General features: G+C 42.4%; 1 protein-coding gene across 1 annotated transcript; it reads right to left on the bottom strand.

The window, feature by feature from the left end:
• Positions 1 to 16,510: 16,510 nt before the first annotated feature.
• On the bottom strand, positions 16,511 to 75,968 carry LOC126419390 (cytochrome P450 6j1-like). The gene is made up of 4 exons (XM_050086578.1): positions 75,721 to 75,968; positions 68,963 to 69,087; positions 32,436 to 32,695; positions 16,511 to 16,519 (listed from the first exon to the last, which is right to left on the bottom strand). Exons 1-4 carry the CDS (start codon positions 75,966 to 75,968, stop codon positions 16,511 to 16,513), a joined length of 642 nt encoding a protein of 213 aa, XP_049942535.1.
• Between the last annotated feature and the right edge of the window lie 68,211 nt (positions 75,969 to 144,179).

Genomic DNA, 144,179 nt, shown 5'->3' on the forward strand with positions numbered 1-144,179 from the left:
ACGCCGGATGATACGCCAGTATGGCGATGACGAATACACGCTTCCAATGTGCGTTCACCGCGATGACGCTAAACACGGATGCGACCATCATGATGCTGGAAACCGAACCTGGATTCATCCGAAAAAATGTCGTTTTGCCATTCGTGCACCCAGGTTCGATGTTGAGTACACCATCACAGGCGCTCCTGTCTGTGATTCAGCGTCAAGGGTAACCGCAGCCATGGTCTCCGAGCTGATAGTCTATGCTGCTGCAAACGTCGTCGAACTGTTCGTACAGATGGTTGTTGTCTTGCAAACGTTGTAACCTCCCCACAAAAACCTTATATGACAATATTTAATAGAAAAGGAGCCAAGCGGCAATATCGTCCCCTCAGAAATATTTAAATAAAAAATTATAATAATAAACGGGACCCAAGAATAACTTCCGTGGCAATTAAATTTAATGACAATAAAAGTTAGAATCGCGATCTGACTCAAATATAAGTTCTTCATAAAAATTAAAGTCCATTCAGTGATAATGATAATTCAATTAAACCGAAATATCGGTCTTTGACCCTGTGCAAAAATCAAAATTAAATTCTTACCTCATTGCAACACCTAGTCAAATTTCTGCTCTTGTTGTTGCGCACCGCTTGGAGGAACTGCATTGCAAATAATAATATTCCCTTTTTTTTTTATAATCTAATTGAAAACTGAAACTTTTGTTTAGGGGAAGTGGAACGAAATAGCTACTTCAATTAAATGAAAATTTTATGTAAAATTGCTTTTGAAATCAAGTTATTATTGGGGGCACTTGTTGAAAATTAGTTACAATAATTAAACTTTACATTATCCGTTGATTATCTTAATTAACAGTACACCTCATTCAGCATCTTGACCAGTGTTGTCGCCAGACCACATCACGCAACCCAACTGGGCTGCTACCACTGACCGACTGCTCTGCATGACGACTACTAGCGTACTGCACGCCACTGAACAGAGCTACTGCTCGCGACGACTACTGACAGAGTACTGCCCTCAACTAGACAGAGCTACAGACTCGCAACGACTGACTGAGAGACTCGCAACGACTGACTGACAGACTGAGAACCGCTCGCAACACTCGCGCGGTCAAGCGCATACTCTCTGGTCACAGATGCTACAATGCCTCGCCATCGCTGCTATGTCACATACGTATTTCATAACCCTCCACTGGGGGGGGGGGGCAAAAATTTGGCAGCGATGGTGAGTCATTTGGACTTGCCAAGCGTGGCAAAATTTTTCTTTAATTAACAAAATTCTACAACTTACAGAATATTTAAATGTTGTGCACACGCACTAAGTACAAAATATATCAGACAAAGACAAAATGTGAGTACAAAACATAGTAGCAAATCAGAAAAATGTATATACAAATTATTTGACAGATAACAAAGTGCACAGGCACTGAAAAAAATTCTTTAGCATATTCAGGACAAATAAACAGACTGGCAAAATATTATGTTGACAAGTGACATGAGTGCACATGCACTGCAGTTGAGAACATATCAGTAATTGATGAAATGTATGTACAATTAGTAACAAATGACATAAGTGCATTCGCATTAAAGTATTGACTATACAGAATAGTAGAAATCATATTGAAAAATGAGAAAAGTGTACAGGGACTGAAGTTCAGTAGAAAACATATTAACACCTAACAGAAGTGCACATGCACTGTAGTTCAGAAAATAAAAAATGTATATACAATATAAAAGACAAAAGTGCACATATACTGTACTTCAGAACAAATAAAAAAAATGTCTTTAGCATTTTGGCAATAAATAAACATAATAGCAAAAAAAAATCATGTCGACCAGTGACATAAGTGTACTCGCACTGGAGTTTAGCGAATTGAAAAAATGTATAGCCATGAACATAAATAATGTTAGCAAAAATGATTTTCACTATGTGACAAGAATTAGGATAGGAAAGGGAAGGATTGCATCATGGTTGTAGCACTTTAGATTGCACACAGCTGTTTTGAAAGTCCATATCTTTCCACAGAAGTACAACACCAAGTGACACAACTTGAAGTTCTTTTCCCCTCAGAATTTATCAGCATAACCAAGACACTGAACTGTCGTAGTAATATTCAATTTTTTTTTTTATTTTGGCAGTATATTAGGTACACCAAACAGTGGGACCATAATAACGTCTTCATCGCTCACGGTGGTGGACAGCATGTCGTGTCAACACCACGCTCTTACATGGCACATCAACGTAGAATTAGTGCAAAACCAAATAGTGCTCCATGATCACTAGGATAAACAGGACAAATGGACATCGCAGTAATTCAGGGTAGTTAGCTCATGGGGTGAAGGACATTAAGTCACGTAATATTGTCAATTACAGTAGTAGTTTGCGGCATTCATAGCCCAGTTATTGAACATTTCTGTACCATATATGTAGTATTACAGAAAAATGTTCATTAATTGTTTTACATAGAATCAGTAATCTTCTTTTCCTAGTTACAAAGCATTATTAAATAATTGCATTCTTTTCCAGTTACAAAGTATAGCATAGTTAATTAATCATTTGTCATTTCAATATAGTATTAATCATTAACCTTCTCCTAATTACAAAGCATCATGAAACAATCGCATTCTTTTCCAGTTACAAAGTATGGCATAGTTAATTAATCATTTGTCATTTCAATAGTAATAATCATTAGCTTTTTCCTAATTACAAAGCATTATTAAACAGTCACATTCATTTCCAATTATAAAGCATAGTTAATTAATCATTTGTCATTTCAATACAGTAAGAATCATTAGCCTTCTAATTACAAAGCATTATTAAACAGTCACATTCATTTCCAATTATAAAGTATAGCACAATTAATTAATCATTTGTCTTCCAATATTAATAATCATTAGCTTTTTCCTAATCACAAAGCATTATGAAACCAGAGCATAGTTAATTAATTATGTGTCATTCCAATCTAGTAAGAATCATTAGCCTTTTTCTAATTACAAAGCATTATTAAACAGTCATATTCATTTCCAATTACAAAGTATGAACATTGAAAACAAGAGCTAACTAATGGCATAATTAATAACAATTCATTAAGTGACACTAATTATTGGCACTCAGTGGCCATCATGTATCGAATAGTATAAAGCATTGTTCCTCATTCATTATTATTCAGATCATTACGAAGTCATTATTAAAAATCAGTTAATTATAGTCATAGCATTAATAATCATGGGGATTATAAGTAGTCTCATTACAATAACAGTGGCAATTACTAGCCAGTTACTAAGCATTATTTTATATATATGTGTATTTTTGTTGTCTCATTAAGAAGTCATTACTCAAGTGACATACTATTCAGAGCTAATCAGTATTATTCAGAATTTTCTCAAACTGGCATCACTATTTGGGACTGTTAATACATTTTTTTGTTAGCAATGCATTGCGTTGGGATCGATAATTAATTGCTGAGGCATAACACTTTTTGGTTTTGACCTATTGCTGCAAATGAGGATAGGTAACGTCATTCGTCATGAGTCAGCTGTAGCAAGGTTATGTAACAAGGCAGTATATGTGATTACATTTATAAATGGTAAACACAAATGGGTAAAAAAAAATAAAAATGCAAGTACTAGAACAGGTATAATAAGTAACAGTTTTAGTAAGTATCATGACAAGCATCTCCTGGAAAAAATACAAAATGGATTATTGACCTGAAAGAAGAAACGCACACTATGCTGAAAAGTAGTGAACTTCGAATTAACAAGTAGTGAAATGTGTATAAAATGTGTTCCATAGCTGTCCTTTCCAAAACTTTCTGTCATCCTACTATGCAATATAACACCTGCAGTCAAAACAAACTGCAACAAATACTTAAATAACTACATAGCATAAATATAAAACTCCAACATTATCCTCATCTGTAAAGAAAAAACTTCATTATCAATCACTTCATTATCCATATTATCATAACTTCATTATTATCATCACCTGTAAATAAAAACTTCATTATTCATAATACCATATCCTTCATCATTATTCATCAGTATTCATTATCATCTGCAAAAAATCACTTCATTACTCATTATACAACTATTCCTTATCTCTAGCATATTTCATCACTAAAACTAAGATGTGTAGTTCAGTCTGACAGCCTGCATCAATCACCTTGTATTCTGAAAGAAAAAATTAGTGAAGACTGCTATTCTACGATGAGTATAATATATTCTTGTTAATGCTTGTTAATCCTGATCCATTTACTCTTCCTCATAAAGTTATTGCATCTTCTTTCGTTTATTCCGTAGGTGAAATTCCCATTTCTGTTGAATTTATTTCTTACACGCACCATTTCTTACTGAAATTGATGAACAAAGATTAATGTCCTGCATTTAAATCATATACCCACTAGATAATGACTGGTTTATGGTGACACAATTAAGCATACAGCATAACATGACAGAAAACGTAATATGTCAAAGACATTGACAGTGTTCAGATGCAAAATGTACAGATAATATCACAATGCAGCAGCAAAAATGTAAAACAGTCACGATGTTGAGATGTCATAAGGCAAAAAAAAAAAATGTCAAAGTCAACTGGTGTGTGTTATATCTTAACTATTTCACAGTGCATATAAACAAAACTGGAATACAATCATATACACAAAAAAGTGGAAAATGTGCACGGTCTGATGTGTAACGACAAGAAAAGCGACCAGCTAACCTTACCTTGCCGGGCACTTGCCAAGAAAAAATGCGATAATCATCAGTAATTAGTCAAGTGAAATAATTGCATTAATAAATGACATCATAGTGTGTTGAATCATAAAGTGTCTTCATTCAATAAACGGTTTAATGTTTGAGATATGGTGGTTGCCTTTCGACTTTCTAGTTCTCAAAGTTTCGACGTATACAACATTGGGGTGAGGGATGCTGCGAATCCGATATGGACCTGCGTATAGAAGTTCAAATTTACTGCACTTACCTTTTAATTTACTGGATAAATAATGTGTACGTACTAATATCTTCTGTCCAACGTGAAAGTCGCGGCGTGTACAAACCTGTTTTTGCTGTCTTCTCCGGCGCTCTGCGGCACGTTTGATGTTGTTCAGCGCAATGTCAATTATTTCGTGGTGTCTTAGTCGACGACATTTAGGGAAGTTTACTAATTCTTTAATTTTGTTTGGTGGTTCAACGTTTTTCAGTATAATAGACGGAGATAGCATAGTGGATTCATTTGGAACGGAATTAATTACGTCTTGGAATGAGAGTATGTGTGTATCCCAATCAATATGTCTTTTGTGGCAGTATACTCTACACAGTTTACCAATTTCTTTCATTAATCGTTCACAGGGGTTCGAAGAAGCGTGGTACTTGGATATATAGATCGGAGAAATGTTTCTGGCTCGTAACATGCGTGTCCATACACTACTACGAAATTGAGATCCATTGTCAGAAATTACTTTCATCACATGCCCTACATGAAATAGAAAATGTTTTACAAATGCTTTCGAAACAGTTTTAGCAGTAGCTTTGCGTAATGGAGTGAAAGTAACAAATTTTGAAGTGAGCTCAACAGCGACAAAGATGTAGCAAAAACCTCTGTTAGTTCTCGGAATCGGACCAAAAATATCTACTGCGGCCATGTGTCTTAATTTTACAGGAATAATGGGATATAATGGAGGAATATGTGAAGTGGTGTCTGATTTATCTTTCTGGCAAATTTTACAAGACGCTAAAACTCGTCGTATACGTTTCTCCATGTTAGTAAAATAAGAGTTCTGTCTCAGTATAAGAAAACATTTTCGTGCTCCGTAATGTGCGTAACTTAAATGAGTGTACCAAATTAATTTGTTAACCAGTTCGTCAGGAATGCATAATAACCAATTGTTGCTGTCAGGATGAGAGCGGCGAAACAGAATGTCATTGCGTACAGTGTAGTGGTTCCTAATCGTAACATTTTTCCTATCTTGCCAAAGGTGTTTAATTTCTTTCCATACGTTGTCTTTGTTTTGCTCCTTTGCTATGTCCTGTAATGACGATGAAATAAAATTTTCAAATGCAACTTGCTGAATGTACATGACACTGAAATTTGTTTTGCAGAAGTTGGTTGCTACGTCTTGCTGATTGTTGCCGAGAGAACGCGATAGTGCGTCTGCTATAACATTTTGTGTGCCGGGAATGTGAACAATCGTAAAATTAAATTCTTGCAAATAAAGTTTCCATCTGCTTAATCTGTCGTGAGTAAATTTAGCTGAAAGCAAAAATTGTATCGCTCTGTGGTCTGTGTAGACGGTGGTATGTCTGCCATAAAGAAAGTGCCTAAATCTCGTAAAAGCCCATACAACACATAATGTTTCCGGTTCTGTAACGGAATAATTTCGTTCAGCGGGTGACAAAAATGCGACTTGCAAACGCGATGTTTTTAATTACTGTAGAACCATCTTCTTCAATTTCCTGGAAAATATGTACGCCTAAAGCGGTGTTAGAACTGTCGGTGGCAATGGAAAAATTTCTAGTAAGATCGGGGTGCGATAAAAGTGGAGCATTCAACAAAGCATGCTTCAGGTTCACAAATTCAGAATGTGCTTGCTTATCCCAAGACCAAATAGTGTTTTTACCTGTTAATTGACATAGTCTAGGCGTGTCTAAAGCGGAATAATGAATGAATTTACGAAAAAAGTTAATTAAGCCCAAAAAACTGCGTAGTTGTTTCTTTGTCGTAGGAACAGTAATGTCACGTAGAGCCTGAAGTTTTTCCGGATCAGGTGCAATGCCTTCTGCTGAAATCACGTGTCCAAGAAATTTTATAGAAGTTTCACCAAAGTGCGATTTACTGAGGTTAACTGTAAGTCCTCGTGCATGGAAAGTTAGTAACAGTTGTTCAAGAATCAGATTGTGTTCAGACCAGTTAGTTTTTGCAATAAGAATGTCGTCTACGTACGTCGTGATTCTGTCTTTAATGCAAACGTGTGTGGGATGGCGTCAAAATTAATAACATTTTCGTGAACAAGATTCTGCGTGCCTAAACTATTGCTTACGTTATTGGAATATGCAATCTGTACTGTGTCTGGTCAAATTCTATCGTACGTGCTGTTATTTACGGGAGAATATTGTGGCATATCCACTATATGAACTGCTTTGTTATTTCTTACTGACGTGTTACGCTATGGATGACACCTATTGTCTGTTTCATTCATGATTATTTGTTGTTGCTGATGTTGTTGCTGCTCATAAGATCGACTGTTATTAAATGTACGCTGAAAATTGTGCTCATCATTTTTTTTACGTCTGTCATGATAGTAATTTCTATACGGCGCATTGTGATACGAGTTGAAATAGTGTGTTGTCTGTACGTAGTTATTTCTTTGCTGCCATGCGTTACCATTTGTTGGAGCTGGGACTATACGTGCACGCGGCGAAACATTAAAGTTTGGTTGACCTTGTAGACTGCATTGTTGGTTACGTATGCTAAGCGGCTGACTTTCATGCTGTTGTGGTGAAAAGGTCTATTGTTAACAAAAAATGCGTTTGCTGTTAATTTTACACATACTGATGATTACGATTTTATCTGTTATTAAAATTACGGCGGTAGTTGTCATTACGGGAGTGCCTACTGAAAATTGTCACATTCGGTAAAAGATTTGTCATATCGGGTTTTCAGTACAATATTTCTTAATTCTAGATAGAGCAATAGTTAAAGAGCAGTTTTGATAGATATAAAGGATAGTAGAAGAAAAGGCAGCAGTGCAGAAAACTAAAGATGAAACAGCACTACTACAGCTCGGGGCCCTATGCTCGCTACGGCACATATTCATTAAAGCGTAATGAATCCCCTGAGGTCATTTACACACTGCAAATAAATTATAACTTTTGCGTTGCAGGCAATGGCGGTAAAATTCCAAAGGCAAATTGTTGTATCCGTGCTAATTCAAATTTCTGCATTATAGGCAATGCTGTTGTAAATACAAAAATAAATTGTCGCATCTGGTTCAAAGCTAGTTTCTGCATTACAGATAATAACGGTGAAAGCACAAAAATAAATTGTCGTATACAGCTCAAAGCGTGTACCTGTGTTCTGTCATTATTAAATTCTTTACATTTCCTTACAAATGCAAACTGCTTATTATCAACGTTCTCGTCACAGAATTTGAGAACACGTTCGTGTTTGTGTGAGAATTTGTTTGTCTGTGTCATTTCGTACTTCAAGTTACGTAGCTTTTCAGATTTTAAGTCGCGTGTCTTTTCGGATTTTAATTCGCGTTTTTCTGTAAGTTGTTCACATTATACACGCTGCGTGACTCTGACAAATGTTCATAAAGTGGCGTCTGTTGTGGTATGTTATTAACTGAAATGTTTTTCATCTCTGTTACTTCTTGTTGTAAATTTGACAACTTCCTACGTAACATGTTATTAGACGAATCGATCTCATTATTTGTCTGCTGTAAATTTTGAAATTCAGGTGTTTGGATAAATGAAACCGGTGCAGCATCGTCTGATTTATTGTCGTTAGTGATTGTCTACAGTGATTATGCTAAAGAACTTGCCCCCTTTCTATCAGCAATTTATCGTAGATCGCTGGAAGAACGTAAAGTACCTAGCGACTGGAAGAAAGCGCAGGTCGTTCCCATTTTCAAGAAGGGTCATAAATCAGATGCGAATAATTATAGGCCTATTTCGCTTACGTCAATCTGTTGTAGAATAATGGAACATGTTTTGTGTTCTCGTATTATGACGTTCTTAGATAATACAAATCTCCTTCATCATAACCAACATGGATTCCGCAAACAGAGATCATGTGAAACTCAGCTCGCCCTATTTGCCCAAGAAATTCACAGTGCCGTAGACACTGGCGAGCAGATTGATGCCGTATTCCTCGACTTCAGGAAGGCATTTGATACGGTTCCGCACTTACGTTTAGTGAAAAAAATACGAGCTTACGGAATATCGGACCAGGTTTGTGATTGGATTCAGGATTTCCTAGAAGAAAGAACACAACATGTCATTCTTAACGGTTCAAAATCTGCAGATGTAGAGGTAATTTCGGGAGTACCGCAGGGAAGCGTGATAGGACCTTTATTGTTTACAATATACATAAATGACTTAGTTGACAACATCGGTAGCTCCGTGAGGCTATTTGCAGATGACACGGTTGTCTACAAGAAAGTAGCAACATCAGAAGACTCGTACGTACTCCAGGAGGACCTGCAGAGGATTAATGCATGGTGCGACAGCTGGCAGCTTTCCCTAAACGTAGATAAATGTAAAAATGTAAAAATAATGCGCATACATAGGGGCAGAAATCCATTCCAGTACGATTATGCCATAGGTGGTAAATCATTGGAAGCGGTAACGACCGTAAAATACTTAGGAGTTACTATCCGGAGCGATCTGAAGTGGAATGATCACATAAAACAAATAGTGGGAAAAGCAGGCGCCAGGTTGAGATTCATAGGAAGAATTCTAAGAAAATGTGACTCATCGACGAAAGAAGTAGCTTACAAAACGCTTGTTCGTCCGATTCTTGAGTATTGCTCATCAGTATGGGACCCTTACCAGGTTGGATTAATAGAAGAGATAGACATGATCCAGCGAAAAGCAGCGCGATTCGTCATGGGGACATTTAGTCAGCGCGAGAGCGTTACGGAGATGCTGAACAAGCTCCAGTGGCGGACACTTCAAGAAAGGCGTTACGCAATACGGAGAGGTTTATTATCGAAATTACGAGAGAGCACATTCCGGGAAGAGATGGGCAACATATTACTACCGCCCACATATATCTCGCGTAATGATCACAACGAAAAGATCCGAGAAATTAGAGCAAATACGGAGACTTACAAGCAGTCGTTCTTCCCACGCATAATTCGTGAATGGAACAGGGAAGGGGGGATCAGATAGTGGTACAATAAGTACCCTCCGCCACACACCGTAAGGTGGCTCGCGGAGTATAGATGTAGATGTAGATGTAGTATTTTCGATAACCTCAATACGACTGGCCAATTCATCACATTTTTCAGTCAGTATTTTAACCTGATCATCGGTTTTAGAATCAGACGCATTAATCTGTTTTTGCAACTTACGCGTAGTTTCGCTCAGTTTTTTAACATCAGCTTTGATGACATCGCAATCCTGTGTTAGATCTAATTGTTCGAATCTGTCTGTCACTGTTTGAATATTTACTGTGTGTGTATCTGTTTTTAATTTAAGATCAGAAATTTCATCCCTTAATTCCGCGTTCAATTGTTCTATGGTATTAATTTTGTCGGACACTGTAGTAATATTATTGTCTACATACGTTTTTGCTTTCGCGAACATTTTACGTTTGTCCTCTTGTCTTTGTGCAGTGATTGTTTCCATGACTTGTCGTTTTACTTTGTTCTGATCTTGAATAAATCTGCGGAAACGCGTATCACTGTTTTGTATGTGCTGATTAAAGCGCTCGTTCATCTGAGTGTTCTGCTGTTCGAATTTCGCGTCTATCCTTGCGTCCACTGTGCGCGAAAGTTCTACCGTCATTGCTTTAAACTCTTCCCGTAATTGTGTAGCTTTTTCAGAGCATTGTTTAGCGACTCCGCTAATTTCGTCTCTGAGTGTTTCTGTTGCGGCTGTTTGCATTTCCCTTAATTCTTGCGCAACAGACTTAATTTCTTCGCTATTTTTTTGTGAAGAAGCCTCAATTTCCACGCGCAACTGTTCCTTAGTGTCATGACACTGCGCGGCAACGGCTCTAATTTGTTCACTAAGCTGTCTGGAATTGTCGTCTAATTTTTCAGTCTGTTGTCTGACCTGTTCACTAAGTTGTTTGAGATTTTCGTCATTATTGTCAAGTCTCTCATTAATTTTATTAAATTTTTTATCCTGTTCACTAAATTGTTGTTTGATATCTTCACTCTGTTGTTGTAGCAATCTTACCATGATTTGTTCAAAGCCAAAGTTAGCGTTTATACTCTCTGTGCTGTTTAGTGGTGGATCTGAAACTTTCACGCTTACTGTAACCATTTGGTTATTCTGAGCAGTCGGATGTACACTGTCAGACATTATTTCGGAATTAAATAAATCCGTCGTACTTTCAGTATCCTGTTCATTTTCATTAGACAAATTTGTCTGTACATTACTTGGATTTTCTAAATCGGGTGTGTTAAGCTCGGCAGCGCTCATTACTATAGACCGCTCCGCGTCATCAATTGTCGTCAAGTTAACAGACGAGACAATTGAGTTCGTTTGTTCATCATTAAGGTGAAAGTCATCATTAGTGGTTGGAATGCACTGATTGTTAGTGAACGCAGGATTGTCATCATTACACTGAGTGTCACATGTCCTATCGGCAAAGTTGTTTGGGTCGGTAATTTCATTCATAATACCTCGCGATACACTATTCACAGCCTTTCGCGGCATTTTAACAATAGTCAAAATTATTCACAAAATAAATAAGCACAATGCAAAAGCAACACACAGATACAACAAAGCAACAAATTGCCGTTGACCTGTAGAAAGAACGTCACAATATTATTAAAAGCGTTGCGCTAAATCCTAATTATATCTAAGCAAATAAGAGCAGATATCTGACTGTTGTTCAAAAGACTCTCAACGAAATACGATCCTGAACTGGGTGTCGCCAAGTGTAACCTCCCCACAAAAATTTTACAAGACAGTAATGACAATACTTAATAGAAATGGGAGCCAAACGTAACCTCCCTGCAATTAAATTTAATGACAATAATAATTAGAATCGCGATCTGACTCAAATATAAGTTCTTCATAAAAATTAAAGTCCATTCAGTGATAATGATAATTCAATTAAACCGAAATATCGGTCTTTGACCCTGTGCAAAAATCAAAATTAAATTCTTACCTCATTGCAACACCTAGTCAAATTTCTGCTCTTGTTGTTGCGAACTGCTTGGAGGAACTGCATTGCAAATAATAATATTCCCTTTTTTTTTTATAATCTAATTGAAAACTGAAACTTTTGTTTAGGGGAAGTGGAACGAAATAGCTACTTCAATTAAATGAAAATTTTATGTAAAATTGCTTTTGAAATCAAGTTATTATTGGGGGCACTTGTTGAAAATTAGTTACAATAATTAAACTTTACATTATCCGTTGATTATCTTAATTAACAGTATACCTCATTCAGCATCTTGACCAGTGTTGTCGCCAGACCACATCACGCAACCCAACTGGGCTGCTACCACTGACCGACTGCTCTGCATGACGACTACTAGCGTACTGCACGCCATTGAACAGAGCTACTGCTCGCGACGACTACTGACAGAGTACTGCCCTCAACTAGACAGAGCTACAGACTCGCAACGACTGACTGACAGACTGAGAACCGCTCGCAACACTCGCGCGGTCAAGCGCATACTCTCTGGTCACAGATGCTACAATGCCTCGCCATCGCTGCTATGTCACATACGTGTTTCAACGTCTCCATCTGTTGACTCAGATATCGAGACGTGGTTGCACGATCCGTTACAGCCATGCGGATAAGATGCCTGTCATCTCGGCAGCTAGTGATTCGAGGCCGTTGGGGTCCAGCACGGCGTTCCGTATTACCCTCCTGAACCCACCGATTCCATATTCTGCTAACAGTCATTGGATCTCGACCAACGCGAACAGCAATGTCGCGATACGATAAACCGCAATCTCGATAGGCTACAATCCGACCTTTATGAAAGTCGGAAACGTGATGGTGCGCATTTCTCCTCCTTACACGAGGCATCGCAACAACGTTTCACCAGGCAACGCCGGTCAAGTGCTGTTTGTGTATGAGAAATCGGTTAGAAACTTTCCTCATGTCAGCACGTTGTAGGTGTTGTTACTGGCGCCAACCTTGTGTGAAAGCTCTGAAAAGCTAATAATTTGCATATGACAGCATCTTCTTCCTGTCGGTTAAATATCGCGTCTGTAGCACGTCATCTTCGTGGTGTAGCAATTTTAATGGCCAGTAGTGTATTGTTCGTAAACAGCTTTCCTCTAGCTAAAATTGTTATTTGCAGCGTATGCTGTGATCGACACACGCAGCGCCGTACTGGAGGGCACCTGGCGATATGTCCGATGCGACATATTCTGCACAAGATCAAGGAAAACTATATGGTACCGATCTACGTCCGTGTTGTAACAATCTCTGCAGTTAAATCGTCCGGTTTTGTAGCGGGTCATGTTACTTCTACAGTCAGAGTAGCCCTCTTATAGCGAACCCTGCAAATATAGTGAGCATGATTGTTCGCCATTGTAAACAGCAAAAACATGCACAGGCGATACAGTAAAGGGAATAAATACAGCTGCATTCATAATCAATGCAACTGATGGAGCGTTGGCAACCAATGGTAACATCATACATCACTAAAATAAAATAGAATGAAGAATGAAGTACTGAAGAAGGAGGGGGAAGAGAGGAAAAAAGCGAATGCGTGCTGCGCTTAAATGGTACTGCAGTCGCACTACATACGACTTAGTTTTATGCCTCACATTTCGCAGTAGCGCACATCCCAGACAAAACAAGTTATCAGCTGTAATTATTTTTTGCACGCTGAAGAGATAAAGTAATTTTTATCTGATACAAACTGCCGCCCTATTGAAGGACGCAGACATTTCCACAGTTTAACACTCAGCTTATTTAGTTTCATAACCGTAAAACGTTTTTCACACAAAAATTTCGATCGAACTTTTGTAGCACTTGCCATCTCATTATGGAGTCTTGGAAAATCTACCTGATTAAAGTAATGTAGACGTCCTGTACAGTTTTAATGCAAGTTGTTTTACCACAAAAACTGGAACTGCCTTGCAGGTCAATGAGTTACAGCTGCACATGCGTAGGGGCACTTTGAACTGAAACGGCAAATGGTCTCGAAAACAGCTCGAAAATGGATGTAAGATTGACAGTGCCCTCAAAACTTTTATGAACAATTTCTTGTAATTCCTGCAAGGTCACACTGAATTATTCCAACCTCACGTTTTCTTTATTGTCAGTGAGCTTTGGGAACTGGACTGTTTTAATCAGAATGTGTCTCTCCTACAACGCGATTTTCGTTCTAAATGCATTCTCATCAACTCAAAAAGAAGTTATATTACAATGGGCAGCGTACAATCAAGCCCACTTAAAATGCAAAGTTTGGAGTCTATTCCGGAAGTTTAACTATTCGTTCCTGCATCCCTTTTTACTTCATAACTTCAGCAACAGCAAGTTTCAAATCGAAAAATCGTACCAGGCTTGCCCCTTGACTTAACCAACGTACTTTGTATTAATGTATGAAGTCTCACTACTCTTCTTTCACTTCCATTGAAAACTAGAATAATGGGTGCGACCTCAAAAATGTCACTGTTTGTACAATCAATTTCTTCAAGTGCTCCCTGCCTGCGAATTTAGCACAAAGTGCTTCTTGATGTGCAAAACAACGAATTCCCTCAGTTGATTGATGTAATTTTTTGCTCTTTCATTGTCACATAAATGTTTAATTTCTTCCTACATGTCACTGTAATGTCATTTCTTAGTAAATAGGCAGTGTCTGTTGCTTATGTGAAATGAGAATTTTCATCACTTTCTTCTGTCAATCCCATTCATTTTAAAGGATTGTGACGGTGGATCGCTTGACTGCCAATTTTTGTGCAAACAGCCACCGGATCTGTGAAGGTCCGTCATACGAAGAGCAAAAAGCGAAGGGTAACAGCGCTGACGCCACGATTCTGCCGACCGAAAAATTCCTCACCGCAACGCCAAATAAGATGTCGCGTTGTTGCAGGTACTTCCGAGGAAAACCGAGCAAAGCCGAATGGGAGATCGGGTCTTAGGCTGCCCGCACACGCTGCACTCGTGAAATTTGGCACGCTTTGGCGGCTCTGGAGTATTCCAGTCAAAACCATCCTTCCTGAGTGTACACCTGACGTTCAGCCACTTGATATTCTGTTATTCCTACAGTTCAAGGCGATGCTGCAGTATCCATAACAACTATCAGTTCTCGCCATCGTCGCAGGAAACAGTTTCGTTCCTGATGTTGTATTCTCCAGTCTTCAAAGACTTTCTTCAGCGCTTCTGGACTTTACCTGGATATGATGACTTCAGACAAGTGAAGTTTCAAATAGCGCCTGCAGTGTTCAAATGCAGTGTGAGACGGAAGACTACTTCACGCAGGAGTTCATGAAGTGCTCCTACAGTGATAAGCAACTCTGTTTTCGGCACTTTATACTCTATGTTCATTTGCATCCTCCTACTCTTTTGAGAAGAGTTACCAACGACGCATTTCTTGAGCTCGGTTACTGAACATAGCCGGCCACGGTGGTCTAGCGGTTCTAGGCGGGCAGTCCGTAACCGCGCGACTGCTACGGTCGCAGGTTCGAATCCTGCATCGGGCATGGATGTGTGTGATGTCCTTAGGTTGGTTAGGTTTAAGTAGTTCTAAGTTCTAGGGGACTGATGACCACAGAGGTTAAGTCCCATAGTGCTCAGAGCCATTTACTGAACATATGCATGACCGTCAAGCGCAGTGTAATTATCTATGGCAAACGTTGTTCACATATTTGTAAAGTACATGTAAATCTCTTCTATGCAAACCATAACTTTGCAACTGCGATCGCAACTTGCGCTAAATCCCTTGTAAGTTATTATCAGCACTTTGCATGACACTGAACAAGATAAAGGTAGCCTCCTGCTGAGTTTCGGTAGCGTTCTCGCTTCCCAAGCCCGGGTTCCCGGGTTCGATTCCCGGCGGGATCAGGGATTTTCTCTGCCTCGTGATGGCTGGGTGTTGTGTGCTGTCCTTAGGTTAGTTAGTTTTAACTAGTTCTAAGTTCTAGGGGACTGATGACCATAGATGTTAAGTCCCATAGTGCTCAGAGCCATTTGAACCATTTGCTGAGTTTCTCGACTGCTCACAAACATTCAGAAACCCCGCAGAGTCGAGACGGTGGCGGAAATGTTGCAGATGGGTCACTCCTGTCGATATGAGTTACTTAACCGCCTATTCGCCATGGACGATTGGTAAGTGTATTATTACGCCCCTGACACAAACGAGCAACGGAAGCCGTGGATAAGTGCGGACGCAACACCGACGAAAACGTTCGAAGACACAACCGTCATCAGACAAGGTAATCGTGGGGATATTTTGAGACTGTGAGAGGTGAAAATGATGACACCTGAGGTTTAGCAGGGAAGGTTCATCGGAAGAACTTCACGATCAGCCGACATTCTTTCAAAGGGACTGCGCGCAGCGTGGAAGCAGAAACAAGGGATTAGCAAACGTTCAGGTTTTCCGTTTATGGTAATTATCTGGTGTGCTTGACTGTTTCCCTAGTTATAAGCATCTATATCTAAAGCTAACTTTACAGTACATTTATAGTCTAAAAACTAATATGTAACGTTAGCAGAGAATAAGAAATGGTCTTGAGGGAAGTCATTGTCCTGCGCTGGCTGTATTTATTTTTGAAATAAACTCTTTCTTCCTTGCTTTTTCGATGTTAGTTAATTTCACCCCCTCAGGCATTTTCAAGCTACCTGGTAGCGAAAGAAATGATAAAAGTCACAGCAGCTACAAGAACAGAAAAGCAAGTCAGAAATATACATGAAAGCTCTTTAAACACCTACGTTACAGTGAAACACTGTAACCATACATTTTATCTTCCATACGTTACAGTGGAGGAAGCACCGTCTAATGGTACCTCTAAAAAGGATTTCTTGTGAACGTAGTGGTAACGGGCAGAAATTACACATAGGATGTCCTAAATAACACCGACAAAGTCTAGGGGCAGGTGCCTTGTACAGAAATTAGTAAAAAAGTTTCATGTCTATATGCTCGTCGTCAAATATGTGGAGTCTAGGAATCCTACGTACTCGGTTCGCTTGACATACGATTGGAACAAATCGTATTAATGAGTTTTACTACGAAAAAGTAAATTAAAGTTACACAGAAGTGTCACAAGCAAAGGGCGACATACAAAATAAGATTCTATCCAAGGCGCTAGTCTTGAAGCGGCTATTCAAGGGGGGCGTCGCCAGTCGATCGCGGCGCTTACATCCTTTTCACATAGGGGCCGCTGCTGTCGCGTTGTCATGCTGTAGAGCGGCCGGTCAGCGAGCGACTGGCTGAGGTCTTCTCACAGCCATCTCTTCTCTATCGTTCCCGACTGGCGTGCCACGCGTTTAACTTCACACAGTAACAAGAAGTCTGGTGAACGTGGGCTATGAAATCCATACCTTGAGAGGTATTAGCACTTGTACTCCTTCGATACTATAAAACCGATCTCTTCTACTGCAATGCCATTCCTTTCCATATTTTGCGAGATAGAATGTGACCAAAACAGGAAAAAAACTGTCTAGCAAATATGTGATCTAAAATGCATTCCTTAAGAGCTGTGAGCTCTTGTTCAGTAGAAGTGACGTGTTTCACACTACCGAAGATGAACACACGCTCATAGTTCTTCAGATAAGCATTTTAGAGGCCATGTTTAACAGATGTTTTTCCTGTTTTGGTGTAAGGAACCTGTTCCTCAACCTTGTCGTTCTTTCTTTTTTTTTGGGGGGGGGGGGGGAGGGGGGACACGCTGTTACGCTACAACGTCGATTTCATTGTCTCGACTACTACTAGCTTGAATACTATCCACAGCATGAGAGGTATTTTACGCCACCCACAGTTCTCCCAACACGTGAAGATGCCCAAAGGCATAAACTGGCACGTGAAGATGCCCAAAGGCATAAACTGTCTCTCTCTGCAGCAGAAGTAGGTCACCTAAGAGTCATGATAAGTCAAGCAGTGCACTAGAGCAGGTTACTACTCTAGGCTTGATCATTCACACACATGTGTGGCAAGAGGCTCCACTGACGTAAAATCAAACGGCACGAATTACTGGGATGCCCCGAAGGACGGGTTCCACCGCCTAATTCGAAAGGCTAGCCCTGTCTTCTGCATCAGTAGGCTCCTATTCTTCACGAAGTGTGAGAGATGAGTGTGTCAGTGCATATGATAAGTGTAGGTGTGTATGTGTGTCTGTGTGCGTGTAAGTGTGTGTGTGTATGTGTATGTGTGTGTGTGTGTGTGTGTGTGTAGTGTAGTGTAGTGTAGTGTCGTGTTCTGGTTGGAGATGAAGAGAGAAGGGTGGGGGCGACACCCGAAGCCAGCACACTGCCTATCTTCTCGAAGAGCTCCAGCGGGCCCGCTGTGCTCCACGCCCCCATTTGACAGGCGGATCACTATCAAAAATGGTTCAAATGGCTCTGAGCACTATGGGACTGAACTTCTGAGGTCATCAGTCCCCTAGAACTTAGAACTACTTGAACCTAAATAATCTAAGGACATCACACACACCAATGCCCGAGGCAGGATTCGAACCTGCGACCGTAGCGGTCGCGCAGTTCCAGACTGTAGCGCCTAGAACCACTCGGCCACCACGGCCGGCGGATTACCACAACAGCGTCAATCGCCCTCGCTTCACGAAACAGTACAGAGAGATTTGGAATCGAATCCACACTGGGGCTCAGACACTTCACGCCACCAATCCTCCTGTCCCTTCTGTCGCAAAGGCAAAGGGAAAATTGTTAATATAACGTTATTACGCTACTATTCAACAAGTCATCTACTTCTTTTGCGTATGAAATTTGTTTTAATATAATTGTGACACGCAAAGTGTATTTGGAAAGTGTGAGATACGCGATGTTAGACTGCTTTGCTAACATATATTTGTAACCCATGGAAAGGAATATGTGAAATGTATAATGTCCTAAATAATATTTTGTCATGGATTAATAACATGAAACTATTCGTGTATGTAATTTTATATATTTAAACAAGTTGCCATTTGTATAAAATGGTACACACTTAGGGACAAAGTGTAGGATACGTGTTTCTGTAAAAGATAGAGTGGTTTTGTACTGCACGGAAGTTATTGTGGTTATTGGGTTGCGGAGCGCTACCTGTAGAGCAAGTGGGAAGGAGAAGACGCAGCCCCTAGGCAGCAGTGGAAGACGCAACAATAGGACAGATCAGGTGATGCCTTGCCCAGAAATTGTTGCACAGAAGCCTAGGATGACGACTGCTGAATTAGCATGTCTGTGGTACAAGAGTGGTTTTGTACTGCATGGAAGTTATTGTGGTTATTGGGTTGCGGAGCGCTACCTGTAGAGCGAGCGGGAACGAGAAGACGCAGCCACTAGGCAGCAGTGGAAGACGCAACAATCGGACAGGTCAGGTGATGCCTTGCCCGGAAATTGTTGCACAGAAGCCTAGGATGACGACTGCTGAATTAGCATGTCTTTGGTACAAGAGTGGTTTTGTACTGTACGGAAGTTATTGTGGTTATTGGGTTGCGGAGCGCTACCTGTAGAGCGAGCGGGAACGAGAAGATGCAGCCCCTAGGCAGCAGTGGAAGACGCAACAATAGGACAGATCAGGTGATGCCTTGCCCGGAAATTGTTGCACAGAAGGCTAGGATGACGACAGCTGAATTAGCATGTCTTTGGTACAAGAGTGGTTTTGTACTGCACGGATGTTATTGTGGTTATTGGGTTGCGGAGCGCTACCTGTAGAGCGAGCGGGAACGAGAAGACGCAGCCCCTAGGCAGCAGTGGAAGACGCAACAATCGGACGGATGAGGTGATGCCTTGCCCGGAAATTATTGCACAGAAGCCTAGGATGACGACTGCTGAATTATCATGTCTTTGGTACAAGAGTGGTTTTCTACTGCACAGAAGTTATTGTGGTTATTGGGTTGCGGAGCGCTACCTGTAGAGCGAGCGGGATCGAGAAGACGCAGCCCCTAGGCAGCAGTGGAAGACGTAACAATAGGACAGATCAGGTGATGCCTTGCCCGGAAATTGTTGCACAGAAGCCTAGGATGATGACTGCTGAATTAGCATGTCTTTGGTACAAGAGTGGTTTTGTACTGCACGGAAGTTATTGTGGTTATTGGGTTGCGGAGCGCTACCTGTAGAGCGAGCGGGAGCGAGAAGACGCAGCTCCTAGGCAGCAGTGGAAGACGCAACAATCGGACAGATCAGGTGATGCCTTGCCCGGAAATTGTTGCACAGAAGCCTAGGATGACGACTGCTGAATTAACATGTCTTTGGTACAAGAGTGGTTTTGTACTGCACGGAAGTTATTGTGGTTATCGGGTTGCGGAGCGCTACCTGTAGAGCGAGCGGGAACGAGAAGACGCAGCCCCTAGGCAGCAGTGGAAGACGCAACAATCGGACAGATCAGGTGATGCCTTGCCCGGAAATTGTTGCACAGAAGCCTAGGATGACGACTGCTGAATTAGCATGTCTTTGGTACAAGTTGTTAGGTTAGGTTATGGACGTTAAAATAACGCCAAGAAGAACTGATTAGCCTGCACTTCAGGAAACTTGTACGCTGTACTATGGGTAGTGTAGCCGGCATGACTATCCGCTACACCCAAGGCCTACAGACAACAGGTTACTAAATGTATAATTCGAATGGTAGAAGCGTGAATCATTAACTCAAAATTAACTTTTTTTAATAATTAGTGTGTGAAACATAAAATTTGGATCACCCTGTTTTGTTTTTTTTATTTATTCCTAATCATTCACCTCTATAGTGTCCTTTCCTGGTGTCTGATTATTCTGAGTAAACGAAAAAACACTTGAAGTGCTTTATTCAGCATCTGCAAGCACTTATTTTGACCTTTGATTAAATATTTGAAAATAACTGCTGTGAAGCAACTTTTGAAGTGGAGGTAAAAAGAATTGTATTTACGTAGTGTAAGTGCTGAAGTGAAATTATGCTTAAGTACTGAAGTAGATACACTCCTGGAAATTGAAATAAGAACACCATGAATTCATTGTCCCAGGAAGGGGAAACTTTATTGACACATTCCTGGGGTCAGATACATCACATGATCACACTGACAGAACCACAGGCACATAGACACAGGCAACAGAGCATGCACAATGTCGCCACTAGTACAGTGTATATCCACCTTTCGCAGCAATGCAGGCTGCTATTCTCCCATGGAGACGATCGTAGAGATGCTGGATGTAGTCCGATGGAACGGCTTGCCATGCCATTTCCACCTGGCGCCTCAGTTGGACCAGCGTTCGTGCTGGACGTGCAGACCGCGTGAGACGACGCTTCATCCAGTCCCAAACATGCTCAATCGGGGACAGATCCGGAGATCTTGCTGGCCAGGGTAGTTGACTTACACCTTCTAGAGGACGTTGGGTGGCACGGGATACATGCGGACGTGCATTGTCCTGTTGGAACAACAGGTTCCCTTGCCGGTCTAGGAATTTTAGAACGATGGGTTCGATGACGGTTTGGATGTACCGTGCACTATTCAGTGTCCCCTCGACGATCACCAGTGGTGTACGGCCAGTGTAGGAGATCGCTCCCCACACCATGATGCCGGGTGTTGGCCCTGTGTGCCTCGGTCGTATGCAGTCCTGATTGTGGCGCTCAGCTGCACGGCGCCAAATACGAATACGACCATCATTGGCACCAAGGCAGAAGCTACTCTCATCGCTGAAGACGACACGTCTCCATTCGTCCCTCCATTCACGCCTGTCGCGACACCACTGGAGGCGGGCTGCACGATGTTGGGGCGTGAGCGGAAGACGGCCTAACGGTGTGCGGGACCGTAGCCCAGCTTCATGGAGACGGTTGCGAATGGTCCTCGCCGATACCCCAGGAGCAACAGTGTCCCTAATTTGCTGGGAAGTGGCGGTGCGGTCCCCTACGGCACTGCGTAGGATCCTACGGTCTTGGCGTGCATCCGTGCGTCGCTGCGGTCCGGTCCCAGGTCGACGGGCACGTGCACCTTCCGCCGACCACTGGCGACAACATCGATGTACTGTGGAGACCTCACGCCCCACGTGTTGAGCTATTCGGCGGTACGTCCACCCGGCCTCCCGCATGCCCACTATACGCCCTCGCTCAAAGCCCGTCAACTGCGCATACGGTTAACGTCCACGCTGTCGCGGCATGCTACCAGTGTTAAAGACTGCGATGGAGCTCCGTATGCCACGGCAAACTGGCTGACACTGACGGCAGCGGTGCACAAATGCTGCGCAGCTAGCGCCATTCGACGGCCAATACCGCGGTTCCTGGTGTGTCCGCTGTGCCGTGCGTGTGATCATTGCTTGTACAGCCCTCTCGCAGTGTCCGGAACAAGTATGGTGGGTCTGACACACCGGTGTCAATGTGTTCTTTTTTCCATTTCTAGGAGTGTAGAATGAGATTTTTCACTCTACAGTGGAGTGTGTGCTGATACGAAACTTACTGATAGATTAAAATTGTCTGCCTGACCGAGACTCAAAATCGGGACCATTGCCATTCGCGGGTAAGTGCTCTACCGACTGAGCTACCCAAGCACGACTCACGCCCCGTCCTCAGAGCTTCAATTCTGGCAGAACCTCGTCTCCTACCTTCCAAATTTCACAGAAGCTCTTCTGCGAATCTGGCAGAACTAGCACTCCTGGAAGAAAGGATATTGCGGAAACATGGCTTAGCCACAGCCTCGGGGATGTTTCCAGAAAGAGAGTTTCACTCGAGTTTCAGTCACGCTAGTTCGAGTCTCGGTTCGGCATACAGTTTTAATTTGTCAGGAAATTTCATATCAGCGCACACTCCGCTGTAGTGGGTGGAAACATCCCCTAGACTGTGGCTAAGACATGTCTCCGCAATATCCTTTCTTGCATGAGTGCTAGTTCTGCAAGGGTCGCAGAACAGCTTTTGTGAAGGTTGGAAGGTAGGAGACGAGGTACTGGCAGAACTGAAGCTGTGAGGAGGGGTCATGAGTCGTGCTTGAGTATCTCAGAGGGTAGAGCACTTGCCAGCAAAAAGCGGAGGTCCCGAGTTCGAGTCTCGGTTCGGCAAACAGTTTTAATCTGCCAGCAAATTACTGAAGTACATGTTTTCAGAAAAATTTAACGAATTTATTATCCTTACTCTCTTTGTGGGGCCGGCCGTTGAACGAGCGGTTCTAGGCGCTTCAGTCCAGAACCGCGCTGCTGCTACGGTCGCAGGTTCGAATCCTGCCTCGGGTATGGAGGCGTGTGGTGTCCTTAGATTAGTTAGGTTTATGCAGTTCTAAGGCTAGGGGACTGATGACCTCAGATGTTAAGCCCCTTAATGCTTAGAGCCATTTGAACCATCTCTCTGTGGCAATAAGTAATTTCAGTAAATAACTCTTGAATAAAGTGAAGACAAAACTGTTTCAGTTATAAATGAAATTCAGTAAATTACGAAGGGCTAAAAAAGAATCCTGCCTATGTTGCTCAGTAACACTAAAGTAGTTTTACATAGAAGTCCAGAACGACAATATAAAATGACCACATCCTACCTTTGGATTTTGACAGATCATTTGTTAAGAGAAAGGTACAAAGAAATTTAAATGCGGTTAATACGCTATTAAAATGTTTAGAGATTTACTTTGATAGTTATGCAAAATCGAGACGTAGAAATCTCCACTGGCCAAGTTTTTTTGAGCACTTAGTGATGATTAAAGGTTCGTGGCCTTTCTAGATCAGTGATATAAGTATGTTGATGTAGCAGAAAAAGATTTCTGTGTCTTTCTCTCAAAACCATGTCATGACAAGTTACATTTATTTGTGTAGCTATGTTAGGGAACAATAGCAAAGTTGGCCAAATTTTCTTCTTCTGCTTTTCTGAAACTTAACCATTTCTTTGTCTAGTTAGGCTGGCCACCGTAAACCCGTTACACAAACCATTTAAAGAGCTTGATGCAGAAAGATCCTTGATTCAATATTATTCCATTTTTAGTACGTTCCTTTCTAGTACCTAGAAAATTCGTAGGAAAAGAACTAATAGTCTGATTTCCACATCCATTAGTCACACATCGTGGTTAAATTCTGTAAAGGGGGTAACATTATACGACATGTGTATAATATAAATGTATGCGCAGTTCCCCGTATAATAGTGTTATATGTGGCTTTTCCCGTAACAAGACACGTTGTTCTGTTGGCGCGTAGTGTTATAACGTGACGTATCGGAGCAGTCGCCAATCCAAGTACTGGCCACGTCAATCGAAGTACTGGCCATGGCCGACAGTACTTTACTTCAGTGATTTAATGTGAACTGGTGCATCCACCTTGACAGTTGCTACATTCAGTGCAGCCAACTCTAAAAATCAGAGCAACTCCTGAATGGAAGAGGTTTGTACAATCTACCAGTAACAAATTAATGGTGAGAGAAGTGCATTAACTTTTTGGTTATTCTTTAATTCACCAGCAAGTGACTGCAACACATTTACAAGTCTTTACAACATGCTGTCAACGACAGACAGCAGCTAGGTTCTCCATTTATCAGTCCAATTCCTTTCCCACCATCATAACAGAGGTCACGGATAGCATCACAATATATTATACACATCTCAGCCTTTGTTTACAGGAATGGATTTTACATAAAAGCTCATTTAGCAACTGCAAATAAGTACTCATTTAATAAACTGAAAAGTACTCCACTGTATGAAAATGAACTCAGTTAATTTATTTTGTCTGCTTAGATAAGGAAACTGGACATGAATGCTAGGGACGTATTGTCAGTCTGCAAAATAAAAAGCGTCCAGTGCTCTTAGTGGGGGAACTTGCTTCAACCAGAAGAACGCTACAGCTATCGTATGGGATGACAAGATTCAGTTTACCTTCTAGCAGTGTAGAACAGTAGGCAGAGATTTACGTATAATCTGTCCATATGCGTTTCTCGCGTTAGTATTATAAGTAACTCATATTTGTATTCTATGTAGTGTTGGTATGCTTTGTGCAAAGTAAACACGCCCTGGGGATGTCTGCGCACTGTCACCAGTGATTCATAAGGCATGGTGTGGAGGGTCAGTGTAACTTTATGAAACATTCAGTAGTTGCTTTTGGTGACGTAGTGGGTTAGATGGAGTGAGGAATCACCTTTAGTTTGCAGACCGATGATGCAGGGAACTACAATAACCACATTCCGACGACCCAACTTATCTCGCGCTTCTACACTCCACCCCTCTCCCTCCAGTCAGTCACATCCCGAGAACTCAGTTCATCTACTAATATGCCTCTGCTGCATTTTAACGTGGTACACAAATTTTATATCTGGTCTTAACTGACTCCATTCAGCAGGAGACGTTAACTGTACAACACAAAAATGCAATTTTTAATACTATTCAATATTTCCGTTACCTGCAACGCGGAAAATACTAGTCCTATTGAAATAAATATATAGGACTCCCTTCATAGCATATTTAACGTAGTTACGCTGTGCACTGGGAAAATTTGTCTCTAGAAGCGGCGTTATTGAAGGAAATCGTAAAATAATGACCTCTGAAGGCCTCTGCTCCCGTAAGCCCACAACCAAAAGGTGGGAATCTTTAGTATGCTGTTCGCGACATATCACCTGCCACGGCACAAAACGTTAGCAACTAAACGTAATTTTTCCCCTATTCACTCTTTTTCGATCTTCGTTGATTTGGCTTATGATAGAGGTAAAAATACAAATCGCATTTGGTATTATCGCCAAATGACGTTATAGCTGACACAGATGTTAATTCCGTATGTAAATTGATATGATGGAAGACTGATCTTTTAAATTTCAGATGTGAAGCTGAGTTATAGACTCAGTAAAATTTATGTTGTACCTAGGTGTTATGAAGCAGCTTAGCTATGAACTTTAATTACGAATCGTATTCGGACAGTATCTGAGACTTCGCTTACTGGTCACTTCCAACCAAGTATGAGTTTTATTAATTAAGATTTTCAGTTCAAACTGTTTCACGTAATACAGTTCTGGTAAAATTCCATAGTCATGGCAATAGTTATTAACTACTTAGCAACAGATCACTTGAGAACATGCTGTTCGACATAGAACTTCCGACCTACATACGGAACGTAATAACAGTGGATGACGCTAATCATCAAAATACACTCCTGGAAATTGAAATAAGAACACCGTGAATTCATTGTCCCAGGAAGGGGAAACTTTATTGACACATTCCTGGGGTCAGATACATCACATGATCACACTGACAGAACCACAGGCACATAGACACAGGCAACAGAGCATGCACAATGTCGGCACTAGTACAGTGTATATCCACCTTTCGCAGCAATGCAGGCTGCTATTCTCCCATGGAGACGATCGTAGAGATGCTGGATGTAGTCCTGTGGAACGGCTTGCCATGCCATTTCCACCTGGCGCCTCAGTTGGACCAGCGTTCGTCCTGGACGTGCAGACCGCGTGAGACGACGCTTCATCCAGTCCCAAACATGCTCATGGGGGACAGATCCGGAGATCTTGGTGGCCAGGGTAGTTGACTTACACCTTCTAGAGCACGTTGGGTGGCACGGCATACATGCGGACGTGCATTGTCCTGTTGGAACAGAAAGTTCCCTTGCCGGTCTAGGAATGGTAGAACGATGGGTTCGATGACGGTTTGGATGTACCGTGCACTATTCAGTGTCCCCTCGACGATCACCAGTGGTGTACGGCCAGTGTAGGAGATCGCTCCCCACACCATGATGCCGGGTGTTGGCCCTGTGTGCCTCGGTCGTATGCAGTCCTGATTGTGGCGCTCACCTGCACGGCGTCAAACACGCATACGACCGTCATTGGCACCAAGGCAGAAGCGACTCTCATCGCTGAAGACGACACGTCTCCATTCGTCCCTCCATTCACGCCTGTCGCGACACCACTGGAGGCTGGCTGCACGATGTTGGGGCGTGAGCGGAAGACGGCCTAACGGTGTGCGGGACCGTAGCCCAGCTTCATGGAGACGGTTGCGAATGGTCCTCGCCGATACCCCAGGAGCAACAGTGTCCCTAATTTGCTGGGAAATGGCGGTGCGGTCCCCTACGGCACTGCGTAGGATCCTACGGTCTTGGCGTGCATCCGCGCGTCGCTGCGGTCCGGTCCCAGGTCGACGGGCACGTGCACCTTCCGCCGACGACTGGCGACAACATCGATGTACTGTGGAGACCTCACGCCCCACGTGTTGAGCAATTCGGCGGTACGTCCACCCGCCCTCCCGCATGCCCACTATACGCCCTCGCTCAAAGTCCGTCAACTGCACATACGGTTCACGTCCACGCTGTCGCGGCATGCTACCAGTGTTAAAGACTGCGATGGAGCTCCGTATGCCACGGCAAACTGGCTGACACTGACGGCGGCGGTGCACAAATGCTGCGCATCTAGCGCCATTCGACGGCCAACACCGCGGTTCCTGGTGTGTCCGCTGTGCCGTGCGTGTGATCATTGCTTGTACAGCCCTCTCGCAGTGTCCGGAGCAAGTATGGTGGGTCTGACACACCGGTGTCAATGTGTTCTTTTTTCTATTTCCAGGAGTGTACAATGTTTGTGCCTGTTAGTGGAATGTTCACCACCAGGTGACTGTGGCTCTGTGTGCGACACATTTTTAAAGACAGTGCGCAGGACACATGCTACACAATTTAAAACTTAAAAGAAATGATGAAAATAATGGTCAACAAATGAAGTTTGTCGAATCTAAAACAACTATTAGCAGGGTGGAATTGTGAAGTGCGAGTGAGTTTTTTGAACGGTAAATATCGAGTAATTCATTACATGAAATGTTTTTCAGGAAACCATGTATACTGTTATTACCAACAGCCTGAAAATTGTACAGTGAATAGTACATTTTTGACAAATACTGATTGAATAAGAACTCTGACATTTTGAGGGTACACAGGTGTCGCAGGAGGAATAATCAATATTCAGGGATGTAAAAGGAATAATGATTCTAAGTCAAACTCTACTAAACATGGGCTCTAAAACGCACATCCTTTTTATCTTCGATATCTTGAAAAAATGTTCTTATACCGCTACCGCTTTGCTTTCCTTTTTTTTAAGAGAAGGTAGTAGGACCAAAACATGAGGTTATGTCCTAATAAACCTGGGCTTTAGGATGCATATTTTAAGAGCTATGCCCTCTTGCTCAGTCGAAGAAATGTGTTTCAAACTAGCGAATACGAAGAGGTTCTCATAACTCTGAAGAAATTCGCTTCAGGGCCCATCATTACTAGATTTTTTTTTGTTTCATTCTATACTACCGCCTCTCAAAATATGGAAAGCAAAGAGGTTACGGTAGAAGAGATTTGTTTAACATTAACGAAGATGAAGAGGGTGGAGCTTTTAAGATAAGAATTCTACAAGGGAATGTCTCCATCGCACTCACTTCAGTTTTAGAGGTATGATGGCCCAGTGGTGAACCCGGCAAAAACAAAACACAGATCAAGCTTGAAAACAGGAAGAAGGTGTACTGAACTGTGAAAACAGAAGCAAGACACTTGCAATCTCCAAGAACCGCGGTATCGTGGTTCCGTGGTGTCGGAGTTGTACTGCAAAGGGAGAGATCCGTGTTCAAATCTCCCTCGTCTCTCATTTTTCCCCGCAGTAGTATCAACTGTCAGTCCTGTCACTGAAGGCCCTGTTCACCGTATTCAAATCTGCGTCTCTGCGGTGGTGTAACGTCCGTTTGCAACAGCGAGGTGGAAGTGAGGGACATCCAGACTTACATACATCCAGTGTGTTCTACACAAGCTCCACACGCATGTAGTTCACACCCGTTTATTTGTTATTTTCATTTCTGTGAGTGGTCTATGCGGCATCTCGCCTGCTCTCACAATTCTTCATATTTACTTGCGACGGTAATATATTCTTATCACATGACTCATATTTTATAACCAATGTATTGCATGACGACTGAAGGAGGATGACGAGTCAGTGACCTGAAATACAGTTCATAATTTTGTGAAAAAAATGGGACACAACGGGGATTTGAACACGGATCTCCAGCTTAGCATTCCAACACTGTGATCAAACAATCCACGACGCTGTGGTTCTTGCAGGTAGCTCCATGTCGCACATGTTGAGCCTGGACAGTTCACTGTTTATATTTTGCTTTCTCCTTTCACAGTTCAGTAAACCTTCTTCATGCCTGATCTGTGTTCAGTTTTTGATGGACTGTCCACTGTGCCATTTTACCACTAAATCTGAGGGGGACGCGATGAGGAGTTTCCCTTGTTAGGGGAGTTTCTCTTGTCAGAGCCCATGTTTACTAGACTTTTCTGCTTCTAAGGACCGTCCTTCTCATATTACAGCATACTGACCCTCCCTCCTAAGACATCCTACGTATTCTGCATGTATTATGCATGACACATGGAACACAAGGAACTATAAATTATACTTACGTCACGAGTGTTTTTTAACGACCAGTGTTAGACTGTACATAGACTAATAGACAGTTTCGCACACGCAAGATCAGAAACAAGTAATAGCTACGTTTAAAACGGGTTGCGAGGTCCTTTATGCCGAGATGGAGTGCTTCCAGGACAAAGCGTCACAGGCCCACACTACTGTAATCCGGAAGGCTGTGTAGACCAGGGGTCTCCAAACTTTTTAGTCCGCGGGCCACATTGACTCCTCCACGAAGTCATAATGATTAAAGCACCCTAGCACTCCATGATCACCGTACTTTAAGGCTAAAGGAAAGACAAAATCGCAAAAATCTTAGGTTGTGGGAATAGCTAGCACTGAAACGAACTACGATTTTTATTTAATTTTGATTTGTGGACGTACCTGACCGAAATTCTGGCGTATTTTATTCTGGCGAATTTCACCGACAAAAAAGTATGTCACTGCACATTCTTCATGAAAGCGTCCTGCAAAGTTAACAAAATCTCAAAATCATTGTTAGCAACACTATTACTGCAAGACGTATTTTACAACGTAATCAAAAGAAAGTGAAACCTCGCTTAAGAAGCATCTTCCATAATGACATCTACATCTACATCTAGTCGCCGAAGTGGCGTCCACTTGAAAGACTTACACCAGACTCGTGAGTAGAATAAAATGCAAAGAATTTTCTTACTTAAAATATTTTCGTCAAACTAGTCTGTTAACCATTTTTTTTTCACTATCGCACTGAGAATGGTCTGTCTGTTCATTGTGGATGTTGTTGTTGTTGTTGTTGTGGTCTTCAGTCCTGAGACTGGTTTAATACAACTCTCCATGCTACCCTATCCTGTGCAGGTTTCTTCATCTCCCAGTAGCTACTGCTACCTACATCCTTCTGAATCTGCTTAGCGTATTCATCTCGTGGTCTCCCTCTACGACTTTTACCCTCCACGCTGCCCTCCAATGCTAAATTTGTGATCCCTTGATGCCTCAGAACATGTCCTACCAACCGGTCCCTTCTTCTCGCCAAGTTGTGCCACAAACTCCTCTTCTCCCCAATCCTATTCAATACCTCCACATTAGTTACGTGATCTATCCACCTAATCTTCAACATTCTTCTGTAGCACCACATTTCGAAAGCTTCTATTCTCTTCTTGTCCAAACTATTTACTGTCCACGTTTCACTTCCATAGATGGCTACAGTCCATACAAATACTTTCAGAAACAACTTCCTGACACTTAAATCTATACTCGATGTTAACAAATTTCTCGTATTCAGAAACGCTTTCCTTGCCATTGCCAGTCTACATTTTATATCTACTTCTACCACCATCAGATATTTTGCTCCCCAAATAACAAAACTCCTTTACTACTTTAAGTGTCTGATTTCTTAATCTAATTCCCTCAGCATCACCCGAGATAATTTGACTACATTCCATTATCCTCGTTTTGCTTTTGTTGATGTTCATCTTATACTCTCCTTTCAACACTCTGTCCATTCCGTTCAATTGCACTTCCAAGTCCTCTGCTGTCTCTGACAGAATTACAATGTCATCGGCGAACCTCAAAGTTTTTATTTCTTCTCCCTGTTTTTTAATACCTACTACGAATTTTTCTTTTGTTTTCTTTACTGCTTGCTCAATATACAGATTGAATAACATCGGGGAGAGGCTACAACCCGGTATCACTCGCTTCCCAACCACCGCTTCCCTTTCATGCTCCTCGACTCTTATAACTGCCATCTGGTTTCTGTACAAATTGTAAATAGCCTTTCGCTCCCTGTATTTTACCCCTACCACCTTCAGAATTTGAAAGAGAGTATTCCAGTTAACATTGTCAAAAGCTTTCTCTAAGTCTAGAAATGCTAGAAACGTAGGTTTGCCTTTCCTTAATCTTTCTTATAAGATAAGTCGTAAGGTCAGTATTGCCTCACGTGTTCCAACATTTCTACGGAATCGAAACTGATCTTCCCTGAGGTCGGCTTCTACCAGTTTTTCCATTCGTCTGTAAATAATTCGCGTTAGTATTTTGCAGCTGTGACTTATTAAACTGATTGTTCGGTAATTTTCACATCTGTGAACACCTGCTTTCTTTGGATTGGAATTATTATATTCTTCTTAATGTCTGAAGGTATTTCGCCTGTCTCGTACATCTTGCTCACCAGATGGTAGAGTTTTGTCAGGGCTGGCTCTCCCAAGGCCGTCAGTAGTTCTAATGGAATGTTGTCTACCCCCGGTGCCTTGTTTTGACTCAGGTCTTTCAGTGCTCTGGTCAACTCTTCACGCAGTATCGTATCTCCCATTTCATCTTCATCTACATCCTCTTCCATTTCCGTAATATTGTCCTCAAGTACATCACCCTTAGCCACAAGTTTAACCATGACCTTCCGCTTTGTAAAGATAGAGCTCCGACAATGTCGTGGTGTATTGGTCGCGATAGGCCTCGAAACTCAATTGTTGGCAGTTTAGGTACCACCTCAAATATTTGGCGGGACGGATACCGGGGATGTCTGGGCAGCTAACGCGGGCCGGTTTGTCGCCCCTGTCGGACCGGTTTCGTCTCGCGGGCCAAAGTTTGGAGACCCCTGGTCTAGACGAAGCGTTGATTGTCGAACGGGGTTCTTTTTGTTCCACGCCAACTGCCCTGCTCAATCTGCACAGAGCATGGTCACACACGCTGTTTCTTTGATTATTTAATTTTGTCCTCCTCCCTCACCGAGCGAGGTGGCGCACTGGTGAGCACACTGGACTCGCATTCGGGAGGACTGCGGTTGAAACCCGCGTCCTGCCATCCTGATTTAGGTTTTCCGTGATTTCCCTAAATGTCTTGAGGCAAATGCCGAAATGGTTGCTTTGAAAGGGTACTGCCGATTTCCTTTCCCATCCTTCCCTAACCTGATGGGACCGATGACCTCACTGTTTGGTCCCTCTCTCCCCACCCGTCACCCCCCCCCCCCCCCCCATCAAACCCCAAACAACCAATGAGACCTCCTCTCTCCTGCATTCGTATTCTACTGACATCACTGGCACCCAGCGACTGCTTTCTTCTACATTGCTCATTGCGCGGCTAGCATTGCTATAGTAATGACGAGGTCACTTTGAGGTGCGTGCCCTAAAACCCGAAATCAGGGCATCAACAATTGTAATCTCCCCCAAGTCGTATGCCATTGGTAAATATGTGTCTCACTGTAGGATGGATATGAAGAGGACGATGAACCTTATCGCCAAGTTTCACTGTCACATTTCGATTTTTTTTCCGAGGTGATATTTAGTACTGGCCCTCGTATGTATAAAGTGAAGAAAGCCTTTACCTTCGTAGTGTTGTGCACAAAGTAGTCGTCAGCTCGCTTATCTCCTAACCGGATGGGGAAGATGGACAGCAGTCGGGGGGCGAAGAAACTGAGGGTGGCCGCGATCCTGCCCAGGGGTGTGTCTCTGACGACGTTGCGCAGTTGCGTCCGGATGGGACTGTCGCCGGCACGCAACGCCCCCGCGTCCACACCCATGAAGACGGAGCACACCACGTCCGTAGCATAGCGCGACGTTAGGTCCTTCGGCTCCACGTGCTCACCTGTAACGAGCGCAGTGATTGTGAAGTGCGGCAGATCGACACGCACTGAAACTAACCGATGCATGCATTCGTTTATGGATGAAAAATGCCAAAATGGACAATTCGTTGATGACTTTGGATGTTTCCACTCAACTGATCACTCCAAAAATTGTTCCAGAAACTTCTTTTCTCTTCACTAATGACACGATTTACCCATCTGATTTTTCTAGGCAAGAAGTACACTAATGGCCATTAAAATCGCTACACCACGAAGATGACGTGCTACAAACGCGAAATTAAACCGACAGGACCGAAGATGCTGTGATATACAAATGATTAGCTTTTCAGAGCATTCACACAAGGCTGACGCCGGTGGCGACACCTACAACGTGCTGACATGAGGAAAGTTTACAAACCGATTTCTCATACACGAACAACAGTTGACCAGCGTTGCCTGGTGGAACCTTGCTGTGATGCCTCGTTTAAGGAGTAGAAATGCGTACCATCACGTTTCGGACTCTGATTAGGGTCGGATTGTAGCCTATCACGATTGCGGTTTATCGTATAGCAACGTTGCTGCTCGCGTTGGTCGATATCCAATGACTGTTAGCAGAATTTGGAATCGCTGGGATCAGGATGGTAATACGGAACGCCGTGCTGGATCCCAACGGCCTAGTATCACTAGCAGTCGAGATGACAGGAATCGTATCCGCATGGCTGTAACGGTTCGTGCAGCCACGTCTCGATCCCTGAGTCAACAGATGGGGACGTTTGCAAGACAACAACCATCTGCACGAACAGTTCGACGACGTTAACAGTAGCATGGAGTATCAGCTCGGAGACCATGGCAGCGGTTACCCTTGTCGCTGCATCACAGACAGGAGCGCCTGCGACGGTTTACTCAACGACGAACCTGGATGCACGAATGGCAAAATCGTCATTTTTTCCGATGAATCCAAGTTCTGTTTACAGCATCATGGTGGTGGCATCCATCTTTGGCGACATCGCGATGAACGCACATTGGAAGCGTGTATTCGTCATCGCCATACTGGCGTATCACTTGGCGTGATGGTATGGGGTGCCATTGGTTACACGTTTCGGTCACCTCTCGTTCGCATTGACGGCACTTTGAACAGTGGACGTTACATTTCAGATGTGTTACGACTCGTGGCTCTACCCTTCATTCGATCCCTGCGAAACCCTACATTTCAGCAGGATAATGCACGACCGCATGTTGAAGCTGCATGAGCAGCTGTACCTGTACTCGCCATCTAAGAGCTCTGTTTGACTCAATGCCCAGGCGTATCAAGGCCGTTATTACGGCCAGAGGTGGTTGCTTTGGGTACTGATTTCTTAGGATCTATGCCCCCAAATTGCGTTAAAATGTAATTACATGTCAGTTCTAGTATAATATATTCGTCCAATGACTACCCGTTTATCATCTGCACTTCTTATTGGGGTAGCAGTTTTAATGGCCAGTAGTGTATGTTTTTGCGCAGATTTCAGATCTGTTACTATTTTTTCCTATCACGTACAGTTTTTCCACAAATTAAGTAAATCATTCATATTTTAAACCGAAGACCCACAGAGAGAAATCTAAATAATCGCTGAGCAAAGACAGGAAATTAGTAGTTTCGAGCAAAATGTTTACTACGTGCATTTTGGTATCATGATTGGTGTTCAATACAAAACTTCGGTGCTGTACTGGTTATGCCGTACGTGTATCGAGGGACGGAGATTGCGAAGAAAAAGGAAGAGCAACTCCACGATTTTTGCACTGCCCATGGTTTGGAGGGAGTCCAAATTGTATTTATTTATTTATCTGCACGTCAAGTTCCGTAGGACCAAATCGAGGAGCAAATCCCCAAGGTCCTTTTAACGTGTCAGAACATGAAATTACAACATAAAAGTAATAACAGATAAAAATTAAGTCTGTATGAATCTAAAAAACTTAAGCCATAAGTTGAAGTACACAGAGCAGGAGCGACCAATGAGGACAGTCTTCAGTTTCGATTTGAAAGCGCGTGGATTACTGCTAAGATTTTGGAATTCCTGTGGAAGCTTATTGAAAATGGACGCTGCAGTATAGTGCACACCTTTTTGCACAAGAGTTAAGGAAGTCAGAGCCATATGCAGATTCGATTTGTGCCGAGTATAAACTGAGTGAAAGCTGCTTATTCTTGGAAATAAGCTGATATTGTTAACAAGAAACAATGATAAAGAATATATGTATTGAGAGGCCAATGTCAAAATACCCAGACTAGTGAACAGGGGTTGACAAGAGGCTCGTGAACTTAGACCACTTATTGCCACAACCACCTGTTTATGAGCCAAAGGTATCCGTTTAGAACGGGAAGAACTATGTCAAAATACAATAGAATACAATACGAGATAAGCGAAAGGAAATAAGCAAACTAGACTAATTTTCGTGTCGAACAGTCTGTTACTTCAGATACCGTTCGAATAGTAAAAATGGCAGCATTAAGTCTTTGAACAAGATCCTGAACGTGACTTTCCACGACAGCTTACTATCTATCTGAACACCTAGAAATTTGAACAGTTCAGTTTCACTAATCATATGTGAAATTAAAACGTCGGGTTTTGTCGGATTGTCTGTTAGAAACTGTAAAAACTGAGTCTTACTGTGATTTAGCGTTAGTTTACTTTTTACAAGCCATGAACTTATGTCATCAACTGCCTAATTTGAAACCGAGCCAATGTAGCACACAACATCCTTTACTATCAAGTTAGCGTCATCAGCAAACATAAATATTTTAGAGATACCCTTAATTTGATGATTGACTGATCTGGCCTTGTAACAATAACCAAAACGGCCTTGCTGTGCTGGTACTGCGAACGGCTGAAAGCAAGGGGAAACTACAGCCGTAATTTTTCCCGAGGGCATGCAGCTTTACTGTATGATTAAATGATGATGGCGTCCTCTTGGGTAAAATATTCCGGAGGTAAAATAGTCCCCCATTCGGATCTCCGGGCGGGGACTACTCAAGAGGATGTCGTTATCAGGAGAAAGAAAACTGGCGTTCTACGGATCGGAGCGTGGAATGTCAGATCCCTTAATCGGGCAGGTAGGTTAGAACATTTAAAAAGGGAAATGGATAGGTTGAAGTTAGATATAGTGGGAATTAGTGAAGTTCGGTGGCAGGAGGAACAAGACTTCTGGTCAGGTGACTACAGGGTTATAAACACAAAATCAAATAGGGGTAATGCAGGAGTAGGTTTAATAATGAATAGGAAAATAGGAATGCGGGTAAGCTACTACAAACAGCATAGTGAACGCATTATTGTGGCCAAGATAGACACGAAGCCCACACCTACTACAGTAGTACAAGTTTATATGCCAACTAGCTCTGCAGATGACGAAGAAATTGAAGAAATGTATGATGAAATAAAAGAAATTATTCAGATTGTGAAGGGAGACGAAAATTTAATAGTCATGGGCGACTGGAATTCGAGTGTAGGAAAAGGGAGAGAAGGAAACATAGTGGGTGAATATGGATTGGGGGACAGAAATGAAAGAGGAAGCCGACTGGTAGAATTTTGCACAGAGCACAACATAATCATAACTAACACTTGGTTTAAGAATCATGAAAGAAGGCTGTATACATGGAAGAACCCTGGAGATACTAAAAGGTATCAGATAGATTATATAATGGTAAGACAGAGATTTAGGAACCAGGTTTTAAATTGTAAGACATTTCCAGGGGCAGATGTGGACTCTGACCACAATCTATTGGTTATGACCTGTAGATTAAAATTGAAGAAACTGCAAAAAGGTGGGAATTTAAGGAGATGGGACCTGGATAAACTAAAAGAACCAGAGGTTGTCCGGAGATTCAGGGAGAGCATAAGGGAGCAATTGACGGGAATGGGGGAAATAAATACAGTAGAAGAAGAATGGGTTGCTTTGAGGGATGAAGTAGTGAAGGCAGCAGAGGATCAAGTAGGTAAAAAGACGAGGGCTAGTAGAAATCCTTGGGTAACAGAAGAAATATTGAATTTAATTGATGAAAGGAGAAAATATAAAAATGCAGTAAGTGAAACAGGCAAAAAGGAATACAAACGTCTCAAAAATGAGATCGACAGGAAGTGCAAAATGGCTAAGCAGGGATGGCTAGAGGACAAATGTAAGGATGTAGAGGCCTATCTCACTAGGGGTAAGATAGATACTGCCTACAGGAAAATTAAAGAGACCTTTGGAGATAAGGGAACGACTTGTATGAATATCAAGAGCTCAGATGGAAACCCAGTTCTAAGCAAAGAAGGGAAAGCAGAAAGGTGGAAGGAGTATATAGAGGGTCTATACAAGGGCGATGTACTTGAGGACAATATTATGGAAATGGAAGAGGATGTAGATGAAGATGAAATGGGAGATACGATACTGCGTGAAGAGTTTGACAGAGCACTGAAAGACCTGAGTCGAAACAAGGCCCCCGGAGTAGACAATATTCCATTGGAACTACTGACGGCCGTGGGAGAGCCAGTCCTGACAAAACTCTACCATCTGGTGAGCAAGATGTATGAAACAGGCGAAATACCCTCAGACTTCAAGAAGAATATAATAATTCCAATCCCAAAGAAAGCAGGTGTTGACAGATGTGAAAATTACCGAACTATCAGCTTAATAAGTCACAGCTGCAAAATACTAACACGAATTCTTTACAGACGAATGGAAAATCTAGTAGAAGCCAACCTCGGGGAAGATCAGTTTGGATTCCGTAGAAACACTGGAACACGTGAGGCAATACTGACCTTACGACTTATCTTAGAAGAAAGATTAAGGAAAGGCAAACCTACGTTTCTAGCATTTGTAGACTTAGAGAAAGCTTTTGACAATGTTGACTGGAATACTCTCTTTCAAATTCTAAATGTGGCAGGGGTAAAATACAGGGAGCGAAAGGCTATTTACAATTTGTACAGCAACCAGATGGCAGTTATAAGAGTCGAGGGACATGAAAGGGAAGCAGTGGTTGGGAAGGGAGTAAGACAAGGTTGTAGCCTCTCCCCGATGTTGTTCAATCTGTATATTGAGCAAGCAGTAAAGGAAACTAAAGAAAAATTCGGGGTAGGCATTAAAATTCATGGAGAAGAAATAAAAACTTTGAGGTTCGCCGATGACATTGTAATTCTGTCAGAGACAGCAAAGGACTTGGAAGAGCAGTTGAATGGAATGGACAGTGTCTTGAAAGGAGGATATAAGATGAACATCAACAAAAGCAAAACAAGGATAATGGAATGTAGTCTAATTAAGTCGGGTGATGCTGAGGGAATTAGATTAGGAAATGAGGCACTTAAAGTTGTAAAGGAGTTTTGCTATTTGGGGAGCAAAATAACAGATGATGGTCGAAGTAGAGAGGATATAAAATGTAGGCTGGCAGTGGCAAAGAAAGCGTTTCTGAAGAAGAGAAATTTGTTAACATCCAGTATTGATTTAAGTGTCAGGAAGTCATTTCTGAAAGTATTCGTATGGAGTGTAGCCATGTATGGAAGTGAAACATGGACGATAAATAGTTTGGACAAGAAGAGAATAGAAGCTTTCGAAATGTGGTGCTACAGAAGAATGCTGAAGATAAGGTGGGTAGATCACATAACTAATGAGGAGGTATTGAATAGGATTGGGGAGGAGAGAAGTTTGTGGCACAACTTGACCAGAAGAAGGGATCGGTTGGTAGGACATGTTCTGAGGCATCAAGGGATCACCAATTTAGTATTGGAGGGCAGCGTGGAGGGTAAAAATCGTAGAGGGAGACCAAGAGATGAATACACTAAGCAGATTCAGAAGGATGTAGGTTGCAGTAGGTACTGGGAGATGAAAAAGCTTGCCCAGGATAGAGTAGCATGGAGAGCTGCATCAAACCAGTCCCAGGACTGAAGACCGCAACAACAACAACAACCCTTAATACCAGAGGGCATATCATATACAAAATAAGGAACAGGAGTGACCCTAACACCGATCCCTGGGGCACCCCCCACTTGACAGTACCCCACTCAGACCCCACATCACAGCCATTCTCATCACTGTGAATAAGGACCAGTTGCTGTCGGTCATTAAAGTAAGAGATCAACCAATTGTGAGCTACTCCCTGTATTCAGTAATGGTCCAACTTCTGGAGCAATATTTAGTGATAAACATAATCAAACACCTTAGTTAAATCAAATAATTTGCCTAGATTTCGAAACGTTTTGTTTAACCCATCCAGCACCTCACAAAGAAAAGAGAATATAGCATTTTCAGTTGTTAAACGGCTTTTAGAGCCGAACTCTACATTTGATAGCAAATTATGTGATATGAAATGATCAATTACCCTTACATACACAGTCTCTTCAGTAACTTTAGCAAACACTGATGACGTACAAAAAGGTCTAAAATTGTCTAAATTATCCCTTTCTCCCTTTTTATAAAACGGCTTTAGTACTGAGTTCAGGAAGTTGACCATTCATAAAGGAAAAATTACAATTATGGCTAAGTACAAGGCTAACATGTGCAGCACAGTACTTTAATATTCTGCTAGGCACTCCATCATATCCATGACAGTCCTCAGTCTTCTGTGATTTGATTATTGACTCAATCTCCCCCTTGTCTGTATCACAGGGGAGAATTCCAGACGTCTCGGAAAGGCATTTGCCAATAGAGTTATATGTAGAAACTAAATTTTTATTTAATTCACCAACACTGCTCAGATAATCATTGTTAAATACTGTACATATATCTGATTTATCAATTTTATCCTGTGAATTAGCTATTCTATTTGCATACCACATACTCTTTGCCTTCCTAGTAACATTTTAAGCACCTTACAATACTGTTTATAATGGGATACCACAGCTTGATTGTGACTACTTCTAACATTTTGATATAATGCCTGCTTTGTTCTATGTGATGTCCTTATCCCACTAGTCAGCCACCCAGGCTGCCTTTTACTGCTAGTACCCCGTTTAGAACGCTCTAATGGTAAGCAACTCTCAAAGAGCATGAGAAATGTGTTAAGGAAAGCATTATATTTGTCACCTATGGTATCGGCTCTATAAACATCCTGCTACTCTTGTTCCTTGACAAGTTTTAATTAACTATCTATTGCTGTTGGATTAATTTTCCTACACAGTTTGTAATTATACGTGAGATTTGTTTGAGTACAGAAGCCTTTTAGTGTTAAAATTTGTGCATTATGGTCTGAAAGATCACTTACACTTTTACTAACAGAATGCCCATCTAGTTATGAAGAATGAATAAAGATATTGTCTATGGCTGTGCTACTGTTCCCCTGCACCATAGTTTGAAAAAACACTGTCCGCATCAGATCATATGATTTAGATCTACCAACTTCCTTCCATTTACAGGAAGTTCCTTTCTGAGTAAGCACATACAATAGCTCCATACTTCCCAATCACACACAGCCGTTCGTTCGACGTAAGGTCCGTGCCAAAAGACGGGAAAGTTGCACTCGTCACACCAGTACTCAGTTCCGCTGAATTACAGACCCATATCTCTGAGGTCGATCTGCAGTAGCATTTACGAGCGTAGACTGTTTTCGAACGTTTTGAATGACCTTGAAGGTAACGTTGTGTTGACACACACAGCATGGATTCAGAAAATATCTTTCTTGTGAAACACAAGCTCTTTAGTGCTATCGACAGGCGACCTCAAATCAATACCATATTTATACATTTCCAGAAAGCTTTTAACACCGTTCCCCGCTAGAGACATCTCATCAAATTACGTGCCAACTGTGTATCGCTTCACTTCTGCTTATGAATCTGCAATTTCCTCCCAGAAAGGCAAGGTAAGTATTATGATGGAAACTCATCAGCTAAAAGAGAAGTAGTATCCGGTGTTCCCCAAGAAAGTATTGCCGGCCCTCTGCTGATCCTGATCTACATAAACGACTTAAGAGACGATCACAACAGACCTCATAGACTGTTTACAGCTGGTACTGTCATTTATCGTCTACAAAAGACATCGTAAGAACAAAACCAAGAGCGAAACAGGCACGATATCTGAATAGTGCGGAAAGAGGAAATTATCTGTCAATAAGGAAAAATGTTGGTCGTCTACATGACTACAAAAGGATATCCGTTTAATTTCGATTACAAGAGAAATAAAAAAAAAATTTAATGCTGCTAATTCGCCTAAATACCCAGGAATTACAATTGCGAACAACTAAAGTTTTTGGGAAAGCAAACGAAAGACTACGGTTTATTGACAGAACACTTAGAAGCTGCCAGAAGTCTACTAAAGAGACTACCTGTACTAGGCGTGTTCGTCCTCTGCTAGGGTGTTGCTGCACTTTATGGGATCCTTACCAGATAGAATCAATGGAGGACATCGAAAAAGTTCAAATAAGCGCAGATCTTTTGGACCATCGCGAAACACGGGAGACATTTCACGAATATGATAAGTGAATTGCGATGACAATCATTAAAACAAAGGCGGTTTTCTTTTCGACAACACCTTTTCACGAAATTTCTGTCACCAACTTTCTCCCATGAACATGAAAATATTTTGCTGTCGACAACCTATCATAATAAAATAAGAGAAATAAGAGCTCGTACAGAGAGGCTGAAGTGTACTGCTGTGGGAGAGTGGAACGGTAGAAAAGTAGTGTGAAGGTGAATTCCAAAAAACCTCTGCCAGGCACTTATGTGTGAATTTCTGAATACTCGTGTAGACAGATGCAGATGAATTTAAAACTTCACTGTTAGAACAAAAATGTGATTTCATATAGCACTTAAGACGTGATTTGTGCAAAAGTATGACATGATGCAGAATAATCGAAACGAGATTTGAATTTGGAATAAAAAATACTTTAAGGACAGGCGTAGGGCAAAATGCATTCTTGTACTTAAACATATAGATCTCGAAAATTATTACAGTTAAAATAGAAAAACTTGAGACTAACATGCACAACATGAAGTCTGATACTCTGTGCAATTTATGTTTGAAAATTGACAAACATCTGGTAAGGATTTGAAATTTTTATTACCATTGTTTCCATACTGTACCTTTTCTCATAAATTAATCATGCAATACAATTGGCTTTTTACAGTTTACATCTGCATAAGACGCTAACATAATGTGTGGAACAGATTTTCGTTTATGGTCATGGTTCTTCTGCAATTACCTTTTCAGTGTTGTGTTACACGGGACTGCTCTACTATTCTCAAACTTTTAAGGAGAACTTTGCTCTGAGAAACGATAATGGAAAAGTCCTGCACAGGATTATTCACTAAGTAATTCCTAAGAACTATGACAAATTTCTATGATATAGTACCTGCGGAAAGGTACATTATAACTCAAAAAGTCAATTCACAGCAAAAAGCATTTGAAGATTTTATTTAAATTTTTAACAATATTGCTACACTTCCAGTTATTAATGCTGTCCATATCCATAGCCTTTATCCTTCACTATGACTTCTTGGAGTATTGTTTTCCCCTGCCTCCTTTGCCTAGCCAACTTTTGTTTTTCTCTTCTGCTGCCTGAGTTTTGTCCAGTCGCACTTCATCGATGCTTCTGTGTACCGTCTGTGTTAATGCACCTGGATCCAAACCTAGTGTCTGAAGACACTTAATCCTACCTACATTTCAGCTGTTAAACACTAGACAGGCATCATACACAGCTATGTTTACAACAACTGAGGACACAAATACTGCTTTTGGAAATCATATTCAAAAAAATGGTTCAAATGGCCCTGAGCACTATGGGACTTAACTTCTGAGGTCATCAGTCCCCTAGAACTTAGAACTACTTAAACCTAACTAAGGACATCACACATACCCATCCCCGAGGCAGGATTCGAACCTGCCACCGTACCGGTCGCGCGGGTCCAGACTGTAGTGCCTAGAACCTCTCGGCCACCCCGGCCGGCTAAGATATTCATGTAAGGTGATTGTAGCCCTCATGTGTTTTCTGCATTTTTCAATGTACTAATTTTTTCAAGAGTCCAGGATTGGCTAAGTTCCTGAAACTAAGTTTTGTAGTATAAAACAGCAAGTGCAAACCATGTTTGTGGATGTACGGCTTTCCACTTGCTTCTGCCTGAAGATATTTGCACCACTATATGTCAATGCTGAGGATTATCATGTGTAGAAAGTTTGTAAAAGAATGTCGCCCACACAGTTTGCTGCATTTTCTCACACTATGTAACTTATCCCTGATAGCTTTTCCATAATATTCTTGTAAAATGTGAATTTCCTCGTCTGCCAGTCTGCCAGTCTGCTAAAACGTCCCAGTGGCTTTCCATATCTAAAAACCACGTTATAAACTAAGGAACGAACAACTTACTAACAGTCTTCTAGACTCATATGTAGTTCGTTTCAATTGCGTGAACGAAAAATTAACGCACAAAAAATTTATAGCGTAGCGTAGGTTTTGATCGCAGTGTATAAAGAGGAGGCGTGGCAGACGCAGAGGCCCAAACAAACTTTTACAAAACATATTTCTAGCTATAATTCGATTATGAAACTTTGCGAAGTTATTCTTAAAGAATCCAATCTAATAAACTACACAATGAAAAGATCGAATTTTTTCAAAATTTTGTCCTACATCTGCCCATAAACATCAATTACAGTCATAAAAGATCGTTCCGAAAGTTTTAAAACGCAGCATAGTATATTCAGCATTCTTCCATAGAACTATATTTCAGAAGCATGTATGCTTTAACTTCTGTACAAGGCTACGCTCCAGCAAATAAATTCAGAGCAGGATTCCTAAAAGCTACATTCATATTATATACATTATATGCACTTGCAGTTGCAAATACGGGCAACCATCAACTGTATAATGGAAAGACGACAGAGAAAATTTGTGCCAGACTGGGACTGGAAGCCGGAATTCTCATCTCTCATGAGCGGTCGCATCACCATTTGGTCGCCTCACCATTTGGCTGTCCGAATATACATAAGGGATGTAATAGTACAGGTTGTAGACACATGGTCGGTGACATACGGAAGTTTAGGTGTGGTCAAGAGCTATGCACGGATAGTCAAACGGTAAGGCGACCGCTCGCGATAAGCGGGAAATCCGGGTTCGAGCCCGGTGGGGCACAAATTCTCATTGTTGTCGTTCCATTATATAGCTGACAGTTGCCCATGGTCGAACTGCGAAGAAATTTAATGTTTTTCATAACGGCAGTAGCCGTCGCAGTGCCTGTTCCTTAGGACATTCTTGCATGTTCTAAAGAACCTTCCATCTTAAGTCGGAACAACAAAGGTACTGGAGTAAGGACATCACTCACATCCATGCCCGAGGAGGGATTCGAACCCGCGACCGTAGCGGTCGCGAGTGTGTCATCACTACCAACAGATATATCTAGTTATGCAGTGAGATGTTCTTTTTTGATCTGTCGATCACCTCGAATGAGAGTGTCTTCACGTTCAAACATTTCAGGATCACTACTGTAATCGACCGGTCGGTCCCCAGGAGATGGGGCATGTTTGCGTGACCTTGTTACGATGATGACAGACGCCACACACAACGACTCACCGTGCTTTTGTTCACTGCCAGGTGTCCGTAGACATTCTGCAAGCGCCTAGGAGTATTTGTGATGCACTGGTTTTCCGCAAAAAAAAAAAACGTCAGCCCTCTGCTTGGAAAGAACCTTTTTTACAGAGGCCATTTTGATGGGTATGTCTAGCGCCGCAGCCAATTGGTTCTATATGAAACTACAGTGGCTGAAGCGATAATATTCCACAGTACTCTACAACAAATTCCACATTTTTTCACCCGAAAGTGGCCGAGGAAAAAAATGTATTACATTACTTACAGAATGCTCCTCTCACTAAGTATGTATAGCCGGACTTTCTATCTGGCGTAGCGGCAATAAATTATACACACAAATCTTTCTCGTGACTCAGTCTGTCTGTTACTGTGAAACCGTATCGAAATCCCAACCGGAGTTCTGCATAGTAGCCTTACATTTCTTTCTTTTGCTTACGCCATAGTCCTGCAGCGATCGCAGGGTCGGCGTGGTTACAACGGATTTGGCAATGTTAGTGTTAGGGTGTAAGGTATGTGATGAGTCTCAAACAGCCTCTCCATACAAATGCCAACCTCACCTTCACGAGTTGCAGCCAAGGATTGCTGCACGGTACACCCTGTTACCACTAACGAGGATATGGCGACCGAGTATCTCCCGGAATAAGGAGACACCCTCTACCAAGCGAAACGGCCTCCTAGGAGGGCGGATGAGCAGGTAGAGGCAGGGCACTCTCTTGTCCTTGGGATGGGAAACTGTCCCTAAAGGCGGAAGAGCCACATGATGGCCAACGGCATAGAATGAAGAAGGCAAGGAGAAACCACTTCATTAAAGATCTAATTAGATTTCTCAAGTATCAGCAGCCATAATATGAATATGAAACAAGCTCTAGTAAAAATGCAATCCGGAGTAATAGCCCCTCATTCGGTTCTCCGGGAGGGGACTACCAGAGATCTCGTTTCAACAGTTCATAGGAAGAAAGGAAATAAAAAGAGCTATAGTAGAATTGGAACGTGGAACGTCCGCACCTTACCGCAGATATGGAAGCTCGAAAACCTTAAGCAAGAAATGAAGAAAATGAAGTTGGATATACTAGGAGTGTCTGAAATGAGATGGCCTAACTGCGGAGATTTCTGGAGTGATGAGTACAGGATAATTCACACAGGAACGATAGAAGATAGACCTGGAGCAGATGGGGTTGGAGTAGTTATGAGTCGAAAATTGGGGCAGAGAGTGAAGGGATATATACAACATGGAGGAAGGATAATACTTGTCAGTCTGGATACCAAACCTACAGAGACGGTTGTGATACAGGTCTATATGCCTACCACAAACCAGGAGGATGAGGAAGTTGAAGCTGTATATGAAGAGTTAAATGGAGCCTTGAGAGGAATCAAAGGAGAAACAAATTTAATAATCATGGGAGACTGGAACGCAATAGTAGGAGATGGTACAGCCAGCTGTTGGACGCTACGGCCTTGGTAAAAGGAATGATAGAGGAGACCGACTTATAGAATTTTGTAACAGGAATCAACTGATAATATCGAACACGTGGTTTCAACATCACCCCCGTAGAAGATACACCTGGAAGTCACCAGGGGATAGAGAACGATACCAAATTGATTACATTCTAGTCAAAAATAGATTTAGAAATCAACTAAAAGACTCTAGAGCATACGCAAGCCCAGATATTGTGAGATCACAACATGGTTGTTGCGGAATGCCGACTCAAGTTCAAATGCATAAGGAAGAAAATAGGAAATGGAAAACTGGATATAGGGAAGCTTGGAAACCGTGAGACGCAGAAGGAGTTCCAAGAAATGGCTAAGGATCTAATTCAACAGCATCCTATAGAGGATGTAGAACAACATTGGAAAAATTTGAGAGATGGCCTAATAAAAGCAGTTGAAGAGATAATTGGAAAACAAAAACCTGAAAAGAGGAAGGAGTGGATAACTGATGAAATAATACTTATGTTTGAGGAAAGAAGGAAGCTCAAAAATAATGAAACGGAAGAAGGGAAAACGGCATACCGAGTGCTTAGGAACAAAATCAACAGGAAGTTGAAGCAAGTAAAAGAAAGATTCCTTGAAGACAGATGCAAAGAAGTTGAAGACCTTCTGAAGAAAGGGAACCTTGAATTAGCATACAAAACAGTGAAACGCTTCTTCTCAGGAGGACAAAGGATTAGATGTAATGCCCTAATAAGAGAGGATAATAAGATGGTGTATAATCATGAAGATATAGCACTTACGTGGAAGGAATACCTAGAGAAATTATATGGAGGCAACGTACAAGATGACATGATTGAAAGTGAGGACGAAGTAGATAAAGATGAACTAGGAGACAGCATACTAAGGTCTGAATTTGATCAGGCACTACAGGCACTTAAGCACGGAAAAGCACCAGGAATTGACTCATTGCCTGCAGAAATCATCAAAGCAGCTGGAACAGAAATAAAAGATAAATTGTATAAATTAATCTGCCAAATATATGATACTGGAGAGCTGCCTGAGGACTTCAAAAAGTGTATTATTGTTCCATTACCAAAGAAAATGCCAGCAAAATCGTGTGCACAATACAGAACCCTCAGCCTAACATCACATGCATCAAAAATTTTGACGACCATCCTCCTCAGAAGAATTGAAGGGAACGTGGAATGCATGCTCACAGAAGACCAGTTTGGCTTTAGAAGAGGGAGAGGTACGCGAGAAGCCATTATGGCTCTAAGGCTCATAATAGAAAAAAGAATGGAAAAAGGAAAGGACACCTACATAGCATTTATTGACCTCGAAAAAGCCTTTGATAAGGTTGAATGGAAAAAACTATTCCAGATATTGAGGGAAACTGGAGCTAAGTACAAGGACAGGAGAACGAAATGTAACATATACAAAGAAGAGGTGGCAATAGTGAGATGTGGGGAACATCAACAACAAGCAAAAATTAAACAGGGTGTGAGACAGGGATGTGCACTCTCCCCTGTCCTCTTTAATATGTACATACAGAAAGCAATGGACGAGGTCAGAGAAAAGTTAGGACAAGCTAATGGAATCAGGATCCAGGGAAAAATAGTTGATATGCTGCGTTTTGCGGATGACATTGCTGTCCTAGCGGAAAATGAGGAAGAATTACAAGTAGTGTTGGAGGAAATGGAAAACACTCTTGCTACACGGTACAACATGAAAATTAATAAGTCAAAAACAAAAATCTTAGTTGCAAGGAAACAAAATAATCAAGCAATTACGAATATAAGGCTGACTGGAGAGAAGCTGAAAGAAATACAAGACTTTGTCTACTTGGGAAGCAGAATAACATCAGATGGTCGTAGTAGGAAAGATGTAATAAGTGAAATAAATCAGGCAAAGATTGCATTCTATAAAAGGAAAGGACTCTTCACATCAAAATTGATAAGTCTGTCGTTAAGGAAGCGGTTAATAAAGACCTTTGTTGGGAGTGTGCTTCTCTACGGCAGCGAAACCTGGACACTTGGAGAGGAAAAAAGAAGAAGGATTGAAGGATTCGAAATGTGGTGTCTGCGAAGGATGTTAAAAATTCCATGGACGGCCAGGATGACAAATGAAGAAGTCCTGCAGAGAGCGGAGGAAGTTCCAGTTCTTTGGAAGACGGTCAAGAAGAGGAGAGATATATGGATGGGACACATTCGGAGACATGAAAGTCTTCTCCACACTATAACAGAAGGCCTTGTGGAGGGCAAAAGGGCAAGAGGCAGACCTAGAAGAAAGTACATAAGCCAGACAATGCAGGACCTAGGATGCTGAAGTTTCACGGAATTGAAGAGGCTGGCCGACAATCGCACTGAATGGAGAGCTGCTGCAAATCAATCTTAGGATTGGCAACTTAAGAAGAAGAAGTGTTAGGGATGACTGGATGCCATTCCTGCCGCCACCTCGTACCCCACCCCCCCTCCCCCCGCAGGACGGGATCAGTGTACCCCAAATGTCTGCGCCGACTGTAAATCGTGAAAGAGTGCGGACTGCGGACGTGTTTCAAATATCCACGACGCATGTAACTGAGGCGGAACGTGGTTACCAGGCCGGTATTCACCTATCGGGATGTGGAAAACCGCCTAAAAACTATATTGGGGCTGGCCGGAACACCGGGCCTCGTCGTTAATCCTCCGGGCGGATTCAATCCGGGGCCGGCGCGCCTAACCGAGTCCAGAAAGCAGCGCTTTAGCGCTCTCGGCTACCCTGACGGGTTGCATAGTAGACTTTCATACAGACGGTAAATTGCTCTCAGATGTGTATTCATCTTCTCTTTCGTTGGAATTATTCATAAAAGTATCTTTTCTCTCTAATTTAGGGCGAAAAGGAAGAAGGGCGCTGCGAAAGAACTCTTACAGATAGTTACAAAGTTACAGTATGTTTAGTGAGAGCTGCGAAGCCATTTACGGAAGGGTCATTAATCAAGTAGAGCTGTAACTAATAGACTGAATGAGCATGAAAGTAGCTGGAAACTAAAAATGAAAGAGTCCACATTTGCTGAACATGCTCGGAAAGACTGTCATTCATCTGATGTGAAATGTGAATTTCTCCGTAAAGCAACTAAAGGCGCGAAACTATAATTACTTGAAATTCTGCCTACATCAGTCAGAGAATCCTGACCTGGTTCTTAATGACCAAACACGGTTCCATTACCCACCGTTATTAAAGTACCAGCAGCAAGTTATTATTTCTGTCACCATTAGACAAAATGCTTGTTATAACTGTTCCACACCCAAATTCCATAGACTTTATTCTATCCCCCCCCCCCCTTTTTTCGGTCTGTTCGTCACATTCACCAGTTTCTCCACTTATCATAGTAGTCTGTACCGTCATTCACCTTTAGAAAATTTCCGGCTCATACTGTTGAATACACGTTAGCTGCTTTCATGTCGTCTCGTTGTCTCTGTAGAGCTGTGCCATGGGAAGTGAGGAGGGGATGTAGGTTGGTGGACGGTATCCTTGAAGTATAACACAAACTGCTCTCAATTTTTAACTGGGCTCTTTATTACATAAACAAAGAGCTACTTGGACTTCGGTGTGCTGTGGTACAAGCTCTTTAGCGTCACTGCCGCTAAATTAGAAGTCCGCGATGTTCGGTATAACGTTGCTGTTGCTGCCAGTGTCTGTGCTAGAGGCTAAATCTGCAGCTCCGTCTCGGTCGAACGCTGGAACTCACTAGGTGAAACAGGCTCGAACTAACTCAAACTAACTGAATGAACAAGCCCTCCCGTCTATGGCGGCTACCTATACAGGGTGTTACAAAAAGGTACGGCCAAACTTTCAGGAAACATTCCTCACACACAAATAAAGAAAAGATTTTATGTGGACATGTGTCCGGAAACGCTTAATTATCATGTTAGAGCTCATTTTAGTTTCGTCAGTATGTACTGTACTTCCTCGATTCACCGCCAGTTGGCACAATTGAAGGAAGGTAATGTTGACTTCGGTGCTTGTCTTGACATGCGACTGATTGCTCTACAGTACTAGCATCAAGCACATCAGTACGTAGCATCAACAGGTTAGTGTTCATCATGAACTTGGCTTTGCAGTCAGTGCAATGTTTACAAATGCGGAGTTGGCATTTGATGTATGGATTAGCACGGGGCAATAGCCGTGGCGCGGTACGTTTGTATCGAGACAGATTTCCAGAACGAAGGTGTCCCGAAAGGAAAATGTTCGAAGCAATTGATCGGCGTCTTAGGGAGCACGGAACATTCCAGCCTATTACTCGCGACTGGGGAAGATCTAGAACGACGAGGACACCCGCAATGGACGAGGAAATTCTTCGTGCAGTTGACGATAACCGTAATGTCAGCGTCAGAGAAGTTGCTGCTGCACAAGGTAACGCTGACCACGTCACTGTATGGAGAGTGGTACGGGAGAACCAGTTGTTTCCGTACCATGTACAGCGTTTGCAGTTACTACCAGCAGCTGATTCGCCTCCACGGGTACACTTCTGCGAATGGTTCACCCAACAATGTGTCAATCCTCATTTCAGTGTAAATGTTCTCTTTACGGATGAGGCTTCATTCCAACGTGATCAAATTGTAAATTTTCACAATCAACATGTGTGGGCTGACGAGAATCCGCACTCAATTGTGCAATCACGTCACCAACACAGATTTTCAGTGAACGTTTGGACAGGAATTGTTGGTGATGTCTTGATTGGGCCCCATGTTCTTCCACCTACGCTCAATGGAGCACGTTATCATGATTTCATACGGGATACTCTACCTGTGCTGCTAGAACATGTGCCTTTACAAGTACAACACAACACGTGGTTCGCGCACGATGGAGCTCCTGCACATTTCAGTCGAAGTGTTCGTACGCTTCTCAACAACAGATTCGGTGACCGATGGATTGGTAGAGGCCGACCAATTCCATGGCCTCCACGCTGTCCTGACCTCAACCCTCTTGACTTTCATTTATGGGGGCATTTGAAAGCTCTTGTTTACGCAACCCCGGTACCAGATGTAGATACTCTTCGTGCTCGTATTGTGCACGGTTGTGATACAAAACGCCATTCTCCAGGGCTGCATCAGCGCATCAGGGATTCCATGCGACGGAGGGTGAATGCATGTATCCTCGCTAACGGAGGACATTTTGAACATTTCATGTAACAAAGTGTTTGAAGTCACGCTGGTACGTTCTGTTGCTGTGTGTGTCCATTCCATGATTAATGTGATTTGAAGAGAAGTAATAAAATGAGCTGTAACATGGAAGGTAAGCGTTTCCGGACACATGTCCACATAACATATTTTCTTTCTTTGTGTGTGAGGAATGTTTCCTGAAAGTTTGGCCGTACCTTTTTGTAACACCCTGTATAATGCCGGCCGAGAGGACGTTGGCGGCTCGTTGCCACCGAGTCTGACATGGCGCCAGCGGACGCCAGCACACACACATTTATATAGTTTTAATATGCTAATACACTATAACATAACGTTTATTTGTTCATTGTCTCCTTATGTATTACATCATCCTTGTGTTTTGTATCGATATAGTCCTAAAATCCCACATAGCTTTATACAGCAATCTTTGGACAGCTATGAATTCTTGATGAAGTTGTGTGGATTATCCGTTTAGTATTATGTAATCTGACGATGGCTAAAAGAGAGGAAAGCTGCTCCATAACTAATTATTAAATAACTGATATTGTGAAACAGTTTTGGGCGTAGCGCCGGCCTTTGTGGCCCAGCTGTTCTAGGCGCTTCATTCTGGAACCGCGCTGTTGCTCCGGTTGCAGGTTCGAATCCTGCCTCGGGCATGGATGTGTGTGATGTCCTTAGGTTAGTTAGGTTTAGGTAGTTCTATGTTTGGGAGTAATGACCTCAGATTTTAAGTCCCATTTGAACCATTTGGGCGTAGCAGAGACAAAGAATCCCACATTAGCTCCCGTATGCAGCAGAATACCATTTTTCAGTATGACAATATCTCGGCGAGTCAGCGTCATTGCCAGGAACTAGCACGAACAGTGGCCGACCTAAACTGAAAACCCCCTAGTGTTCTCCAGCGCATTTGATGAGTCCACGGATATTAGCGACATGGCTCCGCTAGCCATGTTTTGCGTGGCCCGGACGACGACCGACATGTACCGGAAGATCTCCTGTATATGATTTCGATGAAGGGCATTGCTACAACGACGGATATTTTAGAATCAGTCGAAATGTCAGCTGAAGAATTAGAACTCACTTGGAATAGCTGCTGTCCGTAATCACAGGCAGTAAAATAAAAGGATTTACTGGCCTACCGCGGAAAAAACTTTGCATGCCGAATTTACCTTTCGTTCGTTGTTTTGCACACCAAGAGGATCTTTTTGCAAGAGTTAGCGGTCATCATGGCGTGATTGACATAGTGGTGCGTATCGCTTACTGTATTTGTTCTCACAGGCTCATTCATCCTCAGTTCAGCGAATTTTTCATTTCATTTGAAGAGGAATATCTAGATACCTCCTACCAAGTTCAGGTATGCTGGCTGAGGAAAGGAAAAGTTATTTTCTGTTTTTTAGCTAAAATTATAACTCTTGTAAATAATTTAAGCCTGAAACTCCGAAAAGAAAATAATTTTATTAAAGACATAATTGGGGAAATACAAGCTTTCCAACGTAAAACTTTCAGAGAAAAGAGCGCAACTCTTTCCGAAGTTAGGTAAGCAATATATAATTTTTACTTTTAATAAAGTAGTCGGATTTTTAAAAATTCTTTATTCCAAACGATATTATGGTTTTGCTTCACAGCATCTGTACAGGAATGAGCGCGGTTTGAAAAATACGCCGGGGTCCGACAATACCTTTAGCGGCCGATTCCGGGTAGTGTACCGGTACATTACTAACACCAAGTTAAAGTCTGTGTTCTTAAGCGTACAAGTGTAACATTATATTAAAAACATCACCCCACTGTAAGTGTTAATTATAAAATAACGCTTTTCAGTGCTTCCGCTCAACTTTACACATTACTTTCACTTATTAACATTTGGTTTTGTTTTGATTACAGGAAATTACTAACTTGTATCCAACACTAGATGTGTTTCTAAAGCCAATTTCGACTGCAACTGAAAGTACGCTTCCCGATTTATATTTCGAATTAATCCATTTGCAAACCGATAATCAACGAAAGGATTTATCTTACAATACCAATGGTTTGATTGAATTTGCTTATTTTGGGAAGAACGAAGGTGCGATCCGTTTTACTTGCTAAAAAAATTCAGCAGTCTAAATTGCATTAATATTTCTTTATTTAAAACAAGAGGTTTCGACAGACTTTGCTGTCACCTTCAGCTCTTAAAAAATTCTTTTTGTTATGAAACGTGTTAATTTCACGTTGGACCCCACGGGAAATTCTCATGTGGATAAAAGTCAACACATCATGACAGTATGCTGATTTATATCCACATGACTACTCGGCATGAGCGCCACAGTAAAATGTACACATTTCATAACAAAAGGGTTTTTTAAGAGCTGGAGATGAGAGGAAAGTTTGTCGAAATCGGTTATTTTAAATAACGAAATATTATTCGATCATGGCTGCTGAATGTTTTCATCAAAGTTTTCTTCGAATTCCACCAGAATTTGTCGACTGAACAATTTCTTAACTGACAGAGAAATAGCGAAGATTATTTGTATTTTTGATTCCCCGTAAGTATGTGAAAGCTTTTTTCTTTGTATGAAAACCAGATTGTGTGCAAGTATTTCTGCTGTAATTAAAAATATGCTCTAAGAATTCCGGTCAGCTGCTTCCTTGTTGCACATCTTAGTAGCATTATTGCATATAAAGAAAGAAGAAAATAGAGGAGATGATTTTCTGTTGAAACCAAAGTTAAAGTTATTATATTTATTATTATTGGTATTATTTAAATCTCTTTTGCACTGCTAATCTTGTCCCAGCAAACTCTCACTCTCCGGCCACTGCTCAGAAAGACTTGGCAGTGGCGAAGAGGAGTGAGGTGAGACAGATGGAGCTAGCGAGACAAGAGTAAGAAAAGAGAGACCCAGCACTTGTGCGAAGTGGAGGAATGAAGGTTTGCACCGTCGTCAACAAAGCGAAGCCGTCTTTTGCAGTCTGCACTGTGCGATGGACTGATGCAAACGCCCTGAGCTGACCTTCCACATGGTACGCATAATTCTTCGGACTGCACGACATATCTGGTACAGCAACCGTGTGTTGCATTTATTGGTTGCAGGGGAAACAATACATTCACTGATGCGTGTCCTCCTCACGGACATCATCAATAAACTTTAATATACTGTAAAATTTATGTTCCTCAAATCGTGGGGACATCTTTGTGTACCTTAAACATACTGGAGGCAGTTGTAAAACAGAGATGCTATATTACCACACTTGCAGATTTGGAATCTTGCAGCACAATGTGTACATTATGGAAAAACGTGTTCCAGTCCGACTTACGAGTTCAGCACAGCGCCTCGTCGGTAAAATTGTGTGAGCTTGTTGCTGATCTTGTTGTTGCGGTCTTCAGTCGAGAGACTGGTTTGATGCAGCTCTCCACGCTACTCTATCCAGTCCAGCTTCTTCATCTCCAAGTAACTACTGCTAACTACATCCTTCTGAATCTGTATAGCGTTTTCATGCCTTAGTCTCCCTCTACGATTTCTACCCTCTGCACTTCCCTCCAGTACTTAACTGATGATCACCCGATACCTCAGAACGTGTCCTACCAACCGATCCCTTCTTCTAGTCTAGTTGTGCCACAAATCCCTCTTTTCCCCAATTCTGTTCAGTACCTCTTCGTTAGTTACGTGATCTACCCATTTAATTTTCAGCATCCTTCTGTAGCACCACAATAAAATGGTTCAAATGGCTCTGAGCACTATGGGACTTAACAGCTGAAGTCATCAGTCACCTAGAACTTAGAACTAATTAACCTAAGGACATCCCAAACATCCATGCCCGAGGCAGGATTCGAACCTGCGACCGTAGCGGTCCCGCGGTTCCAGACTGAAGCGCCTAGAACCGCTCGGCCACTCCGGCCGGCCTGTAGCACCACATTGCAAATGCTTCTGTTCTCTTCTTGTCTATTCACTTATTCACTTCCATCCATAGGAGGGTAACCGTGGTCTAGGGGTAGCGTCTTCGGTCCCGGGTTCGATCCCCGCCGACGCCTAAATTTTATCAGCATTGGCGGCCGAAGACTTCCGGCATAAGAAGACAGCCTCATTCTGCCAACGGCCATGTCAAAGAGGAGCGGATACAGGTTGAGGGCACTCTCTTGTCCTAGGGTTGGGAAATTGCTCCTAAAGGCGGAAGAATCAGCAATGATCAACGACATGAGGATGCAGAAGGCAATGGAAACCACTGCATTAAAGACACGTAACGTGTACCCACAGGACATGTGGCCTGTAATTGAAGAAGTGTCATGATGATTTCTCCATTGGCAAAAGATTCCGGAATAGACCGCCATTCGGATCTTAGGGAGGGGACTGCCAAGGGGGAGGTTACCATGAGAAAAAGATTCAATAATCAACGAAAGGATAACGTTCTACGAGTCGGGGCGTGGAATGTCAGTAGCTTGAACGTGGTAGGGGAACTAGAAAATCTGAAAAGGGAAATGCAAAGGCTCAATCTAGATATAGTAGGGGTCAGTGAAGTGAAGTGGAAGGAAGACAAAGATTTCTGGTCAGATGAGTATCGGGTAATATCAACAGCAGCAAAAAATGGTATAACAGGTGTAGGATTCGTTATGAATAGGAAGGTAGGGCAGAGGGTGTGTTACTGTGAATAGTTCAGTGACCGGGTTGTTCTAATCAGAATCGACAGCAGACCAAGACCGACAACGATAGTTAAGGTATACATGCTGACGTCGCAAGCTGAAGATGAACAGATAGAGGAAGTGTATGAGGATATTGAAAGGGTAATGCAGTATGTAAAGGGGGACGAAAATCTAATAGTCATGGGCGACTGGAATGCCGTTGTAGGGGAAGGAGTAGAAGAATAGGTTACAGGAGAATATGGGCTTGGGACGAGGAATGAAAGAGGTGAAAGACTAACTGTGTTCTGTAACAAGTTTCAGCTAGTAATTGCGAATACCCTGTTCAAGAATCACAAGAGGAGGAGGTATACTTGGAAAAGGCCGGGAGATACCGGAAGATTTCAATTAGATTACATCATGGTCAGACAGAGATTCCGAAATCAGATACTGGATTGTAAGGCGTACCCAGGCGCAGATATAGACTCAGATCACAATATAGTAGTGATGAAGAGTAGGCTGAAGTTCAAGACGTTAGTCAGGAAGAATCAATACGCAAAGAAGTGGGATACGGAAGTACTAAGGAATGACGACATACGTTTGAAGCCCTCTAACGCTATAGATACAGCAATAAGGAATAGCGCAGTAGGCAGTAGAGTTGAAGAGGAATGGACGTCTCTAAAAAGGGCCATCACAGAAGTTGGGAAGGAAAACATAGGTACAAAGAAGGTAGCTGCGAAGAAACCATGGGTAACAGAATAAATACTTCAGTTGATTGATGAAAGGAGGAAGTACAAACATGTTCCGTGAAAATCAGGAATATAGAAATACAAGCCGCTGAGGAATGAAATAAATAGGAAGTGCAGGGAAGCTAAGACGAAATGGCTGCAGGAAAAATGTGAAGACATCGAAAAAGATATGATTGTCGGAAGGACAGACTCAGCATACAGGAAAGTCAAAACAACCTTTGGTGACATTAAAAGCAACGGTGGTAACATTAAGAGTGCAACGGGAATTCCACTGTTAAATGAGAGGAGAGAGCAGATAGGTGGAAAGAATACATTGAAAGCCTCTATGAGGGTGAAGATTTGTCTGATGTGATAGAAGAAGAAACAGGAGTCGATTTAGAAGAGATAGTGGATCCTGTATTAGAATCGGAATTTAAAAGAGCTTTGGAGGACTTACGGTCAAATAAGGCAGAAAGGATAGATAACATTCCATCAGAATTTCTGAAATCATTGGGGGAAGTGGCAACAAAACGACTATTCACGGTGGTGTGTAGAATATATGAGTCTGGCGACATACCATCTGACTTTCGGAAATGCATCATCCACACAATTCCGAAGACGGCAAGAGCTGACAAGTGCGAGAATTATCGCACAATCAGCTTAACAGCTTCTGCATCGAAACTGCTTACAATAATAATATACAGAAGAATGGAAAAGAAAATTGAGAATGCGCTAGGTGATGATCAGTTTGGCTTTAGGAAAAGTAAAGGGACGAGAGAGGCAATTCTGATGTTACGGCTAATAATGGAAGGAAGGCTAAAGAAAAATCAAGGCACTTTCATAGGATTTGTCGACCTGGAAAAAGCGTTCGACTATGTAAAATGGTGCAAGCTGTTCGAGATTCTGAAAAAAGTAGGGGTAAGCTATACGGAGAGACGGGTCATACACAATACGTACAACAACCAAGAGGGAAAAATAAGAGTGGACGATCAAGAACAAAGTGCTCGTATTAAGAAGGGTGTAAGACAAGGCTGTAGCCTTTCGCCCCTACTCTTCAATCTGTACATCGAGGAAGCAATGATGGAAATAAAAGAAAGGTTCAGGAGTGGAATTAAAATACAAGGTGAAAGGATATCAATGATACGATTCGCTGATGACATTGCTATCCTGAGTGAAAGTGAAGAAGAATGAAATGATCTGCTGAACGGAATGAACAGTCTAATGAGTACACAGTATGGTTTGAGAGTAAATCGGATAAAGACGATGGTAATGAGAAGTAGTAGAAATGAGAACAGCGAGAAACTTAACATCAGGATTGATGGTCACGAAGTCAATGAAGTTAAGGAATTCTGCTACCTAAGCAGTAAAATAACCAATGAAGGACGGAGCAAGGAAGACATCAAAAGCAGACTCGCTATGGCAAAAAAGGCATTTCTGGCCAAGAGAAGTCTACTAATATCAAATACCGGCCTTAATTTGAGGAAGAAATTTCTGAGGATGTACGTCTGGAGTACAGCATTGAGTGAAACATGGACTGTGGGAAAACCGGAACAGAAGAGAATTGGAGCATTTGAGATGTGGTGCTATAGACGAATGTTGAAAATTAATTGAACTGATAAGGTAAGGAATGAGGAGGTTCTACGCAGAATCGGATAGGAAAGGAATATGTGGAAAACACTGATAAGGAGAAGGGACAGGATGATAGGACATCTGCTAAGACATGAGGGAATGACTTCCATGGTACTAGGGAGCTGTTAAGGGCAAAAACTGTAGAGGAAGACAGAGATTGTAATACGTCAAGCAAATAATTGAGGACGTAGGTTGCAAGTACTACTCTGTGATGAAGAGGTTAGCACTGGAAAGGAATTCGTGGTGGGCCGCATCAAACCAGTCAGTACACTGATGACCCAAAAAAAAAAAAAAAAAGAAAAACATGGATACACTCCACAAAAATACTTTCTGAAATGTCTTCCTGGCACTTAAATCTGTACTCGAGGTTAACAAATTTCTCTCCTTCAGAAACGCTTTCCTTGCATTGACAGTCTACATTTTATATCCTCTCTAATTCGACCACCATCAGTTATTTTGCTCCCCAAATAGCAAAGCTCATCTACACCTTTAAGTGTCTCATCTCCTAATTTAATTCCCTCAGCATCACCTGATTTAATTCGACTACATTCCATTATACTCGTTTTGCTCTTGTTGATATACATCTTATATCCTCCGTTAAAGACACTGTCCATTCCATTCAACTGCTCCTCCAGGTCCTTTGCTGTCTCTGACAGAACTGCATTGTCGTTGGCAAACTTCAATGATTCTCTTTCTTCTCCATGGATTTTTCTTTTGTTTCCGTTACTGCTTGCTCAATATACAGATTTAAAAGCAACGGAGACAGGCTACAACTCTGTCTCACTCCATTTTCAACCACTGCTTCCCTTTTGTGTCCGTCGACTCTTATAACTGCCATCTGGTTTCTGTACAAATTGTAGATAGCCCTCGGTCCCTGTAATGGACCACTGCCATCTTCAGAATTTGAAAGAGAGTATTCCAGTCAACATTGCCAAACGTTTTCTCTAAGTCTACAAATACCAGAAACGTAGGTTTGCCTTTCCTTAACCTACCTTGTAAGATAAGTCCTAGGGTCAGTATTGCGTCACGTGTTCCAGTATTTCTATGGAATCCAAACTAATCTTCCCCGAGGTCGGCTTCTACCAGTTTTTTTCCATTCGTCTGTAAAGAATTCGTGTTAGTATTTCACAACCGTCACTTACTGAACTGAGAGTTCATTAATTTTCACACCTGTCAACACTTACTTTCTTTGGGATTGTAATTATTATATTATTCTTGAAGTCTGAGGGTATTTCGCCTGTCCAACACATCTTGCTCGTCAGATGGCAGAGTTTTGTCAGGGCTGGCTCTCCCAAGGCTGTCAGTAGTTCTGATGGAATGTTCTCTACTCTCTACTCTGATTGCCTTGGTTCAACTTAGGTCCTTCAGTTTCCTGACAAACTCTTTATGCAGTATTATAGCTCAGATTTCATCTTCATCTACTCCCTTTTCTATTTCCATAATGTTTCCCTCAACTACATCGCCCTTGTATAGACCCTCTATATACTTCCTCTACCTTTCTGCTTTTCCTTCTTTACTTAGAACTCCTTTTCCATCTGAGCTCTTGATATTCGTACAAGTGGTTCTCTTTTCTCCAAAGGCCTATTTAATTTTCCTGTGGGCAGTGTCGAGCTCACCCCTAGTGATATGTGCCTTATATTTCCTCTACAGCCATTCCTGCTTAACCATTTAGCACTTCCTGTCGATCCATTTTTGAGACGTTTGTATTCCTTTTGGCCATCTTCATTTACTGCATTTGTATGTTCTGCTTTCACCAACTAACTTCAATATCTCTTCTGTTACCCAAAGAATTACACTAGCTCTCGTCTTTATACCTTCTTGATCCATTGTTTGCTTTACTATTTCTTCTTCTTCTACTGCATTTCTTTCGCATATTCTTGTCAATCGTTCTCTAATGCTGTCTCTGAAACTCTCTGCAACCTCTGGTTCTTTCAGTTTAACCAGGTCTCATCTCCTTAAATTCCCTCCTTTTTGCAGTTTCTTCATTTTTAATCTACAGTTCATAACCAACAGATTGTGGTTAGAGTCCACATCTGCCACTGGAAATGTCTTACAACTTAAAACCTGGCTCCTAAATCTCTGTCTCACAATTATATAATCTATCTGAAACCTTCCAGTGTCTCCAGGCCTTTTCCACGTATACAACCTTCTTTAGTGATTCTTAAACCAAGTGTTAGGTATGATTAAGTTATGCTGTGTGCAATATTCTTCCAGGCGGCTTCCTCTTTCATTCCTTACCCCATTCCATATTCAGTTACTACTTTTCCTTCTCTTCATTTTCCTACTATCGAATTCCCGTCCCTCATGACTATTAAATTTTCGTCTCCCTTCACTATCTGAATAATTTATTTTATCTCATCATTCACTTCTTCAATCTCTTCGCCATCTGTGGTGCTATTTGCCATATAAACTTCTACTGCTGTGGTAGGCGCGAGCTCCGTGTCTATCTCTGCTGCAATAACGCGTTCACTATGCTGTTCGTAGTAGCTTACCCACGCTCCTATTTTTTTATTGATTGTGAAACCTACTCCGAATCGGGGACTATTTTACCTCCAGAATATTATACCCAAGAGGACGCCATCATCATCTAACCATACAGTAAAGCTGCATGCCCTTGGGAAAAATTACGGCTGTAGTTTCCTCTTGCTTTCAGCCGTTTGCAGTACCAGGACAGCGAGGCCATTTTGGTTAATGTTACAATGCCTGATCAGCAAGTCATCCAGAATGTTGTCCCTGCAATTACTGAAAAGGCTGCTTCCCCTCTTCAGGAACCACACGTTTGTCTGGCCTCTCACCAGATACCCTTTTGTTGTATCTGCACCTGCCGTGCGGCTGCCTGTATCGCTGAGGCACGCAAGCCTCCCCACCAACGGCGAGGTCCATGGTTCATGTGAGCTTGTAAGAGTGATAAATTACACAACCACTAACGAACTGAGTGCATTTTCAGCACAACAAATTGACGAATGGATCTCCTGAAAGAAGTTTAGCTATCGAAGACGAGCTGTCTGACTATGTGATATTAAAATGTGTTTGCAAGACATGGAAGGAACTTGAGATTGAAAGTGACGGAGGAGAAACGACTACAACCCACACCTCTTATGCTGAGGCTTCAGAATCCTTAGACACTTTTGTGAAATTCACAGAGAGGAGCCAACAATACATCGCTTCTAAAGTTATGAATCTGCAAATTGTACAAAATAATTTTTGTTCAAAAATATAAATCAAGAATCAGTCTGACAGGTCTACAATGTTGCGGAGGGCTCATAAGAAACTTTCAGCTTAACCATGAATGTTAGATACCAGTCCGACGTATTCCCCGCCCTCTTCTGCGTCATGTATCTGTGTTATTCCTAAGGACAGTGTTTCCAATTAAACTGCACCAGATCCTTTGTGACAATTTTTATTAATAATCTTCTTCTACGTCTTTTCAAATCCATGGTGGTTGTTTAATTTCGTAACTGGAGTTCACAAAACCATTTATATAAATTGCATTTTTTTAAAGTTTTAACTTTAAACTGATTTAATAGACCAATTTAGTTTTTTTACAGAAAAGTAATACACACTTTTTGTTCTTTTATGCTACGATCTCTCCTGTTGTGTTCACTAAGTAACTGTTACTTGTTTGTTTTTTATTAAAAATAGAGATTTTGCTTGTATCCCCATTTTTAAATCAGGTATTTTTAAATTACCTTAATAATCCGACATATTAGATAATACGGCATTAAGAGCCTCAAGCAAGCAAATTTATTAAGGTCATTTTAAATTTTGTCTGTACCGCCACAGGAGATTACACACGAATTCCGACCTGCCGAGGTAACCATTGTCTAGGATGGACCTTCAGTACTGCAGAGAGAACATTTACCCAAGCGTAATCCATCGGACGGTACGATCGCAATTGTTGAACGAACGGACGTCACGCCTCCTCTGCAGAGCCTCAGGAGCTGGTGGACGCCGTACTGCGGGTCAGAGTGCTACCTGTTTCGACGTGGGACGTCAGTAAATCATTTCCTACCACGACTAACTATGTGCCACTTAGTTTTCATCAGCTGACATCATGTGTCGTCCCATGGCTGTACAATATAAACTGCACTCTTTGTTAACTTAATTAGATGGCCTTCTTTATGTGTTTATGCCTTCGTAATACCTCTAACATTTACTGCCTAGTATTATCAAATTACTACTTTTATATTACATTGACTCTTACATGTGACGACTTAAGACGTGCGTAGACACTGTTGTATCGAGCGGGTAGTGCCTCAACGTGTCCCGGGCATGACGTTAATCTGTGACCACACACTGAATGACAACGTGTATAAGTGGTCTGCCCTTCATAACCACTAACAGCTTCTTCGGAGGGTACATGAACACATTTGAAATGATAAAATCACTTCTAAATGTGGAAGAATCTATTAGAGGTTAATGGCCTAAGACGCCGAAATCAATAGGAAATCACAGCAGTACATACCCTGGTGGTATCCCTAGGCCCATTGGACGAAACCCGTTATGGATTGGCTGTTCCTGAGAAGAAATATTCCGCAGTAATATGCCCACAGTCTGATCTGCAGGTGAGCACTACTCCAGGGAAACCGTGAGCTGAGAGATTAAACAAGAAGGAGCCTAAAATTTCTAGACTGAGGACTGGAACTTGGAATGTGAGAACAATGAAAGAGAAGGCTAACTAAAAAACGTGAAGAACGAAATGGAAAGATATAATATCAACGTTTTAAGACTTCAAGAAGCGGAGTTGGTTTCTGAAGGTATATGATGATTTACAAGGGGGGAGACTGTAAAGAAGGAAGAGCAGATTTATTGTACAAGAAGAATCTGGATAAAATCGTAATCAAGGTGTTGTCTGTCAGTGACATAGTAATGGCAATAAAGATATTGAGTTACCCTGCAGATATCTTATTTGGGCAAGTGTACATGCGTACATCAGAAGCAGTACAGGAAGAGTTGGAAAAGATATATGAACAGATAGAAGATGTGTTTGAAGAAAATGAAATAGTTCACGTAAGAACAGTAATGACGGGAAATTGGAACCGCGGGTGAGGGAAAAGGTAAGCATGGGGATATTGTTAGATATTACGGACGAGGATAACGAAATGAAACGGGAGATAAACTCATAAAGTCAGAGTCTTGGGTTTTGGCTAACACCAGACTCAGGAATTGAAGACTGCACATATGAAAAAGGCTGGTGATAAAACTACGTATTAGATAGATTACATTTCAATCGATCAAAGATTTTAAAACAGCATCAGGATGTCTAAGGCTTTCCACGGAACAGATGCCAATATGGATCACAGCTTGCATGTAGCAGCCATCGGAATTAGGTTGAAACATAGTAAAAACATCCAACTAGTGAAAACGCGGAATCGAGCAAAACTGAAAAATAAAGATACAGAGCCCTTTACAGATAGTATGGAGGAAAAACGTGGGAAGGCTGAGATCGAGTTAGGATACATCAGAGGAACGCATTACGTCAGAGACGCAATGATGGAAACTTATGAGACACGTGTTACATAAACTAAGCGGTGAAAATGCAAAATTGGCTCTTCGGAAGATAATTGAAAAATGAATCGAGGAGGACTATTGACAAAGCAAGAGAAGACTTCATGAAAAGCAATGTGAAGAAATAGAACTATTTGAAACGCAAGGGAAAATAAATTAAATGTACAGAGATGCAAAGTGTATAACAATGAAAGACCTGCAAACACTAGAAAATAAGAAAAATAAACAAGCAAGGAAAGGTAATAATGAATTCTGAAGAAAACAAAGAAGCATGGAAGGCATACTAGAAGATCTGTATGATTCTCTGGGTAAAGGATTAGTCTTAGAACGAAAATTACTGTGATCCACAATATAAAAACGGGAGGTGGAGAAAGCGGTCCTGGGTCTTAAGGAAAGGAAAGCGACGAGCTGTGATCAAACACCGTCTGAGCGACTGAAAGCCCTAGGCAGAATGCTGTAATTAGAATTATAAATTTGATCAACAGACTGTATGATACAGGTATCTGACCTGAATGATACCCGGTAATTAAGGAAGGCAGGATTGGGTTACGATTGTGGATGGGGCCCAAACCAATTACTATTGGTTTGCTTTGCAATTTCACTCATTTACTTTAATAAATAACTTTTTAAAACAAGCTATTGAGATATCAATCAGACTTTTAAAGGAAGTAGCCACACTCACGGTTGAAGGCCTTTAACGCCCGAATTGCAATTATTAAAAATTTAACCAATATAGTGTCAAACGGCGAATGGCATAGCAAAAGTTAGTTAAAAAAACAACAGATCACCAAACAGGTGAGACAAATGATAATAATACGGTAATAAAATAATAACACAATAATAAAACATAAGGGCCAGTGACAGACGGTGCTCCTGGAATCAACCTCTGAGTAGGTCACACCAAAACACTTTCGCTAGCGAATAGGAAGGCAGCCAAGAGTTGCATTCAGGTCACAAGATGGTAACTCGTACTAGCGGCAGTCTAACGAGCGACAGATGATAATCTTGGTGAGGCTACCTGACATCCAACAAAATATAACATCCAAAAAACATAAAAAGGGGATATGTCTGATGTCAACAACTACCGCCCAATCTCTCTTCTGACTGCCTTATCCAAAATTATTGAAAAAGTAATGTATTGTAGAGTAGCTTCACACCTTTGTAAAAATAGGGTTTTAACAAAATGTCAGTTTCGTTTCCAGAAAAATTTTCAACGGAAAATGCTATATATACTATCACCAATGAAATATTAAATGCTCTGAGTAACCGGAAGTCACCTGTTGGGATATTTTGTGATGTATCAAAGGCTTTTGATTGTGCAAATCATGGAATACTTCTACATAAGCTCAAGTACTGTGGTATGAATGGGACACTGCTCAAACGGTTTAAATCATACCTAACTGGAAGAGTGCAGAAATTTGAAATAAACAGTTCACATAAATATGCAAAAAACTGGTGATTTCTCAAACTGGGGAACAATCAAAAATGGGGTGTCGCAAGGTTCGGTCTTGGGTCCTCTGCTGTTCTTAATATACATTAATGACTTGCCATTCTACTATATTCTACTACATTCACGAAGATGCAAAGCTGGTACTTTTCGCCGATGATACAAGTATAGCTATCACACCCAACAGACAAGAATTAACTGGTGAAATTGTAAACGACGTTTTTCAGAAAATCATTAAGTGGTTCTCTGCAAATGAGCTCTCATTAAAATTTGACAAAACACAGTATATACAGTTCCACACAGTAAATGGAATGACACCATTATAGACGTAAATATAGACTTCGATCAGAAACCGGTAGCTAAGGTAGAATATTCAAAATTTCTAGGTGAATGCATTGATGAGGGGTTGAACTGGTAAAAACACACTGAGGATCTGCTGAAACGTTTGAGTTCAGCTACTTATGCTATTAGGGTGATTGCAAATTTTGACGATATACATCTGAGTAAATTAGTTTACCACCCCTGTTTTCATGTTCTGCTTTCGTATGGTATCATATTCTGGGGTAACTCATCATTGAGTAAAAGAGTGTTCATTGCACAAAAGCGTGTAATCAGAATAATTGCTGGAGCTCATCCAAGATCATCCTACAGACCCTTATTGAAAGAGCTAGAAATCTTCACTGTAGCCTCACAATATGAAATTTGTTATTAACAATCCAAACGAATTCAAAAGTAATAGCAGTGTACATGGCTACAACACTAGGAGAAAGGATGATCTTCACTACTCAAGGTTAAATCTAACTTAGGCTCAGAAGAGGGTAAATTATTCTGCCACAAAAGTTTTTGGTCATTTACCTAATAGCATCAAAAGTCTGACAGATAGCCATATAGCATTTAAAGGGAAATTAAAAGAATTTCTTAATGGCAACTCCTTCTACTCATTGGATGAATTTTTGGATATAGTAAGTGGGTAATTTCATAACCCCCACGAAAAAAGTATTGTGTGTCATGTAAGATTTTGTGTAATGTAATATCTTGTATAGACACCTTTTATTAACCTGACACGTTCCACATCATTACGAAGTGTCGTATTCATGATCTATGGAACAAGCAGTAATCGAATGTAATCTAATCAACTGCAAGATGTAAAATTAGGCCAAAGCCGGAACCGGTGGTCTGGGCTCCGCCCAAAGAATACTGTGCTTAGAGCGCCCGGAACAAGAAGGAATGACTTCCACTGAGGTAGAAGAACGCCACCCAACCTAAAATCAACAAGTTATCAAAATTACACGCCTCACCGGACTGCCGTTACATACACTAACCCGGAGGGCAGGTAGCTGGGGCATTAACGGCCACAAGACAGTACTGGGTAACTCCACTTGAAGTCGGATAGCTTTATTATTGAGCACTTGCCCACCTGCGTGTTTTAGTTGTTCGTCTTACCAAACTGTAATTGATTCGACCCTTGGGGACGCCATTAGTTCCATTATATTGTGACTGGTCATTTGTTTGTTACAAGACTGTCATATAGTTCGCCCTTGTGGGCGCCATTATTTTGTACGCATGTGTAGGACCAGTGGTAACTGATTTATGATTCAGGTCTCATCGTGCCAATTTAATGAAGCGTGTAACTAATTGCCAGGAAGTGTGCGCAAGACCGAAGTGTGAAATGAAATAAGATAGCAATATTACCCCTCTGTAAACCCGTAGAGGGAGCAGCGGATAAATTTGTTGTCGTGTTAAGTAATTACCTATTGCAATTGTACAGTTCACTTCTGTTAATTTGGTGTTCATCTGAAGGAGTTTTGCTCCTAAACCTATTTTGAAATTGTTCGGTAGTCCTGTACAGTAAATAGCAAATTTTAAATTTTTGCCCGAGTAATACTGGTGTGTACAGAAGTTGTGATACGGAGGTCTCGCTGTAATTTGTTGCTGTGTATTTCAAGTACGTTTGCTAAATTGGACATATCTAAATATTTTTTAGGTTTGAATTGCTATCAGTTTCTTATTATAAATTTGTTTAAGGGTTATTAATTGCATGTTTAAGATAGGAAAGGGAATTTTAAATTTCCTATCACAAGCAGTTATCGAGCTTGAGGCTAAACTTTTAATTGATATTATAATTGCTCTGGGATCAAATTTGACACTACCGTATCACCGGTGTTTCAAACTTGACACTGTATCAGTGTAAATATTATTAATTAAGAGTGAACATTGTAATGGTTACCCTTTAAAAGAAAAAAAGGAAATAATTAGGGCAATATGTTTTTAGTAATTGTTGAGTGAGAATTGTTTATTAATAAATTTGTTTTGTAGAATGTCTGAATTAATCTTAGCCCGGCATCTTACCACTCCTTCATAGATCCTACCATATCAGAAGCAGTGTCCAGAAATGCAGCGTTTAGATATAAAATAAATATTGAATATCGGGGCATTTTCAAACATCCGCTTCACAGTGCACACACAAACTGAGAAGGGGGCGCTGTTGTAATTATCACCACCACCATTTTCGTCAGACTCCAACCACGGCTGCGAGAGACTGGTAAGTTCGGACCACGGTGGAACTGACTGTGGTACTCCACACACGCGCCGTACTCCCTACATTGCAGAGGACGTCCTTCGTCAGGTATCAGAGAAACCGTCAGCGTGCCATGGCCTCTGCAGAGCACAAAGGATAGAGCGTAGAACGCTGCACTAGGAACTGTGAAACGTACCGTAAGGCGTCTCTTCAAAAAATTCCGTATCGTTCGTAATTTCGCGCCAATGATGTATCGGAGCGAAATGCGGTTGACATCCCTGCACACGCCTGAGTTTAACATGTAACAGTTGAAAGTTTCATTGCTGTGTGTCTGTTAGTTATTGTTCAGTGCTACAGTGAATAGAACATTGTATCGCACAGTTTTCGAGTTAGACAGAAGCAACCCATGTACATTAAATTTTGCGTGAAACTCAAGAAAACTTTTACAGAGCCACACCAAATGATGCAGGAAGCCTACGGTGATGAGTTCTTAAGCCATACTCGTCGTTGCGAATGCTTCACGCGGTTTAAAGGTGGACAGACGGAAGTTAAAAACGATCCTCGTTCAGGACGCCCTTGGACGCCTACTATCTCCGCTTTTATCAGGAACGTCAACGAAACTGTGCGAGCCAGTCGAAGACTGACTGTCCGAGAGATTGCCGAAGACTGTAACATTTTGGTTGGATAATATCATGAAATCCCAACACAGCATGTTGGAATGCATCGTGTTGTTACCAAGTTCGTCCCACGGCTCATGAATCATGAACAGAAACACCTTCGCCTCGCAATCTTTGAAGAGCTTTTGCATCGCACAAATAACGAAATGTTCCTGAAGAGAATCATGATTGGTCATTGGACGTGGGTTATGATGTTAAAACCAAGTTTCTGTCTTCACAATGGGTCGGGAAAGGTTCTGCAAGATCAAAAAAAGCTCGTCAGGTCAGGTCATATGTCAAAGCCACACAGTTTTCTTTGACTTTGAAGGATTATTTCATCATGAATTCGTGTCACAGGGACAAACTGTTAATCGATGGTGCTACTGGGACGTGTTGCGACGCCTGTAAGAAAATGTGAGAAGGAAACGGCTTGGAATGTGGCGAGACAATTCATGGCTGTTTCATCACATAACGCACCCGCACATACACCCCTGTTGGTGCGTGACTATTGCATAAAAAATGAAATCAATGTGCTGCCTCATACTTCGTAGTGTCCAGACCAGTTGAAAACCCCGTTAAGAGCACTAAGATTCGCAACGATAGACGAGATAAAAGAAAATTCACAGACGGCGTTTCGCGCGGTCCGGCAAGAGGCGTACCTAGACTGATTGCATTAAGTGGAAACGGCTTTAGGAGCATTGTGTCAATTATGGAGGAGAGTATTTCGAAGGATACCATGCAGAACAAGTAAAAGGTAAGTGGCGAAAAAATTTGTGGACAAAGTTCCGGAAGTTTTTGAAGAGACCTCGTATTTCCTGCGAATGATTCAGTTGTGCCATTTATCGAGATATGATTAAATGAAATCAATATGTACATTATAAAATAGTCAAACCTATGACAGTATTTCTTTTTCATTTACAATTTTTATTTTTTAACTGCCACAAAAACCAATCAGTAGACTTGTTTTTATAAAATTCTGCAAGAATTGTACCTAGTGCTATTCTAAATTCCGAAGTTACAGTTACATGAACGAGTACATCATCAGATGTTTCTTTCCGACTCCTCAAGTATTCCTATCAATTATTTCACTGGCATCGTAATGGTACAGTACCTTCTGAAACAGCGGCCTCAAGCTGACGTGCCAAATTCTGCCCGACTTCGTTAATGAAGTGAAACATGAGCTTCATTTTTCCAGAAGAAAACGCAGGAGAAAGGAGCGTGCGCAGTTTCTTCCACCTGCAACAAACAATTTTTTTTGTATTTTCGATCGAGGAAGCACGAAACTGCTGTGGAACACTAGGCACAGCAACTCATAACGTCTTCAATCAATGTGAAAAATCGTAACCTCAAAACTTGATAATGAGTTAACGAAAATGTTCTGGTCCTGTGTACGCTACGGTCATAGTAAACTGAATAGTGACGATAGAAAATGAGGCTGGAACAGCTTGAAACATAATAATAATAAACTAATTATTTATTAGATTATGTAAAGAAACGTGTGCTGGCACCCACTAGTAACACCTGGTGATAGCATATGTACAAAGATCCGTAAAACTAGGTAATCTACAATGATACGCACCATTTGCGCTGACCGAGTTGGAATCGACCTATTATGTCGTGAGGAAGTCAGACAGAGCAGACAACAATGAATATGACTGTACAGGTAGCCAACACAATCCAGTAAGAGCGGTTCACCAATGAGAGCCGTACTGGTAAGTGATAACATTCCCTTAAGTACTGTTCTACGTCAGTACCATTTAATTATTGATTGTCTATCCAAGAGGAAAAAGAGCGTCTTATTTCTGTCACCCACATCCCAGGGAGCTGAAAGTGAGGCAAAGGAACTCCGAATTTGGAATACCGTAACCAGAACTGTGCTTCCAGTTCCCATCTAATTGCTAAGTGAAATCTTCAGAAAGGCTTAGGAGGAACAAGGAGATTAGAACCATTTCTAGTTTGTTTCAGGCACAAGCCAGACTCACAACTGCACTGAGTGTTTCTTTGGGAAAGCACCCGTGAAGTTAAGAGTGGCCGACAAATATTCAGCTGGTTCGCATAACAAACACTATACTATCACTGACGTATGGTTATACTGTTACAATAAAAAATAGAGTTCTCACAAAAATCCATGTGAATTCTGCTATTTTAAACTATAGTTCAGGCTTAACGGTGCCGGAACGCAGATTCTATGGGCCGTCCCGTCTTCTGCCAATTAAAATATGGAGAAGCAAGTGGCAAAAATAGTAAAAATATTCATATTTTCGCGGCACAAAGACCAATCCATAGAATTTAGGGCGTGCAGCCGCAAGAATTCGACTTCTTCTTCTAATATATCGGCTGAATACCGTACAGCCATTTTTGTGAATGAACCGAGGTGACCGACGCTCCCGCTTCTTTTCCCTATATTCTGTTTTCAGTTCCCTATCTGGGGCGAGCTGGCTACAGCACAGGTGTTGCTCTTCAGGTGAGAGACATTACAAGTAGACAAGATGGCATTTAAAACAATACAAAGAAGAAAACATGGCGGAACGTAGAAAAGAAAGGTGGAACATAAGAGAGAAAGCATACAAAAGGTGGCGACTGTAAAACGGAGGGAAAAGTCTAAAAAAATATTTTACACAAAAAACCACACACTGTAAGGATTAGAAGGCACCAGGCAAAGTACGGCCAAAGCATAAAAAGTCGAAGAATAATTGAAAAAGCCACGTGACGGACGGTGTAACGTGGAACAATGATGGACTATATACAGGTCGAGCACACAATTAAAACCATAACACTTGATGACACTGTATAATAGCACTGAACACAACACTAATGCAGCACACTTGATGATGAATAAAAACATGGGAGTATCTGCCAGGGGTGGGGGACAAAGGAAAAGGAGGCGAGAAGAGGGGGGAGAAAGGGGGATGAGGTGGGGGCGAGCAGAAGGGTGCCGGGGAGGGACGGGAAGGGACGGAAAACAGCTGAGGAGGGGGTGCAGGGACTTAGGGAGGGTTGGGTGAAGAAGGAAAATCCGCTCCAGGAGAGGGACAGGAAATGGGGGGCCCTGGAGGGGGGGGAGGATAAGGCCAGGCTACTATTGGTAGGACGGGTAGATGTCACAGCAAAGTCCAACATCCAGAAGGTAGAAGGCCGCTATGTTTCCACTTAAGGGGAAATTTTGAGAATAAGCTTTTAAGCAGCTGAAGGCCCACAATTGATTTTCCAAATTTCAAAAATAACTTAACCTTTAAATTTTCAATGGCCGAACGCACACTAAATGAAAAGCAAAGCATCCACCATAGCTAAATTTAAGAATAAGGTTTTAAGCGGCTGTAGGCCCTCAATTGATTTACATGAATTGACTTACATAAAATACAAATTAAAAATTTTTCTTTTAAAGCATTGGCTATAATAGATTACCAACAGACCATTGAACACCCATGAAAAGTACAGTACAGAGAAGGGCATTCAGACGCCTCCAGGGTGGAGGGGACCTGCCCTCGAAACATTAACGTTCACTTAGATGAGACAGGTAGTGGGCCCAACTACACTTGATCCGTCGGTAACGCAACCAAGAGACAGTCACAGACCGACCGATCAAACGACTTGCTCGCCACCAATCGGTACATAAAAACTCGACGACCAAAGTCTTATGGACGCGATTATCCAAAATGAAATATGCATTTAGCTGTCAAAACTACACACCATGTTGGTGGCCTTCTGCCTTAAAAGATTATGATAATTTATTTTAAAATTTAGAAATTTGTGGCCTTCAGCCGTTTGTATTGCACCTTGTATATGTTTGTTCTATCTACTTTTGCCTTGAGGCTTTCCGCCTGGCTGTTGTTGATTTTAAAGATTTCTTGTTTGGATCCCTTCAGTCGTGAAAGAATTGCATTTTGAAACTCCTAGTTGTAAAGGTTTGGCTATGTGCTCTTTTGGTTTAAAAGGTGTGTTTTTAAATCTTATGGGACTTAACTGCTAAGGTCATCAGTCCCTAAGCTTACACACTACTTAACCTAAATTATCCTAAGGACAAACACACACACACACACACACACACACACACACACACACACATGCCCGAGGGAGGACTGGAACCTCCGCCGGGACCAGCTGCACAGTCCATGACTGTAGCGCCCGAGACCGCTTGGCTAATCCCGCGCGGCAAAAGGTGTTATTAAATTATAATAAAATACAATTTTGAGTGAAACTGACCGACAGTTCATTTAGCCCTTTCCACAATACTAATCACCTGTTCTGCCCATCGGGTTTATCGGGCGTTTCGCTACCATTCTGTCCCGCCTTCTTACTAGCGTTTTCCGTGTATTCCTTTCCTCTCCGATTCTGCGCAGAACCTCGTCATTCCTTACCGTATCAGTACACCTAATTTTCAACAATCGTATGTAGTGACACATTTCCAATGCTTCAATTTTATTCTGTTCTGCCTTTCCCACGGTCCATGCTTCACTACCATACAATGCTGTGCTCCAAACGTAAGTTCTCAGAAATTTCTTCCTCAAATTTATGCCTATATTTGATACTGGTATACTTGTACTTCTCTTGGCCAGGAATGCTCATTTTCCCAGTGCTAGTCTGCTTTTGATGTCCATCTTGCTCCGTCCGTCATTGGTTATTTTGCTGCCTAAGTAGGAGAATTCCGTAACTTCATATACTTCGTGACCATCGGTCCTGATGTTAAGTTTCCCGCTGTTCTCATTTCTGATACTTGTAAATACTTTAGTTTTTTTTTTCGCTGTACCCTCAATCCACATTCTGTACTTATTACACTGTTCATTGCATTCAGCAGATCATACAATTCTTCTTCACTTTCACAGAGGATAGCAATGTCGTCAGCGAAACCTATCATTGATATCCTTTCGCCTTGACTTTTAATTCCACTTCTGAATCTTTCTTTTATTTCCATCATTGCTTCTTCGAGGTATGTACTGTGCAATAGGAGGGAAACACTACGTCTCTGCCATACACCCTTTTTAATCCGAGCACTTCGTTCTCGGTCCCTCGCCCTTATTATTTCTTCTTGGCTATTGTAGATGTTGCATATGACCCTTCTCTCCCTAATGCTTACTCCTATGTTCTTCAGAATTTCGAATATCTAGCACCATTTGTCGAACGCTTTTTTCAGGTCAACAAATCCGATGGAAGTGTCTTCACTTTTCTTTAGTCTTGCTTCTTTTAGCAACAGAATAATGTCAGAACTACCTCTCTGGTGCCTTTACCTTTCCTAAAGTCAAGCTGATCGTCATCTAAGCAGATGCCCAATCTTCTTTTCCATTCTTCTGTATATTATTCTTAACTTCATCTAGGATTCATGAGCCTTTAAGGTAACTGACAGATAATTCTGGCACTCATCGGCTATTACAACCCTCTAAATTCATATATCTCCACACCATCGCGAAAGGTCGTTTTCTTGCCACTTCCCGCAATGGTTTTGAAAATTCTGTGGAGCGTTTTCCATCATTCTGCCTTATTTGATCTTAAGTCTTGCGAATCTCTTTCAAATTCGGTTTCTAATAGTGGATCCACTATGTCTTCTAAATCGACTCCTGTTCCTTCTTCTATCACACCAGACAAATTTTCCCTTTTATAGAGGGTTTCCATGAACTCTTTCTACCTATACGTTCTCTTCTCTCAGTTTAACAGTGGGATTCCCGTAATGTTACCACCGTTGCTTTTAATTTCACCTGTATGCTTAGTCTGTCTACCGATAATCATTCCTTTTTCGGTATATTGATAATTTTTACTTATGGACCGTCTGACAGCAACTGAATACAACACAATTTTAGTGCCATACGCGTTTCGCCTTTATTTTCTGCAAGGTATCATTTCTTTTTCGATTTCTTCACATTTATCATGCAGCCAGGTCGTCTTAGCTTCCCTGAATTAATATTGTTTCATTCCTCAGCAACTTGTATATGTGTACTCCTGAATTTAAACACTTTTGTACTTCCTTCTTCCATCGATCAGCTGAAGCATTTATTGTTACCCATGGTTTCTTCGCAGTTATGATGTTTGTACCTATGTTTTCTTTCCAACTTCTGTGACTGCTCTCTCTACATATGCCCATTCCTCTTCAAGTGTACTGCCTACTGAGATATTACATATTAGAGTATCCATAGCCTTAGAGAACTTCAAGTGTCTCTCTTCATTTCTTACTACTTCCATATCCCACTTCTTTCCATGTTGGTTCATCCTCACATATCTCCTAAACTTCAGCCTAGTCTTCAAAAACTATGATCTGAGCTATATCTGCTTATAGGTACCCTTACAATCTATAGTCTGATTTCGGAAACTCTGGCTGTCCATGACGTAATATAACTGAAATCTTCCCGTATCTCCCGACCTTTAGCATGTATACCTCCTCCTGAAGTTAAAATTTTCTGGGTTATTAGGCCACGTCATATTTCTTCTAATATGATCGACTTTTCTACCCCTGTGCTGGGATGTTCCCAAGGATTTTCTGGCGTCCACTACTGCTGCTGTCGAAACGTCGACCATTTTAGAAGAAATATGACGCGCTCCAATAACCCAGAAGATTTTAACTTCAGTGACAACGGCCACGAAAGCCTACAGACTTACATATACCTCCTTCTGTTGTGATTCTTGAACAAAGTGTTTGCTGTTACTTGCCGAAATTTATTACATAACTCAATTAGTCTTGCTCCTCTCTCATTCCTTGTCCTGAGCCCATAATCTACCATAACCCTTTCTTTTACTACTTCCCCTACAACTGCATTCTAGTCCCCCATGACTATTTGAGTTTCATCTCCCTTCGAGTACTGAATTGCCCATTAGGTATCCTCATATACTTTCTCTGTCTCTTCATCCTCCGTTTGCAACGTCCGTTTGTATAACTGAACCATCGTTGTCGTTGTTGGTTCGCTGTCGATTCTAATGAAAGCAAGAATGTCGCTGAAATTTTCATAGTAACACTCTCTGTGTCCTACCTTCCTATTCATAACGAATGCTGGTCCTGTTATACCATTTTCTGTTGCTGTTAATATTGCCTTACGCTCATCTGATCAGAAAAGTTTGTCTTCTTTCCATTTCACTTCACTGTCCTCCACTGTATCTACACTGAGCCTTTCGATTTCCCTTTTCAGGTCTTATAGTTTCTCTACCAAGTTCAGTCTTCTAACAATCCATGCCTCGATTCGTAGAACGTTATCCCTTCTTTGATTATTCAGTCTTTTTCTCGTCATCACCTCCATCTTGACAGCACCGTCCCGGTCATCCGTATGGGGGTCTGTTCTGGAATCTGTGCCAGTGGAGAGATCATCATAACACCTCTTGAATTACATGCCAAATTTCCTGTGGATACACATTATGTATCTATATTGCAGTGGTATCCATTGCCTTCTGCATCTTCATGCCTTCAGGACCAAAGAGTGCCCTGAACCTCTGTCCACTCCACTGCCCTCTTTGACAAGGCTGTTGGGCCGATGGTGCTGACTGTTATTCTGAATTTAAGCGATGGCGGCTTTGAAAACGGGACATACGACATTTTCATTACTAATGCTACATTTACACCATGGGTGACCGGGCTGCACTATTGTTCTGTAAATGTAATTATTTCGTTATAGTCCGTATTCACTCTTGTAAAAATAGATCTAGAATGAATCGCAAACTTCTCACAAGGTGTACAGTTTTCTCCCAGCAGTTTAGATGATTGTATTCTAATTTACAGCAGATTTAGAAAACATTTGTGTCATACTGAAGTGATTACCTCGGTGTCAAACTTATCGCTGTAGTGTCATGTGGTAACGTTTTCTTTGTGGACCTGTGACTCCCTCACGTTGCTACAAATTACTGTCGGTGAATTCATACACATATTTATGCTGTAGAGAATGAGATAGTGCTCACCCTTGCCCATGTTGTCCAAACAAGGACATGTAAAGCACCGGATCAGCAGCTGGATCGCATTTCGCATTGGTGGCGTAGAAGGTAGAGAAGTCTGTGGACATGATACGGCCTACAAGTTCTGGGTCCTTTACCATCAGCAGCGGCTGGTCGAAGGCGAACATGCCCATAAAGGAGGCGTTACCAGCTCTACGGTAGCACTCCAGCACTGGTTCCCCCATGTGCTTCTGGCCGGTCACCACGCTGCCCATGTTGCCGACGAAAGGAATGGCTGCATGTAGGGGATTCCCAGCTTCTTCCAGTAGCCGAAGTTCCGCGTCGTGTAGCAGCAAAGCAGGGGTACCAACAGCAAGACTGCATCGAGTAGCCAACTGCTCGTCACTAGCGTCATAGCTCCAGGAAAACACTGTAGAAAAATTACATTGCTGTTAAGAGATTCAAAGAGTATCTTACAGTAATTTGAAGCCATAGTGACCATACATTGCACACAGCAAAGGCTATCATGAACATGAAGTAGATATACTTTTACAAAGCATAACTAAAAACTAAAGCTAACAAACATACATTGCTAGCGCCGACAGCATACAAAGTCCTAAGCATTCAACAAAAAAAGTTTTGGAGCCGGCCGCTGTGGCCGAGCGCTTCTCGGCGCTTGAGTCCGCAACCCCGCAGCTCCTACGGTCGCAGGTTCGAATCTTGCCTCGGGTATGGATGAGTGTGATGTCCTTAGGTTAGTTAGGTTTAAGTAGTTCTAAGTTTAGGGGACTGATGAACTCAGATGTTAAGTCCCATAGTGCTAAGAGCCATTTGAACCATGTTTTGGAGTCATCTCATACGAAATAACCTACCTGTTTGAAAATATCGATATGAGGATCACTTTCGCCAGTAACAACAACTCAAGAAAGAAATTGGTCCATGACATCATAAAGTCTACAGGGAAACTGAGAAAATAAGGAATTTATTAAATAACATGGAGTCATAGCAACAAATACTACATTGTCCAAACGCGAAAAAAAAATATGAGTGATAAATTCTTTCTTTTTTCTTTTCTTTCACTTAGGTTGTACGTACACTCCTGGAAATTGAAATAAGAACACCGTTAATTCATTGTCCCAGGAAGGGGAAACTTTATTGACACATTCCTGGGGTCAGATACATCACATGATCACACTGACAGAACCACAGGCACATAGACACAGGCAACAGAGCATGCACAATGTCGGCACTAGTACAGTGTATATCCACCTTTCGCAGCAATGCAGGCTGCTATTCTCCCATGGAGACGATCGTAGAGATGCTGGATATAGTCCTGTGGAACGGCTTGCCATGCCATTTCCACCTGGCGCCTCAGTTGGAGCAGCGTTCGTGCTGGACGTGCAGACCGCGTGAGACGACGCTTCATCCAGTCCCAAACATGCTCAATGGGGGACAGATCCGGAGATCTTGCTGGCCAGGGTAGTTGACTTACACCTTCTAGAGCACGTTGTGTGGCACGGGATACATGCGGACGTGCATTGTACTGTTGGAACAGCAAGTTCCCTTGCCGATCTAGGAATGGTACAACGATGGGATCGATGACGGTTTGGATGTACCGTGCACTATTCAGTGTCCCCTCGACGATCACCAGTGGTGTACGGCCAGTGTAGGAGATCGCTCCCCACACCAGGATGCCGGGTGTTGGCCCTGTGTGCCTCGGTCGTATGCAGTCCTGATTGTGGCGCTCACCTGCACGGCGCCAAACACGCATACGACCATCATTGGCACCAAGGCAGAAGCGACTCTCATCGCTGAAGACGACACGTCTCCATTCGTCCCTCCATTCACGCCTGTCGCGACACCACTGGAGGCGGGCTGCACGATGTTTGGGCGTGAGCGGAAGACGACCTAACGGTGTGCGGGACCGTAGCCCAGCTTCATGGAGACGGTTGCGAATGGTCCTCGCCGATACTCCAGGAGCAACAGTGTCCCTAATTTGCTGGGAAGTGGCGGTGCGGTCCCCTACGGCACTGCGTAGGATCCTACGGTCTTGGCGTGCATCCGTGCGTCGCTGCGGTCCGGTCGCAGGTCGACGGGCACGTGCACCTTCCGCCGACCACTGGCGACAACATCGATGTACTGTGGAGACCTCAAGCCCCACGTGTTGAGCAATTCGGCGGTACGTCCACCCGGCCTCCACCATGCCCACTATACGCCCTCGCTCAACGTCCGTCAACTGCACATACGGTTCACGTCCACGCTGTCGCGGCATGCTTCCAGTGTTAAAGACTGCGGTGGAGCTCCGTATGCCACGGCAAACTGGCTGACACTGACGGCGGCGGTGCACAAATGCTGCGCAGCTAGCGCCATTCGACGGCCAACACCGCGGTTCCTGGTGTGTCCGCTGTGCCGTGCGTGTGATCATTGCTTGTACAGCCCTCTCGCAGTGTCCGGAGCAAGTATGGTGGGTCTGACACACCGGTGTCAATGTGTTCTTTTTTCCATTTCCAGGAGTGTATATCTCTGATGGTGTACAATGTTTTTTGTTGTGTTCTATAGTATCAAATATGACTAGCTTTCCTTTATGTACATTGCTACATGAACATTATATTAATGGAGTACAGTTTCAAGAAATGCTTGAGCTTGTAAGTAATGTTTTTGCTAAACACACTGTGCAAATGTAAATTTAATATGGAGAACTGTTACATAAACTATGAAGCGAGAGTGGTACCGATAGTTACATCTGAACATGACAGTTAGTGGGCGTTCAGTATCGTGTCGTGTAGGTATGTGTGTTTTGAAATGTGTAAGCCTTGTGTCGGATGAAAACACACGCAACCGCATGCACCAGCTTTTATGTTTTGGACCCAATCAGAACTTAATTTTTACGTGAACACTATGGAAGTAAATATTAGACCCTATGAATACCGTTAGCTTCGCTGAATGTTACACAACAATGACAATTCACCCGCGAATCGACTGTGATTGTTATTGTACAATGTAGGGTTTAATGCAAGTCGCCCTCTTCAGTTGAAACTTCCAGGCAGCGAGGCCGTGACCGATGTATAATGGGTAGAATTCATCTCACGCTAAGTGAGGAGAGCCCTACGTCGTAATGACGTAGGCACACATCATCATGAGTTTCACGAGTTGTCCTATCGACTGTTGTGTGCATTCTGTATATATCGACTATTGTGTACGTCTTGAATCTGCATTGTTATTTGTTTGTGTGCTTTCATTGTCTTCTTGTCCGTAGTTGCTAGCCTGTAACGTCGTTCTGAACACGGGCTTTAACGGGGATGAGAAAGCTTTCGAGCAGATCCTTAGGGATAGCCGGAAATACTTTGCCATCGTTAACGACGGCAAATATTGTGGTTTCTGTGATTCGGAAGAAGATATCAAATGTCTATTGAATCGTAATAAATGAATATGTTATTCATACTCAGTCATAAAACGCACAACAACATCCCAAATTGTTGGGATTACAGCTTAATAATCAAGTCATCTGGGATGAGTATACCAGTGTTTGTACACGTGTATTTACATTTAGCTTTGGCGTTGCCACCAAAACTGCGAACATCGATATAAGTACTCATGTAGCAGATTTAGGTTATTTACGTCACGATGACGTGGCGTTACGTCACTATGACATGAGATTCTCTTCACCTAGCGTGAGATGAATGCTACCCATGTATAAAACTGCTTCCTAACGTTTCGTCTCGAACTGCAGGAAACATCTAGCGAGGTAAGACGGCTACTGCCTGTAAGTATTGAGGGACTGTCGCATTTATAGAGGGCACCATCATACTCCACGTGATGCCAACTGTGTGACAATCTCTGGATGGCGACATCTTTCTCGATTAAAAAAAATCGATTACTTTTAATTAAGACTGGACAGGCGGCACTGCACTCGCGGCGGGAGAAGAATTTTTTCTGTGCACCGATCAACTTCGCCATCCGTCTCGAACGAAGACGACGATGAGGCCACACCTGGTCACGTGTTGGCTTCCGATGGCGAGTGGTTCCATGTATTAAGAGCACAGGGAACTTGCTGTTGCTGTGTATGGGGAAAAAGTTGCGCTTGCGTGTCTTGGAAGCTGTTCCACTGTAATATTCTGACTCACCGGCACTGTGTTGAATCAGAAGGTGGATGTATTACTTTGTATGTTTTGTAATTTACGAGCAAGAGAATAAGAACGTTTTGTAATCCAACTGGTGTGGCTGTCATTTCGCGCTTAGTCCAAGGACTGTCGTTTAAAGCATCTTTTGGTGTTTTAGAATATCAGCACTTGTCCTGGGACCTCTGCTGTTCCTGATCTATATAAATGACCTGGGTGACAATCTGAGCAGTTCTCTTGGGTTGTTCGCAGATGATGCTGTAATTTACCGTCTAGTAAGGTCAACCGAAGACCAGTATCAGTTGCAAAGCGATTTAGAAAAGATTGCTGTATAGTGTGGCAGGTGACATTTGACGCTAAATAAAGAAAAGTGTGAGGTGATCCACATGAGTTCCAAAAGAAATCCGTTGGAATTCGATTACTTGATAAACAGTACAATTCTCAACGCTGTCAATTCAACTAGGTACCTGGGTGTTAAAATTACGAACAACTTCAGTTGGAAAGACCACATAGATAATATTGTGGGGAAGGCGAGCCAAAGGTTGCGTTTCATTGGCAGGACACTTAGAAGATGCAACAAGTCCACTAAAGAGACAGCTTACACTACACTCGTTCGTCCTCTGTTTGAATATTGCTGCGCGGTGTGGGATCCTTACCAGGTGGGATTGACGGAGGACATCGAAAGGGTGCAAAAAAGGGCAGTTCGTTTTGTATTATCACGTAATAGGAGAGGGATTGTGGCAGATATGATACGCGAGTTGGGATGGACGTTTTTCGTCGCGGCGAGATCTATTTACGAAATTTCAGCCAACAACTTTCTCTTCCGAATGGGAAAATATTTTGTTGAGCCCAACCTACATAGGTAGGAATGATCATCAAAATAAAATAAGAGAAATCAGAGCTCGAACAGAAAGGTTTAGGTGTTCGTTTTTCCCGCGCGCTCTTCGGGAGTGGAATGGTAGAGAGATAGTATGATTGTGGTTCGATGAACCCTCTGCCAAGCACTTAAATGTGAATTGCAGAGTAGTGATGTAGATGTAGATGCTTTGGGACATTGTTTCCTGAGTTCAATTCTTGTTCTCCTCTTAATATTCTCCAAGCCCAGTCCTGCATGAATATTATTTATTTTTAATAAAATATATTGGTGTAATACTATTTTGTTTATTATTATAAAGTTATTTATATGTCTGTGTCATGGACGGCCAACTTTTAAGAGAATTCTGTGATACCGTTTTTACGATTTTGGATTGTAGGTTTCTTAATTGTCAATCAAGTACGAGGTTAATCTGGAGATCGCTCCTCCTGGCAGAGAACTGTCTTTCCCTACAGTTTATACCCCCTCTAGTACCATGGAACGCATTCCCTGATGTCTTAACAGATGTCATATCATCATGTCTCTTCACCTTGTCAGTGTTCTCCATACAATCTTTTCCTCTCCGATTCTGCTCAGAGCCCCCTCATTCCTTACATTCCTTCGCTTATCAGTACACCTAATTTTTAACATTCATCTGTAGCACCACATCTCAAATGCTTCAATTCTCTTCTGTTCGTTGTCCCACAATACATGTATCACATACATTCTCAGAATTTCTTTCCTCAAATTAAGACTTATGTTTTTTGGTACTAGCACGTTTCTCTTGGCCAGGAATGCCCTTTCTACTTTCGATGTCCTCCTTGGTCTGTCCGTCAATCGTTATTTTGCTGTCTAGGTAGCAGAATTTCTTAACTTCATCTACTACGAGACCACTAATCCTGATGTTAAGTTTCTCGCTGTACTCATTTCTGCAACTCCTCATTAGTTTCGTCTTTCTTTGGTTTTCTTCAGCCCACATTTGGTATCCATTATACTGATCGTTCCATTCAGCAGACCGTGTAATTCATCTTCACTTTTATATAACATAGCAATGTTATCTGCAGATCTTATCATTAATATCCGTTCTCCTTCAGTTTAGTGTATTAACTGTTTTTAATCGTAACAAATAGTTCTTTGTGATCTTGCTTGGTCTTGTGGAAACTACTTGTATGTGCCACAGAGGAAGTATGTCTATGAAGGAGGTGCCTGGTGTTGAGGAGTTACATAAAGAGGAGATTATCTACGAACTGACTAGTAACTGATGTGACATTTACGGAAGCGTGGCCGACCTGACGCGCCGGTTGAAGGAAGCAGCTGATCGGCCTGCAGGCCCACTAACCTGTCAACAGCTGAGGTGAGTGAGGCATTTCTTAGCACTGGGTGTGCGCTGCCATAGATTAGTTCGTCTGTTTCTGAGCAACATGGGCTTCGCTCTCTCAGCTTAGTAGAATTAAATCTCGTCTGGTGCACTATACTAACAGAGTTCGGGATTTACATGGCGTCATTACCGAGGATAGACGTTGTAAACAGTTACACGATTCATTTGAGGTGTTAGTTGCGAGAATTCAGGGACATAGCTGTTCTGGTGACTTGGGGGCAGAGGGGATAACCTTGTCTGTGGGTCCGATGTGCTGTGTAAGTACTAGTCAAGAATCTGTTTTGTACCCCTGTAAGGTGGCTATAATTTCGCAATGCGTACTACAGGCGTGCGAGAGTAATATCCAATACCGCCCCATACCATAATACCCGGTGCAAGACCAGTGTGGCGGTGCATAATGCAGCTGTCCAGCATCCTCTCTCCACGGTGTCTCCACACTCGAATCCGACCATCGTGGTGCTGCAGACAGAAGCGTGCCTCGTCAGTAAAGACAACGTCATTCCATTCTGCCGTCCACATCCGTCTGTCATCACACCATTGGCGACGGAGACGTCTGTGGCTCTGGGTCAATGGTAGACGAAGCAATGGACGTCTTGCGGACAGACTACTCTGCTGTAAACGGCGTCGAATGGTACGCGCAGACACTGGATGATGCGTTACAGACGCAATGTGCTGTGCTATGGTTCGGGATGTCACTGAGCGATCCGTCACTGCCATGCGCACAATTTGCCTATCAGCACGTGCAATGGTGCACCGAGGTGAATGCGATCGACCACGTCGGTCCGTCGTACCCTCCTGCATCCAACGGTCACATATCCGCATTACAGTTGTTTGGTTTCGTCCAACACAACTAGCGATTTCTCTGTATGATAATCCACAATCTCGGTAAGCCACTATCCTTCCTCTGTCGAACTCGGATGCTTGATCAAAAGATGTTCGCTGTTGTCTACGAGGCATAACTGATCGTCTAGTGAAACAACCACAAGGTAAACACACGTGCCGAACGTAAACTAGTCGAAATCGCCAAGCCTTAAATGGCGCTATGAGGTGGCGCCACAGGCGCGCGTGATGTGCGTCTGCGCTGAAATTCTAATCAGTTGCATATCTCATCGCTGCAAACTCATGGTGTAAATTTCACTTGATTCGGATGCTTCCTTCAGGGTGTTGCATTTACAGTGGCCAGCAGTGTAGGTATCATTTGATAGGTTGTACTTCGAATATATGAATATTTAATGGAGACTGACATTGTCACGTATGTCTTGTAAATAATTATTAACGCTTATTGCATGAAAGGGGACCAGAATGGCGTAATGAATGATTGCCTACACTAGTAGAGGTTGAAACGACAGTGGAGATGAAATGGCAGGAGGAACTCAAGCTCTGGGTGGAAGGCTCACACAGGTGTTGGTGCTGCTTAAAAGCAGGAAGTAGCTAGACGGACGTCATGGCACTGAGCTCTGGAGCACAATAGGGTGACGGCAGGCCGCTATTGTAGGAGGACCGGAAAGATAACCGGGAACTCTGCAAATCTTGGACGCAGGTGAGAGAAATGAAGAAGCGGCACCTCGGAAACCACACAGGGTAGGTTATTTCCAGGGATTTGTACTCAGAAGCGTACCATTGTACGAGTATAGGTCTTTCCTCGCAAACTTTCCGCGCTGGGGCACAAAAGACTAAAATACGGTTGGTCGGCGTTCTGAAGAATCTGTAGAGAGGGAGAATATTCCGTGGTGTCAGGAATATGATTCGTTTTCGGAATTAGGAGGGTGGGAAGCTGAGCCTTGCTGGGAAGCCAGCGGTGGAGAGACGAAGTTTTCGGTTGCGAGCGCCCGTGTAAGACGGTCGCTCGGTATCAGCTTAGTTGGTACAGAAGGATTTGCTGTCTTTGCTGTCAGAAGGGTTTATAGTTAGAACAGTTAGGCATTGTACTGTTGCGAACCTATACGATTCTGGACTTCACCTCCGGGCCGGAAGTCGTCGATGAGTACACAGCGTTCAGTAATTGGGAGCACTTCTTCTGCCTATACTTACGTTGAGACGTTATCAGAACTACGTCCTTGTGGTTGGGAGTTCGCGTTTCTCGTCTGTAGAACACGGATACGAGAAAACAGAGTATATTAGTCAGCGGACCGCCTTCTGCCGTCCTAGTGTTTGAAAGGGTTTATTTGTGGCTGGAGTTCTTCCATCGTCGCAATACTTCAACGCACCAGATGCAGTACATACGGTGATATCCCGATTTGCTTCGGCTTACTAGGGCTATAAAAATTAAACGTCTGTGATAACGTTAGTTTATTTCCACTGAGGTTCCACACCTTTGTAGATCATCATTGAAAGTAGTGTCTTCTAGTGTTTGCTACGTAACTGATGTCAGTCATTTTGCTTTAGTGCGATTAAACCGCGCAGTCATAATAAGGGGCAGAGTTGGGCAGTTGATTAATAATTTTAGTTACGAAATATAGACAACTGTACTTAAAGGATTGATTTTAATCTATAATAAATGTGTATTGAACAACAACATTCATCATTTAGTAGTATTAGTTGCCTTCATCATTTATTTATGTTTAGATTCTAATTTATATGTAAAAAAGTACATTAAGAGATCCTAAGATCTGCTTCAGGGGGTAGCCAGACGGGGCAAAATCATAATTTTAGCGTTTATTATTTTCCGTTGCTCTCATTCATTTTACACCTACCTGGAGTAGCATCAAGGACACCCATAAATACTTTATATTTCAGTCAATATCATGATCGCTATTATTGTCATTATTGTTATTATTATTAATATTAGTATTAGCATTATCGCTGTTATTGGTAGCAGCAGCAGCAGTAGTAGTATTACTGTGAAAGGTCTCTGTTGGATTCCTTTCATGTTAGTTTCTTAAATCTGTTGTCATTTACAGCATAAATTCCTCTTCTAAATTTACTGTGGTGTTTCTGACTGTCTGGGAGGAGACTAAGCAGTGGAACGTGTTACTTTTACACATAAACAAGAACGATCTGTCACACTACTACACTTTAAAACACAGTTTATATGTAATTCATGTCACACAGTCTCATACGGAACCTACATCCACTTTCTTTTACATACTGTATATGATAAGATACTGTCATCCACCTTCCCTTCTGTGTGAAAGGATGAATGAGCAAATTTATTTCTAGTTGCATGCTTGGTGGCAGCAGACAAGCCTGTCTGCTAGAGAACAGTAGGACCAACAGTGGAACAGGTAGCTACGCTTTCTAAAAGCAAGGAGGTTTCTATTCTTTGTATGGTCCCGTCTGTCCCTTGTCATGTTGGTATAGGAAGCTGCCTCTCTGGTCACTTCCGAAATTATCTGTGAAGCACCCTTGGTAGGGGCCCATGCCAGTCTGTCCGCGGCGAGCGTCTGAAGTGGTAAGATCTCTGGTTAAGCACGTCTCTGCTAAGTCCGTAGGACAATGTATTTCTTAAGTTCAGCCTAACTGAAAATTTAATCACCTTTATTTCAGGTTTAGATCTAAAATATCTTATCTTATCTTAAATTGCAACGCAGTGTAATTCGAGTGTGAAGTTCAGAATATCTTCCAGTAATTCCTTTGTCACTACTTTGTGAGTAAAGTGGAACCACGTGTTGATGATCTGCAACTCTAAGATCATCAATCTTAAATGCGAATGTGCGTGAGATTATAACGTCTCGTCGTGACAAAATTTTTCAATATAGCAACTTTTCTTTATGTTCAACCCGCGTGGGGTGTACTTTGTGAGACCAGTAGCATGTGCTTATACAATTGTTTGACCCATCAGGTTAATAGTAAGACGATAGTAACCAGTTCAAGGTTTCTCTTTTGTAAATTGCGTTTCGATGTAATTTATTTTAATTATCAAAATTATTGTGGAGTTACACTCTTTGTGTAAACCAAGTTGACCACGTGAAGCATGTGGTGTAATCATCAAAGTAGCCCTCAACTATTCTTTTCAGGAAGATTTCACAAAGAGTTAGTATGAATTTAGTATAGCAGTGTGTGGTAATTTCATGACAGACAGGATTGCGCTACGAACGTAACTTCTTCGGGTGAAAATTGAATCGGTTGGTTGTGATTAACTTCCGCTTGCATATGTTTCAACGTTCTTCGTGTTATTTTATGAATGCAGTGTTGTATGCAGTCTCCCAATCTTGGCTCCATATTTGATGTGTTCCGTAAGATTACAAACTCACATTTTCACAATCCTAAATAAGGCACCAGTTTAGTTATGAATCAAGTTTAGTATGCTGAAATTTATCTGTACAATGATCAACGTTAAAATAAATGTCTAAATATAAACTGATTTATTTCTTTTTATTTAAATTCTATTTATATATATATATATATATATCACCGAATGTCGTAAGATGACTATTCAAAGATTGTAATTAATGTTAGTCTGGTTGGCAATTTGGTAAACTAGACTGGATACCTAGTGAAATAGTTGCTCAGTAATGCAAGGACAAGTTCCCCAGATAGCTCACAGCTTTTAACCCGCTTTTATTATTTTGAATATCAGCACCGCTTTCAGAACAACTTAATGCATCAACTTTATAATCGGTATTAGATCTATTAGTTCATAGTCGGTAAATTTACTCACATTGCCGCAATAGATCACAGTAGACACTGAAATTACATTAATACGACTTGTCATATTGAAACTATAATTTCTTAATTAACTATGGGACTATATGTGTTAAACCCTGGTCCTGCGTAAGATAGGACCTTATTTCTCTAATCAGATTAGGTTATATAAATAAAATCAAATAAATTTCTTTTCCTGTCCCACTCGCAAATAGAATGAGTGAAAAACGACTTTCAGTATCCCTCTATATGTGCCCTAATTTCTCGTATCAAATAATCATGGTCATGATGAGAAATGTTCACTGGCGGCGGTAGAGTCGTTCCGTAGTCAGCTTCAAATGCCGGTTCTCTAAATTTTCCCAGTAGCATTCCTTGAAAAGAACGTCGCCCTCTCTCCAGAGATTCACTTTTGAGTTCCCAAAACATCTCCATAACACTTGTGTGTTGATCGAACCTACCTGTAACAATTGCAGCAGCCCACCTCTAAATTGTTTCGCTTCTTCCTCTAGTCCGACCTGGTTGGGATCTCAGACACTCGATCAGTACTTAACAATGAGTCACACTAGTATTCCATACACGGTCCTCTTTACAGTCGACCCAAATTTCCCAAAAATTCCGCCAATAAACCGACGTCGATTATTGGCGTTCCTCACCACAATTATTGCATGTTACTTCCATTTCACATCGCTTTGCAACGTGGCGCCAATTTATTCAGGCGAGGTGACTATGCCAAGCGACACAGTACTGATTCCGTATTCAAACATTACGCGATTACTTTTCCTTCTAACCTCCAGTAGCTTAAATTTTTCTACACTTGGAGTTAGCTACCATTCACCATACCCACTAGAAAGTTTGTCCAAATCACATCCTCCTATTGTGAGTCAACGGCGTCACCTTCTCATACGGCTCAACGTCATGAGCGAACGTACGCAGATTGCTGGGCACCCTATCCGCCAGATCACTTACGTATACAGAAAAGACCAGCGGTCCTATCAGAATTCCCTGGGGTACTACTGATTATGCCGTTGTCCTACATACTAGTGTCTATTACTCACATAAGTGGGAACCTATTCTATATGCTCGTAACTTCTTTAACAGCCTGCAATTTGGCGTCGTGTCAAACGCTTTCCGAAAATCTAGAAATATGGAATCTGCCTCTTGCTTTTGATCCATAGTTCTCAGTATATTACGTGAGCTAACGGCAAGTTTGTTTCGCCCAAGCGATGCTTTCTAAAACTGAGCTCATTTCTGGACAGTAGAGTTTCCATCTCGAGGAACTTTATCGTACTCGGAATGTGAATATGTTCAATAACGGTGCAGCAAACCGAAGTGAAGGGTTGTTGTTGTTGTTGTGGTCTTCAGTCCTGAGACTGGTTTGATGCAGCTCTCCATGCTACTCTATCCTGTGCAAGCTTTTTCATCTCCCAGTACCTACTGCAACCTACATCCTTCTGAATCTGCTTAGTGTATTCATCTTTTGGTCTCCCTCTACGATTTTTACCCTCCACGCTGCCCTCCAACACTAAACTGGTGATCCCTTGATGCCTCAGAACATGTCCTACCAACCGATCCCTTCTTCTGGTCAAGTTGCGCCACAAACTTCTCTTCTCCCCAATCCTATTCAATACCTCCTCATTAGTTATGTGATCTACCCATCTAATCTTCAGCATTCTTCTGTAGCACCACATTTCGAAAGCTTCTATTCTCTTCTTGTCCAAACTATTTACTGTCCATGTTTCACTTCCATACATGGCTACACTCCATACGAATACTTTCAGAAACGACTTCCTGACACTTAAATCAATACTGGATGTTAACAAATTTCTCTTCTTCAGAAACGCTTTCCTTGCCATTGCCAACCTACATTTTATATCCTCTCTACTTCGACCATCATCAGTTATTTTGCTCCCCAAATAGCAAAACTCCTTTACTACTTTAAGTGCCTCATTTCCTAATCTAATTCCCTCAGCATCACCCGACTTAATTAGACTACATTCCATTATCCTTGTTTTGCTTTTGTTGATGTTCATCTTATATCCTCCTTTCAAGACACTGTCCATTCCATTCAAATGCTCTTCCAAGTCCTTTGCTGTCTCTGACAGAATTACAATGTCATCGGCGAACCTCAAAGTTTTTATTTCTTCTCCATGAATTTTAATACCTACTCCGAATTTTTCTTTTGTTTCCTTTATTGCTTGCTCAATATACAGATTGAACAACATCGGGGAGAGGCTACAACCCTGTCTTACTCCCTTCCCAACCACTGCTTCCCTTTCATGTCCCTCGACTCTTATAACTGTCATCTGGTTTCTGTACAAATTGTAAATAGCCTTTCGCTCCCTGTATTTTACCCCTGCCACCTTTAGAATTTGAAAGAGAGTATTCCAGTCAACATTGTCAAAAGCTTTCTCTAAGTCTACAAATGCTAGAAACGTAGGTTTGCCTTTCCTTAATCTTTCTTCTAAGATAAGTCGTAAGGTCAGTATTGCCTCACGTGTTCCAGTGTTTCTACGGAATCCAAACTGATCTTCCCCGAGGTTGGCTTCTACTAGTTTTTCCATTCGTCTGTAAAGAATTCGTGTTAGTACTTTGCAGCTGTGACTTATTAAGCTGATAGTTCGGTAATTTTCACATCTATCAACACCTGCTTTCTTTGGGATTGGAATTATTATATTCTTCTTGAAGTCTGTTTCATACATCTTGCTCACCAGATGGTAGAGTTTTGTCAGGACTGGCTCTCCCACGGCCGTCAGTAGTTCCAATGGAATATTGTCTACTCTGGGGGCCTTGTTTCGACTCAGGTCTTTCAGTGCTCTGTCAAACTCTTCACGCAGTATCATATCTCCCATTTCATCTTCATCTACATCCTCTTCCATTTCCATAATATTGTCCTCAAGTACATCGCCCTTGTATAGACCCTCTATATACTCCTTCCACCTTTCTGCTTTCCCTTCTTTGCTTAGAACTGGGTTTCCATCTGAGCTCTTGATATTCATACAAGTCGTTCTCTTATCTCCAAAGGTCTCTTTAATTTTCCTGTAGGCGGTATCTATCTTACCCCTAGTGAGATAGGCCTCTACATCCTTATATTTGTCCTCTAGCCATCCCTGCTTAGCCATTTTGCACTTCCTGTCGATCTCATTTTTGAGACGTTTGTATTCCTTTTTGCCTGTTTCACTTACTGCATTTTTATATTTTCTCCTTTCATCAATTAAATTCAATATTTCGTCTGTTACCCAAGGGTTTCTACTAGCCCTCGTCTTTTTACCTACTTGATCCTCTGCTGCCTTCACTACTTCATCCCTCAAAGCTACCCATTCTTCTTCTACTGTATTTATTTCCCCCATTCCTGTCAATTGCTCCCTTATGCTCTCCCTGAATCTCTGTACAACCTCTGGGTCTTTTAGTTTATCCAGGTCCCATCTCCTTAAATTCCCACCTTTTTGCAGTTTCTTCAGTTTTAATCTACAGGTCATAACCAATAGATTGTGGTCAGAGTCCACATCTGCCCCTGGAAATGTCTTACAATTTAAAACCTGGTTCCTAAATCTCTGTCTTGCCATTATATAATCTATCTGATACCTTTTAGTATCTCCAGGGTTCTTCCATGTATACAGCCTTCTTTCATGATTCTTAAACCAAGTGTTAGTTATGATTATGTTGTGCTCTGTGCAAAATTCTACCAGGTGGCTTCCTCTTTCATTTCTGTCCCCCAATCCATATTCACCTACTATGTTTCCTTCTCTCCCTTTTCCTACACTCGAATTCCAGTCACCCATGACTATTAAATTTTCGTCTCCCTTCACAATCTGAATAATTTCTTTTATTTCATCATACATTTCTTCAATTTCTTCGTCATCTGCAGAGCTAGTTGGCATATAAACTTGTACTACTGTAGTAGGTGTGGGCTTCGTATCTATCTTGGCCACAATAATGCGTTCACAATGCTGTTTGTAGTAGCTTACCCGCATTCCTATTTTCCTATTCATTTTTAAACCTACTCCTGCATTACCCCTATTTGATTTTGTGTTTATAACCCTGTAGTCACCTGACCAGAAGTCTTGTTCCTCCTGCCACCGAACTTCACTAATTCCCACTATATCTAACTTCAACCTATCCATTTCCCTTTTTAAATTTTCTAACCTACCTGCCCGATTAAGCGATCTGACATTCCACGCTCCGATCCGTAGAACGCCAGTTTTCTTTCTCCTGATAACGACATCCTCTTGAGTAGTCCCCGCCCGGAGATCCGAATGGGGGACTATTTTACCTCCGGAATATTTTACCCAAGAGGACGCCATCATCATGTAATCATACAGTAAAGCTGCATGCCCTCGGGAAAAATTACGGCTGTAGTTTCCCCTTGCTTTCAGCCGTTCGCAGTACCAGCACAGCAAGGCCGTTTTGGTTATTGTTACAAGGCCAGATCAGTCAATCATCCAGACTGTTGCCCTTGCAACTACTGAAAAGGCTGCTGCCCCTCTTCAGGAACCACACGTTTGTCTGGCCTCTCAACAGATACCCCTCCGTTGTGGTTGCACCTACGGTACGGCTATCTGTATCGCTGAGGCACGCAAGCCTCCCCACCAACGGCAAGGTCCATGGTTCATGGGGGAGGGAAGTGAAGGGTATTGGGCTGTAATTTTGTGTGTGCTTTATCTTAACCTCCTTACACTTGTGTCCAAAATTCAAGCAACGAACAGCTGTTTCGCCGTTCCGTGTCACATTCACGATGTAATCACAAAAAATGTTAACAGGTGTTCGTACGATCGTGTTCTCCATGGAAGATGGCATTTTGGTCAAAGGACAACCACACTGACCATGACGTCAGGACACCTATCAAACGGATAGTGTTTGTTGGGTAGTCCCACATCCATAGTCGCTGTGTACACAGTTGCAGTATGACACAGGGAAGAGACCTACCACACTCTCCGTGGTGGAGGGACATAGGAGAACTAGTAGCAGCACAGTTGCTAACTGATGTTGGGCTATGGCTTAGTGTGAATCGTTATGTTGTTTCTCGGGTGTGGCGACAGTTTACAGAGACCGAAACTGTATCCCGAAGACCAGTGCAGACCGTTATTTGGCTGCAAGGGCACTGCAGCACCTCCTTAGTGCAGGACGGCAACTGACATCTGGCCTCGCATAATCCACTGGACGTGTTGTATCGACACAAACGGGGCACAGAGAGCTTCGGCAGAGTGACAGTAGACCTGCTGTATGTGTTCCTCTGACGGGTCTTCACAGAGGGGAACTTCTAGAGTGGCGACGTCAACATGCCACCTGGGCAGGAGAAAACTGGACCAATACTCTTTTCACAGATGAATTCCGATTTGATATGGAGACTGATTCTCGACGGATTCGTATCTAGAGGAAACGGGGAACACGAGTTCGGGACCATACCGTTGTGGGAGAGACCAATGTCGAGGAGGATGGTGGGGGGGCGTGGATTATATTGACCACTCGAACACCTCTTCATGAAATTTTACTGGTCGATAGGTAAGGTTTAATTGCAGTCGTGACGACATCTTTGGACCTCATGTGCGGTTGTCGCGAGTTGCTCTGGACCCAGACTTCGTACTGATAGACGATAATGCTCGACCCCATATAGCACGGGTGGTTCATGTTTTCTTGGAAACGGAAGATACTGCACGCATGGCACGGCCTGCTCGCTCTCCCCGTTTGAAATCCACAGAGCATGTCTGGCACGCTGTAGGGACACGTGCTTCATCCACCAGCTACACTCGCCAAGACTTGCGAGCAGCCCTGCAGAAAGAATGAGATTGTTGTCACTCCCTGTCGTTGTCAGGCCTGTATTGTTGCCAGATGTAGTGACATCCCATACTGGGCACATTAATCAGTTGTCGGAATGTGCGTAGAAATCAGTTAAGTTGGAAAAAAACGAAGAACGTTCCCGTCTTCCGTTGTTTACGATCTGTATTCTTGATATTGTTAATGCTTTACTATTACCTGTTTACACTGTTTTGTTGCAAAATAAACGCAACCTTGTAAAATTTCCATTTATTGCTTTAATTTTGGAAAGTAGTATATATACTTGATCCAGCTGCTGTATTTACCATTCGCTTGACACTTTACGCTGGAAAAGAGATTCGCGATAAATGCAGGCTGAAGTGAGGGGCAGAAGCCGTGGAATACTCTCTGTAAAATCGAAATGGGGTGCCATCCGACCTAACGACGTACTTGTTTTCAACTGTGTCAGTTCCTTCTCTACGACGCCTATTACTTCATCTTCCGTACAGGAGTATTGGCGACTTCCAACCGACGACATGTCTGGACGGTCTTCCTGCGTGAACCACTTCTTAAACGCAAAATTTAAAACTTCTGTCACACCAGAGTGGTCAACGACTGACTGAACAGAAGCATTCGGCCTGCTGAGCGAATTTACCTAGTGCCAGAAACTTTCCGGGTCTTCTACAAGGTATTTTGCTAATTCGCCCATATATATTTTCGCAGATGCACGAATTTCTGTTAACTATTGCCTGTCGTCATACGCATGGCCTCTTTTGAACCGGGAGTGCGATAGCCTTTCCTTCCCCAGCACTTTCCTAATTTAGTTATTGAACCACTCTGGGTCTCTTCCATTGTTAATCCACTTACTCGGCTGATACTTCTCCAGAACACCAGTTTTAACCAGTTTAAACATCGCCCATAATTCCCCTACCTTCATCCCAACGGAACGAAATGATGTCCATTCAATGTCTAAGGCAGAAGGTAAGACTTGCTTATCTGCCTTTCATGCAAAAACATACCCTTGGCCTCCTTGATTGAGGTACACGGAGGTGGCAAAAGTCATGGGACACGTCCTAATATCAGTCGGACCGGCTTTCGTAGGGCGTAGTGCAGCAACTCGACTTGGCATTGACTCAACAAGTATTTGGAAATCCATTGCAGAAATAAAGGGGATAGGCAAAATAATGTGAACACCTGTACTTACTTGGGAATGGTTTGTTAACAAGGGGTTGGACCACCATTTGCCCGTAATGCAGCTGCAGTTCTTCTTGGAATACTGGCGTATAATGATTGTATACTTTCCAATGGAATGTTATGCCACTCTTCGATCAGAACCTCTTCTAACTCCTGCGGTGACGAGGGCGCCGAATCTATGCTCCGGAATCTGCGCTCCAATACCGTCCATAAGGGTTCGATAATGTTGAAGTCCGGGGACTTTGCTGGTCAGAGAAGACGCTGCAGTTCAGTCGCAAGCTCCTAATACCACGACTGTGATGATGATGATACTTGGTATGTGGGGCGCTTAACTGTACAGTCACTAGCGCCCGTACAAAGTCCCAGTTTTTACGTAGTCCAATTTTTACACAGCCCAATCTAGTCACTGTCACTAATGATGATGATGAGGATGAAATGATGAGGACAACACAAACACCCAGTCCCCGGGCAGAGAAAATCCCTGACCTGGCCAGGAATCGAACCCGGGACCCCGTGATCCACAGGCAGCAACGCTAGGACATACCACGACTGTACTGTTCTGACTGTGCGGGTGCATTATCGTTCTGAAATACGGCATCATTCTTGGGGAACAACATTTGAATCATGGGGAGCAACTGATCACCTAAAATGTTCACATAGTCGTCGGCTGTAACACGACCTTTGGGTTGTTCTGACACAATTTGTGCTAGCGTGCGACGATCTCTGTCATTTACTTTTGATTTGCGCCCAGTATTACGTGTACACGATGATGTCTTTTAATGTTTAGGCATGTGTAGGCAGTCATGACCGTTGAAACAGTACCTTTTGAAACATTCAGTACGTTGGCTGTCTCGGTTACTGATGTTCCACCTAACCGGGCCACCACAGTCTGCTCTCTTTGGAACTCTGTTAGCTCTTTCATTGCACGTCGACCTCATCCTCTGAAAGCAAATACTTTGTATGCAATACTCGTAAATGTTGTTTTTGTTGTTGTGATCTTTAGTCTTCGCTACCTGTATTTTACCCCCTGCCACCTTCAGAATTTGAAAGAGAGTATTCCAGTCGACACTGTCAAAAGCTTTCTCTAAGTCTACAAATGATAGAAACGTAGATTTGCCTTTCCTTAATCTATTTTCTAAGATAAGTCGTAGGGTCAGTATTTCCTCACGTGTTCCAACATTTCTACGGAATCCAAACTGATCTTCCCTGAGGTCGGCTTCTACCAGTTTTTCCATTCGTCTGTAAGCAATTCGTGTTAGTATTTTGCAGCTGTGGGTTATTAAACTGATAGTTCGGTAATTTTCACATCTGTCAACACCTGCTTTCAAATGGTTCAAATGGCTCTGAGCACTATGGGACTTAACTGATGTGGTCATCAGTCCCCTAGAACTTAGAACTACCTAAACCTAACTAACCTAAGGACATAACACACATCCATGCCCGATGCAGGATTCGAGCCTGCGCCCGCAGCGGTCGCGCGGTTTCAGACTGTAGCGCCTAGAACCGCTCGGCCACTTCGGCCGGCAACACCTGCTTTCTTTGGGATTGAAATTATTATATTCTTCTTGAAGTCTGAGGGTATTTCGCCTGTCTCATACATCTTAGTCACTAGATGGTAGAGTTTTGTTAGGCCTGGCTCTCCCAAGGCTGTTAGTAGTTCTAATGGGATGTTGTCTACACGCGGGGCCTTGTTTCGACCTAGGTCTTTCAGTGCGCTCTCAAACTCTTCACGCAGTATCATATCTCATTTTTCAACTTCATCTACATTGTCTTCCATTTCTATAAAATTGTCCTCAAGAACATTGCCCATGGTTAGACCCTCTGTATACTCCTTTCACCTTTCTGCTTTCCCTTCTTTGCTTAGAACTGGCTTTCAATCTGAGCTCTTGATATTCATACAAGTGGCTCTTTTTTCTCCAAAGTTCTCTTTAATTTTCCTGTAGGTACTATCTGTCTTACACCTAGTGATCTGAGCCTCTGCATCCTTATATTTGTCCTCTAGCCATCCCTGATTAGCCATTTTGTACTTCCTGTCGATCTGATTTTTGAGGCGTTTGTATTTCTTTTTGTCTCCTTCATTGACTGCATTTTTATATTTTCTCCTTTCATCAATTAAATTCAGTATCTCTTCTGTTACCCAAGTATTTCTACTAGCCCTCGTCTTCTTACCTACTCGATCCTCTGCTACCGTTACAATTTCATCTCTCAAAGCTACCCATTCTTCTTCTTCTGTGTTTCTTTCCCCCATTAATGTCAATCGTTCCCTAATGCTCTCCCTGAAGCTCACTACAACCTCTCGTTCTTTCAGTTTATCCAGGTCCCATCTCCTCAAATTCCTGCCTTTTTGCAGTTTCTTCAGTATTAATCTGCAGTTCATAACCAATAGATTGTGGATAAAGTCCACATCTGCCCCTGGAAATATCTTATATTTTAAAACCTGGTTCCTAAATCTCTGTATTACCATTATATAATGTATCTGGGACCTTCCACTATCTCCCGGCTTCTTCCACGTATACAACCTTCTTTTATGACTATTGAACCAAGTGTTAGCTATGATTACGTTATGCTCTATGGAAAATTCTACCAGGCGGCTTCCTCTTTCATTCCTTACTCCCATTCCATATTACACTACTACGTTTCCTTCTCTTCCTTTTCCTACTGTCGAGTTCCAGTCACTGACTATTAAATTTTCGGCCCCCTTAACTATCTGAATTATCGCTTTTTTCATCCTACATTTCATCTCTTCGTCATCTCCGGAGCTAGTTGGCATATAAACTTGCACTACTGTGGTAGGCATGGGCTTCATATCTATCTTGGCCACAATAAAGCGTTCACTATGCTGTTTGTAGTAGCTTACCCGCATTTCTATTTCCTATTCATTATTAAACCTACTCCTGCATTACCCCTATTTGATTTTGCATTTATAACCCCTATTCACTTGACCAGAAGTCTGGTTCCTCTGCCACCGAACTTCACTAATTCCCACTATTTTTAACTTTAACCTATCGATCTCCCGTTTTATATTTTCTACCCTACCTGCCCGATTAAGGGATCTGACATTCCACGCTCCGATCCGTAGAACGCCAGTTTTCTTCCTCCTGATAACAACGTCCTCTTTAGTAGTCCCCGCCCGGAGATCCGAATGGGGGACTATTTTACCTCCGTAATGTTTTACACAAGATGACGCCATCATCGTTTAACAATAAAGTAAAGCTGCATGCCCTCGGGAAAAATTACGGCTGTAGTTTCCCCATCCGTTCGCAGTACCAGTACAGCAAGGCCGTTTTGGTTAGTGTTACAAGGCCACATCAGTCAATCATCCAGACTGTTGCCCCTGCAACTACTGAAAGGCTGCTGCCCCTCTTCAGGAACCACACGTTTGTCTGGCCTCTCGACAGATGCCTTCCATTGTGGTTGCACCAACGGCACGGCGATCTGTATCGTTGAGGCACGCAAGCCTCCCCACCAACGTCAAGGTCCATAGTTCATCGGGGGGAGACTCGTAAACAACTTGGTACAATGCGTAGTAAGTACTGAACACACACATTTCAGCACGACACGTGACCTTCCAACGTTATTGACCGTCAAACACAACGATCCCATTACTATCACTGTTCAAATTATTTTGCCTGTCCCCTGTACTGAGCCATGCTGCCTTACAGCTGTCTACAATTACGAAAGTGTTTCCGGCACAGGATTTTGTGTACGAACTGACCTCCCCATTACGCCCCATAAATTTTCGATGGGACTCATTTCGGGCGATATGGAGGACCAAACCATTCGCTTGAAGTGTCCAGAATGTTCTTCAGCCGAATCGCTAACAATTGTGGCCGGGTGACATGGGGCATTGTCATTCATAACTATTCAATTGATTTTAGGGAACTTGAATTTCATGAAAGGGTGCAAATGGTCTCCATGTAGCCAAAGATAACCATTTCCAGAGAATGATCGTTTTAGTTGGACCAGAGAACTCAGTCCATTCTATGTAAATACACCCCACACCGTTATGGAGCCAACGCCAGCTCACAGGGTCCCTTGTTGACAACTTGGGTCAAGGGCTTCGTGGGGTCTATGCCACACTCGAACCCTAGCATCAGCTCTTACCAATTGAAATCAGGTCTCTTCTGACAGGCCACGGTTTTCCAGTCGTCTAGGGTCCAATGGACATGGTCATGAGGCCACGAGGGGTTCTGCAGGCTATGTCACTTGCGTCTGTCGTCTGCTGCCATAGCCCATTAACGTCAGATTTCGTCACACTATCCTAACGGACACGTTCGTCGTACGTACCACGTTGGTTTATTAACACTGAAAACTTTACGCTAACGCCGCTGCTCGGTCGTTAAGTGAAAGCCGTCGTCCACTGCGTTGTCCGTGGTGAAATGTAATGCATGAAATTTGGTCTTCTCGGCGCCTTCTTGAAACTGTGGATCTCGGAATATTGAATTCCCTAATAGTTCCCTAAAAGGAATGTCTCATGCGTCGAGTTACAACTACAATTCCACGTTCAAAGTCTGTTAATTCCCGTCGTGCGACCATAATCACCAAACCATTTTCGCATGAATCAGTGAGTACAAATGACAGTTCCGCCAAAGCACTTCCCTTTCACACCTTGTGTAACGGATACTAATGCCGTCTGTATATGCACCTCCCGCTATCTCATGACGTTCGTCACGTCAGTGCATTACCTTCAGTGGCGATCGCCGCAACGATGACGTCAACATCACTAATCCCTGCCTCTATACTGACACCGTCGATACGGTCAGACTTGTTTGTAGCTACAAGGCCTAAAATACTTCCATTGCTTGTCGGTTGTACAACTATCTTTTCGAGACAGTTTTCGGAAAATATGCACAGTAGTACACTACTGGCCACTACAATTGCTACACCAAGAAGAAATGCAGATCAAAAACGGGAATTCATTCGACAGATATATTATACTAGAACTGACATGTGATTACATTTTCATGCAGTTTGGTGCATAGATCCTGAGAAATCAGTACCACCTCTGGCCGTAATAACGGCCTTGATACGCCTGGGCATTGAGTCAAACAGAGCTCTTAAATGGCGTGTACAGTTACACCTGCCCATGCAGCTTCAACACGATACCAGAGTTCATCAAGAGTAGTTACTGGCGTATTGTGACGAGCCAGTTCCTCGGGCACCATTGACGAGACGTTTTCAATTGGTGAGAGATCTGGAGAATGTGCTGGCTAGGGCAGCAGTCGAACATTTTCTCTATCCAGAAAGGCCCGTACAGCACCTACAACATGCGGTCGTGCATTATCCTGCTGAAATGTATGGTTTCGCAGGGATCGAATGAAGGGTACAGCCGCGGGTCGTAACACATCTGAAATTTAACGTCCACTGTTCAAAATGCCGTCAATGCGAACAAGAGGTGACCGAGACGTGAAACCAATGGCACCCCATACCATCACGCCGCGTGATACGCCAGTATGGCGATGACGAATACAAGCTTCCAATGTGCGTACACCGCGATGTCGCCAAACTCGGATGCGACCATCATGATGCTGTAAACAGAACCTAAATTCATCTGAAAAAATGTTTTGCAATTCGTGCACCCGGGTTCGTCATTGAGTACGCCATCGCAGGCGCTCCTGTCTGTGATGCAGCGTCAAGGGTAACCGCAGCCACGGTCTCCGAGCTGATAGTCCATGCTCCTGCTAACGTCGTCAAACTGATCGTGCAGATGGTTGTTGTCTTGCAAACGTCCCCATCTGTTGACTCAGGGATCGAGACGTGGCTGCATGATCCGTTACACCCATGCGAATAAGGTGCCTGTCATCTGGACTGCTAGTGATACGAGGCCGTTGGGATCCAGCACGGCGTTCCATATTACCCTCCTGAACCCACCGATTCCATATTCTGTTAACAGACATTGGATCTCGACCAACGCGAGCAGCAACGTCGCGATACGATAAACCGCAATCGCGATAGGCTACAATCCGACCTTTATCAAAGTCGGAAACGTGATGGTACTCATTTCTGCTCCTTACACGAGGCATCACAACAACGTTTCACGAGGCAACGCCGGCCAACTGCTGTTTGTATATGAGACATCGGCTGGCAACTTTCCTCATGTCAGCACGTTGTGGATGTCGCCACCGGCGCCAACCTTGTGTGAATGATCTGAAAAGCTAATCATTTACGTATCACTGCATCTTCTTCCTGTCGGTTAAATTTCGCGTCTGTAGCACGTCATCTTCGTGGTGTAGCAATTTTAACGGCCAGTGTGTATTTCGTAAGACGGCCTGTCTCTTGCTGTAGGCCGAGACAGTTGCAAAGCGTCCGCGACAGCGCAAGACTTACCTGCTGACAATGACTTCGTTGAGTGCGGAGCGACCGCATTATTTTCAGGATGTATCGCCAACCGATAGCGCGTTAATAGCCGACGCGGCACACACTCTGCTGCACGATAAGAGCAATGAGTTACTGCACTACCCTAATGCTACGTTTTCCTACCTGCGACAATCGCGTGGAAGGAAACATACGAGACCGTTTTCCTAGGGTGCGGGCCACCTTGTGCCGCTGCGGGCTGTACCTGGGCGAGGAGCGCGTCACGCACGCAGCAACGATTTGCTTGGTTAGAAGAGTTTGGGGGGAAGTCGAACTGAGCAGCAGCGATTACTGGGCGATAGCTGGCTGGAGTGCCTGTTTCGCCCGCACGGGCAGTAAGGGATTAGACAATTCTTCCGATCCAACTACTGAAACGTTCACCAGAAGTGTCGACTGAGCGCTTCTCTGCCACAGGGGATGAGCAGCTTATTGAGCTGGTAGACGAACTACATATTTTGTGGAACATGGCTGACGTCGAGTTGGAAAACTAAATGCAAAAGAAGTCAGTTTGGGCAGAAATCGGAAGAAAATTGAATTCAGCATATTAGAAGTAATGTCTATGATTAAGTCCAATGCAATACACTTGTAAATACGCTGAAGCGCCAAAGAAGCTGGTACAGGCGTGCGCATTCAAATACTGAGGTATGTAACTAGGTAGAATAAGGTGCTGCTGTCGGTAACGCCTGTATATGAAAACAAGTGTCTGGTGCAGTTGTTAGATCGGTTACTGCTCATACAATAGCAGGTTATCAAGACTAAAGTTAGTTTTAACGTGGTTTTATAGTCGGCGCACAAACGATAGGATACAGCATCTCCGAGGAACGGTGAAATGTGGATTTTCCCGCGCGACCATTTGACAGCGTATTGTGAATATCAGGAATCTGGTAAAACATCAAATTTCCAACATCGCAGCGTCCGGAAAAGATCCTACAAGAACGGGACCAGCGACCACTGAAGAGAATCTTTCAGCGTGACAGAAGTGCAACCCTTTCGCAAACTGCTGCTGATTTCATTACTGGGCCATGAACAAGTGTCAGCGTGCGAATCATTCAACGAAACATCATCGACATGGGCTTTCGGAGCCGAAGGCACACTCGTGTGCCCTTGATGACTGCACGACACAAAGCTTTACGCCTGACCTGGACCCGTCAACGCCGACACTGGACTGTTCACTGGAAAGATGTTGCCTGGTCAGACGGATCGTTTCAGTTTGTATCGAGCGGATGGACGTGTACGGGTACGGGGAGAACCTCATGAATCCATGGATCGTGCATGTCAGCAGAGGACTGTACAAGCTGGTGGAGACTCTGTAATGGTGTGGAGTGATATGGGACCCGTGATACGTCTGGGTACGAATCTGACAGGTGACACGTACGTAAGCATCCTGTCGGGTCACCTGCAGCCATTCATGTCCATCGTGCATTCAGACGGACTTGGACAATGCAGTCAGGACAATGCGACACCACACACCTCCGGAATGGCTCCAGGAACACTCTTCTCAATGTAAACACTTCTGTTGGCAACCAAACTCTCCAGACATAAACATTATTGAACATATCTGGGATGAACTGCAACGTGCTGTTAAGGAAAGATCTCCACACACCCCCCCCCCCACCCGCCCCCCCCCCCCCCCCACCATGCAGTACTCTTACGGATTCAAGGACTGTCCTGAAGGATTCATGGTGTTAGTTCCCTCCACAACTACTTCAGACATTACTCGGGTGCATGCCACGTCGTGTTGCGGCACTTCTGCATGCTCCGGGAGGGGGGGGGGGGGGGGGGGGGAGGAAGGGGGGTCCTTACATGAAATAAGGCAGATGTACTAGTTTCTTTGGCTCTTCAGAGTATATTTGTACTGAGCATTTAACCATAGCTATAATGGATATTTTATTATTCTGATCAGTACTGTAAACGAAAATTAAAATTCAGCCCATTGAAGCAATTAGTGTATCCGCTCCTCAGGTTGCAAGAACCTTCGGGGAGCGATATGCACATACACAAATTGCGGTACACAAGCTATAAAAGGGCACTGCGCCTGTGATGATGGACGTGAAAATTTTTCCGACGTGATTATGGCCGCACGACGGGAAATAATAGACTGAATGGGGAATAGTAGATGGAGCTAGACGCATGGGAAGCTGTTAGGGAATTCAATATTCCTAGATCTACAATATCATGAGTGCGTCGAGGATACCGAATTTTTGGCGTTACCTCCCACCACGGACCACACAGTGGCCGAAGGACTTCATTTAACGACCGAGAGCAGTGGGCCTTTGCTTCGAGTAGTCGGTTCGTATCCCTTAGGACAATGTGGCGAAATTTGGCGTTAATGTAATATAGCAGCAGACGACCGACGCGTGTAACTTTGCTAATAGCACGACATCGCCTGCAGAACTTCTCCTGGTCTGGAGACCATATTGGATGGACCCTCTCTATGCTGTTCATTTTTGGAACGGAACCTACGATCAGCTTAGAGACACAAGTGATGACACTTTCTGCAGGACTTGACCATCATTTTGCAGGACAAGATTCAAGGACGTACAGCGCAAGCTGTTACTGATTTGTTTGACTGATGGGGCTGCTAAGTGCTATACCACCTACTGCACTCCCCTGACTTAAGCCCTCTAAGTTGAACTCGACTTCTAAACTAAAGGAAACACTTCACGAAATTCGCTTCCGAACTGCTACAAATGCGTCGGACAATAGACCGCGCCGCTCGAACTGTCAATACGATTGGCGCTGATAAGAGTATCCTACGACTTCCTAATCGCTGGCAACGGGCCATACACAATGCTGGTGACTACTTTGAAGGTCAGTAAAACTTTAAAACACATATCTATTTTGTACAGGCTGTAAATAAATAGTTGCCACTATTAACGTTCCAACCCTCTTTTATATTTGACGATGCCGGTGCTGATTTTGCATTTAACATTTGACGATGCCACTGTGGCTGCAGTACATTATTACATTGTTTTTATGAAACAGATCTGAAGATGGTCATTAAAGACCGAAACCAGTCATCCGTTGACCAAAAAAAAAAAAAAAAAAATTAAAAAAAAGTGTGACCATAGACGTAAAGTAAAGGAAAATAATTCTATATACGGGAATGGACAGTGTCTTGAAAGGAGGATATAAGATGAACATCAACAAAAGCAAAACGAGGATAATGGAATGTAGTCAAATTAAATCGGGTGATGCTGAGGGGATTAGATTAGGAAATGAGACACTTAAAGTAATAAAGGAGTTTTGCTATTTAGGGAGTAAAATAACTGATGATGGTCGAAGTAGAGAGGATATAAAATGTAGACTGGCAATGGCAAGGAAATCGTTTCTGAAGAAGAGAAATTTGTTAACATCGAGTATAGATTTAAGTGTCAGGAAGTCGTTTCTGAAAGTATTTGTATGGAGTGTAGCCATGTATGGAAGTGAAACATGGACGATAACCAGTTTGGACAAGAAGAGAATAGAAGCTTTCGAAATGTGGTGCTACAGAAGAATGCTGAAGATAAGGTGGGTAGATCACGTAACTAATGAGGAGGTATTGAATAGAATTGGGGAGAAGAGGAGTTTGTGGCACAACTTGACCAGAAGAAGGGATCGGTTGGTAGGACATGTTTTGAGGCATCAAGGGATCACAAATTTAGCATTGGAGGGCAGCGTGGAGGGTAAAAATCGTAGAGGGAGACCAAGAGATCAATACACTAAGCAGATTCAGAAGGATGTGGGTTGCAGTGGGTACTGGGAGATGAAGAAGCTTGCACAGGATAGAGTAGCATGGAGAGCTGCATCAAACCAGTCTCAGGACTGAAGACCACAACAACAACAACAACGGGTCACTGTTTTATTCGCAGCTTGTGGATCTTTGTTTGTCTGTATGGGTGACGAGCGGTCACATTCTTTTAGCAGACCAATACCGCTAGTGATGCAGACTATGATGCTCCCAAATGTTTTGACCCACGCGAGGTTAACACACTGTCCTGGTATATTATGTAAGTTCGATACCGTTCTAGGATTGTGAATTGTACTTTAAGTACTCATGAACTAATCTGTCTTGACACCACAGAACTACTCGAGACGTGGATAGATCTTCAAATCAGTCTTGGGCTAAACTGGGTATCATATCCCTTCTGCCAAAAGAAAGGGTAGTCATTTAATAATTACAGTTTAAATATGCGGCAATAAGAGTGCGAATAATCTTGTTACAGCTTAGGTGTTTGACGTCTCCGTTAAATTGCAGTCCTTTCGTATCTATCGTTCCACTGGAATGTGAGAAAAGGTCTCCTGAGTGTTGTTTAGAAAGGAAAACAATGTTGTGTGTGGTGAAAATATTGCAGCAGAACGCATGTATCACAGTGGCCTTCGGTGTCGTCCAACGTGTAAAGAATTTATCGAAGATTACGTGTTGTAATTGCCTTGTCCTGATGTGCGACCGTTTGTTAGGAACGAGTCTATTGATAACCGTTATCCACTATGGGAAGGAGTCGCCTTTCTACTAATCTGTAAAGTCCAGTAATTGTAGTTCTTATCTCAGCGGGCATATTTCCTTAAGGTCACTGTAAATAAGGCGATGTTATCACGCATTTACAATAAGGAGTTTTCCTGTGTTACTGGTACCTACGATTTCAAAACCGATTTTTCGTTTATATGCGACCTGTTGGTCCGCACAATCCTTCGCCTGGGGCAAGTACATCGGTCAGAATCACGTATAGCCAAGCGGCTCTATGGATCAGGAGAATCAGTTAATGCTAATGTTTAATATACTCTTGTGTACCTCAAGTTTGGATGAACAATCAAACGTTCTAACCTTGAAAATCCATGGGTAGTAGCATACATCAACGTAAAAGAATATTTAAAGAAGTCCACTTAACGGAATTTAAACTTAGATCAAATATCATCGGCATTGGCGGCCGAAGACTTCCGGCATAAGAAGTCACCCTAATTCTGGCAACGGCCTTGTGAAAGAAGGCGGAGGAGCGGACAGAGATTCAGAGCACGCTCTTGTCCTTGGAGTACAAATCTGCCTCTAAAGGTAGAAGAATCGCCAATGATCAAGGACATAAGGCTGCAGAAGGCAATGGGAACCACTGCATTAAAAACACATAACGAGTATCCACAGGACATGTGGCCAGAAATTAAAAAAGTGTCATGATGAATTTTTCATTGGAAAAACATTCCGGAATAGTCCCCCATTCGGATGTCCGGGAGGGGACTTCCAAGGGAGAGGTGAATGAGGATAAGATTGAAGAATCAACGAAATAATAACATTCTACGTGTCACGGCGTAGAATGTGAGAAATTTGAACGTGGTTGGTAAGCTAGAAAATCTGAAAACGGAAATGCAAAGGCTCAATTTAGATATATTGGGGCCCAGTTGAAGTGAAATGGAAAGAAGACAAGAATTTCTTTTCAGATGAGTACAAGGAATTGTGAACAGGAGCAGAGAATAGTATAAAGGGTGTAGGATTCGTTATGAACTGGAAAAAGTAGGACGGTGAGAGTGTTACTGTTTGCAGTTCAGTGAAAGGGTTGTTCTCACCAGAATCGACAGGAAACCGACACTGAAAGCGATAGTTCAGGTATACAAGCCGACGTCGCAAACCGAGGATGATTAAAATGGTTCAAATGGCTCTGAGCACTATGGGACTTCAATTCTGAGGTCACCAGTTCCCCAGAACTTAGAACTACTTAAACCTAAGTAACCTAAGGACATCACACACATCCATGCCCGAGGCAGGATTCGAACCTGCCACCGCAGCGGTCGCGCGGTTCCAGACTGTAGCTCCTAGAACAAACCGAGGATGAAGAAACGGAGAAAGTGTATAATGACATTGAACGGTTGTATATAAGGGAGGACGAAAATCTAATAGTTATGGGCGACTGGAATACGGTTACGGGGGAAGGAGTAGAATAAATGGCTACTGGAGAACATGAGCTTGGTGGTAGGAATGAGATACGTGAAAAATTAATTGAGTTCTATAATAAATTTCTGCCAGTAATAACGAATAGCCTGTTCAAAATCATAAGACAAGGAGCTATACTTGGAAAAGGTCGGAAACTACGGAAGATTCCAGTTAAATTACTTCTTGGTCACGCAGAGATCACGATGTAAGATACTGGATTGTCAGGGGCAGCCAGCAGCTGATATAGGCGCAGATCACAATTTAGTAGTAATGAAAAGTAGCTTGAAGTTTAAGAGACTAGTCAAGAAGAATTAATGCTCAAAGAAGTGTGTTACGGAAGTACTAAGAAACGAAGAGACACGCTTGGAGTTCTCAAAGGTTATAGATACTGCGAGAAGGAATAGCTAAGTAAGCAGTATGGTTGAAGATAAATGGACATCTCTAAAAAAGGGAATCACAGAAGTTGGAAAGGAAAGTAAGTACAAAGAAGTTAACTGAGACGTAACCAGGGATAACAGAAGAAGTACTTCATTTCAACGATAAAAGAAGAAAATAAAAATATGTTCTGGAGAATTCAGGAACGCAGAGAAACATAGTGTGGAACGAAACACACAGGAAGTGCAGGGAAGCTAAAGTGAAATGGGTGCTTGAAATATGTACAGAAATCGAAAAAGAAATGCTTGTCGGAAAAACTCACTCAGCACGTAGGAAAGTCAAAATGACCTCCGACGAAATTTTAAAAAAAAGGTGGTGAAAGTAAGACTGCAACGGGAATTCCACTGTTAAATGCAGGGCAGAGAACTAATAGGCGGAAAGGGTACACTGAAGGTCTCTACGAGGGGGAAGACTTGCCTGATGACGTGATAGGAAAAGAAACAAGAGTCGATGAGGCAGGGTGTCCAGTATTAGAATTTTAAAAAGCTTTGCAAGACTTCAGACCAAATAAGGCAGAAGGGATGTGTAACAGCCCATCAAAATATCTAAAACCGTTTTGAGAAGTGGCAACAAAAAGTCTATTCACATTGGTGTGTATGAATCTGGCGATATACCATTCAACTTTCGGAAAAATATCATCCACGCAATTTCAAAGACTGATAGAGCTGGTAAGTATGAGAATTATAGTACAATCAGCTTAACAGTTCATGCATCCAAGTTGCTGACGAGAATAACATACAGAAGAAAGGAAAAGAACATTAAGGTTGTGTAAGATGACGATCAGTTTTTCTTTAGGAAAGCTAGCGGCAACGGAGAGGCAGCTTTGACGTTGCGATTGATAAAGGAAACAAGACTAAAGGAAAATCAAGACACGTTCATATGATTCGACGACCTGGAAGAAGCGTTCGGCAGTATGTTCTAAATTATGAGAAAAATTGGGCTAAGTTGTAGGCAGAGACAGGTAATATACAGCATGTACAAGAACCAAGAGGGAATAATAAGGGGGGAAGACCACAAACGAAGTGCTCGGATTAAAAAGGGTGTAGGACAGGGATGTAATCTTTTGACCCTGCTGTTCCATCTATACATCGAAGAAGCTATGATGGAAATGAAAGGAAGATACAAGAGTGGAATTGAAATTCAAGGAGAAGAGGTATCAAAGGCAAGATTCAATGCACGTGAAGAAGAATTACAAGATCTGCTGAATGGAATGGGCAGTCTACTGAGTACAGAATATGGACTGGGAGTAAAACGAAGAAAGACGAAAGTAATGAGAATTAGCAAAAATGATAACGGCGTAAAGATTAACATTAGGGTAGATGGTCACGAAGTAGATGAAGTTACGGAAATCTGCTACCTATATAGTGAAAGAGACCCTGACGGGCGGTGCAAGGATGACTTGCTCTAGTACAAAGGGTATTCACGGCGAAGAGAAGTCTGCTAGGATCGAACACAGGTTCTGCACAGAATCGTAGAGGAAAGAAATATATGGAAAACAATGCAAGAGGAAGGGACAGAGAGGTAGGCCATCTGTTGAGACATCAAGGAGTAAGTTTAGTGGTGCTATAGGTAGCTGTGGAAGGTGAAGATAAAGAAGTTGGCACAGAAGGGAAATTCTTGGAGGACGCATCAAACCAGACAGAAGACTGATGACAAAAAAAAAAAAAATCATGCCAATCCTAATTACAGACAGGTGCCCTACACAGCCTCACCCTTGTCACCTGTCACGTCAGGAACGCCTTGCTCACATGGTAACCTAACACTAATTTATTTGATCCCACTTAGCGCACTCAGAACTGGCATCACGCCTCTATTAAAGGTGTGTTTACTTTGTAATTAAAAGGACACCGAATCTTTCTCGATTTCTAAAAACGTCTGACAAGGATATCAATTCGCGGCGTCTTGTACGTCTGTTCTTTCGGACTTGTCCTAATGAACAGACACCACGCGGATTCTGCAGCTGTGATACATCACATGTAAATTGAAGATGGAAGGGGGAGAAAGGGAAGGAAAGGAAAGAGCCTAGTGATTTGTGCTGCGCCTAGATTCGAACATGGGATCTCTTGTTCGCTAGGCAGGTGGGTTGACCACAGCGCCACCCGGAACACACTGTTTGTTGCAGTTGCGCGGAGTATCTCAGCTCGCCTGTCCGTCGACCCACACTGCCATCCAACGCCACCTATCCGCTGAAATCTCCACGCATGGGATCTACTTTCTGAAACCATCTGTATGGTGATGTAGGTTGTCCCAGGTGTGTCACCCTGGAGCCACTCACCATAAGATTTGGTAATTTTTCGTAATGTTCTAGACAATAAAAACTGACATTTATGCATTAGTTATGCTGTAGCATTGTGGTTAGAGTAAGAGAGTGGCGTACAGAAGTTTAAGAATTCAGTCTTGTCAGCCTCTCATAAATTGTTTAAACAGTTATATAAACGACTGGGACCATTAGTTTTATTCTGTTTCAAAGTAATATTTTATAATTTTCACCCCTTTCCACAGCATTTTTACTGTCGTGTTACCTTTTACCTTTACTCCTGTTTCTTTTTCCAATCTCTTTTTTTTAGTGATATCTGTGTGCATTTGATTTTAATTATTTTTGCGTTAATCTGGATTTAATATCTTCCGTTTGATCAGCTTTTCTCCATATTATTGCATTCATCATTTATATTCCTCATTTTGCGCATTTATTTACGTTCTTCATCTGATTTATTTTATCCATAACGCAGCAGGAATTTCTGTTTTAAATGTTTGTGTGACGGTTACCATCCTATATATATATATATATATATATATATATATATATATATATATATATATATATATATATATATATATTGACGTAACGAAAAATATATTTTTGAGTCGAGTGCACACTCAATATAAATACATTATTGCATTTTCCGTTTTTTAAACAACAGATCGGAATTTTCAAATGTTTAAATACGGTGATGTATAAATAAAGATAATTAAAGCCACATCCACAAAGATTCAAAATGGAAACAGAACGATCGTAAAATAATTTAAGAGCGAGTGTAAAAGTTAATACGATGATGAAAATGGCTTGACAAACGCTTAGAAATTCAGAATATTGAATTTAAGCAAATTAATTGAATAAAAGTAAGGATAAAAGTCATTTCGGTAACTGTTTAAATATAACTTTTCGAGGCATTTCTCAAGATTTCAACGTTTACAACATAAAGCACCTCATCTTGTATACCAACTACTATCCTACTACACCAGTAACGCATGACTATCAATTTCAACACACTAGAAGATCATGCAAAATTACCAAAGTTCTTTCTTCGATGACTCGCAAACGAGGACCAACTAGAGTGAATTGCTTCAGGGTGAGATAACTGGGACCCCAAGCTACATCACCATATATTGTTTTAAAAAGTCAGTCCCACCCCTTGAGACGTCTCCTCGTAAAAGCGCCTAACATTCTCTGCCTTCCCCTGAGTACCAAGTCATCTGAAGTCCCAAAAGCATTGAGTGAATTTAGCCCTGGGTTCTACCCAAAGAAAAACGCACAACGGAAATCTAACTATCGGACTTAGGATCGGCTATCAGAGATTGAACTGTACTGACTGTCTCCCTCAACATTTTCCTACAGGATGCATGAGGTTAATGAAATATATCTTGCTTGTATTCCCACTGGGGAACGAACTAAACAGATGAATAGAATACTTTTATTTTAAAGAGGGAATCTACTCCTGAACCTACACATGCGGCATGTATAAAAATTCTAACACTATGGTTCCGTAAGGACATACTATATTAAACTATATTAACACAGATAGTTCAGTAGGGGTAAGGCAAGGTGAAAAGCGCAACATGGGCGTACATATGCTCACACGTAAAGTCTCACACATTCACACAATTGCAGAAGATAATACGTATCATTTTTTAGCCAGGACGACATGTCAGAATTGCCTCGGGGCGGAAAGATCAGTGTGGGAAATAAAACGGAAAGAGAATGACTTTACAGAAGTCTCATGGGTTACTTTTCTCATGGTTTGTAGGAATAACTACAAAATATTATTAACTCACACGTGCCTGGCGTCGAAAAGTGCAGTCTGTCAAGATTTGTCTAAAACTAATGTAAAAATGAAGGAAGCGATGGGGGAAAAACTTTTCGTATAGCCAAATGATGTTTGCGTGAGTCGTAGATGAATACATTAAAACAGTCTAAAATAATTTCTTCATATGTAATTAAATGAAATATTAATAAAGATTCAGACTCAAAGAGCACATTAATGATGTACTTTACAGCATCAATGACGCGTTACTCAATCATATATAAGAAAGGCAATCTCATGAACAGACTCACTGCACAGTGAGTATCCTATATTTTCGTTCTTGTTTACATATTTCAAAAGGTTGTGTAAAATTGTTGAACATAGCTGATACTTAACGAATTTGCCTTTATTTTAATGAATTAGAATAGAAATACACTTAGGAATCTTATTGTAAGTTTTCCAATGCAAGGGTAAACAGTTTCGTAGAGATGGTATCACTTTGACTAACGCCTTTCCGGACAGGAGTGGTCCTGCTAGTAAGGTCTTCATTCATTCTGACTGTCGCTGTTGTCTGTTCACTGATGTTTTTGTTTTTGTTCCGCTTCAGGACGCAAAAAACAACTGTGGTCATACGAGCCCAGTAAAAAGTATAGAACACGAAGACAGAGAGGAGTTAAAAAACGACTATACGTCAGTCCCAATTAACATAAGAGAAAACAGCTGAAAGCCGATGAATTTCTCATGAGCGTTTTATGCATGGAATTTCTCCTGGCTTTTTTAAGGGTCTTCGTGAATGCCCAGATATATCAATTAACTTTAAAAATGAATAACTTCTATCCAACACCTTTAGCGATTTTTAAGACACCAAGAGTGCAGAGATAGAGCTGGGACACCGTTATCGAAATACACCTTCAAGATATGCTGAGTTATTATCCGGTGTGTTAATTCCGAGGATGGTTAAACGTGTCTCACTGCGAAATAAATTACTATTCAACAAATGTAGCGCCAGTAAGAGACAGTATTCGATCATACGAATTTGTAAACGTGTAAGTTTCATTACTTTTAATAATAGATAGAAGCAAGTAATGGTAAGTTTATTATCGTCCTGATTAAAATGTACATAACGAGAAAACCAAGGTCTCCAGCAAAAATCTAGAGTTACCACGGAAGATCTGGTGTAATCCTAGTATCAGTTCATCTGTAGCATAGTAAGTTCAATGGAAATTTGACATTTTCCAGCTATAGATCGTGCTTATTGAAGGGCAGCAGCCATATTGCCTGGGAACGGTTCACTTTAAGAAATCACCAGGTGTGGGTTGATGAGTGATGTGTCAGTCATGTCTAAAGTGATTGAAGTTTAACAGACAACAGCATCGTGAATGTGTTAAGGTTTCCACAGGACTTCTGAAAGTTACAGAAGTTTTAACTTTAAACGGCATCACCTTTGAAATTGCGAATTATTCGACAATATGTTTTATAGAGACGAATTCTGAGCAGCATCAACTTGCACTTGTGAATTCTTCACTTACGTTCGTCAGCCTTAACTCTGAACGGTATCATGGTGATGGAATTCGCACTTTCATAATACAGCTAGTGACTGTCCGTCGTTACTCTCACGATATGAAATAACTATTTAAGTAATGTTTCATTTGCAGTCGATAACCAGCTAGTCTTTAAGACAGGACATTATTTACTCCACTGACCGTAATCCTGTCTGCAGCTGATTGTTATTAAAAGTGAAAAGAATAGTTTCCATTGCTATGAGCGTGAATCTTGAATCCTGCCTGATCATGTTGACAAAATTTTATGAGTTTATTTGTAAAAGTATAGACAATGGAAATTAAAATATGCTGTGGTGTTCCTCCTGCTCCAAGTCGGCCAGTTTGACGTCCTCTCCCTCTGAAGCACTCCAGCTACGTGGGAGAATACCGAACTGCAGGCAGCTCCACTCTATTGCCCATGATAGTATGATGGAAGGCCTATGAGAAGATCTAGGCACGCGATGTCACGGCTTGGCTATACAAAGAGGAAACCCTTTCACCTCAACTTCCCAGTGTGGTACATGCTGCTAGCGAGTCCCACACTACTGCACGTCGTGGGAGAGGAGACCATGTCTTGAGCCGCTGCAAGCGCCACGTCGCGAAAACAGCCGCCAGGAAGGGTGACTTTGGCAGAGAGCGCCGGGCACGGTAGCTGGTGGGATTTTTAAATTCGCGAAACGCAGGACCGCACCTCGCTGTGGTGGCCCAAAATTTGTCTTTCAGTTCTATGATGAAAAGGCTTGTTATTCAGAAATGTATTTTTCTTCTCGCGTGTATGGAGGGAGGCCAAGTATAGACTGTGATAAGTAGTTTCTGCTCATTGAGTAATATTGGCTTATTGGGCCAGGTGATGGTTCAAAAATGAAGCGCCTAGCGTTTAAATTATCCAGATCCTATTTATTAGTCGTGACCTCCAAGTAATACATGGATATGGAATGCCACATTTCAACAAAAATTAGATCAGATGGGTGAATAGGGGCCCCACAGTCCATCAGCACTACGGATTGAACGCAAACTTAAACCAGCCCTGACCGGGACTGACACAGTCAAAGGGTTCATTGAGACTGGGTTCGTAGCCAGCCAGTTAGCTTGTACGACGTTACCAACGTTACTCATCAGATATGTTGGTTTGGTTATTTCAAAACGCTGTGCTCTCCTGCTATTTCCTACTTAATGGATTATCGTTTGTTACTAGTCTATCAGCATAATATGCACAGTCTGAACATACATTTCATTATGGTCCGTAGTATTCCATAACTGCAAAGACAGAGACTCAGCTAAATTCGTTTCGTCTGAGAGATACGATCTAGGAATCATATTGTGTCACTAGATAAAAGGAATTAGTCACCTCCAGGAGACACCATGTATGGTACCAGTCCAACTTTGATAATAGCTTCAATTCGGCGAGAAAGAGAGTCCACAATTTTTTTTTTTCTGTTATGCCATGTCGAGCTGAAACCAGTCAGTCATTGAACATGAGATCCTGCACGGATTCAAACTTGCGGGGTTGTTGGTGGCCGCATTTCATTCATTATTACACATAGCCCCAGATATTTTCTATGGCATATTGCGGTACCTGTGTTTTTCACAAGAACTGTGAAATGTTCCGCTTTATATGCATGTATCTCACGGGAACATTGCATTACTCTTCTTAACAATATAGGCACTGCAACCATGTATTCATGCGCCGATACTAGGAACCAACATTTAATTAAAATACCCTCCCCCCCCCCCCCCCCCTAATGTACAGGAAATAAATAATGTGCACATGAGTACATGATGTGACGCAGGAACAAAGACATACGGCAATTGGGTCTGTCTGTGAGACAAGCACAGATAGCCAAAGCAATTAAGGCAACCGCTCACTTAAAATGGTAAATACTTGTTCAAGTCCCAGTCTGGCACAAATCTTCGTTGTCGTTATTTTCTTACACAGGAGATGGTTGTTCGTACTCGCATCTGCGAATACATTTCATGTATCAAATAGTAAACGGTACAGCAATCAGTAGGAGTGATATAAAACTTCCTGGCGGATTATAACTGTGTGCCGGACCGAGACTCGAACTCGGGAACTTTGCTTCGCGGGAGAGCTTCTGTGAAGTTTGGAAGATAGGTGACGTGGTACCGATGGAAATATAGCTGTGAGGATGGGTCGTGAGTCGTGTTAGGGTAGGTCAGACGGTGCCGGCATGGTAGCTCAGCGTGTTCGGTCACAGAGTAGGCTGGTCTCTGTAATTAAAAAAACTGAGTCAAGGGATTAAAAACGAAGTTCAAAGGATGTTCTGGGACGTCCTCAACGACCAAATACAACTAACTAAATTGGAGGAAAAAGAAAAAAAAAAGATGTGGAGCACATGCCCGCGAAAGACCAATTTTCCGAGTTCCAGACTTGGTCCGGCACACAGTTTTCATCTACCAGGAAGTTTCTTATCATGGGACACTCACAAGGGAACCTCCCCATCGCACCCCCCTCAGATTTAGTTATAAGTTGGCACAATGGATAGCCCTTGAGAAACTAAACACAGATCAATCGAGAAAACAGGAAGAAGTGGTGTGTAACTATGAAAAAATAAGCAAAATATACAAACTGAGTAGTCCATGTGCAAGATATACAACATCAAGGAAAGTCTGAACTCAGGAGCGCCGTGGTCCCGTGGTTAGCGTGAGCAGCTGCGAAATGAGAGGTCTTTGGTTCAATTCTGCCCTCGGGTGAAAAGTTTATCTTCTTTATTTTTGCAAAGCTATGATCTGTCCGTTCGTTCATTGACGTCTCTGTTCACTGTAATAAGTTTAGTGTCTGTGTTTTGCGACCGCAGCGCAAAACTGTGCGATTAGTAGACGAAAGGACGTGCCTCTCCAATGGGAAACGAAAACATTTGATCGCAAGGTCATAGGTCAACCGATTCCTCCACAGGAAAACACGTCTGATATATTCCATACAACACTGGTGACGGCATGTGCGTCACATGACAGGAATATGTTGTCAACCCACCTATCTTGTATACTTGGCGAATGGGTAAAAAGATTCTTCTACCTTGCCCGATTTAGGTTTTCTTGTGGATATGATAATCACTCCCAAAAAAGAGATGAAAACATAAGCGTTTGTCACATAAACTGAAAAAAAGTTAAATTTTTCACCCGAGGGAAGGTTTGAACCTAGGACCTCTCTGTCCGCAGCTGCTGACGCTAACCACAGGACCACGGCACTCTTGGGCTTGCTGTTTCCTTGTTGTTGCATATCTTGCGCATGGACTACTCAGTTTATATATTTTGCATATCTTTCATATTTCCACACAACTTCTTCCTGTTTTCTCGATTGATCTGTGTTTAGTTTTACAAGGCCTATCCACTGTGTCAACTTATAACTAAATCTGAGGGGGGTGTGATGGGGAGGTTCCCTTGTCAGCTCATGAGTGAAAATTTCATTCTAGTACAGTGATGTTTATTGCATATCTATATTTCGGTCACTGGGTGGCCACTTTCAGTGCAGTAAATGTAAGTTAAAATATTGAAAACACTTGTGAAAGCACATAGTCCCAACTGGAGTATTCATATCAGAAGTTTAGTTTACACTGACAGCGCTGTTTACAACTTGATATGAATACAGTCACTAGGAACAACCGTTTCCCTATGGAATCAAACCTGACATTTCGTTAAGGATATCGTTAGCATAAGAAGGGGGTGCATAATTTTGCAAGATAAATTTTTTGACCATCTACCCTGTGGTATAGAATTTGTGACTGATAACAAAGTAAAGTTTGAACAATTGGTAAAGTTTCTGCTACTCCGTAGAAGAATTTCTACGACTGCAATGTGTAATAGGTGGAAGCTACTAAATCATATCTGTGCATCTTTTTCCTTAAAAAAACAGAACAATGAAATAGAATAAAACAAAAATATCAGAAATTTTCAGCATGTAATCACATGTACAAGCAAATTTTTGATGTGAATATAAAATGATTCGTGCCACAACATTGCGATTTACAGCGCAGAATAGTCCATGCAACATAAAACTAACTAATGATATCAATGTATGGTGTCTCCTCTTCCGGACATGTCCGAAATCCACAGCTGTTATACGTTACACGTAAAATGGAGGAGGGGAGGTGAAGAAAAGAAGGAAAAGCAATCAGTTTTCCTTCACGAAAGAAGACGAAGTAAATATTCCAGAATTCGAAACCAGAACAGCTGTTAGCAACAGTGACATGAAAGGAGATATCTTAGGTGTTGCGAAACAACTCAAATCACTTAATAAAGGCAAGTCTTCTGGTCCAGATGGTATACCAATCATGTTCCTTTCAAAGTATGCAGACACAATAGCGCCTTTCTTAGCAATCATATACAACCGCTCACTTGACTAAAGGTTTATTCCTAAGGACTGGAAAGCAGCACAGGTCACACCAATATTCAAGAAAGCGACGAGGAGTAACCCATTGATTTACAGATCCATATCACTGACCTCAATTTGCAGTAATATTTTGGAGCATATATTGTACTCGAACATTATGAATCACCTTGAAGTAAATGACTTATTGATACATAACCAACACGGATTCAGAAAATATCTTTCTTGTGCAACGCAGGTAGCTCTTTATTACCATGGAGTAATGAGTGCTGTCGACAAGGGATCTCAGATCGATTTCATATTTCTAGATTTCCAGAAGGCTTTCGACACCGTTCCTCACAAGAGACTATTAATCAAATTGCGTGCATATGGAGTATCGTCTCAGTTGTGTGACTTTATTCGTGATTTCCTCTCAGAGAGGTCACAGTTCATAGCGATAGACAGTAAATCATCGAGCAGAACAGAAGTGATATCTGGCGTTCCGCAAGGCAGTGTCATAGGTCCTCTGCTATTCCTGATTTACATAAAAGACCTGAGTGATAATCTGAGCAGCCCCCTTAGGTTGTCTCTAGATGACGCTGTAATTTACCGTCTAGTAAAATCATCAGACGATCAGTTCCAATTACAAAATGATCTAGAGAGAATTTCTGTATGGTGCGAAAAGTGACAATTGACACTAAACAAAGAAAAGTGCGAGCCCATGCACGTGGGTACTAAAAGAAATCTGATAAATTTTGGGTATACAATAAATTACACAAATCTATGGGCTGGCAATTCGACTAAATACCTAGGAATGACAATTCCGTGCAACTTAAATTGGATATACCACGTAGATAATTTTGTAGGGAAGGCGAAAGAGACTACGCTTTGTTGGCAGAACACTTAGATCAGACGAATCCACAAAAGAGACAGCCTACATTACATTTGTCCGTCCTCTAATAGAATATTGCTGCGTGGTGTGGGATCCTTACCAGGTAGGACTGACGAAGGACATCGAAAAAGTGCATAGACGGGCAGCTCGTTTCGTGTTATCGCGCAATAGGGGTGAGAGTGTCACTGATATGATACGCGAGTTGGGTTGGCAGTCACTGAAACAAAGGCGGCTTTCTTTGCGGCGAGATCTATTTACGAAATTTCTATCACCAACTTTCTCTTCCGAATGCGAAAATATTTTGTTGACACCCACCTACGTAGGGAGAAATGATCATCATAATATAATAAAATAAAATAAATCAGAGCTCGAACAGAAAGATTTAGATGTTCCTTTTTCCCACGCACCATTCTAGAGTGGAATGGTAGAGAAGTAGTATGTAAATGGTTCGATGAACCCTCTGCCAGGCACTTATGTGTGAATTGCAGATTATCGATGTAGATGTAGAAAGGAGATCACTGCTGTCAACTCCATTGGGACATTACGCGGAATCGACGGTGACAAGTAAAAACGAGTACTGGACAGGGATTCAAGCCCGGGGTCTCCCGCTTTGTAGGCAGGTGCAGTAAGCACTGCGCCATCCGGGACACCGTGTTATCGCATCTGTACGGACTATTTCGGTTCTCATCACGGCCGGTCCACAGTCGACAGCCTGTATTCAGAGAGAGTGGTCATAGGTGAAGTTGCTCGTGATTGGTTGATTAGCTTTGGCAGAAAATGGCACCAAATGTCTCTCGCGCTTCCTATGCTCGCCGTGCTTTTGAGTTGAAGTTCAGAGGACTTTGGGAAACGATTAAAAGGTATAGAATTATTGAGACACTTGTTATGCGTTGTGCATGCATGTTAGATTTAGTTGTATATCCTTTTTAGTACGTAATTTGCGTTTGCGATCTTAAATACGAGTTGGCTGGCCGTTGTGACCGAGCGGTTCTAGGCGCTTCAGTCAGGAACCGCGCGACTGCTACGGTCGCAGGTTCGAATCCTGCCTCGGGCATGGATGTGTGTGATGTCCTTATGTTGGTTAGGTTTAAGTAGTTCGATGTTCTAGGGGACTGATGACCTCAGATGTTAAGTCCCATAGTGCTCAGAGCCATTAAATACGAGTTGAAATAATGAAGCGTTTTGTGATGAAGTCGGTAGGCTACATGTTTGAAGTAAACACGTTAGTAATTGTACAGTATTGTTTTCGACATCTGTAATTCGTTCTTGCAGACGTTCGTAAACGATGCCAGGTTGTACTGCATTTGGTTGTTCCAATAGAGGCGAAGGTGGATTTCGCATGCTAACATTTCCACGCGATGAAGAAAAACGAAAGTAGTGGACAGTCGCAGTCAACAGGACTCACATAAATCAAACAGGAGCCTTGTGGAAACCAACCAAGTACTCTTATCTATGCGAAGGAAGTCATTTTCCTTTTTACTACATATAAAACAACTTGCAATATACATAGTTAAATTTGAAAACCGACCTGTAAATTGGGTGTGTGAAAATTATTCTAACACATTATTCTTATAAACATATAATTAAAATGGGATTGTGTATCTAATGTGTAAGAATTTTGCTAAGCTGCAGACGTCATAATTACGTCCTTCAGTGTAATAAGGTGTTTTTTTGTATTTTTTTGTTTTTTTTTTAACATTACTGTATTGAAGATTTCCACGAGTGTCATTTGATTTCGAGCCACTGTTAGTAATTCCAGGTAATCTGATTGTAGTTTTATAACTATTTCATTAATGTTGTTAGGGCAGTAAGTTTCCCTGATTTCTGTCTTCATTTTGTCGTGGTTGCTGAAACATTATTCGTAGTAAATAACTGTAGATACTCTTGAAGACAGTTTTTAATAGGCCTACTTACTGTGGGTTAGAAGGGATACGGTAGTTTTCTTGTTATATTTGGTCGTTAGTACAGTAGCCTACATTTTACATTACCTGATTTTTGTTATCTTTTTCGTTTGTTATCTACGAGAGGTATTCAAGTCGGAAGCAGTTGTTTATTTGTGAAATGCAAAAAGTTTGAAGACGTGACAAAAAGTACTAATACGTCTCATACTTTTGCATGTCACAAGTAAACAACTGCTTACGAGTTTCATTCATCTGACGTAATACAGGTACGTTAAATCTTTAGCGTTATGCACTTCCGATACAACAAAAATGCTATACCCTATATTTTTTTATTTACGTTACTTTCATTGCAATATGTCTAGTAAACGAACTTTAAAGGAGATAAATGCAAGTAACGAATAATTTTTACAGCCACTGTATCAAATTTTCCTGTGCTGTACGTAGTAGGCTACTATGAGTATATTATAGCTGTAAAGAAAGGCATTTAACGAATGATTTCGCCATATTGTCTTGTGCTTTTGATTCGGTGAGTGTGTACTCCACTACTCCACTACTGGCCATTCAAGAAGTCCCGCCCGCAGTTTGGCAGAAAAATGGCCGCCGTATCGTCCGGTTGGCCACTCTCTCCCTATACATGCTCTCTAATCCACAGTCCCATCGAGTGCTACCTATCAGCAGCCGCTGTCAATTTCCTCCATATTCGCTCTTCCTCAGAAGGTCGGACACGTTTGTGCATCCGTGGATTCATTGCCCAGCTAGGCGTATCAAATTATACTAATGTGTCGTGTCTGTTCTTTCGGAATTAACTAACTCAGTCTAGGTAGACATGAAACGGACTAACTCAGTCAGGGTAAAAGGTGTGATTACGTGCCTGAGTGTTGATCAAACCACGAATATATGGACGAAAACATCGCAGGGATAGCTCTATCGGTAACTACATCTTCCACATGCCGTGGTTTATGCACCTCCCGGTATCGTTGATGCACCGACTCCTTGCCTCATTCCAAAGAGCCAAAATCATGACCCGTTGGACTTGACTACTCTCCGGCAGCCAGGTTTATTGGCCCCTGGAAAACGTGCAGCTGTGTGTGCCTCTATGAGCAATGGCACCCCGCTACAAATGAACATAGCATGCTGTTGCGTTCGCAGTTTTTGCTCCCAAAGTGGTTGAGATGTATTCACTGCTAGTAGCAACTCCTGTAAGTACTGAAACCGACTGTCATTGACGACATGTAACACTCGTCTCTCGTCCCCGCCCGGTTGGCTATTTCCAGACAACTGTTATTACAGCATGTTATGCGGGTGTATCTGGTACAATGTTCCTTATGGATATGCTTTGTAGCCGATGTTGATACGCCTATAAATCCGGCAGCTTTATTCACGGTTTGCATATGGACACGCCAAAACGCGATAACTCCTTTGTGGTATTCTGTCACGTTTCCAGGTTGCCGAATCTTTATGGGCTGCTTCATTACAACTGTCTGGAACATACCCCGTTACTCCAGAAAGTTTAGAGACTGGGTTCGTGAAAAAAATAAAGAAAAGTTAAGGTGACGGTTTCAATACATCAGATGTTACACACTGAAGTGACAGGTCATGAGACAGCCGCGCGGGATTAGCCGAGCGGTCTCAGGCACTGCAGCCATGGACTGTGCGGCTGATCCTGGCGAAGGTTCGACTCCTCCCTCGCGCATTGGTGTGTGTGTTTGTCCTTAGGATAATTTAGGTTAAGTAGTGTGTAAGCTAAGGGACTGATGACCTTAGCAGTTAAGTCACATAAGATTTCACACACATTTGAACATTTTAACAGGTCATGAGACAGCAATATGCACACATACAGATGGCGGTAGTGTGATGTACACAAGGCATAAAGAGCATTGCATTGATGGAGAGGTCAATTGCACTCAGGCGAGTCATGTGAAAAGTTGTCAGATATGATTATGGCCACACGACGGGACTTTGAACGTGGAATGCTGGTTGGAGCTAGACGCATGAGACATTCCATTTAGATAATCCTTAGAAAATTCAATAGTCTGAGCTACACTATATTAAGAGTGTGGTGAGAATACCAAATTTCAGGTATTATCTCTCACCTCGGACAACGCAGTGCCCAACGGTCTTCACTTAACGACCGAGAGCAGTGACGCTTGCCTAGAGTTGTTGTCAGTGCTAACAGATAAGCAATTGTCCTTGAAATAACCGCAAAAATCGATGTGGAACGTATGCCGAACGTATTCGTTAGGACAATGTGCCGAAATTTGGCGTTAATAGTATATAGCTGCAGGCGACCGACACGAGTGTCTTTGCTAACAGCACGACATCGTCTGTCACGCCCCTTCTGGGCTCGTGACCATGTCGACTGGACCGTACAAAACTACAAAACAGTCGCCTGATCAAATAAGAGCAGGCATAAGTTCGTTAAATATGATAGTAGAGTTAGTGTGCAGCAGGGCCCACGAACCCATTGACCCAAGTTGTCAACAAGGCACTGTGCAAGCTGGCGATGGCACCATAATGGCGTAGGGTGTGTTTACATGGAATGGACTGGGTCTTGAGAACTTTTAACATTGCAGCGCGTCAGCAAACGTGAATAATTTAATGATTATAAGGAACCCGCCTCGACTGCAAATAGAAACCGGATGTTGACCTAGGTTTTGGCGCGGATAACCACGACTTCTTCGGAACACACTAAAATTACAAACTGCCTAAGGAGGCATGGTCCAACTGATTGCATCGACTGGGTCTTCTTGTCCAACTATACCGCACATTGAGTAGAAATCGTTATGTTCGGTTACTTGGAGACCATCTGCAGTCATTGATGAACTATGTGTTCCAAAGCAATGATATACATTGTATGGGTGACAATACGCCATCTCATCGGGCCACAATCGTCCGCGATTGGTTTAAACAACTTCCGGAATATCCGAGCAAATAATTTAGCCACCCTTTGAGTATTTATGGGAGACATAATCGAGAGGTCAGTTCGTGCACGAAATAATGCACCGGCAACGCTTTCGCAGTTGCGGACGGTCATAGGGGCAGCACGGCTCACTATTTAAAATGGTCTTCAGAGTTTTGTGGAGTCCCCACCACGTTGAGTTGCTGCAGTACGCCGGACAGGAGAAGGTACGACACGATAATAGAATGTATCCAGTGACTTTTGTACATAGTCTGCGCCCACAGTACAAAACTAAGGAACGTTCATTTGACCATGTAGAACTGTCATAAGTCATTCTTTGGAATGTTATACACTACTGGCCATTAAAATTGCTACACCACGAAGATGACGCACTACAGAAGCTAAATTTAACCGACAGGAAGAAGATGCTGTGATATGCAAATGATTAGCTTTTCAGAGCGTTCACACAAGGTTGGAGCCGGTGGCGACAACTACAACGTGCTGACATGAGGAAAGTTTCCAGCCGATGTCTCATACACAAACAGCAGTTGACCGGCGTTGCCTGGTGAAACGTTGTTGTGATGCCTCGTGTAAGGAGCAGAAATGAGTACCATCACATTTCCGACTTTGATAAAGGTCGGATTGAAGCCTATCGCGATTGCGGTTTATCGTACCTTGACATTGCTGCTCGCGTTGGTCGAGATCCAATGACTGTTAGCAGAATATGGAATCGGTGGGTTCAGGACGGTAATACGGAACACCATGCTGGACCCCAACGGCCTCGTATCACTAGTAGTCGAGATGACAGGCATCTTATCCGCATGGCTGTAACGGATCGTGCAGCCACGTCTCGATCCCTGAGTCAACGGATGGGGACGTTTTCAAGACAACAACCATTTGCACGAACTGTTCGACGACGTTTGCAGGAGCATGGACTATCAGCTCGGAGACCGTGGCTGCGGTTACCCTTGATGCTGCATCACAGACAGGAGCGCCTGCGATGGCGTACTCAACGACGAATCCGGGTGCACGAATTGAAAAACATTTTTTCAGATGAATTCAGGTTCTGTTTACAGCATCATGATGGTCGCATCCGAGTTTGGCGACATCGCGGTGTACGCACATTGGAAGCGTGTATTCGTCATCGCCATACTGGAGTATCACCCGGCGTGATGGTATGGGGTGCCATTGGTTACACGTCTCGGTCAACTCTTGTTCTCATTGACGGCACTTTGAGTAGTGGACGTTATATTTCAGATGTGTTACGACCCGTGGCTCTACCCTTCATTAGATTCCTGCGAAACCCTACATTTCGGCAGAATAATGCACGACCGCATGTTGCAGGTCCTGTACGGGCCTTTCGGGATACAGAAAACGTTCGACTGCTGCTCTGGCCAGCACATTCTCCAGATCTATCACCAACTGAAAACCTCTGGTAAATGGCGGCGGAGCAACTGGCTCGTCACAATACGCCAGCCACTAGTCTTGATGATCTGTGGTATCGTGTTGAAGCTGCATGGGCAGCTGTACCTGTACACGCCATCCAAGCTCTGTTTGACTCAATACCCAGGCGTAATAAGGCAGTTGTAACGGCCAGAGGTGGTAGTTCTGGGTACTGGTTTCTCAGGAACTATGTAACGAAAAATTGCGTGAAAATGTAATCACATGTCAGTTCTTGTATAATATGTTTGTCCAATGAATACCCGTTTATCATCTGCATTTCTTCTTGGTGTAGCAATTCTAATGGCCAGTCTAGATTTGTTACCGATAGGTTCGAACAACACACAAGTATTTCGCAGATACTTCAGGAACTCAAATGGGAATCCCCAGATAGAAGGTGAATTTCTTTCTGAGGTAATCTATTGATAATTTGCAGAACCACCACTTGAAGTTGGCTTCAGAACGATTCTACTGCCACCGACATACGTTTCACCACGATGATAAGATACTAGAAATGAGGATTGTAAACAGCCGTATGACAGTCGTTTTTCCTTCGGTCTGTTTGCAAGTGGAACAAGGAACGAATTGACTAGTAGTGGTACATGATACCCTCCGCCAGGCACAGTACTGTGGCTTTAGAAGTATGTATGTAGATGTAGATACGCTATCTAATTAAGAATGATTAGAGTTTCACAAAATCATTCGAAGTGGAGCGTAAGTTCGGATAGCGCTAGGAGAAAAAAGAACGTCGGCCGTGACCATTCCGAGAGAACTACCCAGGCATCTGCCCTAAGCGATTTATTGAAATAATGGGAAAACGTAATCTGCATTTTAGTTCAATGGGATATCGTATATGCTATCGTGAAGTGGTATTTCTTTTGTTCAGTATACAGTTGCAGAGACTTATGATGCATTAAATATCGCCAATTTGTATCAAAGGCTATTTTTCTCAGTAACTCGAATTTTTAGTCCCAATAAAACAGCGGATATTACTCAAAATGCTGCCCGAAATCTCCATGTTTTGTTGGATGCTCTTTTAGTCGCTTTGGTGATTAGATTGTGCACGATTTATTGCGTGTGTTTACAACGCATACGCCGCATAAAAGCCGCATCAAAATACAGCTTATTTCTATTCAATCCGGATTTAATGTGTAATCTGTATTGAAATATGCTGGTAAACTTTATTACATTAATGGACCGGCAACTACGTCAGAGAAGTAATGTGCGCCGAACGACTAACGCACAGCGAAGTGTGTGCGGCCGCAGAATGTCCCGGCATGCATTTCGGCGACACCAAGTGTGGCTCTGGTGGGTGAGGAGGGGAGGGGGAGGGAGGGAGAGAGAGAGAGAGAGAGAGAGAGAGAGAGAGAGAGAGAGCGGCTGTGTCCCGTGAGCTACCGTTTTATGTTTGGTCTTTATAGAGGCAGGCTAGTCAACGAAGCCATTAAAAAAATGAAAAAGTAAAGCATTGTTTTTAATAGAATGGTGTTGTATCTCGGCCCCAGTGTAATTATTGGTAGCAAAGTGGCTGTTAGCTGCTAGTGGCGCCAAGAGAATGAAAAATCGCGACAGGAGGTGGTGCTGTATAACACCGACTACAATGGAATCGTTGCAGCGCAAACTGCTATCACGTCCGTGGTATGAACCACCCTGGGCTATTAAACGGGCCACGGTAAGCAAAAACGCAGAATGGGTTTACATCGTCAATGTGCTATCGTGAGGAGCATCCAGTTACCTACTTCATGTGCAGCTGCCTGTACTAAACTTGACAAGTGGCGGTGCCTCTATTATTCATTTTCCGTTAATTTGTTTTCTTATGTAGCAACGAGTGTCAGCAGCACTCCAAGGATTTTTGTTGAAAAATAGAAGCGTAAAATATAGAACTACAACGATAAAATGAGCGGGTAACATGCTGAGAGAGAAAAAAAAATCACTAGATTCGGTTGATACAAAGATTTTCTGAGTTATCGCGTCATAATGTAAAAAACTTTACTGGAGAAAGCAACGTATCGGTCAGTTACTGTGACCTTCCGGTCACAGTTACAGTGGCCTTCTTCTGGATCTACTAGATTTTACTATATAACTGTGACCGAAACATTGCTTTCCCCGGTATAGTATTATACATTATGGCGCGATACATTACTGAGAAAAAAGCCAACCGTCTCAGCCCGCGTAAGCCTATCCAGTTATATCACTGGACTCGTAAAAGTACAGGGTGAGTCATTACCTATTGCCACCTACAATAACTCCGAAAGTATGATTGTAGCTGAAACTTTTGTGGGACAAATGTTGTATGGGACAATGGGGGCCATAATATCACGTTCGATTTTTGTTGCTAGGTGGGGTCGCGTCAGAGATATGGTCAACTTTGTTTTTTTTTTTTAAATGGGATGCTATAGTTTGGTACTTATTTTCAAGAAGCGGCTATCGAGACGAATCCAATTATGTGTAACAGTAAGGTCTTTGAAGATCAACGAAGGTCAAAAACGTAGCATGAACGTCCATTTACAGATGTTCGAAGTGATGACCACTGGTATCAATGCAGTGCAGCAATCTTCTCATCATGGATTGAGTGGTATTTCTTATCACTTCAGCACTTATCGAAGCACATGTTCTGACGTGACCAGAGAGCAGGACAGGAGAAACTTTGAAACAACAACAAGGATAACGCGACATGTACCATAATCCTAGTTCCCAAAAACTTTGCTTACTGGATGGCAGATTACAATGAGTGACCACGTGCCTAGATTTATATATCGTTCCTGAGAAAACGACCGTCAAAATTTTCGAAGTACTTTAACCACCTTTTTACAGGTAATAACTTCAGCTGCAGCACTGGCGGAGTCGGTAGCATCGATAGCTCACACTTCTGTGCCCCGTGAGAGAAAGCCGACCCTTGTTTTCATTTTATTTTTTATTTTTCATTTATCTACCCATGTCCACAGAAGGTTCCTACACGAATTTTTCGTAGCTGATTACGCGTACAAAGTCGTTATATTAATTGTAAAGTTACAATATTTTTTACATTGTCATACGTTTATTACTAAACATATGTGTGTGAATGGTCCATTGCTGCCTGTACACATGGAGACATAATTCGGGAATAATGTGTTTCACTTAGTGATTCTCTCATGAATACAAAAGCAGCTGGACAGTTCAGAATAGATTGAATACAAGATTTTCTTGTAAGCTGCAGAAGTAAACAAATATGCTTGATGGATGACTAAAACTCTGTTCTCGGGAACAAGTACGCAACAACACAAATGTTATTGTAAAGAAATATGCTAGGAATTTTGCTGAAAACATTTCTTTCATTTATTGTTTTACACATTCATGAAACCATGTATTAATTTTCTGCAGACAAGGACAGATAAAAGAAAAGAGAAAATAAAACGTAAAAAACAATCGTTTTTCAAGCAGGGGGGAATTTTTTTTTTTTTTTCTTTTATATGAGATGCGTCGCCACGAATTCCTCCCCTGTGCCAACCTCTTCATCTTGGAGAAGAGTCGTGGAAGTTATTCCCTGATGTAAGAAAATGAAGCACGTACAGAAGCCGTTAAGATGTCATTTATTGGCTACCTACCGGTTTTGGCACTTCAGTGCACTATCTTCAGGTCTTGGCTGATGTTGGTTGGGTTATCACGATCCATATATACGATGCATCAGTCGTCAACATAGCCGATTTACGCTGACTACCTGTAAATGTGATGTCGTTTCTCCAATCATCAGCTGTTAACTGATATTTTAACAGATATCTTATTATCCTGCCCCTTCTTGTCAGTGTTATTCACACACTCGTTTCCTCGTCGATTATCCCGAGAACATCCTCATCGTATCATTCCAACTAATTTTGAACATTTGTCTGTAGCACTACATCTCAAATGCTTCTGAGACGTGGTATTTACTGGTATTATGGAAAACGTGGAAAGGAGGACTCACCAATGTAACTTTCTTTTCACACAACCTGTTCATTTAACAATATATAATCATAAATTTGTTTTCTTTACAGATTAACAATTTGTGAGATGATTAAGCTTTAACAGGAGAAATCAAAACAACAACAACATGACAATAATTACAAGGGCCCGGACCTGCAGCCCGCCCGTCATCGAGTGGAACAGCGGTGTTTACTACCGCACTGCACAGTTTCTCTTATTAAATTGCCTTCTGCAACACATGAAAACATAAGTAACATTGATGAAAATAGTGTTTAAATTACTCAAACACATGACATAAATTTTTTTGAAAGAAAAAATTGTAAACTGAAATGTCGAAAGGTCCCTGGTTAGGATGCGCACCTACGCTTAAAGGTTAAACAAATCAGGAAACAATTATGACAATGATAACGTTTGTATCAAAACGAGCAACCTTTTCATTTCAGTCAGTAACCGAGGTGCGACTGGATGCCAACCCGTCTCTTTTCACAACCTTATTCTGACTTAAGTCCTGGTGACAGTTGGCTGTTGATAAGTCAACAGTTGAATTGCTTGTCAGTTATGAAGGCCGCTCTGAATGAACGTTACTAAGCATTACGCATGAGCGCTTATTTCAAAGGAACTCACTTCGAGGAGCCACAGGAACCAGTTTAACATCTACGAATACACACTCGGTCTCTCCAAGACAAGACCCCGCCAACTTGGTACGATAGAAGAGTCCGATAATCACTCAGGCACCTGAACTGAACCATTGAGTTCCCCGCCAACTTGGTACGATAGAAGAGACCGCTAATCATTCAGGCGACTGAACTGAACCATTGAGTTCGTAATCCACACATATAGATCAGTTTACCTCATGTGATATCCCTACATAATGTAATACGATTGTAATATTCCGGCTGCGAGTACCAGCGATGATGCGCTACCGTAATGTGATACGACAACGCTCTTTGCTCTGACGACAAAGGTCTTTGCTGAAGAAAAAAAAAAAGAAAGAGAAGCATATATGTTTTCTGGTAACGTTGGAAATAAGTAACGCAGATTTGACATTGTGTTGGTTTTTTTTTCGTTTTTTTTGTTCGGGGTCAGATAGGTTTCCAAACAGAAGTAATTTGAAATCCAGAAGTCAACTAGTAATCGCAGTTATGAAGAATAAATAATTGAATTTGTAAAAAAAAATGGTAAATATCGTCTACGAACCTTTATTCGATGTTGGATCCTCGAACCTTCATAAAAACTATTAGTGTGTTTAGCAATACAGTGCATAGTCATTTCTTCGCGAATGAACAATACTGGGCGAATCTGCTCCTATCACGGTCCGAACGAGGCACAATATTTCACCGTCAGCTTATATGTTCAAGACGTTCCCTAAGCGACCAGTTTGTTAGTCAGATGATCACTGCCACTGTTGTTCAACCTTTATCATTCTGAAAGTGTTTCCAGAACTGTAGACCTTACGGCGACTGTGAATATTGTAGCTGCTAAGGGAGACGGCGTCTTAATCGCGAGTTGTAGCAGTTTTCTCCGACTCTGCTTGGCGTTCTCTTAACCGGAGAAGCAGAAACCTACGATCGCCAATTCATCCTGTACCTAACCCGTTATCTCGTTAGAGCAGCTACGAAGAAAACACATTCATCTACAGTCAAATTTTTTCGCAGATTGTTTGTATTAAACAGGTAATAAATTTCATAATGTATCAAAAGAGTTTTTGAATGCTGTACCTATCTTATATAGACGTAGCAGTCTCATTTCACTTGATACAATTGTTCCGATTGTACTTCCGACCAGTAGCTGGTTCATTACAACATTAATGATCGGGTATAAACTAGAAAGGAAGGGAAATATAAGATCCGAACAAATTTTCAAACGACAACTAGTGTCTACTTCAATTCTACGTTCTATATTTACGACAAAAGAGCCGACCGAGTAAGTCGGGGAATAAACCAGAAAAATAATTAGGAGGTCGGGTAGACAACGACACCAATCACCACGAGGATTAGAGAATGTTTCATGGATACACGATGCGTCTCGGCGGTTACTGAATGGTGCCGATGGCAGCCAGATAGAAGGGGGCAGCCAGGCCACGAGCGGTCGTCCGACACAAATGTTGCCAACCATCCAACGGGATGTTGGCCTCCTGCTTGTAGCTGACGCCTATACCGGTGAAGTGCTCCGGCATCTCCACTCTGCGCAGGCCCTCCTTGCGTGGCTCATGGCTTTGGTCGCTCGTACCTCCTGACCGCTTCTTGTCGCGACGGTACCGCCAGTCAACGAACTTGGTGCCTCCCCTTCTTAGGCCAGTGAACTCGTATATACATGGTGAGGCAGCTAAATCATAACACCCCTTGTATCACTCCAACCATAATAAATGCAAAGATGCCATCTGGACAGTGAACTGCAGGGACAGGGGCTACTTGAATACATCACATATCATGTTTTTGCTATTTTTTATCACAGAGATATGAAGCCATGTTTTTTTTAATGGAACACTATGTTAAATTTTAGCGTAACATGATGGGCTTAAAAAGACGGTTTCAAATATGTCTACATCATAATATTTAGGCAAATAGTTTTTGAGACACAGATTGTAAGGTGTCAGGCAAATCCAAGGCCTTCCATGGAAACCCTGACATGATAAGCAAATCCAGCAGTATGTCACATAGCTCCGAATAAATCGTGACATTAAATTAACCAAAGTAATATAATTAACGAGTGAACAAATGGAATACCACAGACTAACACAAGAATGCCTGAACGCATGTCATACCTTCCCACCGTGAAACAAACGCAGTTCCGAGAGGAGAAACGAGAACAGAAGCCGAGAGCAGAACCGTGTTAAGCTAGAAGGCCCTACGATAAGGGACGGACACCCACGTCGCGAGCCAATCGCCAGGACCACCCCCCAGCCTATGTTAAAAGATAGAGCCCTCCAAGGAACAGTATATATCTTACGATAACACTAAAAGGGCCACATCAGCTGCAAGTTTTAGCGTGAGACTTTTTCGCGTCTCTGTTACGTTGCAAACATTAAAAACATTACCCCACCACGAAAAGTATAACGTTTCTCATTGGATAGACAGAATTTTTGTAGGCGGAGCATAAGGTTAACATTGAGACCCTGATTGGTCAGATGAAAACACAGCCAGATAGTTTTTTTTTTTTTTAAACCAACTTCGGTAAATTGTAGTAAGGAGAATTTAGGAGAGAGTTGCTTCCGAGATGGCGAGCTGTATGGAGCTGCGCCGCCCGCCGTCCCCTGACGCTGCCTAACTAACGACAAGGTAATTAACGCACGCAATGCCGCATAACTGCGAATAAAGCGTCACTCAGAACTGCAGAAGTCTCATCTGTTTAATGTCACGATATATTCGGAGCTATGTGACATACTGCTGGATTTGCTTATCATGTTAGGGTTTTCATGGAAGGTGTTGGATTTGCCTGGCACCTTACAAGAATTGTTCTCATATCATGTTCGTGCTTCGAAGCGGCGTTGTCCAATGCGACGCCGCCGAAGTGGCCGTGCGGTTCTAGGCGCTGCAGTCTGGAACCGCGAGACCGCTACGGTCGCAGGTTCATATCCTGCCTCGGGCATGGATGTGTGTGATGTCCTTAGGTTAGTTAGGTTTAACTAGTTCTAAGTTCTAGGGTACTAATGACCTCAGAAGTTGAGTCCCATAGTGCTCAGAGCCATTTGAACCATCCAATGCGACCTTTCCTGTTGTGCAGAGTACATGGTAAACGTCGTGAGTCCGTCTTTACACAAACACGCCTATTTACTCGGCAACAGTATTACATACTGCGATATTTTGCGCAAAAGTTAACTGATGATGTCGCGCAAATATTATGCAGTTATTTGATAACTGTGATAACAAAATAGTAGACAACATACAGTATGAAAATACTACAAGGCGTTAATACATTTTAAGTAACAGAAATACAGATGTAAATGAGGAGGCTCTTATTGGTCACAATTATTTCGTTCGTTTTTTTTCTTTTACTTGAAAATATTTACTATTGATCACAATACGAAGTAAATACACAAAAAGATGTTTCGTAGCGGTCGCTCGGTCCCAGACTGTAGCGCCCATAACCGCACGGCCACTCCGGCCAGCGCAAATACACACAAAGATGCTAAATACATACTGCACATGATACAAAACGTTACTGAAGCACGTGCTCAAAATTTTTCCCCTCTGCTGCAATGCACATTTGCAGTCGCCGTTCGAATGATTTGTGAACGGCTATGAGGGTGTCACTTGAGATATCAGCGCATGCTTAGATGATAAGTTGCTTCATATCGTCTGGCGTAGTTGGTATTTGAGCATACACTTTATGTTAGATTGCTCCCCACAGAAAAAAAAAAAAATCAAGAGGGGTTAAATCAGGAGACCGGGATGGCCACTTCACTTCAGCACGTCGTCCTAACCAACAATCCGGGAACTTTTGATTTAACAGCTCTGTAGCACACGAGAAGATTGAGCAGGACAGCCGTCATGTTGGAACCACATGCACTGACGTGTAGTTATTGGTACGTCTTTCAGCAAAATGGGCAGAACCCCTAGTTATTGCTATTTAGTATACCCCACAATGACATTTCCGACGATACCGCACCACACGTTAGCACTCCACGGTTGCTGATGCTGTACCTGTCGAAGCCAATGAGGGTTCTCTATTGACCAGTAATGCATATTATGAAAATTCACATTACCGTGGTTGGTGAAAGTCGCTTTATCAGTAAAAAGAATACGTGAAAAAACGTTGGACCATCTTGTAGGCGCTGCAGAGCAAACCGGCAAAATTCCTGGCGCCGTTCGAAATTCACACCGGAGAGTGCTTGAAGTAATGATAGGTGAAACGAGTGATATCTATGCCTGTGCAATATGCGTAGAACACTTCCCTGACTTGTACCACATTCCGAGGCGATACGTCGCAACGAAACAGTAGGGTGCCAACGCTAGAACGCCCGCATCATGTACCTCCCCAGATGCACTTTTCTGCGTTGTCCTCTGTATGTCGTCCAATGATCCCGATTCAAGTAGTTTCTTGCAAATACGTGCAAGAAGCTGGCGCGTAGGACGCTCACGATCAGGATACAGCTCTCCATATCGCTTTATTGGTCTAACAGCATTTCTTCTGCTTTCACCATACACTAGAAGCATATCTAACTTTTCTTCGTTAGTGTACATGTCTGCTCCAAGAAACTGTGTCAGAAATGCGATGTCTCATTACCACAGCAGCACATTTATACCATTATCTCCAGCTACCTCGTGCGTCACCATGCAGCGTTATCGAAAAGCAGGAAAACAACGTCTTCCCTGTTACGTTCCTCAGTGGCCAACGGGAAAGCTCGCATTGGACAACGCCGCTTCGAAGGACGAATACGATACGGGAACATACGTGTCTCAAAAACTATTCGCCTAAATATTATGCTATACACATATTTGAAACCATCTTCTTAAGCCCATCATGTTACGCTAAAATTTAACATAGCGTTCCATTTAAAAAAAAAACAGAGATTGCCTCATATCTCTGTGATAAAAAATAGCACATACATGATATGTGATGTATTCAAGTAGCCCCTGTCCCTGCAATTCACCGTCCAAACAGCATCTTTGTATCTATTACGGTTGGGGAGATACGAGGGGTGTTATGACTTGGCTGCCTCACCCTGTAGATAACAACTCTTCCTCAATGATATTGGCAACGGTGCCGCAAGAGGGATAGTCGATACAACCCTTGGGCTAGTGGCGCCAGACAAAACAGTCAACTAACTTAATCGCGCCACGGCTCAGCTTCGATTCTCTTTTGTTCCGGTAATCCCACAGTCCATGTTTCACTACGATACAATGCTGTACTCCAGATGTACATTCTCAGAAATGTATTCTTCAAATTATGATCTATGTTTCATATTAGAGGACTTCTCCTGACCAGGAATGCCCTTTTTGTCAGTGCTATTCTGCTTTTTATGTCCTCCTTGTTCCGTCCGTCACTGGTTATTTTGTTGCCCAGGTAGAAGAATTCATGCCTTCATCTGCTTCATGGTCACGAATCCCGATGTTAAGTTTCTCGGAATTCTCGTCACTACTACTTCTCATTACTTTCGCCTTTTTTCCATGTACTCTCAATCCCTATTTTGTTCTCATTCAATTGCTCATTCCATTAAGCAGTGCCTTTAATTCTTCTTCACTTTCACTGTGGATAGCGATGTCATTAGTGAATCTTATCATTGATTCCATCTACCTCGAATTTTAATTTCACTCTTGAACCATTCTTTTATTTCCGTCATTGCTTCTTTGATGTGTGGATTGAAGAGTTGGGGCGAAGGACTACATACGTGTCCTACTCCCTTTTTAATCCGAACAATTCGTTCGTGGTCGTCTCTTATTGCTCCCTCGTGGTTCTTGTGCATACTGTATATTACCTGTCTTTCCCTACAACTTAGCCCAGTTTTTCTCATAATTTCGAACATCTCGTGCCAGGAATTTGGATGGATGAGCTGTTACGCTGATTGTTCTATAACTCACGTAACTGCCAGCTAATGCAGTCTTCGGAATTGTGTGGATGATATTTTTCCGAAAGCCAGATGGCATATCGCGAAACTCATACATTCAACACACTAACGTGATGGGTCGCATTCTTGCCACTTCTTCCAGTTATTTCAGGAATTCTAATGCAATGTCATCTTTCCCTTCTCCTTTATTTGATTTTAACTCTTCCAAAGCTCTTTTAAATTGCTATTCTAATACTGGATCCGCTATCTCTTCTGTATTGACTACTGTTTCTTCTACTGTCAAGTCGTCAAACAAGTCCTTCCCCACACCCAGGCCTCCAATGTACTCTTTCCATCTATCCGCTCTCTCCTCTGCAGCTAACAGTGGAAATCCCATTGAACACTTAATGTTACCGCCTTTACTTTTAGTTTCATCGAAGGTTGCTTTCATTTTATGTCGATCCTCCAGACAATCACTTCTTCTTCGATATCTTTAAATTTTTCATGCACCCATTTTGTCTTAGCTTCTCTGCACTCCATATTTTCATTCCTCAGCGAATTCTATCTCTGTATTCCTGATTTGCGTGAACATTTTTGTACTTCCTTCTTTCATCGATCAGTTCAATTAATCCTTGTGTTACAGTTGGTTCTTCGCAGTTAACTTCTTTATACCTACATGTTTCCTTCAAACTTCTGTGACTCTCCTTTCTAGTTATTCAGGGAAGGAACTGTTCCAGGGTTAAGTTTGCAACCCAAGACGGGTAATCTGACCAGATGTTGCCAACTCTTCCGTAATGTAACAGTGATCCGAAATGAAACAGACCAGAGAATGAGGATTCCGAAAGAATTACATGAAGGAAACCAGGAATGTTCTACTCGGAAAAAAAACGGCTCTGAGCACTATGGGACTTAACTTCTAAGGTCATCAGTCCCCTAGAACTTAGAACTGCTTAAACCTAACTAACCTAAGGACATCATACACATCCATGCCCGAGGCAGGATTCTAACCTGCGACCGTAGCAGTAGCGTGGTTCCAGACTGTAGCGTCTACTCGGACAAATTATGCGTTGAAGTCTCAAGGAGTCTGACGTCTTGCTGCGCCCTCCTCTCACGACGCTGGTTTCCTACTATTCTCGGCGGTATTAACGTTAAAAAAATTAATAAATAAAAATCAAGAAAAGGAAAGTAAATAAATAAACAACGTTCACTGTACCTCTGCTCCACGTTCCTTGGTTCCTGGAGGGTGGGAATGTGACTTGGTGGCCAGGAGTCGGGTTGTGACCCCTACTCACTTTTGCCCCGACCCTCCCTTTGGACGCCAGGATGGTTCGCTAAAAAAAAAAAAAAAAAACCAAGGGGGGGGGGGGTAGCCGCGTGGTCTGAGGCGTCTTGGCACTGCCCGTGCGGCTACCCCGTCGGAGGTCCGAGTTCTGCCTCTCTGGCATGAGTGTGTGTGTTGTCCTTAGGGTAAGGTAGTTTAAGTTAGATTAAGTAGTGCGTAAGGTTAGGGACCAATGACCTCGGCAGTCTGGTCCCATAAGACCTTACGGTGGTAACATTAAGAGTGCAACGGAAATTCCACTGTTAAATGCAGAGGAGAGAGCAGATAGGCGGAAAGAATACATTGAAAGCCTCTATGAGGGTGAAGCTTTGTCTGATGTGATAGAAGAAGAAACAGGTGTCGATTTAAAAAGAGATGGGGAATCCAGTATTAGAATCGGAATTGAAAAGAGCTTTGGAGGACTTATGGTCAAATAAGGCAGAAGGGATAGATAACATTCCATCAGAATTTCTAAAATAATTGGGGGAAGTGGCAACAAAACGACTATTCACGTTGGTGTGTAGAATATATGAGTCTGGCGACATACCATCTGACTTTCGGAAAAGCATCATCCACACAATTCCGAAGACGGCAAGAGCTGACAAGTGCGAGAATTACCGCACAATCAGCTTAACAGCTCATGCATCGAAGCTGCTAACAAGAATAATATACAGAACAATGGAAAAGACAATTGAGAATGCGCTAGGTGACGATCAGTTTGGCTTTAGGAAAAGTAAAGGGACGAGAGAGGCAATTCTGACGTAACGGCTAATAATGGAAGCAAGACTAAAGAAAAATCAGGACACTTTCATAGGATTTGTCGACCTGGAAAAAGCGTTCGACAATATAAAATGGTGCAAGCTGTTCGAGATTCTGAAAAAAGTAGGGGTAAGCTATAGGGAGAGACGGATCATATACAATATGTACAACAACAAAGAGGGAATAATAAGAGTGGACGATCAAGAACGAAGTGTTCGTGTTAAGAAGGGTGTAAGACAAGGGCCTTTCGCCCCTACTCTTCAATCTGTAAATCGAGGCAGTAATGATGGAAATAAAAGAAAGGTTCAGGAGTGGAATTAAAATACAAGGTGAAAGGATATCAATGATACGATTCGCTGATGACATTGCTATCCTGAGGGAAAGTGAAGAAGAATTAAATGATCTGCTGAACGGAATAAACAGTCTAATGAGTAAACAGTATGGTTTGAGAGTAAATCGGAGAAAGACGAAGGTAATGAGAAGTAGCAGAAATGAGAACAGCGAGAAACTTAACATCAGGATTGATGGTCACGAAGTCAAAGAAGTTAAGGAATTCTGCTACCTAGGCAGTAAAATAACCAGTGACGGACGGAGCAAGGAGGACATCAAAAGCAGACTCGCTATGGCAAAAAAGGCATTTCTGGCCAAGAGAAGTCTACTAATATTAAATACCGGCCTTAATTTGAGGAAGAAATTTCTGAGGACGTACGTCTGGAGCACAGCATTGTAAGGTAGTGAAACATGGACTGTGGGAAAACCGGAACAGAAGAGAATCCAAACATTTGAGAGGTGTGTTACAGACGAATGTTGAAAATTAGGTTAACTGATAAGGTAAGGAATGAGATGGCTGGCAGAGTCGGAGAGGAAACGAATACGTGGATAACACTGACGAGGAGTAGGGACAGGATGATAGAACATATGTTACGACATGAGGGAATGTCTTCCATGGTATTAGAGGGAGCTGTAAAGGGCAAAACCTGTAGATGAAGTCAGAGATAGGAATGCACCCAGCAAATAATTGAGGACGTGGGTTGCAAATGCTACTCTAAGAGAAGAGGTTGGCAGAGAAGACGAATTCGTGGTGGGCTACATCAAAGCAGTCACAAGACAGACGACTCAAAAGAGAAAAAAAGAAAAAAAGATTGATGGTAGGACACTTCAAATACGTAGAACTTGTAAGACGAGGCGTCAACAGGAAGGAAGGACAGTACTTTCTGCATGCGTTAATCTACCAAGAAAGGAACATTCAAGTAAAGTTAGTTTAAGAACTAGGATGAGGACCGTGTGGAGGTGAGGGAACGGGAATCTATGGCTGCAGGGATGCAGCAGTGACGCGTTTCGAAGCTAATGTGTGGTCATGTTTCTGGGATGCGCTAAATTTCCGGTGGTTTTGACATAAATAAATAGGTGGTTCAAAGATGATGGTCAGTATTCCGGGATATGACAGGAATTATCCTTAGAAACAAAAGAGGCACATAAACATGGGCTCTAAAACATATACCTTAGTAGCTATGAGCAATTCTTGATCTTCGATACTGTTAAACGAATCTCTTCTACTGGAGGCTCTTTGCTTTCCATATTTTGCGAACTGGTGGTACAGACCAAAACAAAACAAAAAAAAAAATCTAGTAAATAAGTGCAGTAAAATCCATACCTTAAGAGCTATGAGGACTTTTTCTTCTTCGCTACTTTAAAACACAGCTCTTCTAATGGACAAGTGCTCATAACTTTTAAGGTATGAATTTTGGAGGATATGTTTACTGGACATTTTTTTGTTGTTTTTGTCCGTACCACCACTTCCCAAAATATGGAAAGCAAAGAAGTTGCAGCAGAAGATATTAGTTTCAGAGTATCGAAGATAAAGAATTGCAGGTAACTCATTAAGGTGCTTTAGAGCCAGTGTTTAGATGACGTTATTGTTTAGAGTGATCGTTCCTGTCGTGGCCCTGAATATTGACCATCACTTCAGAAACACCCCGCCCCCCCCCCCCCCCAACCTCTCTCTCTCCCTCTCTCTCTCTCTCTCTCTGTGTGTGTGTGTGTGTGTGTGTGTGTGTGTGTGTGTGTAACATCCTGCAGGAACTTTGAGGCCAAAGATGTAGAGAAGTGAAGATACGGCTCGCTGACGGGCTGGTCGGCCAAGACAAGGACTCCCAACCTGCCAATTGACGGGTATCTTTTCTTCGATGTCTTCGCTCACAAAGCAATTTTTCTTGTGAATTTCCACCACCAGGAATTCCGACAGCTACTGCCTAATTTAATGGCTAACCATCTGATTTGGTAACCGTTGTGGATTTGCAGCTACTGTAGTGGCTGAATATTGTTTCAGACTGGGCACTTGCAACGTTAACACATACATTTTTGTCGTACAAGTGTATCGTCTACCTAGTCCTGTTGTTCCGTTGATCTCTGTACTATGTGGTTTTGGAAAACTCTCGTACTGTACAATTGGTCCTCATCACGCCTAACAATCTTTGTGCTCTGCATAGTCCTTTGTACTGTTGTATGGCAAAGTTTTTGGACTGATCTGCAGGTGACAATTATTTACTTATGTCTGCATATAAACCTTATATACCTTAACTCAGACAGAAAACAACCAGTTAAGCATTATGTATAGGAGTAATTCATTAGATATCCCCTCACAACCAAAATAATTATTTCACGAACGCTACAAATTTAGTGAATTCCAGTGCGATTATTGTTGCTGCAGAAATTAAGAACAAATTGTGATTATCTTATAAAATAAAGATTCTGATGAGACATCCGCTGTGTTTACACATTCAAAATTAAGGAACATTGGCAATGTTATTATGTGGCACATTTTACACTCTCTCTTGTGAAAATACGCCGCAGAGAAACGCAGAAAGTAAGACATTTAATATCCTGTCACGAATACGCTGTCATATTAGCAACTAGTGTCTGAATGACACTTAGTGGTAATGTAAATAATGGTAGGCAATGCATCACTTCATAATCCATGCATGCAAAGATGTCTTTCGTGTGGTACTGAGAAGGTGTCAAACCCAGCTTCTAATTGGTTCATTCCCGATTTTCGTCATCTGTAGTGGTTTGTATGAGCAAACAATGTCGTATTTAGAATGAGATTTTCACTCTGCAGCGGAGTGTGCGCTGATATGAAACTTCCTGGCAGATTAAAACTGTGTGCCCGACCGAGACTCGAACACGGGACCTTTGCCTTTCGCGGGCAAGTGCTCTACCAACTGAGCTACCGAAGCACGACTCACGCTCGGTACCCACAGCTTTACTTCTGCTAGTACCTCGTCTACTACCTTGCAAACTTTACAGGAGCTCTCCTGCGAACCTTGCAGAACTAGCACTCCTGAAAGAAAGGATATTGCGGAGACATGGCTTAGCCACAGCCTGGGGAATGTTTCCAGAATGAGATTTTCACTCTGCAGCGGAGTGTGCGCTGATATGAAACTTCCTGGCAGATTAAAACTGTGTGCCCGACCGAAACTCGAACTCGGGACCTTTGCCTTTCGCGGGCAAGTGCTCTACCAACTGAGCTACCGAAGCACGACTCACGCCCGGTACCCACAGCTTTACTTCTGCCAGTACCTCGTCTCCTACCTTCCAAACTTTACAGAAGCTCTCCTGCGAACCTTGCAGAACTAGCACTCCTGAATGAAAGGATATTGCGGAGACATGGCTTAGCCACAGCCTGGGGGATGTTTCCAGAATGAGATTTTTCACTCTGCAGCGGAGTGTGCGCTGATATGAAACTTCCTGGCAGATTAAAACTGTGTGCCCGACCGAGACTCGAACTCGGGACCTTTGCCTTTCGCGGGCAAGTGCTCTAACACTTGCCCGCGAAAGGCAAAGGTCCCGAGTTCGAGTCTCGGTCGGGCACACAGTTTTAATCTGCCAGGAAGTTTCAATGTCGTATTTGTTCATTCAGTTTCTTTTGTTCAATTAATGACTAAATGTGTTCTGATAAAATGTAACTACTGAGCAGTTAAACAAAAACAAAGTTTACCAACTTAAGATGTTTTTTGTCTCAAACTACTTAAAGATTTGGCTAGCATGGTATATTTAGTACGTGCTGCCCCGCTGATCTTAGGGTACAATTGAAAAATGTCATACTACCACTTTCAGCTGCTGGTAGAATTACTTGTTTGCAGAGCCACTTACATTCGTCTAAACATCACAAGTACATAAAAGTATTGACAGCATCATGTTAGGCGATGGTGATGAAACCATGAATTACACAGTTACCTGTCATGTGGTATCGCATCATACTGTAATATAAATCACATCCTCAATCTATAAAGACTGTGCTAGGTCGTGTACTCTTTCATGTTGTAGCGCCCATTTTAGTTATAACATGTATGTATACAGTACCTAGCACAGTTTATATAGCTACATCGTAAAACACACTTCGTAGACAGTCTACAAAAACTGCGCCAGGTATTGAACTCATTCATCTTAAAACTGCAATCGGCGTAAAAACACGAATGAGTACACTACCTAGCACAGTGTTTGTAGACTGACGATATAATTTATATTACGTTACGACAACAGTATATAATTAATGATAACGATATTTGACCTAACACGATGTTGTGAATATTTTTTATGAACCTGTCGAGGATAAGACTACTGAAGCTGCTTGGATTAATAAAGAATTCCACCATCAGCTCAAGGTGGTGTTATGAAAAATGTCATATTCGTAGCATCTATCCATTTCCACTGTATTTCACTGAGATGTAATAGACTGAACGATTATATGGAAGAATATGTTCACTCTGTAATCAATTTACTATTGCGGTATTGGTGCCACAGGCCTTGCCGCAGTGGTGACACCCGTTCCCGTCAGATCACTGAAGTTAAGCTCTGTCGGGCTAGGCTAGCACTTGGGTGGGGTACCAATCCGGTCGGCCGAGCGCTCTTGGCAAGTGGGGTGCACACTCCCTGTGAGGCAAACTGAGGAGCTGTTTGATTGAGAAGTAGAGGCTCCGGTATCGTAAACTGACATACACCTGGACGAGTGCTGAGCACATGCCCCTTCATATCCGCATCTAGTGACGCCTGTGGGCTGAGGAAGACATGGTGGCCGGTCGGTACCGTGGCTTCGTGGACTGTTGGGGTGGACATCAGTTAAGTTTAGTTTAGTATTAACGGAATTGACTCTGGCACTGCAGTGTGTAGGTTTACAATGCGTGTCTTGTGAACTTAGGCATTGTTGTTGTGGTCTTCACTCTGTAGACTGGTTTACCACAGCTCCCCAGGCTAGTTTACCCTATGCAGGCGCCTTCATCTCTATCTGTGATCTACTGCAACCTGCATCCATCTGAACTTGCTTATTACAGATCATTGATCTCCCTCTGCAATGTGCACTTTCATCTCCAACCCCCAGACGACATCACACTTCTGTACAGGGCTACCGTATTTACAAATACCACCAAACATGCTTCATAACACAAAAATTTCAATTCGATGTTGAGGAATTTCTCTTTTTTGAAACACTTTACTGTCTACTGGCAGTCTGCACTTTATGCCCACACTACTTCTGGCATCATCAGTTAATTTACTGTCCAAATTGCAAGACAGCGGATGTGTTTTGCTCGGTCCTGTCACATTAATGTGTATCACATCTATGTTAGACTTCAACATGCAACACACGCTCAATGGCACCAGATGGCAGCACTAGCTGTGGAGGGTATATAAAGCGTGATGAGAAGGGAGGAGGGGGGGGAGACCGGAAAATAGTACAGTCATAAAGTGGAAATGGAGAGATTTATCTGACGTCCGAAATGGCCTGATCATTGGCTTTTGGACGAAGTTTGGAAGCATTTCTGTAACGCAAACTTCGGAAACTGTTAGTGTGTCCCGTGGTTAAAGTATACCGTGTATGTCAAAATGGGGGTATCTAATATCGACGCCGAGGCACATAGACCCTAAAAGACAAAGGTGAACCACGCCACCGGAGATGTACACAGGCGAAAAAACGTGCAACTGTTGAGCAACTGAGCGCGCAGTCGAACCAAGGGCCTAGCTACAGCGTCTCCCTAACTACCGTCCACCTAACGTTGGAGCATGAGGGCCTCTGCAGTAGGCACCTCTTTTGAGCACCCATGCTGACTGCTGTTCTTCGGCGACAAAGGCTGGAACTTGCACGACGACACCGCAAATGGACGTCCACGAAGCGGCGAAATTTGGCCTTTTCACTTGGATCGCGTTTTACGCTCCATGGGAGTGAAACGTCTGAAGGTTAGCACCCTGAAACAATCGCCAGAAGGGACCAGAAAGGAGGAGGGAGCGTTATGGTCTTGGGAGTGTTTCAACCGCATTCTCTGGGTGATCTCGTCATTCTGGAAGGCGCAAGGGATCAACACGTTAGCATCTACCCTTAGGGACCATGTCTACCCGTACATGCCGTTTCTTTCTCCTCAGAAGGGTGATGCAACCTGCCACACAGCTCACAGTGTACATGCATGGTTCGATGAGTACTGTTGAGCAACTGACCGCGCAGTCGAACCAAGGGCCTAGTTACAGCGTCTCCCTAACTACCGTCCACCTAACGTTGGAGCATGAGGGCCTCTGCAGTAGGCACCTGTTTTGAGCACCCATGCTGACTGCTGTTCTTCGGCGACAAAGGCTGGAACTTGCACGACGACACCACAAATGGACGTCCACGAAGCGTCGACATCTGGCCTTTTTACTTGGATCGCGTTTTACGCTCCATGGGAGTGAAACGTCTGAAGGTTAGCACCCTGAAACAATCGCCAGAAGGGACCAGAAAGGAGGAGAGAGCGTTAAGGTCTTGGGAGTGTTTCAATCGCATTCTCTGGGTGATCTCGTCATTCTGGAAGGCGCAAGGGATCAACACGTTAGCATCTACCCTTAGGGACCATGTCTACCCGTACATGCCGTTTCTTTCTCCTCAGAAGGGTGATGCAACCTGCCACACAGCTCACAGTGTACATGCATGGTTCGATGAGTACCATGATGAGTTTACCATACTCACCTGAACGCCAATCTACCTGGACTGAAACGAAGTTCAGAATCTGTGGGACCGTCTTGACCGGGCTATATGCGCCGTGGAGCCTCAACTGAGAAACTAGTGCAGGTGCCCACTACACTGCAGTCATCATAGCTCCACATCCTTATCGGTACCTCCCACTATCTAACTGACTCTCTTGCTGCACGTCTTGCAGTGGCCAGTACTGCAAAATGTTGTTAGGCTTTTCATACTTTGTCACATCAATGTGACTGGACAGTGTGGTATTAATATTTTCGTGTCTCATTGCAGCTATGCCGCAAAAGTTTATACCAAAACATGTGGCGTGCACTTGTGTTTTTTTTAGGCTAGGCGGTAGTGCGAGGTGTCCAGATGAACACCCACCAGTCGACGTGCAGGCAGGGTCTGAATCAGAGGCTGAGACGGTTCTGCGACCGTGTGGGCTGCAGATTCCTCGACTTGCGCCATAGGGTGGTGGGGTTTCGGGTTCCGCTGGATAGGTCAGGAGTCCACTACACGCAACAAGCGGCTACACGGGTAGCAGGGGTTGTGTGGCGTGGGCTGGGCGGTTTTTTAGGTTAGATGGCCTTGGGCAAGTACAGAAAGGGCAACAGCCTCAACGGGTGCGGGGCAAAGTCAGGACATGCGGGGACCAAGCAGCAATCGGTATTGTAATTGTCAACTGTCGAAGCTGCGTTAGCAAAGTACCGGAACTTCAAGCGCTGATAGAAAGCACCGAAGCTGAAATCGTTATAGGTACAGAAAGCTGGCTTAAGCCAGAGATAAATTCTGCCGAAATTTTTACAAAGGTACAGACGGTGTTTAGAAAGGATAGATTGCATGCAACCGGTGGTGGAGTGTTCGTCGCTGTTAGTAGTAGTTTATCCTGTAGTGAAGTAGAAGTGGATAGTTCCTGTGAATTATTATGGGTGGAGGTTACACTAAACAACCGAACTAGGTTAATAATTGGCTCCTTTTACCGACCTCCCGACTCAGCAGCATTAGTGGCAGAACAACTGAGAGAAAATTTGGAATACATTTCACATAAATTTTCTCAGCATGTTATAGTCTTAGGTGGAGATTTCAATTTACCAGATATAGACTGGGACACTCAGATGTTTAGGACGGGTGGTAGGGACAGAGCATCGAGTGACATTATACTGAGTGCACTATCCGAAAATTACCTCGAGCAATTAAACAGAGAATCGACTCGTGGAGATAACATCTTGGACCTACTGATAACAAACAGACCCGAACTTTTCGACTCTGTATGTACAAAACAGGGAAACAGTGATCATAAGGCCGTTGCAGCATCCCTGAATATGGAAGTTAATAGGAATATAAAAAAAGGGAGGAAGGTTTATCTGTTTAGCAAGAGTAATAGAAGGCAGATTTCAGACTACCTAACAGATC

This window comes from Schistocerca serialis, chromosome 9 (genome assembly GCF_023864345.2).
Source record: "Schistocerca serialis cubense isolate TAMUIC-IGC-003099 chromosome 9, iqSchSeri2.2, whole genome shotgun sequence".
Taxonomy (NCBI): domain Eukaryota; kingdom Metazoa; phylum Arthropoda; class Insecta; order Orthoptera; family Acrididae; genus Schistocerca; species Schistocerca serialis.

Coding starts and splice junctions, on each gene's coding strand:
- LOC126419390 (XM_050086578.1), bottom strand. CDS start 75,968: ATGGGCAGCGTGGTGACCGGCCAGAAGCACATGGGGGAACCAGTGCTG. Junction 69,088..75,720: donor TTTGGACAACATGGGCAAGG/GTGAGCACTATC, acceptor TGTTTGTTGCAG/GTGGAAGAAACTGCGCACGC. Junction 32,696..68,962: donor TGAGGCCGCTGTTTCAGAAG/GTACTGTACCAT, acceptor CGCTCGTTACAG/GTGAGCACGTGGAGCCGAAG.